The 144,179-nt window shown below is 33.0% G+C and overlaps 3 protein-coding genes across 4 annotated transcripts; all 3 read right to left on the reverse strand.

Annotated features, from left to right (window-relative positions):
- Nucleotides 1-9,854: 9,854 nt before the first annotated feature.
- Nucleotides 9,855-29,285, reverse strand: LOC143076419 (Na(+)/citrate cotransporter-like). 2 transcript variants are annotated; one of them, XM_076252174.1, is made up of 14 exons: nucleotides 29,121-29,284; nucleotides 24,977-25,126; nucleotides 23,495-23,610; nucleotides 22,378-22,526; nucleotides 21,350-21,449; nucleotides 20,396-20,569; nucleotides 18,909-19,034; nucleotides 18,150-18,242; nucleotides 15,272-15,376; nucleotides 14,172-14,257; nucleotides 12,806-12,909; nucleotides 11,626-11,787; nucleotides 11,025-11,162; nucleotides 9,855-10,058 (listed from the first exon to the last, which is right to left on the reverse strand). In XM_076252174.1, the coding sequence occupies exons 1-14, from the start codon at nucleotides 29,217-29,219 to the stop codon at nucleotides 9,882-9,884; spliced, it is 1,779 nt and encodes a 592-aa protein (XP_076108289.1). In that variant the 5' UTR covers nucleotides 29,220-29,284; the 3' UTR covers nucleotides 9,855-9,881. The 2 variants fall into 2 exon arrangements, with proteins under 2 accessions (XP_076108289.1, XP_076108290.1); XM_076252175.1 differs by lacking the exon at nucleotides 15,272-15,376 and having other exon boundaries at nucleotides 29,121-29,285.
- A 20,839-nt stretch (nucleotides 29,286-50,124) lies between these two features.
- On the reverse strand, nucleotides 50,125-110,898 carry LOC143074147 (uncharacterized). The gene is made up of 12 exons (XM_076249694.1): nucleotides 110,708-110,898; nucleotides 108,225-108,341; nucleotides 107,050-107,187; nucleotides 106,080-106,267; nucleotides 104,914-104,983; nucleotides 103,460-103,792; nucleotides 64,273-64,584; nucleotides 60,398-60,433; nucleotides 58,310-58,354; nucleotides 53,982-56,176; nucleotides 53,607-53,711; nucleotides 50,125-50,175 (listed from the first exon to the last, which is right to left on the reverse strand). The coding sequence occupies exons 2-12, from the start codon at nucleotides 108,322-108,324 to the stop codon at nucleotides 50,125-50,127; spliced, it is 3,573 nt and encodes a 1,190-aa protein (XP_076105809.1). The 5' UTR covers nucleotides 108,325-108,341; nucleotides 110,708-110,898.
- LOC143076929 (uncharacterized) lies at nucleotides 76,087-88,839 on the reverse strand. The gene is made up of 4 exons (XM_076252827.1): nucleotides 86,619-88,839; nucleotides 85,871-85,964; nucleotides 80,373-80,550; nucleotides 76,087-76,243 (listed from the first exon to the last, which is right to left on the reverse strand). The coding sequence occupies exons 1-4, from the start codon at nucleotides 86,892-86,894 to the stop codon at nucleotides 76,087-76,089; spliced, it is 705 nt and encodes a 234-aa protein (XP_076108942.1). The 5' UTR covers nucleotides 86,895-88,839.
- Nucleotides 110,899-144,179: the final 33,281 nt, after the last annotated feature.

A 144,179-nucleotide genomic window follows, 5' to 3' on the forward strand; every position in this document is an offset into this window, starting at 1 on the left:
TTGAGTTATATTAAAACATCATTACGTTATGTCAAAACCATATCAAATAAAGACAAACTATTATTAAGTAATGATAAAACAACATAAAGTAATATCAGAGTTCCACATAGGACAGCTGTGGCGTTCCATAGTCCATACTCAAACGATTTCGTTCACCATCGAGTGTAGGTTTCATTAGGTAAATGTACATTTCATTGTGTTGTATATTTCTCCGCGAACATGATATGAGGCCCTTTTAAAAGGAACTTCCCCAAATATTTAAATCAAATGAATAACCTTGATGCATTAAACAACAATTGAAAATGATTGCAGTATAAAGACAATAATAGTGCATTGACTTGACATTCAGCCCAGCCTCGCATTTCCCCGTTTCTAAGCCTCATCCTTATATCGTTGATATGTCAAGTCAATGCACTATTATTGTCTTAATAAATAAACCTTGTAGTACACTTTTAGAGAGATTCATACACTTAAACACAAGATATTGTCTGGAAACTAGAAACATGTTTTTTTTTTTGCCATTTCTTTTGTCCCTAATTTCTGCATGTTTGGGGCAATTATTCCCGAACCTAATCCCAGTCTTCCCTTCGTGATATTGTTCCTTGTGGTACAATGCCAGAAAGATCCAAAAACTAACACACAAGTAATTTTCCGGAAACTACAAAGTTAACTCCTTTTTGTTCCTTCATTCCTAAACTATTAGTACCATAACCCCCAAAATGAATCCTAACCTTCTACTTGTGGTATGAAAACTGTGGTACAATATCAGAGCAATCGAAATTCCTATACACAAGTAATTATCCTGAATCTAAAAACAAATGCTTCTTTTATGCCCTTTTGTCGTAACGGTTGGAACCATCATTCCCAAAATTATCCCAACATTCCTTTTGTGGTATTGAACCTTCTTATATATAGATCCATTCACTTAAATTGAAGTTGTCCGGAAACCAAATGTGTCATCGGACGACGCAGACGATGACGACATCATAGCAATATACGAACCGAAAAAAATTGTAGTCGTATAAAAACATCACTTTGATGGCCATGTCAACAAGCACCCAAACAACAAGCCCTATAAATTTAAGGAATGCCAGAGGTCATTTTTTTTACAGATATAATTTGAAACGACATGCACCAAGAAAACAACAAAAAGTATCAGTGTGAATTGTGTAATCAGGAATTTGCAACTTCAAAAGACCTAGCGAATCACAAAGCAGGGAAACATGGCTTTCATAAATACATAAATACAGTTCACACATGTCAATACTGTGAGAAAACGTATAAATGGCTAGCCAGTTTTTGTAGACATAACATACAAGTTATAAATAGATATAAATTTTAAAGTAATCAAATAAGTTCTTCATTTGTTACAAGTCTAATTATCACATTAATCTACAATAAAAATTCATTGCATCTTCGAAAATTCTACATCAGAAATGAATGCCATACAGTGATAATTTATCGCATCTATAGCGAAAATGAATCGCTTTTAATAATTTGTATTCTATATCATGTTACTTAAATTTATAACACATATTTGAACTTTAATACTGTTATTTTACAATAAAAAGACACATCATAATGAAAATATGTTAAAATTTAGTTTCAAATCAGTTATTTTAGTAATTTCAAAACGTAAACAAATACAGTTTTCCCATGATCCTTTATTCTACAATGAACATACTCGCATACAACAGTGAAAATGAACTGACTGGATTCGCATTTTATATACACTGAGCGTTGCTACGGGGTAAATGGGTCAAACTGTGTTTCGTCTATTAGGAGGGTATGAGAAAGCTTCTGTAACAAGTGGTTAAACTGTGACATTTTTTATCGAGGTGATCTTGAATGTATGACAATGAAAATTACAAGAACAAATAGACTCTGCCAACCGATCAGTCTAAGAGCAATCCCACCAAGCCCGCTCCCTTCCAGATTTAAAATGTCTGATTTTTTATTGTTTTTGTATCATTATAGGAGGAGGGTTCTTATCCCTTACAATGTATTTCTCCATATAAAGACCCTTATGCTGTTTACAATATAAAATATTCCAATACATATCTAGCCTCTTTCGTGTGCAGCATCTTCTAACTAAGAATTGTTGAGTTGATAAATAATTATTATATATACATGTATCTGTAGTACTGAATATGTTTGTAACAAGAATAGTGGACTTTTTTGCATCGTCAATTGTTTTATACAACTTTTATGATTATGTTCTAGTAAGCTGGAAAAATGTACTTTCACTTATAGACCAAAGTAATTCATGAAGTGTAACTTAAGGATGTTGTAAAGTTACTTAAATGTACTACTCCACGTGAATATGTCATCCGTATAGAAAACGTGCGAATCGAGATGATTCATTTTCACTGTCATATGCGAGTATTACCATTGTAGAATAAATAACAATGGAAAAAACGTTTCGACTTGAAAATGCAAAATAATTTCTTTTAATTAACAATGATTAACACGCATTTGTGTAATGAATTTACAATATGAACGTGCTTTGTGGCACCGTTAAAGTCCACAATTCCTCTAAAGTCCACAACACCGCTAAAGTCCACAACAAATTTCCGCTAAAGTCCACAACGCCGCTAAAGTCCACAAACTTTCAGCTAAAGTCCACAAAATGACCTCCGCTAAAGTCCACAAGAAAACGCCGTTAAAGTCCACAATAGCAAGTTCCGCTTAAGTCCACAAAAAAGCACCGTTAAAGTCCACACCATTTTTTTATTGTTAAAAACATACTATTCGTTATTTTTATCCCGTTAGTACAATGCAAAGCATGAGCCTTTCTTCTCGGTAATATTTTTTTTTATCAGTTTGATACATGAAAGAAGTACAGTATCTGTATATATGTTTTTGTTCCATTAATTTTGATCTTTGTATTACAAATGTATGATGATGATGGCCGATTTGGACATCATTTCTAAAAAGTTTGTAAATTCGTTAGTTATTATTACTGCATTCTACAAGTACGTTTTTTCTCTTATTCTTTGCATATAATCACTTTTTGACATAATTAATGTACAAAGCAAAGGTGCCTCCTAATCTGTAACATTTGCACGGCATTCATTCAGGCAACAATCTTGATTATATCATTAAACAAAAAACTACTAAGTTTATGAATACCCAAAATGTCTCCTGTCGCAAAACTTTTAATCAACGTTTAACGTTATTTATTTCTGTGTTCGTTATAGAAAACAACGAAAAATAATGTGTTATGATTTTTAGAATGGAAATATGATAAGTTCTAAATAAAAAAGAAAAAAAATCTATAAATTATAAATGGGTGTCTCCCAAATTGTCACAATACAACCTGATTTGAGTACATTTCACTCAGATAGCAACTCAACAATAAATGTAATACATATTTAAATCACTCCTCTGGAAACCGAAGTGGAAATTTAAATATTACTTGCATCATACTTGTATAACATGAATCAACATGAATATCAGTTAATATAATATTGTTTAGTTTTTGACCTAAAATGAATTTACACAAACTTTCGCACAATAGTGTATGCGTTGTACTGTTTCATCACTGTTCCAGGTTAGGAAAGGGTTTGGCGCCAGCAAAGTGTTTCACTTCGTTATATTCTGTATGTGTCTGTCCCAAGTTAGTATCCTGTTACTCGATGGCTGTCTTTTGTTGCTGTATATCATATTATTTTCCCGTTTATTGTTATGTAAATATATCAGGCCGTTACTTTTCTCGTTTGAATTGTTTAACCTTTTTATTTTTATTTTGGGCCTTTTTAAGATTACCATGAGGTATCGATTGTGCTCATTATTGAGGGTCGTACGGTGATCCATAATAGTTGTTGAAATCTCCGGTATTACAGCGTATTTCCCTCTTTCTTTGCCCTACAAGAAACGTTCCTAGGAGGCGTGGATTGCGGAATGTCGTCCGCATATTTCCAAAATATTCACGTAAATTGATGACATGTCATGTTAAAACAGTTATTAGCCAATCAAATCGATATATATGGTTTAATCTGCACGGCTAGGGATGACCCTTTAACCCGAACTCCTGTGTCCTCTGCACCGACATTTTCTATGTTCAGTGGACCGTAAAATGGGGTAAAAACCTTAATTTGGCATTACAATTAGAAATATAATTACACCTTATGTAAGAATCCTGGGTTTTGATTGGTTGATAGCCAGTGTTTTTCTCACCAATTTACTGTTATGAAATGAATATTGTTCATTTTTAACGCCGCCGGATATTAGCAAAAAGGATAAGCCTTTTTTACCCTCTCTGCCGTGGTATTTGCCAAAAAATACTCTATCCGACTGGACGCTTGTATAAACGTCACGATCATCAATGCGTTTTTGAACGTTAACGTTCGGTGTAATTAAACAGATATAGCATGTTCTTGAGGGGTATTTGCGAAAAATACCAGTCTTGAGAATGAATTTCCCTCGCCTTACGGCTCGCGAAATTTAACATTCTCTCGACTGGTATTTTTCGCAAATACCCCCCCCTAACATGATATATCTGTTTATTATATCATTGGGAACAAGCGTGACAGAAGGACGGACAAACGGATAGTATATAATTCTTAAAAGTTCCAGCTCAAAACTTCATACAGGTCTTCCATTTAGCCTTTTCAGAATACTAAAAAGTATCTTTAAAAGAGAATAATGAAAAGGAAATTTATTCCAAAACCGATTCCGTGAACTTTGATAAGACGTACTTTTATCAATCATTATGATGGGATAGTTCCACAATTGTTTATGTTCGGGCTCAAAGCAAGATAAACGTTCCTATTGCCTTAATCCTATATCCACACCCTCCAATGCTCATATACATATATTTTTATTAGTTCTGGATTTCTCAACTCACAAATACATCGGCAAGTGGATGTAAAAAAGAATTACAAAACTATATTTGACGGCATTTACAGTTTGATTCTCACAAACCATTTGTTAAAAGACGCAAAATTGTCTATATAATTATATATTTGTTTATTTGTTTATAATTTCCTTCGGTTATTTTTGTTTTTCTCTTGATTCAAATCAAATTTTTGGATAAAATATAAACTTTGTGTTATATCTTCAAAAATTGATAATTTACGCTTCAAAATTAATATATTACCAAATAAACAAATAAACCTACCAATTTTGATTAAATCTTACATGAAATAGTCCCTAAATATTTTTTTATGAAAAAAAAGAGTAAATTTTTATGATATATATAACAACAAATTGTAGGTGACATATCCTTCTGACCACAAAATTTTACTGGCTTGACGGTTTTTGAAGTAACGTTCCTAATTGTTCTAAAACTTATCTTCCAAAATATACATGTATGTACTTCCAATAAATTCAATTTCAATGAGCATTTGAACTCAATTCCATGACTAATACAGCATATAAAATACTCATAAAGTTACAATGTAACGTCACTTTTGTATTTTGTTAAAGTTTATATCATTTTTGGCCGTCTTTATAAATTTGACAAAAGCTCGTGTAAGGTCGAGCTCGTACTAGACCGCACGAGTATATACGGTACGAGCATACTTTCGAGTATACATTTTTTGTACTGATACGGTCCAGACCGTACGCGTACGGTCCAAATACTCATATTGTCTGGAACATATATACATGCAGCATTGTTGAAATAAAATATTTTACACTTGTACTCATCATGGGTAATACACAATACAGAACCGCATCCGCGTATAATTTATTCAATTCATCTTTCAGTCTGAAACACATACATTTCCTTTTTTAAAAACAAAACAAACATGCAAACCAATGAGTGATGGAAATCTGCTGAGCACCACAACATTCATTATTTTGATTCCAAACAAAAACATTATGGTTCAAAGTCTATTTTTTGAGATTTACGGACCGTTTTGGCTGCTGTGGAGCCTAACAGACACCGAATCGTAATCTTTTTATGTTTTAAAGATATTTGCAAAGGAATTAAAATGTCAAATATATGCTCTAAATCCAGCATATACACAAAGAGAACGTTGTGTTGGAGTTTCTTATGGATGAACAAATGTTTACTTAAAAATAAAAAGAGAAACATAGCTAGATAATTTTTTCAGAAACGTTGTCTGTTTGATTGATAGAAAATCTCCGGCAATACAAAGATCAAATTTATGGGGATCAACAGCAGATACTACATTGTATAATCTTTTCATTTATCAAAAATATAATTCAAGGTGATAAGAAATACTTCCCAAGAACAAAAGTCCATGTTTTTTATTAGATTTGTACTATCGGGAGTAAAAAAACAACAAATTGATCTTTTGATAATAAAAAAAAATGTTTGGACTTTCACGGTGCTTTTTTGTGGACTTAAGCTGAACTTGTTATTGTGGACTTTAACGGCGTTTTTGTGTGGACTTTAGCGGAGGTCATTTTGTGGACTTTAGCGGAAAGTTTGTGGACTTTAGCGGTGTTGTGGACTTTAGGGGAATTGTGGACTTTAACGGTGCCACAGTGCTTTTCTAATGTAGAATTATAAATGAACAGAAAAACAATTCATGATTTTGGAATAATATTAAATGGATTGTTTCCGTTGTGTCGTTTGCTTTCTCTTATTTTTGAGTGTGAATTCACATTACAGTAAGACGTGTCACGGTATTTATCTATCCCAAATTCATGTATTTGGTTTTGATATTATATTTGTTATTCTCATAGGATTTTGTCAAATGCTTAGTCCATTTCTGTGTGTGTTACATCTTAATGTTGTGTCGTTGTTCTCCTGTTATATCTAATGCGTATCCCTCAGTTTTAATTTGTTATCCCGTTTTTGTTTTCTGTCCATGGATTTATGAGTTTTGAACAGCGGTATAAAATTGAGAATTGAAATGGGGAATGTGTCAAAGAGACAACAACCCGACCATAGAAAAAAACAACAGCAGAAGGTCACTAACAGGTCTTCAATGTAGCGAGAAATTCCCGCACCCGGAGGCGTCCTTCAGCTGGCCCCTAAACAAATATATACTAGTTCAGTAATAATGAACGCCATACTTATTTCCGAATTGTACACAAGAAACTAAAATTAAAAAAATACAAGAATAACAAAGACCAGAGGCTCCTGCCTTGGGACAGGCGAAAAAATGCGGCGGAGTTAAACATTTTTATGAGATCTCAACCCTCCCCCTATACCTCTAGCCAATGTAGAAAAGTAAATGAATAACAATACGCACATTTAAAACTCAATTCAAGAGAAGTCCGAGTCTGATGTCAGAAGATGTAACCAAAGAAAATAAACAAAATGACAATAATACATAAATAACAACAGACTACTAGCAGTTAATTGACATGCCAGCTCAAGACTTCAATTAAACTGATTGAAAGATTATGATTTCATCATATGAATATCAGGCACAATTGTTCCCGTTAGGGGTTTAGTATCATACCATCATAACATATATGAGAAGAACATAACCCGTGTCATGCCAACAACTGTTTTTTTTTAATAAATGTGTTTAGTTCCGATGCAAAGACCCTATATGTGAATCAATATTAACGCCAACATAAGCAATCTTTAATGACCTGACAACAGTATCGTAACTATATCCCTTCTTGATCAGTCTATTTAAATGTTTTGTTTAGTTTCTGAGGTGAATACTGACATTTTTGTGCTTTATAAAGAATATTTCCATAAAAAAATTGGATGTGAAATACCTGAACGTATAAGAAGTCTGCATGTTGAGCTATATTTACGAATGATGTCCTTATACCGATGATAAAATTTAGTAAATGTTTTGACTAGTTTGTGATATCGAAAACCCTGGTGTAATAATTTACTACTGTTGCCTTTATTTTGCATCAATTTACTATATCACAGGGTTTTCAAAACAATCCATTTAATATTATTCCAAAATCATGAATTGTTTTTCTGTTCATTTATAATTCTACATTAGAAAAGTATGGTATATACAGTGAAAATGGTGATTTAGGATCGGCACTGTATTATGCCCACCTACGATAGTAAAGGGGCATTATGTTTTCTGGTTTGTGCGTCCGTCCGTTCGTCCATTCGTCCCACTTCAGGTTAAAGTTTTTTGTCCAGGTAGTTTTGAATGAAGTTGGAGTCCAAGCAACTTGAAACTTAGTAATGATCTTTCTAATTGTAATGTCAAATAAGAGTTTTTACTTCAATTTCATAGTCCACTAAACATAGAAAATGATAGTGCAAGTTTCAGGTTTAAGTTTTTGGTCAAGGTAGTTTTGGATGAAGTTGAAATCCAATCAACTTAAAACTTAGTATACATGTTCCCTATGATATGATCATTATAATTTTAATGCCAATTTAGACTTTTAACCCTAATTTCATGGTCCACTAAACATAGAAAATCTTAGTGCGAGTGGGACATTCGTGTACTATGGACACATTCTTGTTTTTGATTTGTTATAACTTCAGTTTCTCTTCGTTTAAGTAATCAGTTCAAATACACTCTATAGTTATCTACTCGATTTGAGAGTGCTTGGTCGATGTACACACACACAATGTGGCCGGGTTAAACCTGTAAGCGGGATCCCAAACCCTCTCCTAACCTGTTATGTCTGTTTTACAGATGGCGACATATAGTTTTAAGTATAATAAGAGAATACGGTCGTTACACATGCAACAGGAGAAGATTACATTGTACCACTAGACGTACAGTACAACATGACAAAACGGCAATTACACGTAAAGCAAGAAAATACGACCATTACATATATAACAGGTGAAAACGATCATTACACATTACACATACAACAAGAGGAAACGAAAATTACACATAAAACAAAGGAAACGGCCAAAACACACACAAATGTAGAAAATGGCTACTCATACATAACGAAAAAACTACAGTTAAAAGAATATGGTCATTACGTGTCCAAGAAGACAAACTGCAATTACACATGCAACATGAGACAACGGTCATTAGACATACAACAGGAGAAAAACAGCCGTTGTACATATAACAGAAGACATTGGGAATTATACATAAAACATGATAATGCGGCCATTACACAAACAAAAGGAGAAAACATCCATTTTAAAAGAGAATACGGTCATGACACGTAAAACCGGAGAAATCGGCCATTTACACATTAAACAGGAGAATACGGCTATTAAACATACGATAGGAGAAGACGACAATAACATACGCAACAGACAAAAAAAAAACAAAAAAAAAACGAAATTACAATGCAATTGGAAAGAAAGGCCATTTTACATACAACAGGAGAAAATGGCCATCAAACATAAATAGGGACATTTAAAACATAACAAATGAAAACGGCCATCACACATAAGACCAGAGAAAATGGCCATTTCACATAAGAATACGGCCATTTCACAGAAGAATACGGCCATTTCACATATAATAGGAGAAAACGGTTGTAGCTCATGCAACAGAAAACAAGACTTTCAACAGTAAAAAACGGCCATCACATATAAAACTAAAGAATACGGCCAGTACATATACACCAGGTGAAAACGGTCATTAGACATATAACAGGAAAAAACGGCCATCACACATTAAAAAGGTGAAAATGGCAATTACACATAAGATTAGAGGACAAAACATTAAACCAACAAAAATAGATAACAGCCATCATCTATACAAAGAGATTACGGTCATTACACTTCAATCAGAATCAAAAAGAGAGAACAGTCATTACACATCCAAACAGACAAAAAAACTATCACCAGCCGAATACAATGCTCCATTGCAAGTCAGGAATATGACAGTTCTTGTCCATTCGTTTTTGTTGTGTTTTGTCATTTAATTTTGCCATGTGATTATGGACTTTTCGATTAGATTTTCCTCTGAGTTCAGTATTTTTGTGATTTTACTTTTTGCAAATACTTAATTAATCAAAGTTGAATTGACTTCGGTCTAAACATAGGATTTTTATTTTTACAAAAGTAGACTTCCGTTACAGATGCAAGTGTTATTTACAATGTCAGTGTTATTTAGTCCATGCTTAAAGATATCTGGTTGAGTATGGAAACCAAACACAGATTCTCCCCACGTCTCCGTTCCTATAACCAGTACAACTATTCCAAGTATATTCATCAAAAAACCAACTTTAACCTGAAATAAAACATCGTTATATTTCATGTTGAATATTTATCAATGTAGTTATTTTTGTTATCATATGTACTAATTGTTCGAGAAATAACCAATTAAATTTCATTTAATTATGAATTTTCAGTGTTGTAATGCCACTTTTAAGCACTGCATTTAGGCTATTTCGTGGCGTAGTTTTATTTGGGACATTTTTACTTATTTTGTTTGCTTGTTTTGCTCACTCATTGTTATAAATATACTGGAAGTTGATGCGACTGTGATACAAGTAAGAGACTAATTAGTTTTAAAAACAGGTTTAATCCACTATTTTCTACACAAGCAAACCAAATGCCTTTACCAAGTCAGGAATAAGTTGTTATTTATCAGTGTGAGCGTTTGATTTGACATTTGATCAGGGACTTTCCTGTTTGAATTCAGTATTTTTGTGATTTTACTTTCCACTTTTTTAGGACTAATAAATAAAATACAATTGCTCTTATTGGTAAAGAAATAACATATCAACTGCATTCGGACAAAAAAAAAATCACAATGAATTTCTGTCAGAGAAATAACCAAACAACTGTATTAGAACCAAAAATAAACTCACATTGTGATCGTTGCATTGTTGCATAAATGACCAATGAAGTGTATTTGACAGATTAATTACACCAATTTTGAAATATCTTTTAGTTAAAGTACCATTAATCTACATTTCCGGATGATTTATAAACCAAACTTGATGTTATAACACCAATAATTTAATTTTGAATGTAACCCGTCTTCTGATTGTCTCACTTCGTTTTGCTTATCAGCTCATAGATATAACTTTGTCTTGTGGTTTGACGTCATCAATATGTTTTTCATTATTTACTCCAGTTTAAAATGGGTTATTCAGTGTGTACCTCATTGACAGAAAAAATATTACAGTCATTCCTTAAATCAATCTACTATCTAGTACACATATCTTAAATCGTATACAACAATTCTTACCATGTCTATAACTTTCAGGTATCCATAGGCAAACACCACAGCATTTGGCGGTGTTGCCACGGGTAACATAAAAGCAAACGATGTCGCAATAGCTGCCGGAAACATGAAGTACAGAGGATTAACTTCCAGTTGTAAAGACTACAAATATATAATAAATGCTTGTAAATATAATTGTTACAGTATACCCCAATTTAACGTTAGACTCGGACGATTTATAGATGGATCTCAATAAAGCACTTGAATTTTGAAAATCTTCACGTCGTCTTTTTATGTGTATGTGTACATGTGTATTTTTATTGATGTTTTACAATGAGCATGAATGAGTATAACATACGCGTCGCTTAATCATTTCAACTATTTCTGTGTTTGTCTGGATATATATCATGATCTTTTCATTCAAGGCCACAGTAATTCTTTTACATTACACGTTTGTCGAAGAAAAGACCACATTCTAGTTTTTAACAAAATATAATTGACTTGCAGGAACTCTAAATGGAACGAGTCCTTGTGTTCCGACAACCATGTTCCATCACCTGGATGCGTCTATTTCCAAAAACATGTCCAAGCGTGCTTCTGAAATAACATATAAAAATATACTTACTAGTTCAGCCAAAATCGGCATCAAGAGTGTGCACATTGCAACATTGCTTGTGACCTCTGTCGCTGCCGCCACAATAATACACAATATCATATTCACAATCCATGGGTCAAGGGGTTTTAACACAGCCAATTGTGTTCCTAGCCATTTGGATAATCCATATTCCTACAAAAAATAGCATCGTCTATAAAAATATAATATTGTAACATCATATTCGAAAACAATAAGGAACTCTGTTATTTGAAAGGTTGAAATAATTACAGTCACATTATTAGTTCTTAAATTGTCTGCTGGTTTAAGGTGGTACCTAACACTTTAACTAAAATTAATTTGGCTCGTTTAATTTTCTTAAAATTTTGACAGATTATGTACTTTCACCCTTAGACGAAAATATAAAAATTTCAAAAAATTTGAACCAACCGTTTAATCAGAAAAATTCCACTGGTTATATAGCAGTTTGACAAACACTTATTTTGATCATTGAGAAGCTTAATATTCCCTCATGAACACAACGTCATTAAAACGTTCTGCTGATTTTACAGAGTTATCTCCCTGTAGTGTTAGGTACCACCTTAATACAATATTTCAGAATATAACTTTTACTCTACAGGAAAACTAATGTTTCTTTCATAATGATCGATGGAAATTTAACAAAAATGTTGGAAAGTGAAAATATACCATCATGACCATGATATTGACTTTACTTAACTATTTCGATGTTTTTTTTCGTTTAATAGGAAAACAAGATAGACCGTGTAAATCGCCAACTGTATGCAACACATTCGCAAAACTAAAATTTTACCAGTGAATCGAATCGTGACATCAATTTAAAGGAAGACAAACGTATATGATCAATAAGCGTTATGTTCCTGCTAGGTTAAATTGTCCCTTTTCATATGTTATCAATGAAATATCCATCGCATCATATTGTAAACTTAAATAATATTAGATTATCGTTGATTATCTCAAGGAGATTGATCTTCACGCTTCATATCAATCTACTGTGCTGCGAAAGTAGATTATCAGTCAGTAAGATAAAAAAAATAGCAACAGTACATAATATTGCTTGTTCTAAAGCCATTAACATAATTGATATGATTAGTGCTGATATTCAATAGTAAATGATCGATAATCTATCGTTATTTTGTAAACATTGCATTTTCAACATGGTAACAAAAAGTACCTGACTAACGAAAGCAAGGGCAAATCCCCCGCCTAACAATATAACCACGCCCCATGGTAACTTTTTTTCCACTATCTTCCACGTAAGCAAAGGAGGTATTGGTCCTGTTTGCAAAACAACACAGCAAATTTAAAAATTCATATATATATATTCAAATTATTTCACAACAAGAAATCATGAGATTTTGTAATTGTCCGTTGAAAACAGATATCAATTTTATTAAACAGAAATATTGTAAAGCTTGTCTTTTTTATGCTTATGAATACAAACATTTTTGTATCGCCTAATTTTTAACGATATCTGCCTGATTTATCGCCCAAAACGTTCTAGGACTATAGCATTTATACCATTTAAATTCGCATATGAACACAGACTGAGACGACTTCTGGAAAACATCTTGGCAGAGTTTTCAGTTTCTCTTCTGCTTGTGTGTATCGTCACTCTATTTCTAGAAAATGGACGGCAAAAGCATCAAGTATATGTCAACCCTTAGTGATTCGTGCATAAATAGAATTTCTACAAAAGAAAATGCCTGTACCAATGCAAGTCAGGAATATGACAGTTGTTATCCATAAGTTTGATGTGTTTGAGCTTTTGATTTTGCCATTTGATTAGGTTTTATATCTAGAAATTGACTATTAGGGTAGGTTGGAAACAAACCTTTACGACATAAGAGATGATTTCAGATTCCCAATTATGACTTTGTCATTTTTAAATCGAGAGTTCCGAATGGTGAAGTTGATATCATCACTTCGTAAATTTCACGGACGCCATCAAGAGTTGGCTGATTGTTATGGAATATCCGTTATATTGATGATATCGGAAATGCTCATTTATTCTGTCGTAATACAATACCGTTTCCTTTTCACGAACGTGACCTAGCGAATAAGACTATTTACCGGCTTTGGAATAACATAAGGATCACGACGGGTGCCACATGTGGAACAATATATAATTACCCATCCGATCACCTGAAATCACTCTAGTTTTTGGTCGAGTTTGTGTTGTTGTTGTACCCCTATTTGTGTGACACTTTGATTACGCATTGATGTCAATATTAAGTAAATTCAAGCGACTGTCGTTCAAATGAGAGGTTTAGCGCTAAACAACTAGGTTCAATCCACCTTTTTTTACGTTTGAAAATGCCTGTACCAATGCAAGTCAGGAATATGGCAGTTGTTATCCATAAGTTTGATGTGTTTGAGCTTTCGATTTTGCCATTTGATTAGGTTTTATATCTAGAAATTGACTATTAGGGTAGGTTGCTTTAATTTATAATATTGAACGCATAAGTAATTTTACGATCTTATCATTTTATTCTAGTAGACCAAACAAGTCTTCATAATACAGATTTATTAATGCTAACCTTTTTCGGAAAATTTTCGGAGTCTTGACGGAAATATAAACAAACTACATGATAATAATATAGCTGGTGTAGAGTTTGAAACTGTTCTGAAAAGTTAAATATAAACAAACTACATGATAATAATATAGCTGGAGTAGAGTTTGAAACTGTTCTGAAAAGTTAAGATATCAGCTTTAAATAGATATACGGGAGGGATTGGGCTTGATATTCATATGATGCAGACATAATCTTTCAATCAGTTTAATTGAGTTCTGGAGCTAGCATGTCAGTAACTGCTAGTTGTCCTTTGATAATTTATGTATTATTTCATTTTGTTTTGTTTCTTTTGTTACGTATTCTGACATCGGACTCGGACTTCTCGCGTATTGTTGTGCGTTTTTTTTTACATTGGCTAGAGGTACATTGGGGGGGGGGGGTGTGAGATATCAAAAAAATGTTTCACCCTGCCGCAATCTTTGCACCCGTCCCAAGTCTGACCTTTGTTAGTCATGTATAATTTTTAATTTTAGTTTCTTGTGTATAATTCGGAGTTAAGTATGACGTCCATTATCACTGAATTAATAGCATATTTGGTTGTTGACTCTTTGACACATTCCCAATTTCCATTCACAATTTTATAATAGTTATTATAGACACAGACGTAACATTGATATACATATATAAACACCGTTTATACTTTACTGAGAAACCGAGCATCGTAGACTTAGGAAACTTAATATGGTTTGACGAACACTTATCAGATTTATAAATTGTAGTGTATTTAACCTCCAATAAAAAAATATTTCATATCTTTTCAGTGCAAAGAGTTCATAGTTTGAAACATTAGATTCTGCATATGATGTCCTGTAATAAAGGTCAGAAAGTTTAGACCACAACTAGAAAATTGTAAATTTAGATACGGACAAGAATGATGCCTTGCATCATTATCTATGGACGTCCTTCTTTGACATGAGAACTATCACCATTTGTAGAGGTGAAACCCAAGGTATCATATTTCGATACCTTAATTAGTTAATGGGGTTCGAAACGAAAGCAAGTACACGAAATTTAAAGATCAAGCTTTTTGTATTGAAAACATATAGAACATTTGTTTTACTTACTTAGGTGGAAATAAATTATGCCATCCACCTCCATCGCCAATGTCTATTGTTATCCATAACAATGCCAAGAGAACAAAGTGACCTATAACGGCGGCCTCAGCAAAGCTAAAACAAAATGTCTATTGTTATCCATAACAATACCAGGAGAACAATGTGACAATTACGGTGGTCCGAGCAAAGCTAAAACAAAATGTCTATTATTATCCATAACAATGCCAGGAGACAGAGTGACAATTTACGGCGGTCTTGGCAAAGCTAAAACAAAATTTCTAATGTTATCCATAACAATGCCAGGAGAACAAAGTGACCAATGCAATTATGTTGGCCTGTGCACAGCTAAAACAAAATGTCTATTGTTATCCATAACAATGCCAGGAGAACAAAGTGACCAATTACGGCGTTCTGAGAAAAGCTACAACAAAATGTCTATTGTTATCCACAACAATGCCAGGAGAAGAAAGTGACAAATTACGGCGGCCTGAGCAACGCTAAAACAAAATGTATATTTTTATCCACAACTATGCCAGGGGAACAAAGTGACCAAATACGGCGGCCTTATCAAAGCTAAAACAAAATGCATTTAAGAATTGAATGCTCTTTTTTGTAAATTTATTGGGGTGTAAAAGCGTTGACCGAACTACATTTTGTGTGAAGCGCAGAAGCGCAGAAGCGCTTCATACTAAAAATGTGCGCACGGTCAACGCTTTTACAACCCTATAAAGTTACAAAAAAAAGCATTCAATACTTATAATTACATTTTTACCTATATGATCATGAAAACACGCCTTTTATCAAGTTTTTATTTCATTTAGCTGTGCACTTTATTGTGGGACCTCGTGTCATCCTGAATGAAAAGTTTTATTGTGTGATACAACTGCTCAAGGAATAACACGTGGTGTACAGTTAGCCAATGAGAATAACGTATTAGAGTGAAACATACATTTAATGTAATTATATACAAATAATAAAAATGAAAGACAATGTACAAGAATGCCTTAAATGTACCATCGGATAATTAAACATATTGAATAGTTATGTCATTAGTGATTATCATCATCTTAATATTTTCTGTTACATATCTCCATTTGATGGTAATGCAGGTAACAAAAGATCAGCTTAAAAACACAAAAATATTCAAAAAAAAAAAAATAGAAACTCTTTAGTCGAAACCAGTAACAAACAATAACCGAAATAAAAAGAACATATATTAAAATGCAATTAACAGCCTTCAAAACAACACATTTAGTATTTTTAAGTTATAGAACTGAAATTATTTCAATAAAGTAAAAGTTCTTTATCATATCTTTAATGGCCCTGTTCACATATGTACGATGAATCCATTAATTCACTGATTGATATGTAATAGTCTGCAGACAGCTTGATTAATTTTGTTTGGTTGTCATTGCCTATAACCAGCTGTTAGTGACTTCGAGTGCTCTTATCTCGGGACGTCGTGTCTTTAGTCTTTTGATATTTATTCTTTGTCATGTGTCAATAGTTATCAAAGGTACCAGGATTATAATTTAGTACGCCAGACGCTCGTTTCGTCTACTTATGACCCATCAGTGACGCTCATAGGAAATATTTATAAAGACAAACAAGTACAAAGTTGAAGAGCATTGAGGATCCAAAATTCCAAAAAGTTGTGCCAAATACGGCCAAGGTATCTATGTCTGGGATAAGAAAATCCTTAGTTTTTCGAAAAATTCAAAGTTTTGTAAACAAGAAATTTATAAAAATGACCACATTATTGATATTCATGACAACGTCGAAGTGCTGACTACTGGGTTGGTGATACCCTCTGGGACGAAAAGTCTTTTGTAATTGATTTGTAAAGGTTTTAATGATGTGGTTATGTTACACCAGTGTCCCCTTTTAATGGAGAGTTCAGCGATCAGAAAGTTTAACCCCGCAGCCTGATTATCACCGTCTACCATATTGTTTTTCCGTTCTTTTTATTTTGTACACGAATCGGCTGTTGGATTCGTCGATTGATATTTTTCTTCATTTACGTTTTCTAGTTTAAGATAGCGGAATTCACGGTCATAAATGGTAGTGGTTTAGCTAACTGTCGAAAGTCGTATTGTGATTCCTAAGTCATGTGGTCTCTGATTGACCTTTCTTTCAAAGGAAACTTTATTACATTCATTTGTTTTTATTGATGTCCATAAAACATAAAAAGGAAATGCTGTATTTAGCGTATCACTCAGAGCTCTTGGGTTAGTAAAAAACCTACACAACACATCCTGTAATATGTTTACCGATCCCGCTATGGATTTGTAATGGATGATTATCACCCCCCCCCCCCCCATTAGGGATTCATCGTACACGAAACTAGTCCTTCCGACATATGTATAAAGAAGAGTTATGAAATCAAGTCATGATACTGTCGATTCATTTATTTAAGTGGGTATGTAATTTTTGTGGATTGCGGAAAATTTGCATATTCGTTGATATTTGATTTCGTGGTTTTGCCAATCATTGTATACAAAGCCCCTTGAAAATATGTTATTTGTTGAGCATTTGAATTCGTGGTTCACCTGTATTCACGAAACCAACGAAAATTGATATCCAACGAATTTAATGAATTCAAAGTAGCTGTATTTAATCTAAGACCTCTACGAGTAAATACGTGGTCACCAATTGATGGCCCTAACCAAATCACCTTATTACAAATTCACTTCTTCCAAGTCAGGAATATAACGGTTGTGTGTTTTAGTAAGTATCATACAAATTCAAAATTAACTTTGGAAGTTTCAATACCGCCTCTTATTTCGAAACCAACACAAAAAAAAACATATTAAAGGCAAGAGAAAAACAACAAAATAGAGAGTTTATCTATCTACTTATAAATATTTCAGCTAACGCATAATCTTACTCAATTGGGCCTAGGCTGGCATATTCTTTTCTCAAAAGCGACTTGATTCTTGACCTAGACTCAGCATTTCCGGAACAGAACTGCAAACAACCTCTTCAAGTACAATACAAAAAAAAATATGTGTTAACATTGCTGGAGTTCTAACTAACAATCCAAAAACATGGTCTTCCGGAAATAAGTTTAAAATCTGTACTACTTAAGGAACAGATAATTTTTTATTGGGACGCAGTTCCTCTGAAACCATACCAAGTCGGAAATATTTGTTATTTGACGTATACTTGTAGTGTTTGTACTCTCTATATTTATCTTTGAAACTCTTTTTTAAAAGATAACGCCATTTTTTGAAAAACTAATTTAATTTAGAGACCGTTATCGATTCTTGTCTTATACGTTTTTGCGCAAGCTCAGTTGACTTACTGTCCGCGAAATTAAAAAAAACTTATTTGCTTTAACACTTGCCTAACTGTACCGCCATTTTGCTGGTTTCTTCTTGCAATAGAAATTTCAAAGAATTGAATTACAGTAAATATGTTTTTTAAATTGAATTTAACGTGCTACACCTTGTCGACAACGATAAATACTAGACCGTTCGTGAACATATGAGGTTTCTATGTTTCAGTTGACGTTGAAACATTAAAAGACTTAGAATTACAAAGATTGTTTTCGTATGATTTATCTTTCTAAATAAGACAATGTCACCTATCTATATTGAAAACAATATAAACATAAATATAACATTGGATATTGTATATTCCTTACTTTCCTAAGAAGTACAACTGAAGCCATATCCAGGATAATAATAACATTATAGCAGATATTGGTAAACCGAATGCAAACCACGACGAAAAGGTAACCGGCGATTCTCCTCCGTACTTCTCGAATATGCTGAAAAGAATAAAACATAATGTTATCTTACGTATTTCGTATGTGTATCAAGTGATAAAGTTTATTTTGTTGGTCCGGTTGCATATCTTGTTATGTCTAATGTTCGTTGTTATTAATGATGTGGATTTTCTTTAATATATCCCGATTTAGGGAATTTGTTGTTACTTTTTTATTTGTATATCCCGATTTGGGGAATTTGTTGTTACTTTTTTATTTATATATACCGATTTGGGGAATTTTTTGTTACTTTTTTATTTATATATCCCGATTTGGGGAATTTTTTGTCACTTTATTCGTGTATGTCCGATGGGCCAATTTTTATTTATATATCTCGATTTGTGGAATTTGTTGTCACTTTATACGTGTATGTCCTATGGGCCAATTTTTATTTATAGATCCCGATTTGTGGAATTTGTTCGATAGGCCATTTTGTGCTGAGCTATTGTCTGTTTATTTCGTTTGTGGTTTGAATTCTCTTTATTTTTTATACAATTTACGTTGTTCTTATTTGTCAGTATAGTCGAATTACTCGAGGTTCTTATACAGAGTTTTATGGTGTTTGTCTTTGTGTGTGTTTACTTTTAGGTCTATCATGATCTGGTTAATCTATTCTTATTTTTATTTTCAAAACGTAAAAAAGTCAAATCACAAAAATACTGAAATCCAAGATAAGATAAAGAAATCCGCTACATAATCAATTTACATGATTCAAAACAACTGTACGCACAATACTTTTTTTATACAAAATATTGGTTTATACAAAAACAAATAATAACACCATTACAAACACAAGTCAATTGTCGGTACTTATACGTCTTCGGATTTCAAATGTTTGACTTTATGCGTTCCTGATGAAGGTAAATCAGGAAAAGCTGTTCGGACGCAAGAAATTATTAAACGCGTTGTTTTCATTTTTTTTTAAATATTCCTGCCATCGCAAAAAATATATAAAATAAGATCATTACAAACTCCATCACAATTTATATTCTTGTAAGTATCTATAAACGAATATGTTTTATATTTGAAAAAATACTTGTTATAATATAAACGTCACATAAATACATAACTTTGTGTTTATCATCACTTTTTTCAAGGGTTAAACGATAACACCAACTTGCAGTTCAGAGTCTAGATCCGAGTATTGGTCTGTTGAAATAACGTTGAATTAGAGATACCAGTGACTATTGCATGTTCAAATCTAATATGTTAGAATGTTTAAACAACTAGAGTAATAACTAAGATCCTTAATAACGTATATTTTAACAACAAAGTATGGGGCTAGAAATTACAAGTCACTTTGAAACTTATTGCCAATAACATGAATCTACATTTGAAATTACTAATGTAAATAGTAAACTAACATATCACTTTGTCCTTTGAAAACAACATTAGGACCAGTTCCGGTCAAGCTCCCAAGGCCACCACAGTTTGCGGCATGTGCTATACAGATCGACATCATTTTACATATTTCGAGATGTGCTTTGCTTTCAGTTTGATTCATGTTGTCTTCAGGTTCAGCTTTGTAATTTGAAGTTCTGAAAATATATAGAAAAATAATGATGAACAAGTATTCAGCACATGAAGTATTATCAAGTAATTGTAATTGGAACACTTTTAAACAAAAAGCAACAACAAAAAGTAATTCGGAATCTTTAAAAAAGGGATAATAAAGAGATTGCGATCACCAGTCACAAAGCGTTTGTCAGACATTTAATTATTTCTACGAGTTTGTGTTAGTGGGTAACGACTATTCTGAATATGTTTCATACGAACAAAAGAGGCAGGTATTATGATGATAAGTATGATGACAATAATGCTGATTGCAAAGCGGCCAACGTTATTTATTTTTAAAGCATACTAAATCTTTTCATGAAAATAATTCATCAAATATGGAAAGAAAGTAGTACAATCTGCATACATTTTTTTCTAAAGCCACTTATAAGATTAGGATACACAAAAGAGCAATTCGTATCAGTAACATATACCTTGAGAGTTGTCGGACCTGTTTTTGGCTTGGAATATACATATAGCACACATTTGTATCAGTGACATGTACCTTACGAGTTGTCGGACCTGTTTTTGGTTTTGAATATACATATAGCACACATTTGTATCAGTGACATGTACCTTTAAAGTTGTCGGACCTGTTTTTGGCTTTGATTATACATGTAGCACACATTTGTATCAGTGACATGTACCTTTAAAGTTTTCGGACCTGTTTTTGGCTTTGAATAAACATGTAGCACACGTTTTTTAACATTTAATAAGAACTAGTTCCAATGTATACTTGAATAAATATACAATATGTTCCATACTTATCTGTTTTCTTTATATCGGTACTTGTAGGTTGACCATTTTCTTTGATGACACCATTAACTTCTATATCTTCTAACTTAAGTGCATCGTTATCATAAACTGTGAAGAGATATTATTTGATTAGTAATCTATCAATTTAGAATTATGCTTTCTATTACGATGAACGTATACATAGCTTTATCTATCAGTCAAATACATTATTCATTCAAAACATATTTTGATTAAATGTAGCAACACGAATAGTATTGATGTTTAAATGAAACGGGTGATGCAAGGGAGTCATGTTAAAAGTAAAATCGCAAAAAATACTCAACTCCGAGAAAAATTCAAAACGAAAAGTCCTTGATCAAATGGTAAAATTATTAGCTTAAACACATCAAATGAATGGTGAACTACTGTCATATTCCTGACTAGGAAAAGGCATTTTCTGACGTAGAAATCAGTCAACGAATAAGTGAAAATGTCCGGTCAAAATCACAAACACTTCGGACAGATAAAAAACACAGCATACTGCATGGAATCTAACTGAGCAACTAAAACTATAAACACATGCTTATGGTGATCGTAGGTTCCCTTTGAAGGGTAGGCTGATCCTGTCAATCTAGTGATGCATGATTATGTTATGTTCAAAAAATGATCACAACGACTCTATATTAATGCCTTTCATACCAAATTGTATGGGATTACAAATATTCGTAATACGCTAGTTTGAAATTCAGAAAAATAGTCTTGAGTGCATTTTCAACCTAGAATCTTTCAGAGAGGCAAAAGCATATGAAAAGGTGTAAAGGAGATTTCAAAGTCGAAAATAAACTGTCAATTTTAACTTTAACCAAATGACCATTGATTTCAAAAGAAATCCCTTGGATATAGAATTAGTTTCAAGTTTAACTCGCCTGATAATTAGGCACACTGTTAGCAGTTAAAGTTATAAAAACTACTCGGTAACACAAAACGTGAATCATTCTTCACGAAAAAACAGCCCTTTAATTTTTTTTTAAAACATAATGTATATTCAAAGTTCTACCTTCTGTTACAATTTCTTCGATTGGAACGTTTGCTTCCTTTAGCTGTACCAGTATGGCGTTTGTTATAGGAATCATCATGGCCGTTGTTGCTGTATTACTGATCCACATGGATAGTAACCAAGTGGGTAACATTAGACCAAGCATCAACCTTCAAATATTGTCGCATGTTTAGTATGTTATCATCAGGGATGAACAATTACCATTAAATGAATCAATATTGCCCTTATTACGTATGTTATGTTCGTGTGTACGTGCTGAATGCATTTCTTTACAGTAAGTGTTGTATTAGATAAACTCATTATAGATACCAGGATTGAATTTTGCACTAACGACAGGCGAGCGCCTCGTCTACAAAGACCCATCAGCGACTTTCGAATCCAAAAAAATTAAAAAAGACCTAATAAAGTACGAAGTTGAAGAGCAGTTAGGACCAAAATTCCGAAAATTTTGCCAAACACAAATAAGATAATCTATTCCTGAGGTAGAAAAGCTTTAGTATTTAAAAAACAGTTTTGTAAACAGTTAATTTACAAATATGACCATATGAATGACAATTCATGTCAGCACAAAAGTTCTGGCTACTGTGCTGGGGATACCCTCGGGGAATTAAAAGTTTAATTTCAAAATAGTACGGCATCGAGCTTCACTAATACAACTAAGCATATGTAGCAGTTATACATATCATTTATATTGCATGTATTAATATCAATATACTCCTAGTGAAATATCCGTTACTGAGCTAATCCCCTAGCTCTGATTTCAATGACTAAATGGTTAAATTTTAAAAACCCTTTCCAAACAAAGAATGTATGCTTTGAGCATGTTCAGATAAAGCCACGTACTCAACTTGGCTGGCATGCTGATTGGCTCTAAGCCACACATAACATTTCATCGTCAAGTATAAGAGAATAATGAATTCTTCAATTAGACAAAGATGTTAATTATTGAAAGAAAAAAAATATCAGCAGTTTCTGTGTCATTTTTGTCTCTTGTGGAGAGTTTGTCCTATTGGAAATTATACCATATTTTTTTTTTTATTTCAATACTAACAACTTAAATGACTCATCCATTGCAAATAACCAATGACCAGTACAAATTACATTATTGTTTTCATACCATCGAGTCTCAGTTCCAACGTACATTAGAATAGCCAAGGCCAATCGTTTGTGTATATTCCAATATTCAATAGCTACGGCAATGATGAGTCCACCAAGAAATAACATGGATGTATCCTAAAACAGAACTCACACTACATGTTTACGAAGTCATTACACAAATCAACTAGTCCTCGGAACACGGCTTAGTGTTTGTTATAGTTTTAAAATGTTGCATCTAAAAATCTTCATTTTCAAATTGAATTAAAATAAATTTTAAAAATTTAAAAAAATACTGAACTCCGAGGAATATTCAAAACGGAAAGTCCCTATTCAAATGGCAAAATCAAATGATAAACACATCAAACGACTTGACACCAACTGTCATTTTCCTGACTTGGTATAGGCATTCTCAAATGTAGAAAATTGTGGATTGAATCTTGCTTTATAGCGCTTAACCTCTCACTTGTATGACAGTCGCATCAAGTTCCATTTTGATTATAACGATGCGTAAACAAAACAGACATATTAAACTTGTTGAACCCCGCCGCAGTTTTGCGCCTTTCCCAAGTCAGGAGCCTCTGACCTTTGTTAGTCTTGTATTATTTTAATTTTAGTTCCTTGTGTACAATTTGGAAATTAGTATGGCGTTCATTATCACTGAACTAGTATATATTTGTTTAGGGGCCAGCTTAATGACGCTTCCGGATGCGGGAATTTCCCGCTACATTGAAGACCTGTTGGTGACCTTCTGCTGTTGTTTTTTCTATGGTCGGGTTGTTGTTTCTTGACACATTCCCCATTTCCATTTTAAATTTTATACATTATAATAGGTAGAATTGTCAAAATAGGGATACAACCATCAATACCGTGTCACAACCCCAATCAGAACAAAACAAACAAATATATAACAAAGAATATCAAAAAAGAAAATATAAAATCATACCACATGCATTACTACTCATATATGTATTACAACATTCTGAGGCAGCCTAGAAGCCAGAAAACGCCCAGTGATTACGTTTGAAGCCGGAAGCATACTTATGACGTCACAAAGTTTCAGAACCAAAGAAGATAACATCTTTTGGCGGAATTTTCTTAAATGAAAATTTTACACTGAAACAATGATTGAAATCTAATAATAAAGTTGTTTTCTATTATAAAAGAGATAGCTGCATTGCATTTGAAGCTTTGATGACGTCCCTCGGTAGTTCTACTGTCGCAAATACCCGTTTACCTGTCTCCGCTGCGCGTCGCACGGTGCACTAATATAATCTGCAACAGTTAGACTACCGATGGACGTCTGCAAAGCTTCAAATTCAATACAGTTATCTCCTAAGTAAAAAGTTTATGATGCTGGTTCGTTATTGCATTTGAGTGCTTAATGTGATTTGTAATGTTTAAATACATATGTGTTCCCTTTCAAATTATTTACATGTCATACTTAAAATAGTACTTGAGTGTATGAAAAAATACCTATATAATAACTCTAGAAATAACTTACACTCAAATAATGTGAAGAAACTTCTTTTGCACTCCCAAGTCCAACTAATGGTGTCAGAATTATAGGCAATAGTGACGTCACTGCGATTGGCAAAGCTTCGGTGATCCAGTATATTGCCATTATAAACACTATGTAAGCACATTTTGATTCCTAGAATGACAAATAAATATAAACCTGAATTTAATACAAGAAACCGGATTAGGACTATATTTGGTAAATAAATTGCTATCATGTTTGGAAAACGTGTAACATTGAATACAGACACTTTCTACAAGACCTGTCTGAAAATAACTTGACTCATATCACAGTATAAATAATAGAAGTTCAAATGTCTTGTATTAAACGAGGAATTTGCTAGTTGTAATTAAATAGGCCGATTGAATGTAAGTTGACGTTTGCTTTTGATGAATCGACTTATGACTATTGAAAAGCGGTATACTATTGTTGCCTTTATTACACCTCATGTCTTATTAAGTTGTTTTGTGTTACAATGCAAAAAGAAAGATTGGTTTTAGCATTACAATTGTACTATGAAGAAATTAAATACCATCAATGATAAACTCGTTTATGAACAATCCAAATCGACAAAAATATGTAAATCTTAAAGACATATGAAAAGGAGAAAAAAAAGTAATCCAATTCTTGAACCAATCACTACAAACCAGTAAAAGTCTGAAATGGCCTATATCTGTACTTGACTGTACTGATTTTTACTCGACCAGTCTGAATTGGTCTGAACTTTACTTGATAATACTCGACTGTAGTCTGAACCATACTTAACAGTCTGAATTTGTACTTGACCAGTTCTTAACCATTTTATACGAGTCTGAACCATGCTCGACCTAGTCTGAACCATACTCGATCTAGTCTGAACCGTACTCGACCTAGTCTGAACCATACTAGACCTATGCTTTGTATCTATCAACTGAATTTTATCAATTTAGGAAATATTTTTAATAAAAATAAAATTTGAACAACAACTTGATATTAAAAATGTATTCAATATAGTATTGAAATTAAAATTTCACAATAATCAATCATAATATTAAATAATATAAACTTCAACACAATATTAATTAACACTTACATAATAATATATATCAACATTAAAATACAAATAAAACAACCTGATCAAATAATCTAAATAAAGAATGGTGAATAATATTTTCAATATTATTCAAAATTTTATGAATATTTCTGAAGTATTTTATGCTAACTGGACTATTTTCAACATTAACTTAAGCTTGTATAGAATTATGTTGTCAGTTGACTAATAATGCAGTGAATGTTTTTTTTTTTTTATTAATATTTATATAAAATAGTATATAAAACAACTTAATAAATTTAAAAAAAATGAGACCTCAATTGTTTTGTTTTATTAAACCAAAAATTTAATATAGTCATGTTAATATAATTTCTATATCGATCCTTGATAACCTTTTTAAAACGGAAATGTGTTCCTAACAAACAGTAAAAAATTTATTTCAATTGATTTAAATATTTTTGGTCAAATTAAAGACAATGGCATTCATTAAGCACTTTAATATGATCTAATTGCCTAAGTACATGTATGTTTTACCTGTAGGTAAAAAGAAAGCCCTATTTTCTTAAATTCGTGTATTACTTATCTTGTATATTCGAAAGGCTTGTATTCTAAGTTAAACAGGATGTTGCAATTTTGAATGAATGTTATTTAGAATTTAATACCTCTGACCAGGTGTGATCTTATTTATAAGTTTGCCCCAAGCAGAGGTTATAATTTATATTTCACCACTACTCAGAATTTTTTTTTTATTTATCTATTTAATTTTATCCCTTTTTGATATAAATTATATATAATATATTATTTTTTTATCCTAAATATAATAATAGATATATTTCTAATGTAAGGTTAAACAATTTATTAATTTTGTTGGCTGTTGTTATATATGTCAGTTAAAAAGAAATTTATTTTAACAGTTAAAAAAGTAGAGGTTATTTGGTATAGTATGGTTCAGACTGGTCGAGTATTGTTCAGACCTTTGGTTAAGTATGGTTTAGACTGGAAAAATAGGTAGAGTACAGATCAAGAATGGGTTAAGACTGTTTCAGACTGGTCGAGTAATAGTTCAGACTATTTTCAACGGCACAGATAAGGGTAAAGTACGATTCAGTACAGTCGAGTATGGTTCAGACTGGGGTCGAGTAATGTCAAGTAAAAGTCAGACCAATTCAGACTGGTCGAGTAAAAACCAGTACAGTCGAGTACAGATATAGGCCATTTCAGACTTTAATGGTTTGTAGTGAATGCATAGATCATTAAATTAGTCTTATGTACACGATTTTATCATATTTTACCACTAATATCGTATAATCGTCAACAAGTTGTCATTTTATATTAAGGAAGTTCTCATGCAAACATTTAACATAATTTCACCTTTCTAATTAATTTATAACTCTATGTGGCATTTTTGTGTTTGCGGTTGTTGAAATCCAAGCGCTCTAAACAAACGCATCGTAGATACTTTCGCAAAAGCAGCAGGTATGCTTGCACTGACATGGTAAGCGTTACGTGTATTTATATATTTGTCGGTTAAGTTTTCCATAGAAGCTATCTCATTCAATCTTAGAATTGGTTCTTATTATTTGAGATTACGAGCAGAATATATAAGATTTAACGGCGATCATTTTGTATAAATGAATGATAGTGCATCCCTTATCATTATTATGTCATGTATAATGATACCGAAACATACTCAGGTTATCTTGATTTAATATTTTACATGTTATAATCTAGATTACATTTTTGAAGAAATAAGTGTTGCTATCCATTCAGTTGTCTTTACTTGTTGACATATTCATCCCTCGATTTGTAATGTAGAATTTACACACATAAAGAATTAGGTATATATATCATGTAAATGTAACACCAGTATTTGACCTGTGTGTTGTTTGATAAATGTAAAGTGTCTGATCATAAGTGAAAGCATTTATTATTCCTCTTATCCTCAATTTTGTAAGATATTGTCAAAAATAAGAAAATGTATGATATCCTTTTGTTAAGCTTAAAAAATTGAAATACAATTGATAACATTAGTAAATTAAAATGTCTTTAAAACATCTTCTGCTGTGCAAACGCATATATTTGGCGTAATTATATTTACATATAGCTGACAAATTGCGAAATCAATTCAACAGAACTTTTGTTTGCACGTATGATAACGAAAACGCTTCTCTTTTCGTCAGTACCAGATGCGTATTTCGACAATCCATGTCTCTTCAGTGATGCTAGAGACCCCATTATTTGAAAATACAAAATTCATTTAAAAGATGAAGAGCTGTAACTCAAATGGACAAACAAAATATAGCCAAAGCCGGGTAAGAAATCAGAGCTTTGCATGAGAGTGATATCTTCCTTAATTTAACATGATTCCCAAATTTTGTAACATCAATTTTTAAAACATAAATCCGAATTTGCATGCAAATACTGGAGTACAGCCAGTGGGGAAGTGATACCCTCGGGAACTATTATGTTCTTTTTGTTATTTGAATATGGGTTGTTAAAAATAAGGGTGTCATAAATTTATCCGTGTCATTTAGGATTTATCTTTCAAATCAAAACGATATAAATTACGAAAATACTAAATGACTGTGAAACAAAGTCTAACGATAATGTGTCTTGTTATTTACATTCACGTATCGTATATGTATCAACAAACTTTAGTACAATAAAGTTCAAACGGTTAATTTATAAAAAAAAAATGTATCATATAATTGATATCCATGTCAACACCGACGTCCTGACTGCCGGGCTGGTGATATATCGGGGAGGAAACGTCCACCGGCAGTGACATCGACCCAGTGGTGTCAATAGTTATCAAAGGTACCATGCTTATAATTTGATATGCCAGACGCGCGTTTTGTCTACACAAGACTAATCAGTGACGCTGAGATCAAATAGTGCGGACTTACAACAAACCCATGGGTAAATAAAAATCCTTTCCATATATTGAATGAATTTTGACAATCATTAACAATTTAACAAACAACGAGTTATCAAAGATGTGAATTATGTCATAAAAATAATGTTTGAATTTTTACATTGTTAATATTTCTCTTAAAACAACGAAAATATTAAACTATACATCAATAAAAAAAACATTACCTGTGTTCCGACAACAAATGGTAACGGCAACAAAAAGACTGGCGTCAAAACAACAACAAGTATATTAAATACACGTGCAATATCCTTAGTAATCTTCATAGTATATGATAGTGCATCAAGTCGTACATAAAAAGAGACAGTATATATTGCAAGATCAACATACACGTAAATTATGACAGTTCTTTTATGTATTTAAAAGATAACACCACACTATGGATACGTTTAAGTAGTTTCCTCGGGTTATAAATTGAAAAGTTTTTATCACGTAAATGAAGTAACAAAAATAGAAAGAACAAAGCCCTAACATAAATACATCTGAAAAAGGACAAAAATACCTTCACAAGCAATCTAAATTAAATAGCTATGATATCCCAAATATGTATCGGAGACTTTATAAAGATATAAATAGTAAAAACGGTATACATGGTATTCGTAAGTTTTTATTACTGTTTATCCAGTGTTTAGTTGTTTTAAAAAAAAAATTATACAACTTTTATCAACAAATAGGTAAAAAATGACTATTCCCCGATCACATGTAGTAAAACATTACCTAAGGTGTGTGATATGAAACGCTAGTTTTTTTCACATAATACACGTCAGTGACTCTCAAGTCAAAATAAAACAATATGAATGCAAAATCAAATACGTGGACGAAGAGCATTTAATATCGAAATTATCGAAAATGTTGTGTCACATACAGTTGATATGCTATTTAATGGCTTGTATTTTCTACCATGATTTCCTTGATAAAGGGTTGATGCTCACAAGGAAACTAATGAGAGTTCAAACTTGTAAAGTTAAAATTTTCCCTCCGTTACGTTTACGAAGTCTTCACGAGTGTTTGACCGTTATTGAATATCAATTTCTCAGATTACAATGGATATGTTCCAATTATTGTAAACCTAGCCCATGTTCCTGACTAAGTACAGGCATTTTCTAATGAGGAAAATGGTGGATTGAACCTGGTTTTTTCAAGTGAACACAACAATTATTGTTGTTGATACTTTTCACGTGAACAATACGTCCACCGGATAGGCAGCGGCCCACTAGTTATTATCAAAGGAAATTTATGAATTTTTGAATAAGGAATTGTATTAAATATATACTTTTATTTAGATTTTACCTTTTCAAGTCGATGTTTACAAACCTTTTTCTATTACTGATAATGGCATTATGCATACGACAGAAAATGGATTTATAAAAATAATTATCAAATAAATAATTTTGTTAACTTGGAAATAGTATGGAGTTTGATATTACATTTTGAAAGAATATGGTCGTTGGTATACAAATATGTCAAACAGAGATTAATAATGTTTGCTGTGTACTTAATAATGATTATATTATATAATTTCTTGTTTAGCCTTGTATACAAGTGTTTTATCTTACCCGTGTCATATATGATTTAAGACACCACTTTAAAATGCTATATTCATATTATGTTATATTATTTATTTCTGTTTTATACCCTCTTTTTTTACGACAATAAAACTACCGATGGACGCCATCAAAGCTTCAAATTCAATAATGTTATCTCTTTTCTAATGCAAAACAAATTCATATTTAGATTTCAAACATTATTTCAATGTACAATTTTCATTTAAGAAAATTCCACAAAAAGATGTTATCATCTTTGGTTCCTTAACTAAGTGACGTCATCAGTATGCTCTTTTTAAAGTTATCATGTTCGATCGGTTCAGCTATAAATCAGTTACGAGATACAGTTGAATTTTTAAATTAGACTTAGAGTTAAATATCCAAATACAAGTTAGGTTAAGTTTAGTTTTGTTGTATTCACCAATAACCTACAACATTTTAAAGTATAGTTTTTTTTTCGGTTTACATTAGGGAAAAATGAAAATGTACGGAGAAGAACAGTATACTTCGTGTTTTAAATAGTTTACACGATAATGTATTTGTATAACCTGGTATTACTTTGTTGAAGGCCAATATAGTTAATACAAAAGTAAAATGTGGTACGATTGTCAATGAGACACCTCCACTCAGGAGATCAAAATGACATCTGTATTGGAAGTTAAAATGTAAAAACTACAAAAGACAAGGTAAAGCAACCTTGCATGCCATGAGTTCGCGTTGCTTAGTCTGTACCGCTATAAGTTTTGTGTTTTTGTCAATGTAAGACTTAAGCCAACGTGATTGTTGAAATGTAATAACACGTTGTACTTTGGTTTAAAGGATACCATTCTGAAGACACTGTTTCAAATTTCTATAATGAAGGACATAATTTTCACGTTTGTTAAAAAGCGATACTAGTTTATGCACTCCGTTGATGTCTATGTTTTCTGGTAGGAAAGGGTAATCGTTATGTCTATCGTGAAGTTTTAATGGATACTCTAAATCGCATCAATCATACATCCCATATCATTATCATCTTTCCATTGTAAAATGTTTCCACATCTTCTGGTTCTCTCCATTTTAATTTATGGGTAGGTAAAAGTTCAGACATAGCCCTCCAATATAAATTATTGGCATCTAAATACGTTAAGTATTTAGTAGGTTGTGTAGTGTCGTAATAACTCATGTGTTTATGGTTTGCCTTACCATGTCGATGACTTATTTGAGACACACCTCCTCGAGTCGCCTTTACAAACATCAGTAACATATCTCGATCGTGTAATAATTCTAGTTTTACTTTACTAATTTTTAAAGCTGCATCCTACGCTAATCCTGGTGATATATAATGATGTAAAGGGTCAAGTCCATAATGTTGTAAACACATATCTCTAAAGTCTTCAAAAATGTCCTCTAATTATATTACATGTCACAACGTGTACTCGCTTTAAAACATGCATTATCTTCTTTTGTCATGACCATATCTTTTTCATCTTAATGCAGACAATAATGTCACTCATTTCCTCTTCCATACATTTCACAAACGTTTTAGCTATATCTTCCCCACAGTATACTAGTCCTTCTTTAGTTTCATTATGTGTATACACAACTCGGTAATAAAAACCTAAAGGTATATGTCGTTTAGATGCATTCGTGTAAGGTTTCGATGCATTAGGTTGACAAGTATCTATATTGTTTAAATAACATTCAAAATCAGCATAAATAACAGCAGAATCACGCATTTTACGGTTATGATTTTTAAAATTTTTAAAGGTATCTTTATTTGGCATTACAGCTCTATCTGGATCCTTTTCAAAACAATACTTCATGTGTGTATCTAAAAGGTTTCGTCTTGAAAAATCCCCTAAACATCTTTGACAAAAATAAACCGATTCTTTATGATGTGTTACTTGTGATGTTAAAAGACGTGAAATACTTCTAATACAACAGTAATATTGTTTCGTAGCATTCATTAAAAACATATGATCAACATGTGTTGTGCCAGTATTTTTGGAAATTCTTAAAGGGTACACTTCTAATGTTTCTTAATTATTTTTTTCTAGTTCTACACCATCATAACCGAACACATTAATGTTAAGGTGTGTATTGTGTCTTTTAAATTGATCAATCGATTTTAATGATACTGGGATACTGTCAAAATTAAGGTCGTTTTCCCATTTCTTGTATTGACTTATCTGATTAGTGTTTGTTTTTATCCACATTTTCGTAATGTAATGCTGCTAACACCTCCCATTGAAAACACTTATTGTCATTATTTCGCACATTAATCATAGCCTTCTTTTTAGCTAGTTTGTTTGGAAAAGGTATGTATGAACCTCACTTAATTGGTATACATTCAATTATATGAATTTCAATTTTGTTCAATATGACCAAACGTCCAACCACTACCTTCTCGGATGTATCTTACCATGCTTCATTTTACCTTTTCAATTATGTGTGTCAATTTTAAATCAAGATGAGTTGCTTTGGTGATAGTCACTTTGATTGATCAAAAAAAAAAAAAAAAAAGGAGTCACATAAGTTTTGTCACCTGTTGCAGGGTTTGTTCTTACTAACTCACAGTCATATACTTATCATTACATTCATCTTTAAACTTACCAATGATTTTTTCGTTCACACCTATAAGAATTGATTGATCTAAAACAAGGGCCTCGTTAATTTCGTAAAAAAGAGTGCTTTGACTCCACTTCAATAAATGTATCTACATTAAACTGTCGTAAAGGTTCAATCATCACAGTGCGAAATACTTTAAGTGTTTCTTCTGCCGGATGGATCAGTAATACGTATAGGTTCTTCACTTTGATGTAAAGGACCTGGTATTACACCATCATCAATACTTGATGGTTTTTCATTATTAACAATAGGTAATTCTTCATTATTCCACCATCTTCTAACGGGATTAGATAAAGCAATTACAAATTTTATAAAGCGATTCATCTTTAAGTCTTTATTGTTATTTTTTTTTCAATTACCAATATTTTCTTTTTAATCTAGTGGTTAGCTAGATTAAAAATTGATTGGTATTCCTTTTAGGGAAAAAAACTTTAGGGTAATCATGTTACATTCTAACCAAGTCGTAACAAAAATACTCTGTACTTTTTACATGAACCCTTTCGAAATTGTCCTTCTCTCTGTTTAACCCACTCCATACCCTCTTAGTATATCTCCTTCCCTTGTTTTCATAGTAAATATTTTACTCTTACCAAATTTACCATTCACTTCTAACACTTTCATAATTTTATACCATACGCCAGTTGAAAGGTTATTCCATTTCAAAGTTTCTTCATTTTGTTCTTCTACTTTCTATTATACAAAGCACTAATACTCATAAAATCATTATCACAAGAAGCCATCATATAATACTATACTATTCATGTCTTAATTGTTAAATTTTTCAATTTTAACTCTTCCTCGGACGTTTTTTTTTTAATTATGTGACGTCATCATATAAATGTCATACACTTCATATTGTTAACCATTTCCCGGTTATAAACTACTTCCCGTTTAAACCCACTCTCCTTTTTTTCTCTCTAAGATTTAACCAAGCTCCTTGACTCATGACAAATCTCGCGAGAGTTTAAAATTAAAACGAGATTTAGGCAGAATCCCCCTTTCTATACTACTTTTATGCCGTTGATTTTCACGTTTAGAATAGTCTATGAGATGTAGACTTTTGTTCCATGTTGAAGGACGTATGGTGTCATGCAGTTGCTAGCAAAACTAGACATTTGGTCTCTTGTAGAGAGTTTCCTCATTGGCAATCTTAACAATTTGTTTTATAGTTAACCTATTTTGAATCGAGCGTCACTGGTGAGTCTTTTGTTCATGGTGAAAACGCGAGTTTGTAGAATACAGTTATAAGACTGTATTGTATCTTTTATAAATGTTTTTATTATCTGAGAAACAGATTTACCACAAATAACCAATGAACTATCAAACTGAGCTCAAGGTCGGATTGACACTTCTTTTCGGATATGTCAATTAAATCTAGCCTATGTCATGTATGTCTTATAGTTTCTTAGAAACCAACATAAATGAGAATTCAAGATTGATCGAAGAAAAACGGAAGTAAAGGTAATGTCAGTTTACATTGCCAATCCGACATCTGCATATTACATGCAGTCATCCAATTCAACCAACATTAACCACCCATTCTATTTAGTATCTTAGATACGAACCTTCAAACATTTTAAGAAAAAAAAAAGTGAACCATAGAAAATGAAGTAAATTTCAAATGAACCATTCGCGACTAGCATGTACTTCTTATACGTTCAGGTATTTCACATCCAATTTTTTATGGAAATATTCTTTATAAAGCACAAATGTGTCAGTATTCACCTCAAAAACTAACAAAACCTTTGGATAGACTTATTAAGAAGGGATATAGTTACGATACTGTTGTCAGGTCATGAAAGATTGCATATTTTGGCGTTAATATTGATTCACTTATAGGGTCTTTGCATCGGAACTAAACACATTTATTCAAAAACCAGTTGTTGGCATGACACGGGTTATGTTCTTCTCATATATGTTATGATGGTATGATACTAAACCCCTAACGGGAAGGATTGTGCCTGATGTTCATATGATGAAATCATAATCTTTCAGTCAGTTTAAGTGAAGTCTGGAGCTGGCATGTCAGTTAACTGCTAGTAGTCTGTTGTTATTTATGTATTATTGTCATTTTGTTTATTTTCTTTGGTTACATCTTCTGACATCAGACTCGGACTTCTCTTGAACTGAATTTTAATGTGCGTATTGTTATGCGTTTACTTTTCTACATTGGCTAGAGGTATAGGGGGAGGGTTGAGATCTCACAAACATGTTTAACCCCGCCGCATTTTTGCGCCTGTCCCAAGTCAGCAGCCTCTGGCCTTTGTTAGTCTTGTATTATTTTAATTTTAGTTTATTGTGTACAATTTGGAAATTAGTATGGCGTTCATTATCACTGAACTAGTATATATTTGTTTAGGGGCCAGTTGAAGGACGCCTCCGGGTGCGGGAATTTCTCGCTACATTGAAGACCTGTTGGTGACCTTCTGCTGTTGTTTTTTTTCTATGGTCGGGTTGTTGTCTCTTTGGCACATTCCCCATTTCCATTCTCAATTTTATACACCTTACAATTATTTCACATGGAAAATAAGAATTGACCAATGAAACATGAAAATGAGATCAAGGTTAAATGAACCCCGTTCAATATTTCAGTAGAAATAACAAGCATTGCATACGCTAATTGTCGTTGACCCATTGCTGAAAAAGTATATGACAAAAAAAAACGAACCCTGAAAACATAACATAGACCAATGAATCACGGTCCGATGAAACCTTCATGTCGGACATGTACACCCTGCAATCAGCCTTTACACGAACGAAACCACGAAAAATGAAATCAATGACAATAGGAAATGATGTTATTTAAACATATAAATAAGGCATTTGTATACAAAATTCGAATCATTCAGATCTTCTTTCAAAATGATTTAAAAATAAACTGTTTGACATAAAAAAAAAATTAAAACAAAAACAATCTGATGGACAGCAACATTGCTTATTAATTCAGTCGCTGAACCATAATCTAGTGGGCAATACCTGAAAATGGTCGACGAACTGAGATTTATAGACATTAATGTAACGTTATAGAAAACATCCTTGTTTATTGTAAGTAGTTCCTATCAATCTAAGTTAAGCAGAAAACTTAACATTGAACATTGCGAATTAATTCAAAATCATCGTATCATGACCTAGGAGGCACTATGTACTGATAGTAATGTAACTTTATAGAAAATACCAAGACTTTTAATATTGCTTATCAATTGAAAGTGGCTCGATCATGACATATGAGGCAAGGCCTCAAATAGTCGTCAAACTGATAAGTACTGATGGTAATTCTTTGTATCAAATAACAATCATCTATCTCAAGTAGTGAACACTGTGCGGGACAAATTTGCCATTCCAGAATTGGCAAATCTGACTTTGTTGTTTTACAAGATATAACAAAAATATTGTTTGGCCAAGTGATACATGTGATAGATAATTAAATTAAATTTATGAACTCTAAGGTAAATACCAAAGAGAATCCAGAGTTTTGCATTTACAAGGACGGATGAGGATTAAATACTTTATAGTATCATATACACTTGTATTTTACCCGTAGGCTGTCTTCATGTAATTTATAGTTTAAAGGAATACGAATACTTTATTTCTCATAAAACTTCAGTTACTAGTTATAGAGTACATACATAAAAAATAACTATAAGGTACAATTAGTACATGCATGTGTGAACCATACAATTAAATTAATTTGGAGGAATGACTGACTGACTTTCATATTTATCTAATATTACAATATTTGATCAGTTAAACAGTTGATAACATTTATAGACATTAGGGTTTGACCAACGGTAGTTCGGAAAAAATTTCCTTCTTTCTAGTTTGAATGTTCCACATTTAATAATGTAATGGTACTCGTCATCAATCTCGTTTTAGTCACAGAGACGGCATATTCTGTTTTCTCTCTGTAAAACCTGCCACCTTCCAGACTCAATCGACAAGTGGTGACTAACACATCTATATTTGCATTATATATATTTGAATTTGTAAGATAAAAATGAAAAGTAGTTTTCAAATTGTATTTTTTTTTTTTAAATACGATAACATAAAGTTTTATGCGATTCTGCAACAAAAGCAAACCATTCTTGTTGAAACTAGTCGTTGGGTTTTTGCTCAATACATTTGACACCCATTTATCAGCAAACTGCATTCCATATATGTGTCCGGGCGAGGATATCTCTATGTTCATTTTTGTGCCTGTCCCAATTTTAGTTCATTTATATGTTTCGGAGTTTAGTTTTACGTCCATTTTCACTAAACTACAATGTAGTACACAATTGTATTAAGGGGCCAGCTGAGGACCACCTCCGGGTGCGGGATTTTCTCGATGCGTTGAAGACCCATTGGGGACCTTCGGCTGTTGTCTTCTCTTTGGTCGGATAGTTGTCTCTTTGACATATTCCCCATTTCCATTCTCAATTTTATGATAACAATTTTACATTTTTTCTGCGGAGTTTCCCTTTAAATTTTTATTCTGAATTTTTTTGTTTAATTTTGCTATCATGACGCTATATCAAAATTCATTATTATACAACGAATGAATTATTTATTCTCTCATATGGAATTTCTTTTTTCAGTAAATGAACTGGTTTTTTTTGGCGCTATAACGTCCGACTGTTTTTTGCTAAATGTCCTATCTATGCGCTAAAATCAGAGCTCTACGATAATTATTCTCCGCCGTTGATAATTTTGGTGAATGAATTGAATATGAATACACAACTTAAAATTAATCAGTGTAAAATAAGTAAAAATCATCACACGGTTTTGTTTTAACCCATGAAACTCCGAGACGGAATACATGGAATATGTACAGAATGTATTAACAAGAAAAATACATGCACATATAGAAAACATAATGAATTGTGCAAACACAGTACAAGATTAAATGTTTTTGAAAAATTGAAATATGCATTATATAGAAATAATCTTCCTCGTATAAACTTTACATCTATTATATTAATTATTGAAAAAAGGGGAACGAAAGATACCAAAGGGACAGTCAAACTCAAAAATCTAAAATAAACTGACAACGCCATGGCTAAAAAACAAAAAGATAAACAGACAAACAAGAGTACACATGACACAACATAGAAAACTAAAGATTAAACAACACGAACCCCACCAAAAACTAAGGGTGATCTCAGATACTCCGGAAGAGTAAGCAGATCCTGCTCCACATATGGCACCTGTCGTGTTGCTTATGTGATAACAAATCTGGTAAATGGTCACATTCATTAATTTGAAGGGGATTGTAGTTACGAAATAGTAACAACTATGTAGTACCCCGAGTCATAGATTAGATATGACCAGAACATCTTTTATTCCCATCTAATAACAAGAGTGCACACGCTGAAATGTCTCGCCTTCTTTACTAATCATTGATATTATATTGATAGTCCTTAATATAAAGCTTTACTACAACTATCACATCAACTTTAATTAACATGATCAAATAAAATGAGGTCAAGGTCATATAAACAAAACAAGAAATACATGTACACCTTACAATCATTCAAAACACTAAATATAGTTGACCTATTGCTTATAGTTTCTAAGAAACAGACTCAACCGAGGAAAACTAAGTACTGACCAATGAACCATGAAAATGAGGTCAAGGTCAGATGAACCATGCCAGGCAGACATGTACAGCTTAGAATCCTTCCATACAACAAATATAGTGGACCTATTGCTTATAGTTTAAGAAAAAAAGACCAAAACACAAAAACTTAACACTCAGCAATGAACCGTGAAAATGAGGTCAGGATAAAACAAAAACCTGCGAGACTAACATGTTCATCATAAAATATTTCCATGCACAAAATATAGTTGACCTATTGCATATAGTATTAGAAAAAAATAACAAACTCAAAAACTTAACTTTGACCAGAGAACCGTGAAAATGACGTTAAGGTCAGATGACACCTGTCAGCTAGACATGTTCACCTTATCATTCCATACACTAAATATAGTAGACCTATTGCATACAGTACATGTATAAGAAAAACAGACCAAAACACAAAAACCTAACTACAACCACTGAACCATGAAAATGAGGTTAAGGTCAGATGACACCTGTCAGCTAGACATGTTCACCTTATCATTCCATACACTAAATATAGTAGACCTATTGCATACAGTACATGTATATGAAAAACAGATCAAAACACAAAAACCTAACTACAACCACTGAACCATGAAAATGAGGTCAAGGTCAGATGACACCTGCCAGTTTGATATGTACACCTTACAGTCCTTACATACACCGAATATACTAGACCTATTGCTTATAGTATCTGATATATGGACTTAACCACCAAAACTTAACCTTGTTCACTGATCCATGGATGAGGTCGAGGTCAAGTGAAAACTGTCTGACGGGCATATGGACTTTGCAAGGTACTCACATACCAAATATAGCTATCCTATTACTCATAATAAGAGAGAAATTAACATTACAAACAATCTTTTTTTTCAAGTAGTCACTGAACCATGAAAATGAGGTCAAGGACAATGGACATGTGACAGACGGAAACTTCCTAACATAAGGCATCTATATACAAAGTATGGCGCATCCAGGTCTTTCACTTTCTAAAATATAAAGCTTTTAAGAAGTTAGCTAACGCCGCCGCCGTTGCCGCCGCCACCGCGTCCGCCGGATCACTATCCCTTTGTCGAGCTTTCTGCGGCAAAAGTCATAGGCTCGACAAAAATGAATGGAAGTCTATACCCAGTCATATGGACTTCCCGTAATATAAAAACAGCCACCCTTCTACTTTCAAAGTTGTGGTGTTAGAAAACATAATACCATTAAGGGTTCAGAAATATGCGAAGCTCTTTAAATGCAGATCTGTACCGTGTTAATATTAAGCTAAATCCCGCATGCAGCTGTAGCCAGGTTGTTGAGGATTGTATTCACATTTTTTTAGTGCCCTATTCAAAATGAAGCAAGATAAAAAAAAAAAAAATTTTAAAAAGATATGCTATACCAATTGAGATTATATTGGCTTTTCACGGTGACCTTTATACATTTCAATAAAGTAAAGCAATTTTTTGATCTGTTCAATATTATATCAGAATTACCCAAAAAATTAAGAACCTCACATACAATTAAAATTATATGAATTCCTACTTACTCACACTTCATGCCAGTTCATATTACAACAACATTATATTTCATTTTCATTTTTGTTTATAGTTTGTATTACATGCATTTCTATTTTGTTTTTCGTCATTGTCTTATGTATTTTATGTTTGTATAAGGAGATGTGCTCAATCCCATTTGCTACTTTTGGAAATAAAATGTGTTTAAACAAAAACAAAACAAAAATAAGGTAAACGGAAATTAGTCACACACAAAAATATACGTGAAAAGTAACAAACTTGTACATTTGATACATGTACGTGTATATGTAAGAAAAACAGTCAAAGCAATCACTAATCAATGTTAAGTTTAAAAAACAATACAACAGAGACTAATAATATGACTTCAATTTGCTATTTTCTGTTCTTATAATTCATCTACCGACCGACTGCTGATACTCCATGCACGACTTATTTATAGAGAGAAATTAGGTTTGTATTAAATTTCAAAGATGTCATGGAGTTTCGAAGTTCAAATGGAAAAAAAACATGCACGTTTTAAAATGGACATACAGCAGAATCATCGGACGAACAGCAAATCGGAGAAAAGGCAAAAGTATTTGACAAAAAGCAAAAGTGTCGAACAAAAAACAAAATAATCGGTCAAAAAACAAAACGAACCGAAAGCAACGGACAAAAACAAAAGTGTCGGACGAAAAACAAAATTATCGGATAAAAACAACGGACAAAAAGCAAAAAATGTCGGACAAGAAGCAAAATCGGACTAAAAGCAAATCGCGGACCGAAAGCACCGTATCACATGTGAAATGATCATATTCTCTTGTTTAATGTGTAATGGCCGTATTCCGTTGTTTTATTTGTTATGGCCGTTTTCTCTTGCTGTATGTGTAATGGTCGTTTTCTCCTGTTATATGTTTAATGGCCGTATTCTCTTTGTATGTGTAATGGTCGTTTCGTATATTGTTTTTTGTGTAATTGCCGTTTTCACCTTTTGCATGTGTAATGGCCGTATTCTCCTGTTTTATGTATAATGGCCGTTTCCTCTTGTCTTATGTATAATAGCGGTTTCCTCCTGTTTTACGCGGAATGGCTGTATTCTCTTCTTTATGTGTAATGGCCTCATTTTCTTGTTTTATGTGTGATGGCCGTTTTCACTTTTTGCATATGTTATGGCCGTATTCTCTTGTTTTATATGTAATGGTCTTTTCCTCTTGTGTTATGTGTAATTGCCGTTTCTTCTGTTTGTATGCGAACTGCCGTTTTCTCCTGTTATATGTGTAATGGCCGTTTTCTCTTGTTATATGTGTAATGGCCGTTTTCTTTTTTATGTGTAATGGCCGTTGTCTCCTGTTTTATATGTAATGATCATTTTCTCTTGTTTATGTGTAATGGCCATTTTCTCCTGTTACATGTGTAATGGCCGTAATCACTTGTTTTATGTGTAATGGCCGTTTTCTCCCGTTGTATACCTAATGGCCGTTGATTCCTGTTCCATGTGTAATGTTTTCTCCTGTTGTATGTGTAAGACTCTAAAGTGCGATGGTCACGATAAAGTGCGATGGTCTACGCTAAAGTACGATGGTGTATCACGCTAAAGTACGATGTTGTATCACGCTAAAGTGCGATGTTTTTTTGTTTGCTAAAGTACGATGGTACGTTTTCTCCTGTTGTTTACCTAATGGCCGTTGATTCCTGTTGCATGTGTAATGTTTTCTTCTGTTATATGTGTAGGACTCTAAAGTGCGATGGTACTCTACGGTCACGTTTAAGTGCGATGGTCTACGCTTAAGTACGATGGTGTTTTGTTTGCTAAAGTACGATGGTACATCACGCTATCACTAATGTGAACACCTCCTATACAGTCGTCATTGTAAATTGCAAATACAAAATTCGTTCAATGTCGGAATATGTAACATTTATTTGTAAAAGCTTTAATTTAAATGCCGATGTTCGTCGAGCTTTCTCCTTTTTCGTAGCGAGTACAAATACACATATTATATTTTTATGTGTAATTGCCGTTTTCTCTTGTTTTATGAGTAATGGCCGTTTTCTCCTGTTGCATATCTGATGGCCGTATTTTCTTTTTTATGTGTAATTGCCCTTTTTTCCTGTTGTAATTATATTGGCAGTTCTCTCTTATTGCATGTGAAATGACCGTTTCCCCTTGTTTTATGTGTAATGGCTGTATTCTCTTTTTTACGTGTAATGGCCGTTTCCTCTTGTTTATGTGTAATGGTCGTTTTCACCTGTTGCATGTGTAATGATCATATTCTCTTGTTTTATGTGTAATGGCCGTATTCTCCTGTTGTATGTGCGATGGCCGTTTTCGCCCTTTGATGTAAGGGGGAGGGGGGTGGCCGTTTTCTCATGTTTGATGTGTAATGACCATTTTTACCTTTTGCATGTGTTATTGCCGATAGTCTTGTTTTATGTATAATGGCCGTTTCCTCTTGTTTTTATGTGTAATGGCTGTTGTCACCTGTTTTATGTGTAATTATAAAAACGAAGATGTGGTATGATTGTCAATATGACATCTCACCACAAGAGACCAAATGACACAGAAATTAACAACTATAGGTCACCTTTCGGCCCTCAACAATAAGGAAAAGCCCATACCGCACAGTCAGCTTCAAAAGGCACCGAAATGAAAATGTAAAACAAAAGAAAAAACTAACGGCCTAATCTATGTACAAAAAATTAACGAAAAACAAATATGTAACACATAAACAAACGACAACCACTGAATTACAGGCTCCTGACTTGGGACAGGTACATGAACATACATACAGAATTTGACGGGGTTTAACATGTTTGCGGGATCCCAACCCTCAACCTGGGACAGTGGTGTAATAGAACAACAAAAGAACGAACTATAAAAATCAGTTGAGAGCGGCTTAACTCATCAGATGGATAAAAATACATATACTACCAATACAAGTAGACGTGGCCGGGTACTTGTACATCCAAACAACAAAAATACACTAAGTACATATCTGAGAGTACTCGCAGTTACTGACAGCTAGTTCAAAGCCACTAGCAACTAATACAAAAAAAATCCTGCATCTAAGACTAACTGACCGTTTTCTCTTGTTTTATACCTACTGGCCGTTGATTCCTGTTGCATGTGTAATGATAATGTTCTCCTGTTATATGTATAATGTCCATATTCTCTTTTTATGTGTAATTGCCGTTTCCTCCTGAATTATGTGTAATGGCGTTTTCTCCTATTGCATGTGTAATGGCCGTATTCTCTTTTTATGTGTAATGGCCGTTTCCTCTTGTTTTATGTGGAATGACTGTATTTTCTTGGTTTATGTCTAATGGCCATTTTCACCTGTTGCATGTGTAATGGCCGTATAGTCTTATTTTATGTATATTTGCCGTTTTCTCTTGCTTTATGTATAGTTGCCGTTTCCTCTTGTTTTATGTGTAGTTGCCGTTTCCTCTTGTTTAATGTGGAATGACTGTATTTTCGCGGTTTATGTGTAATACCCATGTTCACCTGTTTCATGTGTTAAGGCCGTATTCTTTTGTTTTATATGTAATGGTTGTTTCTTCTTGTGCTATGTGTAATTGCCGTTTCTTCTTGTTTTCATGTGTACTGGCTCATGGTTGATGTCTAATTGCCGTTTTCATCCGTTGCATGTGTAAGGCCTGTATTCTGTTGTTTTATGTGTAATGGCCGTATTTTTTGTTCTATGTGTAATGGCCGTTATCACTTGTTTTATGTGTAATGGCTGATTCTCTTGTTTGATGTGTTATTGGCATTTTCTCTATTTTTATATGAACTGGCCGTTTTCTCCTGTCGTATGTCTAATGGCCGTTCTCTCCTATTGCATGTGTAATGACCGTTTCCCCCTGTTTTATGTGTAATGGCCGTATTCTCTTTTTTACGGTTGATGGCCGTTTCCTTTTGATTATGTGTAATGGCCGTTTTCATCTGTTGCATGTGCAATGATCAAATTCTCTTGTTTTATGTGTAATGGTTGTATTCTTTTGTTTTGTGTGTTATGGCCGTTTTCTCTTGTTTTATGAGTAGTGACCGTTTTTTACTCTTGCAAGTGTAATGGCCATATTCTCTTTTTTATTTGTAATGACTGTTTTCTCCTGTTGCATGAGTAGTGACCGTTTTGTCCTGTTGCATGTGTTATGGCCTTTTTCTCTTGATTATGTATAAAACACGTTTTCTCCTTTTGTATGTTTAATGGCCGTTTTCTCCTATTGCATGTGTAATGACCGTTTCCCCCTGTTTTACGTGTAATAACCGTATTCACTTATTTACGTGTAATAGTCGTTTTCTCTTGTTTATGTTTAATGGCCATGTTCACCTGTTGCCTGTGTAATGGCCGTGTTCTCTTGTTTTATGTGTTATGGCAGTTGCCTCGTGTTTTATGTGTAACGGCTGTTTTTCCTGTCATACATGTAATGGCCGTTTCCTTTTGTTTTATGTGTAATGGCCGTTTTTACCTGTTGCATGTGTCATGGCCGTATTCCCTTGTTTGATGAGTAATGGTCGTACTCACCTGTTTTATGTGTAATTGCCGTTTTCTATTTGTGTATGTTTAATGGCCATTCTCTCCTGTTGATGTGTTATGTTTTTCTCCTGTTCTTTGTAAAATTATCGTTCTCTCTCGTTGCAAGTGTAATGGCCGTTTTCTCCTGTTTTATGTGTAATGGCCGTTTCCTCTTGTTATATGTGTAATGGCCGTTTCCTTTTGTTTATGTGTAATGGCCGTTTCCTTTTGTTATATGTGTAATGGCCGTTTCCTTTTGTTATAGGTGTAATGGCCGTTGCCACCTGTTTAAGCGTAATGGCCGTTTTTTTCTTGTTTTATACCAAATGGCCGTTTATTACTCTTTCATGTGTAATGACTGTTTTCTCTTGTTATATGTATAATTTCCATATTCTCTATTTTTATGAAATGGCTGTTCTCCTAATTTATGTGTAATGGCCGTTTTTTGCTATTGCATGTGTAATGGACGTATTCTCTTTTTTATGTGTAATGGCCATTTGATTGTATTTTCTTGGTTTACGTGTAATGGCCATTTTCTATTTGTGTATGTTTAATGGCCATTCTCTCCTGTTGATGTGTTATGTTTTTCTCCTGTTCTTTGTAAAATTATCGTTCTCTCTCGTTGCAAGTGTAATGGCCGTTTTCTCCTGTTTTATGTGTAATGGCCGTTTCCTCTTGTTATATATGTGTAATGGCCGTTTCCTTTTGTTTATGTGTAATGGCCGTTTCCTTTTGTTATATGTGTAATGGCCGTTTCCTTTTGTTATATGTGTAATGGCCGTTGCCACCTGTTTTAGCGTAATGGCAGTTTTTTTCTTGTTTTATACCAAATGGCCGTTTATTACTCTTTCATGTGTAATGACTGTTTTCTCTTGTTATATGTATAATTTCTATATTCTCTATTTTTATGAAATGGCTGTTCTCCTAATTTATGTGTAATGGCCGTTTTTTCCTATTGCATGTGTAATGGACGTATTCTCTTTTTTTGTGTAATGGCCATTTGATTGTATTTTCTTGGTTTACGTGTAATGGCCATTTTCACCTGTTGATCGTGTTATTGCCGTATAGTTTTGTTTTATGTATAATTGCCGTTTCCTCTTGTTTTATGTGGAATGACTGTATTTTTTGGTTTACGTGTAATGGCCATTTTCGCCTGTTGCATGTGTTATGGCCGTATTCTCTTGTTTTATATGTAATGGTTGTTTCTTCATGTGTTATGTGTAATTGCCGTGTCTTCTTGTTTTTATGCGTACCTGCTGTTCTCTCCTGGTATATGTGTTATATCCGTATTTTCTTGTTTTATGTGTAATGGTAATTTTCATCTGTTGCATTGTAAGGGCAGTATACTGTATTTTAATGTGTAATGGCCGTATTCTCTTGTTCTATGTGCAATGGCCGTTGTCACCTGTTTTAAGTCTAATGGCCGTTTTCTCTTGTTGTATGTGTAATGGCCATTCTCTCCTGATGGACGTTTTATGGCCGTGGTCACATGGTTTATGAGTAATTGCCGTTTTCTCCTGTTGCATGTGTAATGGCCGTTTTCTCCTGTTTTATGTGTAATGGCCGTTTCCTCTTGGTATATGTGTTATGGCCGTTGTCACCTGTTTTTGCGTAATGGCCGTTTTCTTTTGTTTTATACCTAATGGCCGTTTATTACTCTTTTATGTGTAATGGCCGTTTTCTCCTGTTATATGTGTAATGGCCGTTTCCTTTTGTAATATGTGTAATGGCCGTTGCCACCTGTTTTAGCGTAACGGCCGTTTGTTCTTGTTTTATACCTAATGGCCGTTTATTACTCTTTCATGTGTAATGGCTGTTTTCTCTTGTTATATGTATAATGTCCATATTCTCTATTTTTATGAAATGGCTGTTCTCCTAATTAATGTGTAATGGCCGTTTTTTCCTATTGCATGTGTAATGGACGTATTCTCTTTTTTATGTGTAATGGCCATTTTCTCTTGTTTTATATGTAATTGCCGTTTCCTCTTGTTTTCTGTGGATTGATTGTATTTTCTTGGTTTACGTGTAATGGCCATTTTCACCTGTTGATCGTGTTATTGCCGTATAGTATTGTTTTATGTATTATTGCCGTTTCCTCTTGTTTTATGTGTAATTGCCGTTTCCTCTTGTTTTATGTGGAATGACTTTATTTTTTTGGTTTACGTGTAATGGCCATTTTCACATGTTGCATGTGTTATGGCCGTTTTCTCTTGTTTTATATGTAATGGTTGTTTCTTCTTGTGTTATGTGTAATTGCCGTGTCTTCTTGTTTTTATGCGTACCGGCCGTTCTCTTCTGGTATATGTGTTATGTCCGTATTTTCTTGTTTTATGTGTAATGGTCGTTTTCATCTGTTGCATTGTAAGGGCAGTATTCTGTTGTTTAATGTGTAATGGCCGTATTCTCTTGTTCTATGTGCAATGGCCGTTATCACCTGTTTTAAGTCTAATGGCCGTTTTCTCTTGTTGTATGTGTAATGGCCATTCTCTCCTGATGCATGTGTAATGGCCGTGGTCACATGGTTTATGAGTAATTGCCGTTTTCTCCTGTTGCATGTGTAATGGCCGTTTTCTCCTGTTTTATGTGTAATGGTCGTTTCCTCTTGTTATATGTGTGTATGGCCGTTGTCATCTGTTTTTGCGTAATGGCCGTTTTCTCTTGTTTTATACCTAATGGCCGTTTATTACTCTTTTATGTGTAATGGTCGTTTTCTCCTGTTATATGTGTAATGGCCGTTTCCTTTTGTTATATGTGTAATGGCCGTTGCCACCTGTTTTAGCGTAACGGCCGTTTTTTCTTGTTTTATACCTACTGGTCGTTTATTACTCTTTCATGTCTAATGGCCGTTTTCTCTTGTTGTATGTGTAATGGCCATTCTCTCCTGATGGACGTTTTATGGCCGTGGTCACATGGTTTATGAGTAATTGCCGTTTTCTCCTGTTGCATGTGTAATGGCCGTTTTCTCCTGTTTTATGTGTAATGGCCGTTTCCTCTTGGTATATGTGTTATGGCCGTTGTCACCTGTTTTTGCGTAATGGCCGTTTTCTTTTGTTTTATACCTAATGGCCGTTTATTACTCTTTTATGTGTAATGGCCGTTTTCTCCTGTTATATGTGTAATGGCCGTTTCCTTTTGTAATATGTGTAATGGCCGTTGCCACCTGTTTTAGCGTAACGGCCGTTTGTTCTTGTTTTATACCTAATGGCCGTTTATTACTCTTTCATGTGTAATGGCTGTTTTCTCTTGTTATATGTATAATGTCCATATTCTCTATTTTTATGAAATGGCTGTTCTCCTAATTAATGTGTAATGGCCGTTTTTTCCTATTGCATGTGTAATGGACGTATTCTCTTTTTTATGTGTAATGGCCATTTTCTCTTGTTTTATATGTAATTGCCGTTTCCTCTTGTTTTCTGTGGATTGATTGTATTTTCTTGGTTTACGTGTAATGGCCATTTTCACCTGTTGATCGTGTTATTGCCGTATAGTATTGTTTTATGTATTATTGCCGTTTCCTCTTGTTTTATGTGTAATTGCCGTTTCCTCTTGTTTTATGTGGAATGACTTTATTTTTTTGGTTTACGTGTAATGGCCATTTTCACATGTTGCATGTGTTATGGCCGTTTTCTCTTGTTTTATATGTAATGGTTGTTTCTTCTTGTGTTATGTGTAATTGCCGTGTCTTCTTGTTTTTATGCGTACCGGCCGTTCTCTTCTGGTATATGTGTTATGTCCGTATTTTCTTGTTTTATGTGTAATGGTCGTTTTCATCTGTTGCATTGTAAGGGCAGTATTCTGTTGTTTAATGTGTAATGGCCGTATTCTCTTGTTCTATGTGCAATGGCCGTTGTCACCTGTTTTAAGTCTAATGGCCGTTTTCTCTTGTTGTATGTGTAATGGCCATTCTCTCCTGATGCATGTGTAATGGCCGTGGTCACATGGTTTATGAGTAATTGCCGTTTTCTCCTGTTGCATGTGTAATGGCCGTTTTCTCCTGTTTTATGTGTAATGGTCGTTTCCTCTTGTTATATGTGTGTATGGCCGTTGTCATCTGTTTTTGCGTAATGGCCGTTTTCTCTTGTTTTATACCTAATGGCCGTTTATTACTCTTTTATGTGTAATGGTCGTTTTCTCCTGTTATATGTGTAATGGCCGTTTCCTTTTGTTATATGTGTAATGGCCGTTGCCACCTGTTTTAGCGTAACGGCCGTTTTTTCTTGTTTTATACCTACTGGTCGTTTATTACTCTTTCATGTGTAATGACTGTTTTCTCTTGTCATATGTATAATGTCCATATTCTCTATTTTTATGAAATGGCTGTTCTCCTAATTTATGTGTAATGGCCGTTTTTTCCTATTGCATGTGTAATGGACGTATTCTCTTTTTTATGTGTAATGGCCATTTCCTCTTGTTTTATATGTAATTGCCGTTTCCTCTTGTTTTCTGTGGATTGAATGTATTTTCTTGGTTTACGTGTAATGGCCATTTTCACCTGTTGATCGTGTTATTGCCGTATAGTATTGTTTTATGTATTATTGCCGTTTCCTCTTGTTTTATGTGTAATTGCCGTTTCCTCTTGTTTTATGTGGAATGACTGTTTTTTTTTGGTTTACGTGTAATGGCCATTTTCACATGTTGCATGTGTTATGGCCGTATTCTCTTGTTTTATATGTAATGGTTGTTTCTTCTTGTGTTATGTATAATTGCCGTGTCTTCTTGTTTTTATGCGTACTGGCCGTAATCTCCTGTTATATGTGTAATGTCCGTATTTTCTTGTTTTATGTGTAATGGTCGTTGTCATCTGTTGCATTGTAAGGACAGTATTCTGTTGTTTAATGTGTAATGGCCGTATTCTCTTGTTCTATGTGCAATGGCCGTTGTCACCTGTTTTAAGTCTAATGGCCGTTTTCTCTTGTTGTATGTGTAATGGCCATTCTCTCCTGATGCACGTGTAATGGTCACATTTTGTATGAGTAATTGCCGTTTTCTCCTGTTGCATGTGTAATGGCCGTTTTCTCATGTTTTATGTATGATGACCGTTTTCACCTTTTGCATGTGTAACTGCCGTATAGTTTTGTTTTATGTATTATTGCCGTTTCCTCTTATTGTATGTGTAATTGCCGTTTCCTCTCGTTTTATGTGCAATCGTTGATTACTGTTGCATGAGTAATGACAGCTTTCTCCTGTTGTATGTATAATGTTCATTTTCTCTTTTTCATGTGTAATGGCCGTTTCCTCCTGTTTTATGAGTAATGACCGTTTTCTCTTCTTGCATATGTAATGGTCATATTCTCTTTTTTTGTGTTATATCCGCTTTCTCCTGCTGTAAGTCTAATGGCCGTTCTATCCTATTATATGTGTAATGACCGTATTCTCCTGTTTACGTGTAAGTCGTTTCCTTTTGTTCATGTGTAATGGCCATTTTCACCTGTTGCCTGTGTAATGACCTTTTTCTCCTGTTATATGTATAATGGCCATATTTGATTTATGTAATGGCTGTTTTTTCTTTTTTTTAGGAGTAATGGCCGTTTTCTCCTGTTGCGTGTGTAATGGCCGTGTTCTCTTTTTTATGTCTAATGGCCGCTCTCTCCTATTGCATGTGTAATGACCATTTCCCCCTGTTTTATGTATTGTATAATACGTATTCTCTTTTTTACGTGTAATAGTCGTTTCCTCTTGTTTATGTGTAATTGCCATGTTCTCTTGTGTTATATGTACTGACTGTGTCCTCTTGTTTCTATGTGTAATGGCTGTTTTTCCTATTGTACATGTAAAGGCCATTTCCTTTTGTTTTATGTGTAATGACCATTTTTTCTTGTTTTAAGTGTAATGGCCGTTTTCTTCTGTTGTATGTCTAATGGTGGTTCTCTCCTGTTGCAGTACTTATAATCATGGAGATATGATTTGATTTGATTGGTGTTTAACGCCACTTTCAGCACTATTGATCCTAGTACTTATAGTCATGGAGATATGATTTGATTTGATTGGTGTTTAACGCCATTTTCAGCACTATTGATCCTAGTACTTATAATCATGGAGATATGATTTGATTTGATTGGTGTTTAACGCCACTTTCAGCACTATTGATACTAGTACTTATAATCATTGAGATATGATTTGATTTGATTGGTGTTTAACGCCATTTTCAGCACTATTGATCCTAGTGCTTATAATCATGGAGATATGATTTGATTTGATTGGTGTTTAACGCCACTTTCAGCACTATAGATCCTAGTACTTATAATCATGGAGATATGATTTGATTTTATTGGTGTTTAACGCCATTTTCAGTACTATTGATACCAGTACTTATAATCATGGAGATATGATTTGATTTGATTGGTGTTTAACGCCACTTTCAGCACTATAGATCCTAGTACTTATAATCATGGAGATATAAACTCAAAAGTAAAAAAGACATTGTAAACCATCTGCTTTTTTATGTACAAGATATTAAGACAAGATATGATATCTTTATTCCAATTAAATAGCTAATGAAGATTAGAGTAGTATAATACGATAATTTTTCATAATTCAGGGCCGTAACTACCTATGAGGCAGGGGAGGCAACTGCCCTGACTTTTCTACACCAAATTTTTTTTTTGAAGTAATAAAATGTTTTATTGACAATATGTCCACAAAGAATTTGAATTCATAGCATAAGGGACGACATCAAAAGTTCAATGTAGGATAAACAAACTTAATTCACATAGTTTTTTCACTGACACCCGCTCCTCCCTCCACACACAACTTTTAACTTAATTTGGGAAAAATTGATTTACCAATAGGGTTTCGTGTGGCGGTCCGTCTGTTAGTCAGGATTTGTACGAGAACACATATTAAAACTTTGCTTTTCGATAATTTTGAATAAAACATAACTGTTCACATTTATTTAGGGACTCAATTAAGCATAGGAAGTTCCCTTTGTATATTGTGAATCTTTAATAAATTCAAATTCAAATTCAAATATTTATTGCCATGTAAACTTTAAACATTAAGTTTGTGACATACAAAATAATAAACAATATAACTATATTTCACATATATATATATATATATACACAATCATTCATTTACAGTAAATATTCCCCTGTCCTCAGTTCTAATGACCTTTTGATGTAGGACCCCAATTTATTTACTTGTGATGGTGTTGATGGATTGAGTATAAAAATCAACTTTTCTTCATCAGATAATATCGGAAATTCGTTACCAGCTGAATCAGCAGTTGGATTATTTTTTTAACGTTTCCTTATCGTAGGAGAACCATTATGGTCAATGCCTTAGTAGTTAAACACTCCCATTCGTTGTAGCAGGGACTTTCTTTACTAAGTATATATACTAGCATAGAAAGTCCCTGGTTGTAGTTATATACATGTTTGTTCAGCTTTTAAAAATATTAAAATTCAAGGTCCGCGATAAAAAAATATATATCTTGCGTTCTATGATCTTGCTTTATATGTTTTTTAACTTACCAGTTTGATTTCTAACAAAAAGGTTTTTAAATACGAATAATAATTGTTTGCATAAAAATTGCTTCCAGGATCCAGCAATACTGATGTTTCTTAAAGTAGGAAATTGAATGAAAAAGGGTCCTGATGAAGGTAAATCCAGAAAAGCGCGTCGGGCGCAATAACTTATTAAACGTGTTGTTTTCCATTATTTTAGCCATTTTAATGAGATTAAAAAATTGGCGGGGGCTGCGCCCCAACCTCTTTTTTTAGGGGCCTCATTTGGCGGCCCCCAAACCCCTGCCTCCCCTGAATTCGAACCCTAGTTACGGCCCTGTAATTGACGAACATGTTGTTGACACTCATATACACTCAGAGCCATAAGCATGTGTGCAAACATGCAGTTATAAAACAGATAATATCATGAATATATAATATTAACAGGCACATATTCTTAATGGGTTACATATAAACATATCTGTACAAAATTGAGTTTTCTGATTTCAAGACATTCATTAATATATACATCATGTACATTCCAATAATGTTTAATACCTCTAGGTTTTCTTGAATAAAAAGACAAAATGAAATTGGCATTTGAGTTTAACATTTTGACAATTTTACAAATGATATTATAGAACTATTTTTTCAAGAGATTATAACGAGGACATTCACATATACGATGTTCGTCATCTTCAACTTTATCCAACGCAACCTTTGTGATTTATCTATATAATTGTTTTTTGCATATCCATCCGGCTCTGTTTTTAGAGGGTGTGCAACTATCTTGCATACTGCTGGTCTTTCTTTAAATGATTTCAATTCCAAATAATTTGCTCTATTTTTTTAATCATGTTAATTGAAAACAAGCCAAGTGTTAGTAACCTTATCTGATTTAACAATATTTTCAATAAAATCTTACCAATTATTCAGAAAAACAAGATTTGCATATATGCTTAAAAAGAGATTTGTTAATATAGACAGCAACCTAACAATACAATAAAGATTAAAACAAAACAGCTGAAGGTTAATGGAAGTATTGACTAGTGACGATACTTCAAACAATAAATTTATTTCAGCTTTAGGAGGTTTTGAATAAATGAATTATAATGTATGAATGTGACCAAATACAAACAATAAAAAAATATCCTTCACTAGCATTGATCAGTTTGACATCAATGTTGATTTGCTCCTTTTTCTTTCAACAATGATTCTATTTCTATATGTCCTTTCTCCTGTGCTACATTTAGAGGATTTTTACCTTTAAAGTTACACTTATTGAGATCAGCTGAATGTTGTAACAGTTCTTTAACAACATCAACATGTCCATTCTGACTTGCTATATACAGAGGTGATGCATCATTATTGTTACATTTATTGACATCAGCTGAATGTTGTAACAGTTCTTTAACAACATCAACATGTCCTTTATGACTTGCCCAATAAAGTGAGGAACGTCCATTATCATCACAAAGATCAATATCAACATCATCACACTGAAGAAGTACACGTACAACCTCTATCCTGTTGTTGTAACAAGCAATCTGTAATGGTGGGTTGCTATTATTCCTACATTTATTGACATCAGCTGAATGTTGTAACAATTTTTTAACAACATCAACATGTCCTTCCTGACTTGCTATATAAAGTGAAGAACATCCATCATCATCACAAAGATCAATATCAACATCATCACACTGAAGAAGTACACGTACAACCTCTATCCTGTTGTTGTAACAAGCAATCTGTAATGGTGGGTTGCTATTATTCCTACATTTATTGACATCAGCTGAATGTTGTAACAGTTCTTTAACAACATCAACATGTCCTTCATGACTTGCTATATAAAGTGAAGAACATCCATCATCATCACAAAGATCAATATCAACATCATCACACTGAAGAAGTACACGTACAACCTCTATCCTGTTGTTGTAACAAGCAATCTGTAATGGTGGGTTGCTATTATTCCTACATTTATTGACATCAGCTGAATGTTGTAACAATTTTTTAACAACATCAACATGTCCTTCCTGACTTGCTATATAAAGTGAAGAACGTCCATCATCATCACAGAGATCAATATCAACATCATCACACTGAAGAAGTACACGTACAACCTCTATCCTGTTGTAGTAACAAGCAATCTGTAATGGAGGGGTGCCATCATTCATACATTTATTGACATCAGCTGAATGTTGTAACAATTTTTTAACAACATCAACATGTCCTTCCTGACTTGCTATATAAAGTGAAGAACATCCATTATCATCACAAAGATCAATATCAACATCATCACACTGAAGAAGTACACGTACAACATCTATCCTGTTGTTGTTACAAGCAATCTGTAATGGTGGAGTGCCATCATTACTACACTTATTGACATCAGCTGAATGTTGTAACAGTTCTTTAACAACATTAACATGTCCATTCGCACTTGCTATAGACAGAGGTGATGCACCATCAATATTGTTACACTTATTGACATCAGCTGAATGTTGTAACAGTTCTTTAACAACATCAACATGTCCATTATAACTTGCTATATACAGAGGTGATGCATCATTCTTGTTACACTTATTGACATCAGCTGAATGTTGTAACAGTTCTTTAACAACATCAACATGTCCTTCCTGACTTGCCCATAATAAAGGGAAACAACCATCCTCTCTACAATAATTAATGTCACTGTTCCTACTTATCAACCATTTGACAAGGTCAATAGTACCCATATAACAACTTCCACCAAGTGCTATATCTTTATTGTGAATATCTTTAGTATGAACAAGTTCTTCCTGCTTTGATAGATCAAGTTGGTTTAAATGTGTTACCAATTTTTCTGTAAATATAGTAGAACTCATGTTTCTGTTCTGACATATATTGGATACAAATCTGTTCTCCCAGTCTTTAAGTAACCTATCTATATAACTATTTATATATTTATCAGGTATTCTTATTACAAACTCTATTTCTGTGCCCATGTTATCTGTTATTTGCCAAAGAAATCTCTTTTTAATGAAACCAGTATTAGCATGATCAATGAAAATCTGTAACATCTTCTCTCCGAAGTATTTGGCAAGGAAATCAAACAACTTATCATGGATTATTTTGTATTTATTATCCACCTTGACCACATATGTACCTTCAAGTGTTTCAAGGGATTTCTTTAAACGTTTGATGGATGTTCCTTTATTCAGTTCACATTCTTCTGTTAAATCGTCTATGACTGCTCCTATTTTCTTATCTTTTGGTGACAAGTTTTCTTCTTTTAATTTGTTGTTAAACATCACACAAAGGACTAAGCTACAATACTGCATCTTACCAGCATCACTTTCTTCATACATTTGTACAAGTTGATCTTTGAAAACTTCAAAAGGATTGCTAAAAAAAGAAGTAACGCTTACATTTTTCTTGAGGTTCTGTTTATGATATAAGCTACATAAAAGTGGGAAAAAGTCATATTTTTCTGACAATTCCTTTACTTCATCAGTATTTTCCTTAAAGTAAACTTCAGCTAAAGCTAATTTTTCAGTAGCACTAAGTTTGAATTCTTCTGAACTTAAATCGATGTTACACATTTTGAAAATAGAGAGATTGCTAAATAGTTTATCTTTGTAAACCTCCAATCTACATGTTGAGATGATTTTACAACATTTGTCTTTGAGAAGAGATATTATGTGATCAAGTCTTTGTTTCCAGTCAGTGTAAATTTGTTGATTAAGAGTATATCTGCCACAGACGTCATCAAAGACAAACAATGTTTTCCTCCCATGTTTAAACCATTTTTCAATATCTTTAGGTTTACTACATGGAATTACAGTATAGCCATATTTCTTCATCATGAGGGCAATGTGTTTAGAAAGAAAACTTTTTCCAGTGCCTGAGTTTCCGACCAGGGTAACTGAACTTTGTGTCAAAACTTTTTGCATTACATGTTTCTCTGCTTCAGTACTAACAAACTGTTGATCATCCTTTTTCCACTGTTCCAAGCGTTTTTCGAACTGCTCTGTAAAAAATGCAATTCAATAAATTATCTATATATTTAAATTTAAATTTCAAGGTGAAATAACACAAAAAAAAGTATGTGACATCCAGTTTCATCATGTTCATGTATCTTGTGTGTTTTGAAGTACCATATTTTGTTTTATTCAGTGTTCTAATAAAATATTTTTAAAACTTAAGATGATAAGACCAAATATCAATTCATGACATCATATTCTACCTTTGTATATATATTATAATTGTCTTTTTAAAATTATTTGATAATTGATCAGTAGTTTAACTCCTCTTTCAGCACTTTTGGATATTTCGGTGTGGTCAGGTTTTAATAGTTGAGGAATCTGGAGTGCTCCGAGAAATATTTGACCTTTGACAGGAAAACTGACAATCCTAGTCAATTTAGACTTGTTAGATTATAGTCCAGCACATCTGCCACGTGTAAGGTTTAAACTTACAACCTCAGTGTTGACAGGCTAGTAATACAGTATACTTGAACTACTTAAACCACTTATCCACCGAGGCCCTTTTTTTAATTCCAAGAACTTTGAATGTGTACATATTTTGGTAGTATTCTTGAAAATTGAGGCTAATTAACAAATTAATTGTTACACCAGAAATTAATGCAGAATTTCAAGTCATACTTAAGTAGCAAATTAAACAAGAGGCTGTCACAACGACAGCAAACCGGATTTATTAACATTTATTTGTGTCCTGGCAATATCACAAGAACCATAACTGATGAATGCTGAAAGTGAAAATCGTCAATATCAAATTTGACCTCCATTTTGTAGTCAGTATCAACATATTAAAATTTGAAAAGCTTAGATTGAATGGTTCATTAGTACATGCAACAACGTGAATGGAAACACCAATTTACGATCTTTCAAGAACCATAACTCCTAAATTGTCATTATTGAACTTGACCTCTATTTTGTCATCAGTAACAACATATAAAAATTTCAAAAGCTTTGGTTGAATGGTTTATGAGAAAATGCATGGACACGACTGGAAATTCCATTTTTCAATTTTTCAAGAACCATAACTCCTGAACGGTAAAAGTCAAAAACGTCATTATTAAACTTGACCTCCATTTTGTCATCAGTAACAATATATTAAAATTTGGGAAGCTTTGGTAGAACAGTTCATGCGTAAATGCACGGACACGACTTGAAACTCCATTTTTCAATCTTTCAAGAACCATAACTCCTGAACCGTTAAAGTCAAAATTGTCATTATTGAACTTGACCTTCATTTTGTCATCTGTAACAACATATTAAAATTTGGGAAGCTTTGGTAGAACAGTTCATGCGTAAATGAACGGACACGACTGGAAACTCCATTTTTCAATCTTTCAAGAACCATAACTCCTGAACCGTAAAGGTCAAAATCGTCATTATTGAACTTGACCTCCATTTTGTCATCAGTAACAACATATTAAAATTTGGAAAGCTTTGGTAGAACAGTTCATGCGTAAATGCACGGACACGACTGGAAACTCCATTTTTCAATCTTTCAAGAACCATAACTCCTGAACCGTAAAAGTCAAAATCGTCATTATTGAACTTGACCTCTATTTTGTCATCAGTAACAACATATTAAAATTTGGGAAGCTTTGGTAGAATAGTTTATGTGTAAATGCACGGACACGACTGGAAACTTCATTTTTCAATCTTTCAAGAACCATAACTCCTGAACTGTAAAAGTCAAAATCGTCATTATTGAACTTGACCTCCATTTTGTCATCAGTAACAACATATTAAAATTTGGGAAGCTTTGGTACAACAGTTCATGCGTAAATGCACGGACACGACTGGAAACTCCATTTTTCAATCTTTCAAGAACCATAACTCCTGAACGGTAAAAGTCAAAACCGCCATTATTGAACTTGACCTTCATTTAGTTGTCAGTAACAACATATTAAAATTTTAAAAGCTTTGGTTAACCGGTTCATGAGTTTATGCACGGACAACATTTGATTGCCGCACACCGTACATCCCCAAATACATATTAAGACGAACAGACAAAGTGAAAAGTATCAAGTGTATGTATTTTCCAGTTATACATGTTATATGTAATGAAGATGCCTTGCTATAGGATTAAGTAAAGTTCCAATTTGAATGTTCTACATCAATAAACTTACCAAGTATATGTTTAGGAATAATTTCATCGTGATCCATCAGAATAACTTAAAATATAAAAACAACAAATTATGAACATAGTACTCTCAGATTTGAACTTGTTGTCTTTTGTGTTTTGTATCGATGAAGTAAGTTAATAGAGAAAAAAAAAGATAAGCCCTTTTAACTGATTTTTATTGTTTGTTCTTTTGCTGTACTGTTACATCACTGTCCCAAGTTAGGGGAGGGTTTGACACTGGTACATATGTTTAACCTTGCCAAATCATGTATGTTTATGCCCCAAGTCAGGAGCCTGTAATTCAGTGATTGTCATTTTTTGCTGTATATCATATTTCATACATAAATCAGGCTGTTTGTTGTCTTGTTGGTATTGTTTCACATTTGTCATTCCAGTGCCTTTAATAGCTCAGGGTTCGAAATTAATCGAGGTATGGATTTTGCTCATTGTTGAAGGATGTATGGTGACCTGTATTTGCTAACTTTTACGTCATTTGGTCTCTGGCGGATAGTTTTCTCCTTGACAATCTTACCACATATATACATTTTTCCTAATAACAATTATGAATAAGTGTTTCCTTAAACCAAATATACATGGCCTAATACTAAAAAAGTGTGCACTAAAATGTCTCACCTGCTAAATCGATCATTACTGAATAATTTATTGACAGTCCCAAGTTATGTCTAAGATAACTTCAAATGTCAAGAAATGTTACGGCAATACATATAGTCCCCTAACGGTTAAAAATTCATTGTACTGGAACAAAATGCTAACTTCATCTGTAAGTTGTCATGGTGTAAACTATAGAACAAATATGAAGTCAATATCTTCAGGCATGACCAAAAAGAAAATAAACTGTTTACACAGAGATACGTCTCATTTATTTGTAATTTTGATAATGCAAATGTTGAAATTAACATACATTGACATAGCAGTACGTTATCATTTAAGTTATGCAAATATTCACAGTCAATGAACCATGACTGAAGGTACATGGCTAAACAATCTTCAAAGAAATAAAATGTGCCAATACTAATACAACTGCATACCAAATACCATCGACTTATCATAAGTCCTTCCCTTTAAACAAACCTAAACACAAACATTAACTTGTAAACTATGTAAAAGTTTCCAAGTCCATAAACCATGATGATATGGTGGGGCTTTTAAATCTCCATGGAAATAAGACTTGCAAATGTCAATATATTGCATTCCAAATATCAATGACTTAACAGTATTAAGCGGTTCATCTTAAACTGATCTAATCACAAACTAATACATGTAAACTAAGCAAAAGTTTCAAAGTCAATAGACCATGTATGAGGGACGGGGCCAAATATTCTCATTGGAAATGAGATGTGAGAATGCGTATTCAATTGTATACCAATTAACATTGGCCTACCACTAATGGTTTTCTTTGAAGTAACCTAATGACAAACTAATACATGTATACTATTCAGTGGTTGTCGTATGTGTTACATATTTGTTTTTCATTCATTTATTTTTTTACTTAAATTAGGCTGTTTGTTTTCTCGTTTGAATTGTCATTTCGGGGCCTTCTTTAGCTGACTATGCGGTATGGGCTTTGCTTATTGTTGAAGGCCGTACGGTGACATATAGTTGTTAATCTCTGTGTCATTTTGTCTCTTGTGCAGAGTTGTCTCGTGGGCAATCGCACCACATCTTATTTTTATAAGTAAAAGTTTCAAAGTCAATAGACCATGACTGAGGGGGTTGGGCCAAATGATCTCCATGGCAATGAGATATGCCAATGCTTATACAACTGCATACCAAATATCATTGACCTTTTACTTGCGGTTCTCCTTAAACTGACCTAATCACAAACTAATACATGTAAACTAAGCAAAAACTGATTTGACTGACGGATGGACACACAGACAGACGGATGGAGTGCGAATCTAAAGTCCCCTTCGACTTCTTCAGTAGGGGAGTAAAAATGGCTGTAGATAATCACACTAAGACATGTAAGAGTAAAACTGCTATAAGACAATTAACATCAATTTGAAAAAATATACATCTTTCAGTCTTGCCAGAAGTTCAGTGAACTATATATTATATTATATATGGTTACCTTTTTTCTCATGTCTGTCTTTGAGTTTCTTCATTCCTGAAACAAGACAAACTGCCTAGATGTTTCAGTCTAAATATTTCTATAACTTAAACCCAACAATTTGTACAACATAATTTTGTCATAAACATGATAAAGGTAAAGAAGAAACAATATTTATATCGCCGGGCTTAAATTAAAACATTGTTTGTTTGCCCTTTACCGACCGACCCTATCAATTCGTTTCGCCTGAAAATCTTTTATTTGTATTTACCAGCAAGATTTTATTTTATTTTATTTTTTCGTTCCTACCAAAAATCTTCTATTTGTATTTCCCGCTCAAAACTTGTTTACCGGAATCCTCGGGTTTTATCTTTACGTATATGGTCCAGTCCGTTTGGTATCACCTGAGCGTTTGACATGAACACTTGCATTTGAAGTTTCAAAGCATTTGTTTGAAATCGCTGTTGAACGCTTTCTGAAATCATTATATGAAGTATGTTACTCTGTACCTTTAAACTTAAAGAGCAGGGTTCATTTACAAAAAAGTTCGTTTGATACAAAAGTATTAACGTGTGTACAAACTAATTTGTAAACGGACGTTGTATTCTATGTAGGGATGGCCTTTTGTGATCCGCATATATCAGAATGATTATGTTAACGATGCCGCTAAATTATTTATATCTGACATGAACCAAAAGTGACAAAACCCTGTAAGGGAGCTACCATTTGATTTTTATGGGGGGGCTAGGATGAAAAATTTTGTCCTGCATTTGTTTTTAGCTGTAATCTCTGTCCTGCCTTTTTATTTTTTACTCTGTTCGGTCCTGCCTTTTTTTTTTAGTTTATCCTGACTTTTTTTTTTTTGCAAGTGTCTCATCCTGCCTTTTTTTTACTCAAAACTCCTGTCCTGCCTATTTTTTTCAAATTTCATCCTAGCGCCCCCCCCCCCCCCCCCCCCATAAAAATCAAATGGTAGCTCCCTAAAGTGGAGAATATCTGGTAGTAAAATCGCCAAGTTTTCCATACAGATCATTTATAAATGTGATGCAAAATACGTGACAATTGAGTTTTAAGTCTTACAGAATTTTTATTGGAAAAAAAGGCACACACGAAATTTGTAACACTCTCAGGACTTTTTCTACTAGTAATATATGTCTGCCCGGACATTATCTTACCAGTGTAAAGTTATCTCTTCTATATTTTTTTTTCAAAACTAATAGTCCCAGCGGAAAACTTATTTGCAAAAACAAAACGGACAAAAAAAATGACATTATGTAGATTTTGTATCTATAAAATAAAATGTTTTACCTACCTGCCTACCCATGACAAATAATATACCGAGCCAATTTATTTTTTTGGGGAAAAAAATAAAATATTTTACCTACCTACCTACCTACCCTGTTTCAAAACATAGGGTCGGAAAAGGGCAAAAAAACAATATTTTAATTTAGGCCCCAGTCATTTTTTTATCAATAATTTTACAAAATTGAAGATTTAACAAATTGAACACAACTGACAAACATGAAGAAAGAATTAATAAATTACTATTAGCAGTTAAGATAGACAGGGTGTCTAAATATTGGCCAATAGATTTTTCTTATTCTTCTGTAATACTTCTTTGTCAAGGAACTTTCAAAATTTAGTATAAAAAACTGAAAATTTGGGACCATATTTATTTGTTAAAATACATTGAAATTTACGAAATCACAGTTATAAGTGTAATATTGGGGCAACTTAATTCTTTTTATTGAGGAAACAACAAACAATAGATTTCTTTTAAATTCAATGAGGTGATTGCTTTTCAAAATACCTTCAAAATATCAAATAAAATAAGGGGGTCACAGGACTTATTTTCTTGGATAAAAAACAAGTGAATCTATGAGCTACTGCTCACAAATGATACCCCCGCCCCACTTAAAGTATAAGGTAAACAGGAAGTTGTTGAGTGATGAATCTGAAAACACATCACACGGTATAGCTGACTCATATAAACCTTGAAACCAAATTTCAGAAATCCTTGTAATGTAGTTCCTTAGAAAGATGCGACGAAAAATGTTCATGGGACGGACGGACAGACTGACGGATGGATGGATGGATGGATGGAGGGACAGACAGACGGACAGACAGAGGTAAAACAGCATACCCCCACTTTTTTTTTAAAGTGGGGGTATAAAACATAACTTGTCCTTTCAAATTCAATATAATTATTTGTCCTTGATTTTAAACGGACTTTCCAGAAAATTATAAATACAAGAGTGCACAGAATGAAATGACTCTCCTTCTTGACTAACCATTAATTTTATGTTTATAGTGCTAAATATAAAGCTCAACTATGACTATCACATAAACTTAATAAGATCCAAGGAAATGAGGTCAAGGTCAGATAAACCAAACTGGAAATACATGTACACCTTGCAATCATTCCATACACCAAATATGCTTTAAATATAGTTGACCTATCACACATATTATCTAAGAAACAAACTTAACAAGGACAACATTGATCAATGAACCATGAAAATGAAGTCAAGGTCAGATTTACCCTGCCAGACAGACATGTACTAGTTTTTTCTGATGTACACCTTACAATCATTACATGCTTTAAATATAGTTGACCTATTGCATACAGTGTCTAAGAAACAAACTTAACCAGGAAAACTTAAGATTGACCAATGAACCAGGAAAATGAGGTTATGGTCAGATAATAATTTCCAGACAGACATATACACCTTACAATCATTTCATACACCATATATAGTTGACCTATTGCTTAAAGTACAAGAAAAACAGACCAAAAACAAGAATGGGTCCAAAGTACACGGATGCCCCACTCCCACTATCATTTTCCATGTTCAATGGACCGTGAAATTGGATAAAAAATATAATTAGGCATTAAAATTAGAAAGATAATATCATAGGGAACATGTGTACTAAGTTTCAAGTTGATTGGACTTCAACTTCATCAAAAATTACCTCGACCAAAAACTTTAACCTGAAACATGCACTTTCATTTTCTATGTTCAGTGGACCGTGAAATTGGGGTCAAAAGTTTAATTTGGCTTTAAAATTAGAAAGATCATATCATAAGGAACATGTGTACTAAGTTTCAAGTTGATTGGACTTGAACTTCATCAAAAACTACCTTGACCAAAAACTTTAACCTGAAGCGAGACAGACGGACGAACGAACGGACGAACGAACGGACGGACAGACAGACGGACGGACGAACAGACCAGAAAACATAATGCCCCTCTACTATAAAAACAACATTGAGCAATGAAACGTAAAAATGAGGTTGAGGTCAAATAAAACATGCCAAACTGACATGTAAATCGTAAAATATGTTCATACACCAAATATACATGATATAGTTGACCTATTGTATACAGTGTAAGAAACACAGACCAAAACACAAAAGCTTAATTTAACCACTGAACCATGAAAATGAGGTCAAGGTCAGATGACACCTGCCAGTTGGACATGTACACCTTACAATCATTCCATACACCAAATATAGTAGACCTATTGCATATAGTATCAGAGAAATGGACTTGACCACGAAAACTTAACCTTGTTCACTGATCCATTCAATGAGGTCGAGGTCAAGTGAAAACTGTCTGAAGGACATGAGGACCTTGCAAGGAAAGCACATACATGTACCAAATATAGACTAGTTATACTATTACTCATATTAAGAGAGAAATTAAGAATACTAAAATTCTTAACTTTTTTTTCCAGTAGTCACTGAACCATGAAATTGATCATCAAAAAGTTTGATGTATAAAAAAATGGGCAGTTTTTATAATAATTTTATAATTATGTAAAATTAATGATATATATTGGAATCATCTAAGTAAATCAGGTACAATATTAATTGCAGAATCTGCTATAATTACCTATTTGACACAATTGTATTTCTTGATCTGACAATTCTGTCTTCTCCATTTCTGAAGCAACATCGTGGTATTCTCCGTGTCTAACAGCTTCAAGAAGGTGTTTGTATGCATCTCCACCTTTGCGAATCAATTTGTTGTATAAAAGTCTATTACTTTCCTGTTGAGTGAGTGAAGAATTACAAATTTCCTCTTTTTCTTCAGTACTTAAAACATCAGACTGATACAGGTGGTCAGCTATTTCTGTTTTGGAGTCAACACCATGGACAAACATCATGTAAATCTTTTGTAGTTTAACTTTGTGTTTATTCAAAACTGAAATATAAAAAAGGTATGAATGAAATATTCTCTCCCTCTTTCACACACATATTTTTGTTCCAACTGTGATTGGCTGTTTTGTTAGAGTTACTACATTAAATATCAATCATTTTTCAATTGTAGGAGTAATTTTTTGTGTTTGAAATATTGGTTTTATTCCAATTCACAGAACAAAAAAACTGTACCAAGAGTGCATAATACGTAATAAATAGAATTACATTATGTATATACATGTACATGATTTATAAAATTAGTATTTTAAGATTAAAAGACGGAAGATAGCAAGGGGATATTCAATACTCATAAGGCTGAGAGTCTGACAATGCCATGGTGAGCTGGAGGCTCTTAAGAGTGTGTCACTCAACTGGAGCTATGTGAAACATGAACAAGAGGCTGTCACAACGACAGCAAACCAGATTTATTAACATTTATTTGTGTCCTGCCAATATCACAAGAACCATAACTGATGAACGGTGAAAGTGAAAATCGTCAATATCAAATTTGACCTCCATTTTGTCATCAGTATCAACATATTAAAATTTGAAAAGCTTAGGTTGAATGGTAAAATCATGAGTAAATGCAACAACATGAATGGAAAAGCCATTTTTCGATCTTTCAAGAACCATGACTCCTGAACAGTAAAAGTCAAAATCGACATTATTTAACTTGACCTCCATTTTGTCATCAGTAACAACATATTAAAATTTGAAAAGCTTTGGTTGAACAGTTCATGAGTAAATGCACGGACACGACTGGAAAAGCCATTTTTCAATCTTTCAAGAACCATAACTCCTGAACAGTAAAAGTCAAAATCGTCATTATTAAACTTGACCTCCATTTTGTCATCAGTAACAACACAATAAAATTTGGGAAGCTTTGGTTGAACGGTTCATGTGTAAATGCACGGACATGACAGGAAATGTCATTTTTCAATCTTTCAAGAACCATAACTCCTAAACGGTAAAAGTCAAAATTGTCATTATTGAACTTGACCTTCATTTTGTTGTTAGTAACAGCCCGCCGTACATCCCAAAATCAATAACCGAGATTTTTGTCACAAAATCCGGTTAAAAATGACCTTTCTTTAACATTGTAGACTACAATTTAATGCATGACTAAAATGCTTTCTTGTTGACCTTGTATTGCTGAGTTTTTTTATCTTTTAAGTTTCTCCCTATATACTATCGATTCCAAAATTAAAATAAATGTCAAGAACTTAAAAGTTAGTAAAAAATTGTCTTTTATAAGCATGATAAGGGGTCAGCCAATGGTTTCTGTCATATTGGCATTCTAATACAGTACACACAGAGAGGATGTAATCTCATACTCCCAACACTGATTCTGGTGTAACACAGTGTCACACTGTGAAACACAGATTTCCCCTCCCAAAAAATACCAAGTAATTACTCCCATCTGGGAGGGTTTTATGACCTGTTGATTGCAGGTAAAAGTAATAAAAATCAACAAAGCATGACTGCATGGTCATGACAGAGACACATAATTACATGTCCACTATTCTCTCACTTCTTTCTATTTTGATCATTTCCTATTTAGTTTAATTTTATTTCTGAAAGCTACTATAAAAAAGGTTAATGAAATGATTTTAAAAAATTATATACAAAAAGTATTTTTAGATTTGAAATTTATGTACATTCTTTCATAATCTCATAATTAAGAAAGGTAACTTGATATTTACAATAAGTTGTATTTATAGTCAGTTTAAACATATATAGATATTAATATATAATACATGGTTTAAAAATAATAGTAATGATACCAAAAAAATTAATATAATAAAATAATGTAGATTAATTTCATACATATTATAGTTAAATAATCTTCATTTATTATTTAAAGTTATCAAAATAAAATTGAAAAAATTCAATTAAAATATATGTCTTTATTTTCTATTAATTATACTCCACTTACAGGTGAAATTTTGTTTGTTTTAATTATGTTTCTTAGGTATGAAAAAATCAACACTGTCGGAACAAATGCTGAATATTTTTAATAAATAAAAAGTTGTGCAGGAATCTTTAATAAAATCAAACTATAATATATCTCTGATAAAATTTAACAAATCTCACACTTTTCATCATTTTTGTGACTGTCATTTAATGACAGGAAACATAAGAAATGTTAATTGTAGTCAACAACTAGTCAGTCTAGTGGCACACTTCAAAGGTAAACATAGCAATAAAAATCGTGGTGTTGGGAGAAACCACACCAAGATAATAAACAATTAAGGAGTTTTAGGGAGGAATTACTCCAAGTTTCTCCCAATTTCCTCCCAAAATTTGTAGAGTGTTGCTGGAGTTTCCTGGTGTGACACCAAGTTTTTACACAGTGTAGGGAGTATGAGATTACATCCTCTCTGTGTGTACTGTATATACCAATCATTTTTGAGGATAACAGTTTCTATATATCTCTTATAGTTTTCAAGATAAGAGTCAAATACTCTGAAATTCTAAATAAAGGAGTAGGTCCGGTAGGGATCCATTTTGGCCTCAAATTTCAGGTTCATCTGACGAAAGATTTTGACCACTTTTTAAACACTTACTGTAAGTCAAAATTTAAGTGTCTATTTCATTTGAATCAATTAGTTTATATGAAAGATTTTAACTGATGTAGTCATTAAAAACGATCCGATTCAAGCTCAAATATGAAAAAATCTACTAAATATGCCAAACATGTCACTTTTCAGATGGTTTTAGTCACAAATGAAAGTGGCCGCATCCGTGTTCATCCTCAACCTTTATATGTTATGTATTATCATAAAATACAACTTATATTTCATTATTAAGGATGAACACGAATGCGGCCACTTTCGTTTTACACGAAAACCGTCTAAAATTTAACTAAAATGCTAGAATTGTGAAGATTTCAGTAACTTAGCATGACTTAATGGTGCTAGTACCCAATATATGTGCATTGTATTGTAAAAAACAGCCCATATTTTATAATGTACCACAAGCATTCTACTGTCCAATAAATAACTAAAAGTTTACATTTTAACAATTTTGTAAAACTGCTATATTTTGGGGCCAAAAAGGGGTCTTACTGGACCTACTCTTTTGTCTTTAAAGGGCAAAAACTCCTATAAACAATTATCTTATAGATACGGTCATGTATGAATTTTTGTTGATCTTGATTAACTGATCATTTTTGCTGTTCACAGTATTTACTTTCTGTGTTTTCAAGATTGAACAAAAACTGGTGAATAAGTCAATAATCTTCATTTAAGGGCAATAGTTCTAATAAGGAATCAACCAATGTTTTCAGACATATAACTCTTTTGTATAGGCCTTGTATTGTTGATAATTTTTGTTGTTTACAAATTCTACTGATCTATAATAGTTTTCAAGATAAACATATAAAAGGCAAACATTTACAATTAAGTCAAAAATCAAATTTGAAGGGCGATAACTCCTGCAAGGAGTCACCTGCTGGTTTGAATTTCATTGGTTTTTTTTTAGATCTTATATATCTAATTATTTTTGCTAATTGCAATTTCTACTTTTCTATTATAGTCATGATAATTTTTCAAATAGTAGGCAGAAATTTGATAATAAGATTAATAAAAGAACAAAGTTCCAATGTGCCTGCTTGGTACATATTTTATATTTCCAAGGGCATAACTCTTTCAAAAAAGTCAATCGTCAACCATTCATATGCCACTATAGTACTTGTCCAAATATTGCTGATATTAACCTACAGTATAAGTTTTATAAAAATCTGGCAAGAATTGTACATGTGAGAGCACTAGCGATCATCATTGTGTAAATTAAGAGATAGTGCTCATAACCTTGCCTTGAAAGAGGAAAATATTGAAAAGTGCCTAGAGATAAAAAAAATTGTGAAATTTGTAAAAGTGGTGAAATTGAAAATGAACAGCACATGCTGCTACACTGCAGAGGTTACTCCAGTATTAGAGAGACTTTTGTATTAAAAATGTTCAAAATTACAGGAAAAAAATATAACCACATTGTGCGATAAAAATAAAATAAATCTATTGCAATAGATTTTCTTTATACCTTTATTTTTTTATTCACAAGTAAACAATTAAAAATTGAGAATTGAAATGGGGGGATGTGTCAAAGAGACAACAATCCGACCATAGAACAGAACAAACAACAGCAGAAGGTCACCAATAGGTCGTCAATGCAGCGAGAAATTCCCGCATCCTGAGGCGTCCTTCAGCTGGCCTCTAAACAAATATATATACAATGTACTAGTTCAGTGATAATGAACACCATACTAAACCCCAAATTACATGTATACACAAGAAGCTAAAATTAAAAATAATACAAGACTAACAAAAAATTGAAAGGCGGCAGAGGCTCCTGACTTGGGACAGGCGCAAAAAATTGTTTGTATTTTACTACCATGTAGTTGCTTATCCATTCGGTCATTACCATTTATTGTAAATGTTCCACGTTCCACTCCATTATTGCTGTTTACAGTTTATCTCTATCTATAATAATATTCAAGGTAATAACCAAATACGGCAAAATTTCCTTAAAATTACCAATTTAGGGGCAGCAACCCAACAACAGGTTCTCAGATTCATCTGAAAATTGCAGAGCGGATAGATCTTGACCTGATAAACAGTTTTATCCATGTTAGATTTGCTCTATATTCTTTGGTTTCAGAGATATAAGCCAAAATCTACATTTTACCCCTATGTTTTATTTTTAGCCATGGCGGCCATCTTGGTTGGTTGGCCGGGTCACTGGACACATTTTTCAAACTAGATACCCAAATGATGATTGTGGCCAAGCTTGGTCATGTTGGTTTAATTTGGCCCAGTAGTTACAGAGGAGAAGATTTTTGTAAAAGTTAACGACGACGGACAACGACGACGACAGACAACGGACGTAAAGTGATGAGAAAAGCTCAATTTGCTCTTCAGGTCAGGTGAGTTAAAAATGAATAACTTCATCAAATAGATTTTAAAACAAATTGTTTCCTTAGTAAAAATTTAGTATTATAAATAGTTTTGATCACACATTATTTTCTTAGTAGAAATTTATTATTATATGCTTATGATTACCAATCAAAGTATTCTAATAAACGTAATCAAAGAAATAATTATTCAATTTTCAATTCTGCATACCAACTTGAAGCAGTATTCCAAACCAACTATAAACATGATAAAAAAGGCTTTGTTCATGTTTTCTTAAGTTTCAATAACTAAAAATACATAAGCCCATAATTGAGGGGGAGGACAGGGGGGTACCCTTCTCCCTTATCCCACCCCTCTTCTCCTTTCTCCTACCCCTGTTCTCCTTTCTCCCATTAGAATAAAACATCTTCTTTTGAGATATTTTTTCTTGAAATATTAGAATTTTTTTTAAAAGGAGAGATTTTATTTTTTCTCCTTTCTCCAACTTTTTCTCCTTTCTCCAACTTTTTCTCCTTTCTCCCAACCTTCCTCTCCTTTCTCCTACCCCCTTTCTCCTTTCTCCCACTCCCTTTCTCCTACCCCCTTTCTCCCTGCCTCCCTTACCCCTGTCCTCCCCCTCATAACTGTTAAAATGAAATTTGTAAAAAATATCTATAAATTGATTCCAAAATAAGACAGACTGTTAACTTTTTTTTATTAGAGAAAACGACAATTATGATTATTATTTTTTCCTTTTTTGTTTGTTTCTATTTTCATATGTACATGTATGATATTATCAAGTTATCAACTGAGACATTCATGTACCACATGCCTTATTTTTGTATATAAAAAAAATCAAATTAAAAAATTTAAAATAACACGTATTTACATGATAAAAATATGTCCTTCGACTTTCTGTCCTACAATTTGCATATCTGCTTACTGTCATTATTTGCGGGGGATTTTCCCAAATGAAAGTTCCTAAACGGAAATTTTGAAATTTTGAAAGAGCAACTTTCAAAATTATTTTGTTCACAACCAAAATGTACTAATAAATAGATTGCTGACGTAGCACGGGCATTCTCTTGTTACATGTATGATGTGGCCAATTAAATATAGAATGGAACTGCTTTGTGTTCATCACCTCACACCATTCTGAAACAGCAACCACCTCCAACCCCCCCTTTATACTAAACCCTTATCATCTATACGATACAAATTTAAAGTTATTTATATTTATTTCACATTGGGAATTCAATCGTTTTCAAAAAAATTAAACTCCTGTGGTGTTAGAAAACGAGGGTGGTAAAGGGGGTACTTGCACGAAAAAAACGTGAAATAAGACATTATTTCAATAATTTCTGTAATGAACGTTACACGAAAAATAAATACTTTTATGTGAACCTTTTGTGACTGAATCACTGTCTTCTTGTATATATTAACTCTTTGTTTTACTTGATATTCCCAATTTTGTATACAAATTTATGATATAATTGGTTTACAGTTTTTAAAAAGTATTTCTTGACGATCCCTGTCAAGTATTTGAATTTTATTTGAAAAATTCCGAGCACGCAAAATAAGACTTTGAAAATCACGATGCAAGTAAAATTAAATAAGCAGGCACCCGTCTTGCACGACTGAACGTCAAATAAAAAAGTAAAAACCAGGGGCGGATGCAGGAATTTTCGAAAGGGGGGGTGCTAACCAAGGGCACCCAGGGCAAAGGGGGGGTGCAAAACATATGTCCCGATACAAATGCATTGATCGGCAAAAATAAAGGGGGGGTGCGCACCCCCGGAACCCCCCCCCACCCTGGATCCGCCACTGAAAACAAGTTGAACGTGAAATAAAAAACGGCGATCACGTTGCACGAAAATAACCCTTCACCACCCTCAGTAACCATTCAACCTCCTGTGTACTGGTGTACATGGTGTACAAGGTTCTAATATAAACTCATCAGAGCATGTTGTGATTTACTTGGCAATCAAATAATTCATACCTAATATACATCCCATACTATGAAATTAAAATTTTGCCATTTTAGCAATATATTTTATATGTATAAACCCAGTACAAAGGAAGTTCCACTTCATGTCTGATGTATCCCGCCTTTTCTACCAAGGGATCAATAGACGCAGGGGAGTGAAACGTAGCCTATGCTTCAACATTTTCTCCAGGTAAAAACCGTAATTAGATATAGGAAGATGTGGTGTAAATGTTTTGCAGAAAAGCATTGTTAAGGAATGTTCGCTACTCTGTTTAAAAATAACAAACTTTTTTAAAGACTGTTCTAAATTTATAGTATGTGAATAAAATAACTAAAAAAGCAGAAAAAAATGAAGGGTCTGTGTGCTTGTTTTCGAGATACTTGCCATTGAAAATTTAGCAGGAAATAATTCTCTTTAGATTTTGCATACATTTGACATTATCACCTTTTTTTTCTTTCAAAAACAATGAAAAAATAACAAGGATTTTATAAGATTTTCAAAGATAACATTTAAAACTATATGTAACTAAAATTCTGGAAAGAGAAGTATAGGGGTTATATATAAAGGATGCTCGCACAAGTCTTGTTTTTGAATTGTTGCCAGATATTCGTTATTATGTAAGGGAGCTACCATTTGATTTTTATGGGGGGGCTAGGATGAAATTTGAAAAAAATAGGCAGGACAGGAGTTTTGAGTAAAAAAAAAAGGCAGGATGAGACACTTGCAAAAAAAAAAAGTCAGGACGACAATTTAGGTAAAAAAAAGTCAGGATAAACTAAAAAAAAAAAAGGCAGGACCGAACAGAGTGAAAAATAAAAAGGCAGGACAGAGATTACAGCTAAAAAAAAAAGCAGGACAAAATTTTTCATCCTAGCCCCCCCATAAAAATCAAATGGTAGCTCCCTAAGGAAGCTCGCCAGGGGCGGATCCAGCCATTTAAAAAAGGGGGGTTCCCAACCCAGGACAAAAGGGGGGTCCAACTATATGTCCCAATTCAAATGCATTAATCGGCCAAAAAAGGGGGGTATTCTTGTTTTGCAATACATTCTTATTAATGATGCAGGCCGTTCCCCGGTAAAATTTTGTTTGGAAAGTAGAAATCGAAATTATAGAAATGCAATGTGTGAAAATACGGGGAATGGTACCACAATTAATGCAATTCCGCTAAGAAGCCCATTCGTTACCAAAAAACGTCGCTAGAAAAATAGAAAAAGGAAATTTATTTGTAAAAGAATACCGATAGAATTTTGTGGGAGTGGGAGGGAGGGGAACCACCGTACAGGCAGACGTATAAACTCAGACGAAAATGGTTTGTTTGCATGGAATGAAAAAAGAAGGGTAGTTGAACATGGCTATTTGGCCGAACAAATTTCCCTATGTTTCAAGTGTAAACTGTATATAAAATTTATTGGACTGTACAGAAGAAGTCCGATATGGTTTTGGAATTGTTTAATTGTTAATTGTTTAAAATAAACTACTAGCATTGTAATCGTATAAGCACAGTCTATACGGGACAGCAACATCGGAATAAGGAGAAAGTAAACAAAGGCACATATGGGATATCAACACTAAATGTGTACTCGGTTGTACGAAATAAAATTAAATCATTCAGATCCCGTTACCAGGTTAATTTTTTTTCTCTCAATTCCATTCTGAAAAAAATAATTTTCTCGAAATTTACAATCATACGATTTATTAAAAACCTGTGGCCCCACCATAAACGAATGATCGGTGCTTCGATGGAGGTTAATCCAATAAAGCGCTTGGAACGCAAACAAGTTACAAAAAAGATATTTTCATTAACCTATTTTTCAAACGGCAAAAAGATTAAAAGAATAGAGTTCGAATCGCCCCCTTTTTTCCGGCGTTGTACATATTGTATCTATCAATGGCCATTATAACTTAAACACATTTGCTTGTTCTTTGATTTCTTTTTCAGCCATTGCCTAGTAAATACATACATTAAAAAAATACGTTATTTTTTAAAAACATCGTCAATAGAGAAATGTAGGCTTGAGAGCAAATGCAATGCAATTTCCGATATAATTACATAGGGGTGTCAAACTTAGGTTTTGGGTGTTTGTTGTTTGTTCTTTTGTGGTAGAGCTTTTTGAAGCAAGAGTGACAGGCAGATGCAGTGTGATTTTGACTGTATGATTTTCAGCTGTGACAAGATAATATTATCTTGTTGACTGGAGTCTTTTGACAGGCCTGAAAATAGTCAAATCTGATTTCTGAAGAATAGTCTTTATTTACTGCGTTCAATTTGAAAAGTCATATATATAATAACAGTATTACATAATAAAATATAAAGTACAACAATATTAATGCGGTCAATATATGCAATACAATAACAAATCATGAATATCAATACTGAAGATGGAACTGTGAAGTTTCTTACTATTTCACCTTGAACGGTGTGAACTCTAGAGTGTTTGACTGGTTTCTTAATTGTGCAGCCTGACATGCATGGGATTTGCAGTAAACAATTAAACAAATTATAAACTTCTCATTTGTACTATTTTAACAACCAAATATCTCTATAATAATAATTTCGACTTATTCTCAGAAACTTTTACTATTAAAAATATGTATTTACAGTATGACATAGCTGAAGGCTATTATTTACAGACAAGCAAACAGTTGTAAACAAATTTGCATATTAAAAGGGGGAGATAACTGAAAGTTAAAACTTGGGACTGGGACTAGCTCACATACTAAAAATAATAACATGGGGGACTTTATACATATAGCATATAACACAATAAATGAAGTTCAATAAACGCATTTACTTTGAACCAGAAAACTATGTAAACAAACCGGGAATCTTATGAAATAAGAAAACAAGTAACACTGGGCTTTGCAATGGGATAAATAGAGAACATCAGTTTACTAGCTTCTAAGAGCTTTCTGTTACCTAACGACCATGAGAACTAATGCAAAATGCTTTGAATAATAATGTTCTTACACCTACCATTGTTTACAAATAATGGGTAAACTGTAAATTGACACATATTACTTGCTCATGAAATTGTCGCGGTAAAACTGGAGTTATCTCCCATATAAAAATTATTTCTGATGAAGCGTGTTCATTTTAGTCTAGTTTTGGCAACTAGTGTTCATTTACAAAAATACTTAATATGTTTGAAATTAATAAAAACTTTCAAAATATTAACTTGAAAAAGATATGTACATATTTAAAATTGACCAACTGGTTTGGCATCTTTCTCTAACTATTGAAAATGATAATTTCTCTTAAAATAATAAATTGGCTTAACTCATTGGAATGAGCTTTTAGAACTTTTAAATATACATTGTAAAAATGAAATAAATACTTTGAATCTACAAAAGAAATAGATTTTAAAATAAAAATAAAACTTAGTTTTCACTTACCTGAAAATAGTCAAATCTGATTTCTGAAGAATAGTCTTTATTTACTGCGTTCAATTTGAAAAGTGACGCTTTCTAGTGAATAAAGACTATTCACAGATTTGGACAATTTTGCAGGTTCAACCAATCAGAATTCGTTTCTACTTATTAATCCATGGTAACACAAAAATTAAAGTTACCACGTGTTAGGATTATCCCCTATATCGCTCGGAGAAGCTTTACGTAAGAGCTTAATTGAAACTATTGTAGACAAAGAATTTACATCTTTTTGAACAAAAGAGTGTAAGAGGATCTTATATAATAAAATCTGTCACTTAAGATTTGACAAAGAGAAAAGTTAATACTTAATTAAACACCTGTTTCTTATGTCCTTAAGAATTTCTAAATGCGACAAAGAATAAATAAAGTTAAGCTAAATTTAACAAAGAATGAATGAAGCGTCTATTTGTAACAAAACTTCAAAATGTTTTTCATTAAAAATAAAATTATTGCAATATAAAAATTCAAATATTAAAATAAGGCTTTTCTTAATAAAAATTCAAATAAGAATTTTTAAGCAAAATTACACTGTGACAACTCCTCCCTGGCCCAACTGCTTTGGACCCCAAAGCTTCAAAATGTTATATACATATACAATTTTTTTATTAAATGTCATCAATAGAAAAAAATAAAGTCTTTGATTGTTCATTTGAGAAACACACATCTGCTGGAACTAGGGTTGATGGTCATCATTTCATGGTTAATTTTGGGATGTCCAACGGTACGGTTTGTGGAAACATAATGATCGGTTACGATATGAATTCCATCCTTTGAATGTTCATGTGTAGTTCGAGATTAGGTCCAATCCAATGTTTGATACGGAGACGGAGTGTCCAAGTGAATTAATGTGTATCCAAGAATCATGCTTTCTTTTCACAACGGGTTTTGTCCATGGTGCCTACTTTTCAGGTTGCTGTTGCCAATGATGCCAATAGTTCTATATACATATATATAAACCAAAAAATATAATACCAGTAATATGTTAAAATAATTTGAATGTAAGTCATGCTCATCAAGGTCGTAATATCTGCCATAAGAGGGGGAGTTTAGATAAAGTCATGTCTAATAACCAAAAATCAAGGGTTCATATTTACACATATATATACATTAAGAATCATTGAATTGTGACAAACAAGGTACAATAATTAACCTTTTTGAAAATTAGCTGTTCACTAACTTAGGAAATGAATTGAAAATTCATGCTAAAAGACTAGGATATAGTGAATCTGAATCTGCTGCTAATGCTTGAACTGTTTGCTTAGAAACATTTGCTGGCTGACTCAACATAGTAGCGAAACCTTGATGTGTCACATAAATATAGGCATTAAATGGCTGTGCCAAAACTTTCTTAATTCTATAAGATTGAAGAAAACTTAGGGTAAGTGTGGTCGGAATCTTGACAAACTTTTGAGTAAGCTTGTTTGTAACTTCAAATGATGACCACACTGCGAACATTTTACATGAGGGGAATGAGGCAACAGTCAAATCTAAGACCGATGGTCTTGAAAATCCGTAGTAAGATGGGCACAAGGATAAATCTAATATTGGGATGACAACACAATCGCCGCCACAGGTTACTTCCAGAACTAGTGAGGTACACCGATTGTGCTTTGATTTGTACAAATAACATATTACAAATAACAAAAAGATTAAAACTAAAATACTCAAAATAACAGAAGCGTGTACCCATGAAAATTCTGATGAGAAAAATGACTTAACTCTATCCATAATATCATCTTGCTCCGTTTGAGGAAGCTGAGTGGGTTTAACATAAATAAAAGAAGGTACACTCTGAGACTTGGTGTGCGACATTTGTTGCATAATTGTCATGGTCATTGCTATCTTTCTTGTTTTACAAAATAAAAATGCGAAAGCGAAAAGTGAAAGAATAGCAATGCCAAGTGAACAAAAACTAACAATAGTATTTGTATCCAGCCAAGAAGACTGCAAGCTTATATCTCCAGACAACAGGGGTTCAGTTAAAGTTTTAAAAATCATTTTATCCTTTTTAGCAGCAACAGCTATTTTCTTTAAACTTAAATGGGTCTTTGTGTCTGCTGCTAAAATCTTTGACATACTATGGTTATAAAAAGAAAAATCTGGGATTGCTAATTGTACAGGAGTAGTAAAAAGAGAATCTGCTAAAAGGGAGGTAAATCGCTTTTCATCGAAAAATTCCTGTACAAGGGCTAAATTAACTGGATGAAAAATTGAAAAATTTGAACTTGACTCATAACAATCAACTAATCTGGGAGAAAAATATAGTTTCCTAGTTGACAATGAACATTTGCAGGGTATGTTGATAACACAGAATGTGCACCCAGGTATCTTTCTTTGGCTTTGAGGACAAACTAAGTCCAATTCTTCACTGTCGTAAACAAGCACCGAAGTTGGTGTTAACTCAATAATATCATGAGAAAGGTGATTTTCTAGAAACCTAAAATTGCAAAGTCTTGATACCTGTTTGACATTATTTTGGAACAATGCAAGGGAACAATCAGGAACAGTTATAGGAATGAGTGCCTTATTAAAAGTACAGAAAACAATAGGTCCATGTACACAATTAGTTAGGTCATCAGTTGATAAGGGGAGGTAATAATCATGCTGATAGGTTAGTGCAAGGTATTGTGGTAAATCTAACAATTTAGTAGCATGCTTAGTAGTCTTATTAGTAGGCGTTGGTACAGGTAAAGATATGATTTTATAGAGTTGAAGAGGTTGTGCATGCGAGGATACTGGAAATTGCACCGTGATGAAAAGAGATGAGAAATTACGGGTAAATATAAAGTTGGATGTAGTGTAATAATATGAAGGATGAGAATGTGTTAAATAGAAACCAGGGTACTTCTTGTTTAATGTGCTCTGAATTTGGTGAAGCGTGCGAGAAAAATCATGCTTTGGAATGAGGAAAGGTGAAATTCGTCCTTCTACCAAGGATTGAAAAGCATTCTGTAACTGAAGTAAGTTAGATTTCAAGACATTAAAATTGTTAGTTAGGGTGATTAGAATCTGTGAAATATTCACCATGGATTGTTCCGACGAAACTATTGCTAATTGAAATGAATGGGCAATTGTCTGAATTTCTAATGAATTGTCTTTAATACCCTGCATTAAATTGGATGTTCTTTTATCAATCACTTTCACAAAAGATGAAAGGTGATCACTATGTTGCTGGAGAGCTTGAGTGATACTTCTTGATTTTGCGTTTAAAGCATTTATGTGATTGGCCAACAACTGAACATCACTTATTGTTGCCAATCCAAATAAACCTTTGGCCATTGAGCCAATAAAAGGGAGAATGGCACGACCATTTCTATTTGACTCAAATAATTTAGTCTGAGGAACTAATATTCTAATTGCTTGTATTGTTTCTTTCAAATCGTGTTCCATTGAGTCATGTAAATGCTGGATAAAATGTCTCGTACTGTTCATTGATGAACATATACTGGAGTGGTTCTTGTACGAACAAATTGGCAATTTAGAAATGTGAATTTCTCTGGGTCTTGGTATATCTATTTGGAATGTGTCAGTGTTCTCCCCAGGATTTTTGGATAGCGCTGTGGTAAGCGCGTGATTTTCGACAATTCTCAGTAACTTTGTCGTGGCGCGCGGTTGGTTTGTAATTGATTTGTTATGTGTTTTTCTTATATAATGCTATTGATGTTTTCTCTTGTAATTATGTCCTCATCATGCTCATGGAAGTTACCCCTTTGTTTGCTAATGTTATTGTCTGGATATAGACATGATAGAAGAAAAGTCTTTTTGTCTCCATTGTAAATACATATAATCCTCATATCATCTGTCTATAAAACCCATGAGAAGTCTTTTCCATGGTGGGTCTATACCAGACTGCCTAGATGTGAAGATTTCTTATCACTTCCAGGTGATGTTGCAGAACATGTAGGACCAACAATAAAGTCATTGTTAGCTTCTGTGAGAAAGTTTTCAATGACAAGATTGGTATTTTTTACATTTACTTTTATTAACATTTCTAGCAAAGTACAACTTTTCAATAAAAATGAGTATAGTATTTCAAAGGAAGAAATGAAATTGCCCTTTTAATAATATTCAAATCTTATCAAAGACTTGCTTAAAAAAAAGGCTAAAATATTCCAATTATGAATATGAAAGAAATCCTTTAAAAATATTTTAATGAGATTTTTTTATTTCAAAGGTGAATTACCAATCAAATACATTATGTATGCCAATTGAAACAACTACCACCTTTAAAGGTTTTGTTTGATAATTTTATAAACATTTGAATACATGCCACCAGATAAGTTTGTTAAGATTTGACAATACTTCTTTTAGGTCTTTCCCTGCCAAATTATCTCCCTTACTGGCTGACATAACTTCCTGTTTACACCTGTGTCTTTCTTTAGCATTAAATACTATTCCTTATCCAAGCCATCCTCTGTTTACATTAAATTTAAAGCAATATTTAATTAAGATATATTGATGATTGGTTGACAAATATCGATATTTTATATATATTTACACAAAATTTTCGTTTTGTTTTATTCCCTTATCCATTTGAAAAAGAGCCATGTATGGTCAAGTAATCGTAAAATACGGGGTTATAATGAATCCCTTGATAACAGGGGTGCTTCTTTCAAGCAATACAGGTTCGACAGTTCGGTTGCAAACGCAAAAAAAGTAATGATATAATCGTAGATGGTTCAAAAAATGGTCGAGACAACTTTGTCAGAGAAGGGGGTAAAACTTCCCTTATATAATTTAGAAATAATCTTTTCAGCACCCGAGACATGTATTATATGTCTCTGTTAGCACTGTCCATTCCTTTCATACGTTTCGGCATCTTTATAAAGCGAAAAAATGTAGCAGTGTTCTGTTAACCTTACGACGTTTAACTTGGCTTTACCCAAGCTGGACATCGAGAAAGTGAATTTCTCAAGAGTAGTATCAGCTTGGAGTTTGTTTTTCTAATCATATCCTCTTAATTGTTTTCAAAGGGTAAAATTCATTACTGTAGAATTGCTGATTAAACAGGTATAAGTTCGATTGGGTGATAATTAATACTTCAAAGACTAGCTCATTGAAGCCAATTTGATCGTTGTTAAAATCTGTTTGTTCAAAGTTCGTTAAACAAGTTTGTGAATGTCGTTGGGAAATGCGGTCAATTTATTTCTTCTCATTTCATTCATATATGCCTCTATATATTCATTAAATAGATGTCAATGTTGAAATCTTTGTTTATTTTGATCTCTCAACGACGCCATTTTGTAAAATTTATTAGACTGGTCCCGCCGAGTTACTTTAATACAACGGAAATAATTCTTTCAAAAATCGTTAACCAGTCAATCACGTGATCCGAAAAGAAAAATAAGCGGGAAATTTTAAAAAATACGAAAAAAATATAGCGACGCGGTTGAACGGGATAGCGACGCGGTCAGTGCAATAGGACAGCGGGAAATTGAAGTAGCGCTGAAAATCGCGGCGCTAAAACGGCCTGGGGAGAACACTGTGTGTGTAGCCATGCTTCTTTGGCTAGGTACATCTTTGAATCTGGGCGAAACACTACTCCATAGTTGAGTCTTTGGATAACGTCTTGGGGAGATGAGGTTGTGGCACCAACAGAAAACATACTTAAAAGGACTATATAGGTGAGAAGGAGACTGTTCCAAATAGTCAAAGAGTGGCCTACAACGATATCAAATGCAGAAAGTTAGATATGCCAATTTTAAGGTGACTGAAAGTTGACGTCTCAACATACAATCTAGCACTAAAGACTACAGAAATAACTGTAAAATAACATCAAAAGCAAATCCAATTTTCGAGATCTGAGTACAAGTAAAGCCACTTATCAGAATAGATAATAAACTAAGACATATATATTTAGAGCAATAATCTCAAGCTAGCATTTCTTCAACCTATTATTACCAAAAGGTATATGAGTCAAAAGTAGTAATTGGTGAACCTCAAAAGACATACAAAAATATACTTATAAAACTAAGATTAAAATTTCTTCAAAAGGGGTGGGGTGATACTGAAGTATCCTTCTAATAAACAAGGGGTTGATACTGATGTATCCTAATAAACAAAGGGTTGATACTGAGGTATCCTTCTAATAAACAAAGGGGTGATACTGATGTATCTTCTATGAACAAGGTGGTGATACTGAGGTATCTTCTATGAACAAGGTGGTGATACTGATGTATCTTCTATGAACAAGGTGGTGATACTGAGGTATCTTGTATGAACAAGGTGGTGATACTGATGTATCTTCTATGAACAAGGTGGTGATACTGAGGTATCTTCTATGAACAAGGTGGTGATACTGAGGTATCTTCTATGAACAAGGTGGTGATACTGATGTATCTTCTATGAACAAGGTGGTGATACTGAGGTATCTTCTATGAACAAGGTGGTGATACTGAGGTATCTTCTATGAACAAGGTGGTGATACTGATGTATCTTCTATAAACAAGGTGGTGATACTGATGTATCTTCTATAAACAAGGTGGTGATACTGAGGTATCTTTCTTCACATGAATTTTCTTGGTCCTGGTATAGTCGTGGTCACGTTTGAATACTAACTTCAAGTAGAGACTTCTTTGCATGAAATGTAGAAAAACAATGACTTAAAACCTAACCAGAATGAGAAATGAAATAAGAGTGAAAACAAAAGAACAACTAGGTAGAAAACGAGTAAACCAGTATCAATTAAAGTAGGATTTCCTGCGTTTTCCTTGTTTTGTCCATCTACTATTAATGAAATCTGACATCTCTTGGTCGAAGCATGTATCAGGTTCCCAAGTGCATGAACCATCAAGCCATTTAATATACATCTCTCTGCGTCCATGTTTTCGTCGACCTCTTAAAACTTTTTGAATTTGGTATCTTGTAGCAGGGTCTGGAGTTTGCTGAGGGGTTGGGGTGGGTTGTTGGGTTGCTTCAACATCTACATTTGGGGTTACTTCATCACCTTGGTCAACTTCTGGGTCTAAGTCAGAGTCAGAGTCTGGATCTGGGGGAATATTCTGATCTTCTTGAGAGAGTCTTTGCCGAGTAGGATCAGGTCGTATGTATGGTTGCAGATTGGTAGCATTGACTAATGAAGCTTGCTTTTTGTGGTCTGAGATTCTCCTGATACCATATGTGTAATTTGGGCCAATTTCTTCTATTCGATATGGACCAGTAGCTTTGTCACAAAGTTTTCGTGACTGACCTTTGGGAAATTTGTGTACCTTTAGTAATACAAGATCTCCTATAGCAAATGTGCGTACTCTAGCTGTTTGATCATGCCTCACTTTATCTTTTTCTTTTTGAGCTGCCTCATTCTGAAGTGCAATCTTGTGTGACATCTTAATATTCGACAAGAACTGGTCAATGTACACTCGTGTGTCCTGTGGCAAGGAGTCTTTTGGTTCTAAAGCAATATCAAATGGAATTTTCATCTCTTGGCCAAACAACATGTAAAATGGAGAAAAACCTGTGGTTGCACAAACCGATCTTCGAAAGGCCATCATAATACCTGGGATGAGAGAAGGCCACTTGTCATGGGTATCATTACAGTAAGTTCGAAGTGATTGAGCAAGTGTGTGATTTTGCCTCTCGACCGTGCCATTTGTGTTAGGGTGGTAAGATGTGGTATGATGCTGAGTAACTTGTAAGATTTCACACATGGCCTTGACAATCTTTGACATGAAGGGCTGACCTCTGTCACTTAGCAAAACTCTTGGGCAACCAAATCTAGATACAACTCCTGTGTATAGATTATCCGCTATCTCCTTTGCCGTCTGAGTTTTCATGGGAAATGCTTCACACCATCTTGTGAATGCATCAATGACCAATAAGATGTACTCGTAACCTTGAGAGTTTTTAGTAAGGGGGCCAAGAACATCTATATGCCATCTGTCGAAACGACCAACTTGGGGCATCTTGGTAAGAGGGGGTCTGTTTGGATTACAGTTTTGCTTTGCTCTCTGACACCTATCACAGGATTTAACATAGTCTGTGATATCTTGATGCATACTTTTCCACCAATATTTTTGTATGAGGGAATTGTTGACTTTATCAATACCAAAATGTCCTCCTGCTGCTAATGAATCATGATATGATTGGAGTGCTTCAAGTCGAAGAGATTTAGGAAGGGCTATTTGCTTGATTCTTCTAAACTCAGGGTCCATGCCTCTGCAACGTTTCTGATACCAATGAAAAAGAACACTATCTGACAAAGAAAAATATTTGCTCTCTGAAACAACTTTATCTCTGTGTTTTGATTCTTCAGGAAGGTCACCAGATTCAAGATAAGTGTAGATGGATGAGAATTCAGGACATTGTTTTTGTAGTTCAGAGAGTGCAGGTTTATCCTCAACTATGTTTTGAATGTTTTCAGTATCAACTGCAGATATGATAGGACATTCTTGACAATCTGTTGCATGTTCTGAAGCATAATAGAAATGCACTTCAGCTCCAAACTGTACTTCATCATCAGATTCAGAACTCAGATTTTCTAAAGAAACATGGGATTCAATAGAGTCGAAAGAAGATATACCCTGCTCTTGAATTGGTATAGAACCAGTGTCAATTTGTGTGGCCCGAAAAGGATTGGGTACACGACTGAGACAATCAGCTACAACATTACTTTTCCCTGGACGATGAATAATGTCAAAATTAAGATCCTGAAGTTTAAGAGCCCATCTAGAAAGTCTACCTGTGTGCTTAGCTGATTTTAACCATACTAGAGCATTATGATCAGTAATGACTGTGAAAGCACTGTTGGCCAGATAAGGACGAAAAGTTTCAACACCTTTGAGAATAGCTAAGCACTCTTTTTCAGATGTGGTATAATTACGCTCTTCCTTTGTTAAAGACTTATTACCATAGGCAATAGCATATTCCTTGTTATCAGAGTTCAGTTGTCCTAGTACAAAAGCAATAGCAGTATCAGATGCATCACATGTAAGAATAAAAGGTTTGTCTAGATCTGGATAACTAAGAACTGGAGCATTGACAAGGGCATGCTTGATAGTGTCAAAGGCTGTTTGACATTTTGGAGTCCACTTCAGTTTTACAGGTTGGTCTTTGTGAAGTAAAGAGTTTAAAGGGAAGACAATCTTAGAATGGTCCTTAATGAAACGACGATAGTAGTTTGCCATGCCTAGAAAGCTTCGTAACTGTTTTTGTGTTTGTGGGGTTGGAAACTTGCTGACAGCACTGGTTTTAGCTGGATCTACTTTGATGCCTTCTCTAGAAATGATATGACCCAAAAACATAATTTCCTTCACTGCAAAGTGACACTTACTAGGGTGAAGTTTCAAATTGGCATGCCTCAACCGATCAAAGACTTGGGAAAGATGGTTTAAATGGTCTTCAAAAGTTTGAGAGAAAATGAGAATGTCATCGACATATACCAATACAAATTTCCAGTTGAGGCCCCTAAGAACATGAGACATCATAGCCTGAAAGGTGATAGGACTGTTCATTAAACCAAATGGCATCCTCTTAAATTGATAGATTCCTGTCTGTGTGATAAAGGCACTTTTGTGTTTGCTCTCTTCAGTTAGAGGGACCTGATGAAAACCAGATTTTAAATCGACACATGAGAAATACTGGGCCTTGACCTCTCCAATCGCATCAAATACACTCTCCATATGGGGTAACGGGAAGGTCTGAGGAATACTAAGCGCATTGACCTTCCTATAGTCAATCGCCATCCTCATCTCGCCTGATTTTTTGAAGCACATGACAACGGGTGAAGCCCAATTAGAACATGAGGGTTCAATAATGTCATTGTCAAGAAGTTCTTTGACCTGCCTATCTTGTTCTGCTCGAACTTTTGGAGTTTGCCTATATGGAGGTGATCTAAAAGGTTTTGCACCAGGAGCTGTTTCTATGTGGTGGTTATATAAATGGGTGCATCCTAGCTCTTTGAGAGAATTTGCAAAGATAGACCTGTTTTTCTGAAGGAAAGCTAGAAGCTTTTGTTTTTCAATTGAAGTCAAACAAGCACTAGAAAGATCAAAAGTCATGTCGTCAGACTTTGATTTAGTAGTAGGAGAAAAAGAAGGAGTATCAGCTGATTGCTTATCATCTATAGAGTGAATTTCCTCAGTGTTGACATGTGACACCTTGGCAATAACTTTGTGTGGTCTTAGCTTAATGTCTGTAGCCGTGGGATTTAAAAGTCTTAAATGAGCTTTGCCATTATGAATTTTGACTAGACATTTTGCCACAACTACATTCTGAAGAAATTGAGGAGGAGCATCTAAAGGTTCTAAAAGTACTGTGCTATCTTCATCTTGCTTTGAGACAGATACTTGAATCAAGGTTTCAGAATGTTTAGGAATAGTAACCACCTTTTTAGTTCGAACTAAGCCTGAATTTAGAGTGATAGAACTAAGAACAATATTTGGGTTATCTTTCAACTCTAAAGTACAATCTTGAAAATTGATGAAGGCTCCATTTTTCTTCATGAAATCAACACCAAGAATGAGAGAATGATGAAGTTGATCAAGTACATGAACAGTTTGAGTAAACTGTTTATTGCCTACATGAAGGGTAATTGAAAGCTTGCCTAGAACTTGTACATGATTGCCATTGGCTGCAATAACTTGTTTCATTGCCCCAGGTTGCAGTGGAACTTTAGCATAAGAGGTCCTATCTAAAAGATTTCTATTTATGACAGAAATATTTGCACCTGTATCTATCAAAGCTTTGGTTCTGGTTGTACCTATGGTGACACAAGTTGTGCATTTGTCTGAGTCTAAAGAAATAATTGTGCAAACCTCATTGTTTGTACCAGTTTTGTCATTTTCATGACAATGATTTTTATCATCCTTGTGCCTACCCCTAGACTGTTGCCTAAAGGAAGGCTCGAATCCCTATGCCCTATTTCCTTGTGACACATGTTGGTTTCCCTTACTTAGACAAACGTAGCTGAAATGACCTTGTTTGCCACACTTATGACATGACTTTTTGTAAGCGGGGCAGATTGACCTTGATTTACATGACTTACCACACCCAATACAGGATCCAGGTGGACCGTTACTCATTACTGGTCTTTGTCTTTGAACTGGCATCATTGGCTGGCGGTCATTGTAAGTAGGCACCTGAAAAGATTGTGAATTTTGATAACTATTAGCATTATTTCTTGTATTGTAAGGCACATAATCAGACTGTTGTTTGTTGGAACTAATTGCGGCTATAGAGTCTAATCTTTGAGAAATTTTGTCCATAATTTTGTCTTCAATGGATGAAACAGCTTTTATAATAGAATTTTCAACACTCGATTGTTGAGGTTGTACCATATTTACGGTCATTTCAGCTGTAATCGACTTGCTGAGTAAGTCGGACATTGATACAGGATTTTGAGGTACCACTATTTGTTGAATTTGTGGTTTCAAACCTCTATAAGCAAGTTTTACTAAAAATTGTTCTGAAACACTGTTCGTTTTATTGTAATTTAAGGCTCTGTGTAGATATTGATCAACCGGTTCATTTTCTTGTTGGCGGAGATAAGTAAGACCAATGTCTTCTTGTTTGTGTTGTTTAAAACGGTTGAGAAAGGATAGTTTTATGTTAGCCAACGAGGCTTTTGTGGTTGAATCAATCATTTCAAACCATTGTTCGGCAATGCCACATAAATAAAAGGGTAGTACAAGAATTGCCTCCCATTCTGCCATTCGCTGAAGGGTAATGTAGGCAAGAAAACTTGCCCACCATTGAACCGCATCAGTGTCACCATTGTAATGCTTTAAGTTTACCATGATTTTTGAGTTTGAAAAACCTGGGGGCGCGGGTCTATTGCTACCCTGCCCTGAAGCTGAGGCCTGAACTGGTGGTGGCTGCGCTGGAACCAGTGGTGGTTGGTCCTGCAATACTAGTGGCTGAATCTCAACAGGTGGAGGTGGTGGTGGCTGATTTTCAACAGGTGGAGGTGGTTGGTTCTCTGGCTGAACATGTACTTCTTCGATGATGGGTTGGTCCATTATAACTGCATTTTGAGGTTGCATGTTAGCAGATCTTAACCAGTAGCTCATCAACTGTTTGTCCTGAAGTTGCGGTCTGCTGTCTTTTCTTGCTGGGAACTTTGGGTCCGCCGCCAATTGTCAAACTTAGGTTTTGGGTGTTTGTTGTTTGTTCTTTTGTGGTAGAGCTTTTTGAAGCAAGAGTGACAGGCAGATGCAGTGTGATTTTGACTGTATGATTTTCAGCTGTGACAAGATAATATTATCTTGTTGACTGGAGTCTTTTGACAGGCCTGAAAATAGTCAAATCTGATTTCTGAAGAATAGTCTTTATTTACTGCGTTCAATTTGAAAAGTCATATATATAATAACAGTATTACATAATAAAATATAAAGTACAACAATATTAATGCGGTCAATATATGCAATACAATAACAAATCATGAATATCAATACTGAAGATGGAACTGTGAAGTTTCTTACTATTTCACCTTGAACGGTGTGAACTCTAGAGTGTTTGACTGGTTTCTTAATTGTGCAGCCTGACATGCATGGGATTTGCAGTAAACAATTAAACAAATTATAAACTTCTCATTTGTACTATTTTAACAACCAAATATCTCTATAATAATAATTTCGACTTATTCTCAGAAACTTTTACTATTAAAAATATGTATTTACAGTATGACATAGCTGAAGGCTATTATTTACAGACAAGCAAACAGTTGTAAACAAATTTGCATATTAAAAGGGGGAGATAACTGAAAGTTAAAACTTGGGACTGGGACTAGCTCACATACTAAAAATAATAACATGGGGGACTTTATACATATAGCATATAACACAATAAATGAAGTTCAATAAACGCATTTACTTTGAACCAGAAAACTATGTAAACAAACCGGGAATCTTATGAAATAAGAAAACAAGTAACACTGGGCTTTGCAATGGGATAAATAGAGAACATCAGTTTACTAGCTTCTAAGAGCTTTCTGTTACCTAACGACCATGAGAACTAATGCAAAATGCTTTGAATAATAATGTTCTTACACCTACCATTGTTTACAAATAATGGGTAAACTGTAAATTGACACATATTACTTGCTCATGAAATTGTCGCGGTAAAACTGGAGTTATCTCCCATATAAAAATTATTTCTGATGAAGCGTGTTCATTTTAGTCTAGTTTTGGCAACTAGTGTTCATTTACAAAAATACTTAATATGTTTGAAATTAATAAAAACTTTCAAAATATTAACTTGAAAAAGATATGTACATATTTAAAATTGACCAACTGGTTTGGCATCTTTCTCTAACTATTGAAAATGATAATTTCTCTTAAAATAATAAATTGGCTTAACTCATTGGAATGAGCTTTTAGAACTTTTAAATATACATTGTAAAAATGAAATAAATACTTTGAATCTACAAAAGAAATAGATTTTAAAATAAAAATAAAACTTAGTTTTCACTTACCTGAAAATAGTCAAATCTGATTTCTGAAGAATAGTCTTTATTTACTGCGTTCAATTTGAAAAGTGACGCTTTCTAGTGAATAAAGACTATTCACAGATTTGGACAATTTTGCAGGTTCAACCAATCAGAATTCGTTTCTACTTATTAATCCATGGTAACACAAAAATTAAAGTTACCACGTGTTAGGATTATCCCCTATATCGCTCGGAGAAGCTTTACGTAAGAGCTTAATTGAAACTATTGTAGACAAAGAATTTACATCTTTTTGAACAAAAGAGTGTAAGAGGATCTTATATAATAAAATCTGTCACTTAAGATTTGACAAAGAGAAAAGTTAATACTTAATTAAACACCTGTTTCTTATGTCCTTAAGAATTTCTAAATGCGACAAAGAATAAATAAAGTTAAGCTAAATTTAACAAAGAATGAATGAAGCGTCTATTTGTAACAAAACTTCAAAATGTTTTTCATTAAAAATAAAATTATTGCAATATAAAAATTCAAATATTAAAATAAGGCTTTTCTTAATAAAAATTCAAATAAGAATTTTTAAGCAAAATTACACTGTGACAGGGGCATAAATCTTTTAAAAACATTTGATCGGCGCTCTGACTATCGAATTTATCCAGGACAGTGCTGATTTAAACCTTTAATATAAATGATATACATTATTTAAAGATCTGGCAAAAATTGTACACACGAGAGCGCTTACAAATGCAATTTTCCGTATAATTAATATTTCCAAGGAGCATAACTCTTTAAAAAAAGCGACAATGCTGATATCAACCTAATATATAAGTTTTATAAAAGTCTGGCAAGAATTGTACACGTGAGAGAGCTAAAAAGACCGCGGGCGGACAAACGGACGGACGTCCGGTATTTCTATGTCCCCCACAACGTATCGCGCGGGGGACAAAAATCCAACGATATCTTTAAATCATGTTGATTTTAGAGGGGGTGGACAGGGGGTATACCCTTCTCCCACCTCCCGCCCCTATCTCCCATCTCCCACTTTTAGAATCTTTTTTTCTCTCCCACCTATATTTTGTCTCCCATCTCCCACACCGCGTTCTCACACCTCCTCCCTCCCACCTTCCTCAAAAGCTGTCCACCCCCTCATTTTAGATTCATAGTAATATGTACTTTGGTCTTCTGGGATGTGCGTGTTTTTGGTGTTTTGAGTTTGACGTGATGTACAGGTACAGCTGATAAAAAATCGCACCTTTGCACAAAGTAGGGAGACAAGACGACTCACAGACGATTAGCAAAAGTGCCTTTAGGGGGAGTGGCATATTGCTCACATAGGCTTCGGGAAAAGCCAGAGAGTATTCTCAGTGTTATAAGGACAAGTTCCCTTGTCACCATCTTATGGTGTATCTCAACTTGTACGATTCGCTCGTGTATGTAACAACATATTAGATTTTAGCGAGAGAAATTCATGTATTACTGAAAAATTATTACACCAGGGTTTTCCATATCACAAACTAGTCAAAACATTTACTAAATTTCATCATCGGTATAAGGAAACATTTCGTAAATATACCTCAACATGCAGACATCTTATACGTTCAGGTATTTCACATCCAATCTTTTATGGTAATATTTTTTACAAAGCACAAAAATGTCAGTATTCACCTCAAAAGCTAACAAAACCTTTAAACAGGCTTATTAAGAAGGGACATATAGTTACGATACTGTTGTCAGGTCATTAAAGAGTTCATATTTTGGCTTTAATATTGATTCATTTATAGGGTCTTTGCATCGGAATTAAACACATGTATTCTAAAACCAGTTGTTGGCATGACACGGTTATGTTCTTCTCATATATTTAATGATGGTATAATACTAAACCCCAAACAGGATGGATTTTGCCTGATATTCGTAGGATGAAGACATAATCTTTCAATCAGTTTAATTGAGGTCTGGAGCTGGCATGTCAGTAACTGCCAGTAGTCTGTTGTTATTTATGTATTAATGTCGTTTTGTTTGTTTTCTTTTGTTTCATATTCTGACATCAAACTCGGACTTCTCTTAAACTGAGTTTTACTGTGCATATTAGTGCAGGTTTTTTTTCTACATTGGCTAGAGGTATAGGGGAGGGTTGAGATCTCAAAAACATGTTTAACCCCGCCACAATTTTGCGCCTGACCCAAGTCAGGAGCCTCTGGCCTTTGTTAGTCTTGTATGATTTTTAATTTTAGTTTCTTGCGTAGAATTCGGAGTTTAGTATGACGTCTATTATCACTGAACTAGTATACATATTTGTTTAGGGGCCAGCTGAAGGACGCCTCCGGGTGCGGGAGTTACTCGCTACATTGAAGACCCATTGGTGACCCTCGGCTGTTGTCTGCTCTATGGTCGGGTTGATGTCGCTTTGACACATTCCCCATTTCCTTTCTCAATTTTAAGTGTTTATGTAAATTAAAAGGGTTGTTATTTCTGTGTGTGCATACATTGAAATGTGGGATATACAATAAAACAGCAACTGGCGAATTAACGGCACACAAAACCAAAAACATCTAGATAACACGTGACTAATGTAGGATAGACGAGTATTGTTTTACTGCTTATTTTTAGTTTTAGCAAAGATTCATTGGTCCTTTAAATTAGAAATTTAATAAGTATATATAGTATGACAAGTATTAAATCAATCAAATTATAACATCACATGTTCACAACAAATGTCAGATTATAGATAAAACAGCCACATATTTCAGTTTCCTAGCACGTATGTGTTAGTCTCTAAATTTCTTGTATTTTAGAAGAAAACGAAATCCATTATGATATAAGGAGATGTGGTATGATTGCCAATAAGACAACTTTCCATCCTAGTTTCCATCAGAGACCACATGACGTAGATGTTAGATTGCTTACGCTGCTACATTTGAGATCTCCCAATACTCATCCCACTATGAACTACTTATTCAAAAATGTATTTTGTTACCAAATGATTTACAAAATAGAACACCATCATACATGCTAATATATATTTTGCTCCCTTGACAAAATGCTAGGAGCATATTGTTTTACCCGTCTCCGTTCGACAGTCCGTTCCGCACTTTGTATGTATAGGGTTTATATGTCAGATTCTTATGACTACAGTTTTAAACTTAAACTTTTAAATTATGTACCTGGTGTAAGTATATACATATATTAAAGATTATCAGTAACGTCACACGTGTATTGTCAAATTCTAAGCGTATCGATCAACATTGAAGCAATGTATCTAAAAAACAAGGATGGTGACATATGTGTTTCTATACATGCATGGTTTCAGTATACAACCCTGGATATTATGTAAGTTTTTTAGTCTTTCATCGTATATAAGAACACAGCCATCCATTGAAAAAATTAAAAAACTAAGTTACAAAAAATGCATTTTCCCTATATATCTATGTAAATTTGTTGCCATAATTGACGTTTTCTTATAAAAATTACAAAAAAAAAAAAAAATGGTGACCCTATTTTTGATTTCATATTCCGATGTAACTCCATTCAAAGTACTAGTGTGCCAAACCTATTCAGTTGAATTATATTAAAATTATCAAAACGAATAACAGTAAATTAATATAAGAATATCAGTATTTAAACGTGAAAATAACATGTTTGGATGTATAAGTGTTTTATGTCCAGTGGCAAATATTTCATGTAAATCAGGACGAGAATGTGAGTTAATTTGATATCAATATGAATATCGATTTTGCATGATCGACACGCTGGGCAGGAATTCATAAGGCAATCGTGGTCAACTATGGTAAGCATGATAAGCATGGTAAGAGCCTTCAGAAAGACGAGCCACCTCATGTGTTTATATTGCAAATAATTTATGATTATGAGGGGCATCAAAGACATGTCACCCAATGCGTGCACAATTTTCAGCCATTGCCTTGTACATACGTACAACGCGCGTCGCTAATGAACAACAAATATCATGTGATGACCAAGTATGGTTTGCTCCTGTCACGGATCGAAACCACTACCTCCCTCATTTAACGCGAGCACATATCCTCCAAGGCGATTACCAAGTCTGGTTTTCTCCTGCCAGGGATCGAAACCACTACTTCCCACACTTAACGAGAGCACATATCCTCCATGACATCGAGGTAGTTTAAAAAATTTACAACAGACACCTCTTAATCTATATGAACATGTTTAAAGAAAAAAATATTTTTCCTCTCTCACAGATTGAGAGAAATTTAATCTCGTTTTTCAATTATTAGTCCGGCGGCTACAAGTATATTTCAGACGAATTGTGCACATCCTGCTACAAGCATGAAATTTGGCATAGACCTTCCTCAACTATTACTCTTTTATTTCAGATAGGGAGGCATTTGAAATAAATGTCTCACTTCCGGTAAAATCCAAAATGGCGGACATCATACTTGAATCAGCCTAATATCGAAGGCTAGTATGTGAAAAGGTATTGTTATCATGCTACTAGCATAATATTTGGTACACACCTTTGTTATGCACTACTTTTGGATATATTATATAGATTAGATGTCTTCAAAAACCCTACTTCCGGTTAAAATCCAACATGGCGGACATTGTACTTAAATGAGCTTATTTTTCAGGGAGGGTAATTGAAATATGTTTTAACGTATTGCTACTATCATAACATTGTGCAGGAACCTTTCTTTGGTGCTTCTGATGGATACAATGTATAAGACATGTCTTAAAAACCCTTACTTTCGGTAACATCCAAACTGGTGGACATAGAAATATCATTTTATTATTCAAATATTCAACTTTTTTTTAAATGTTTTTTTTTGTGCTGGTCATTAGACTTTTGACTTTGAGTTATCCCCAAAACCCCTTATTCTATCATGTTGTAAATGTTAAAATATAAAGTTGACACTTCTGGTAAAAATATGACGTAAATTTCAAAGATGAGTCCTCAATCCATTTCTTCGATGTAGAGTTTTGGATAGATTGATTAAAACAAAATAAAATCACTAAAGTACTAAAATATTTTTAAATTTACTACTACTTGGCCAAGAATACATGTTTATTCACAGTCACCACCACATGCACACAAGGCAGTGCACGGGAGACCCGATTTTCCACATTAACAATGACCGCCGCATCCTTTCTTATATCCACAATGTACAAGCTTCTGTTAAAATGATGAGGCCTCAGAAATAGTGTTTTTCAAAGGCATCCTCTGTGTCCCTTCTCCATCCATTAGTGCCTGGACTGGGTAGCATAAGAGCCAATCCCAAGCTCGTCCCCTAAACACATGCATTAGTATATTGCACGTTTTACATGCTTGAAAAGACTAGACCAAGTTGAGGGAATAGCCTCAATTATAATTAGCCTTCCCTTTTATGCAAATAGTTATTTTCTTGCTTCGTTAATCATGTAAGCTTCATCTAATAAGTTTGTGCGATCTTACAGTAAAACCCCGATGGTTTAGGCTGATCAATCATCATTCTTTCTGTTAAAGTCACATCTTCAAATGCCATTCATGACTCCCACGCAGTCTTTTTTCCTTTTCAAGCAAAGAGAGAACCGTATCACAACCGGTAAAGGTATGGGTCACAATAAATGTGTGTGAACACTCATTGCCTAGTGCATTTAAAAGGCCATGGATAAATATTAATCCAAAGGTTTTTGCCTACCCAAACACAATCCATAGTTCGTTTGCCCCTATGTCACGCAATAGCGAAATGGTATTGACAGCATCATCAGTAACAACTGTTCATCATGACTCGTTTAAGTTCGTGTTTCACTGCATCAGGCACATGCACTATTATTTTAGTGTCTGTCTTTTGATATGAACATGGTGCTACACTTGAAATACATCACGTGGTGGATAAGATAAAACATCCTGAGCATTTGTTGCTACAACTAACATACTCATCAAAGACTTCATCCACTCTTCTTACAGTTTCAAGGTATTTTATTAAGGTAAAGACATAATACCCAATCATCATACTCGTTAGGAAACACTTTGAAACTGTAACAACAGTGGATGTCGTCTCGGATGCGAACATAGACAATACTGGTAGTTTGAAAGCTGCTACAAGAAGCAAGAGCTACATTTAGGGGAAAGGGAATACACAGATGAATCCGGGGTGAAAAAAAATCCTCAAAGTTGGCAAAGTTTTCTGAGAGATGACAACAATAAGAAAGACATTTTTAGTTTTCAATTACAGCAGCTTGATCAATACAGTTTTGAGGAAAAGGTAGTTGTAGCAACAAATGCTCAGGATGTTCAGTGTTATCCACCACTTGATGTTTTAAGTACAGCACCATGTTTACACAAAAGAGAATGACACTAGAATCAAGATAGATGTGTCTGATGTAGTGAAACACAGACTTAACTGAGTTTTGACTCGAACAGTCGATACTGATGTCATTGCTGATTCGCTATTCCGTGACATAGGGGCAGACAAACTTTGGTTTGCATTTGGAAGTGGAAAAAAGCTTACGATATATATCTATCCATGACCTTTCAAATGCACTAGGCATTAAAAGATAACACGTTTGCTGGAAAAGGAACTGCGTTGGTGACATGGCGTTTGAAGATGTGACTTTAGCATTTAGAATGATGATTAATCAGCCAACATCATCAGATTTGGATTTGATAAATTTAATGTCATTGAAAACGATACGTGGTTTTGTTGTAAGATCGAAAAAAATCTTATCAGATGGGGTTAACAAAGCAAGAGAACAGGTGTTTTTGGACGAGGAAAGACTAATTGAGGCTATTCCCACGACTCGGTCTAGTCTTTTTCAGCATGTAAAGCGTGCAATATACCATGGCAGGTGTGAATGAGTAACAAGCTTGGAAAAGGTTCCTATGATAACTAGTCTAGACGCGTATGAAAGGCGAAGGAACAAATATGATCCATGGAAATCATTTTGGACAACTATTTGTGAGGATCTTCACCTTATCAGGAGCTTTTACATTGTGGATGTGAGAAACAATAACACAGTCTTTGTAAATGTGGAAAATCAGCTCTCCGATTGTGAATTGCGGCCTAACGAGTATGCTGATTTGTTATTATGTCCTTACCTTAATAAAATACCTTGAAACTGTAATACAAGTGGATGAAGACTTGAATGCGTATGGTAGCTATAGCAACAAATGCTCAGGATAGTATTTCTTATCCACCACGTGATGAATTTCCAGTTGAGCAACAAGTTCACATTTAGAGGCAGACACTAGAATCATGGTGCATGTGTCTGATGCAGTGAAACACGAACTTAAACGAGACATGATTCGAACAGTCGTCAATGATGATGCTGTCATTACTGTTTAGATGACAGAGAGGGGTAGACGAACCATGGATTGTGTTTGGGAGGGCAAAAGACTTTGGATTAATATCTATCAATAGCCTTTCAAATGCACAAGGCAATGAGTGATCACACACACTTATTGTTATCCATGCCTTAACCGATTGTGATATGGTTCTCTCTTTGCTTGAAAAGAAAAGAAAAAGACTGCATTGGAGACATTGATGGCATATATTGGTTAGTCTTGTTTAAAAAGAAAGATGAGCATGCCAAGAAATTGCCTCCGTTCAAACTCTGCAAATATCCCATAGACAAAATTACATGGATGATTAAAATTGACCATTTGGTATATGACCGTGTTCTAAGCGACACGTACATAAAGGTCATAAATTAATTTGTTGAATGAAATTGAATCTGTATTTACTAATGAGTGCCGTAGGAGGTCCACCGAAATTTTTAGCTAGGATTTTTTGGCATGGTATGATTGCCAATGAGACCAACTATCCACCAAAGTTCAAATTAAGTGGATGTAACCAATTATGTGCAACCGTGCGGCCTTCAACAGTGATAAATTCCATATCGTATAATCGGCTATAAATGTCCAAGACATGAAAAATATGAAACAATTCAATTTGAAGAAACTAACGGCTTAATTTATAACAAAAAAATCTATGAAAAACAAATATGACAGACATGACCCAACGATAATCACTGAACAACAGGCTCCTGATTTTGCATGTTGGCGGGGTTTTGCATATTTGTGAGCACTCAACCCTCCCCTAACATGGGACAGTGGTGTAACAACACAACATAAGAACAAACTGTAAACATCGATTGAAAAAGGCTTAACTCATCAGATCAATACAAAGACGAAAACCCTCAGACATAAACACAGACCGGACGTGGTCAGATATTTATCCATCCCTCATCCCTAAGTACAAATAGCACACTAAGTACAGATCTGAAAGTACTCACAGTAACTGACAGCTATATGTAGTTAAATGCTATAACAACTAACAAAAAACATGTTTCTAAGATTAAAATGTCAGTTCACATCCAACATCCAATGGATTTATGGTAAAGACGTCATTAACAGTCAGAGAAAAAACACGACCTTGTGCAATGTCAGAGGACCATCACCGTCCAAAAAAGGAAAATTAACAATAGTGAAAGAAATATCATCCCTTTGGTTGGAAATTTTTGTGTTAAGTTTCTTGTGTAAAATTGAAATATCTGAATCTAGGAAATGACACTTACATGTATTGCTGTTAAAATTTGATTTATTTAAAATAATTTGCTGTGGGTAAATTTCGGCAGTATACTTAAAGAATTCTTGATTAAATAAAGAATAGTATCAAGATAACAGTAAGTGTTGTTGAATTTATCAATTAAATAGAATTTAGACGTATCTTTACTGTGTTTGGCCATAAACTGTTATTCATAACAGTACAGGAACAAGTCAAAGCGGCACACTTGGTGCCAATAGGAATGCATACAATCTGTCGATAAACCTTACTGCCGAAACGTACATAAATGTTTTTCCGGAGAAAATCCATGCCTGAATCATCTTATCACCCCTCCAGTAAATATATCTAGGACATTTATCTTTTTGTTTTGAGAAAAAAGGCTTTACATGGTTTGCAGCAAAAGAATTAGCAATTAGATTTATCAAACGACCAGTTGATTAAATAGGAAAACTTTTGTTTGATAAACTTGTGTGGAAGTGAAGTGTGAAGAGTGGAAAAGTCAAAACTGTCAACCGAATCAAAAGGACTATCAAAAGCACACAATTTATCTAAACCATCCAAATACAGGTCAAGATGAAACGATATTATACGGGTTTTTTTGTGTAGTTAAGGAAGCCTATATATAGTGGGGACCTTCAAATGTTCAGAAGAGGCCTTAAGCTGAGCTGTGGTTGTGACATGAATATTTACTATATGACTCTTTGTGGAGCGTACGGCCTTGAATGTCGTTGAATGTATAATTTAATTCCTAATTTCCGTGTGGCATTTACGTCATGCATTGAATCACCATATTGTTGGCTGCTTCTTTGGCCGGTACGAACACACAACGCTCCTGATTACTTGCATTTTATTTTCAATCCTAGAGATGGGCGTGTTACTTATTCTTTTATGTGTTTCTAAATTTTTTTAGAAATGTGATATGCGAATATCAACAATATTGAGACATTTAATCAAGTAGAAATTAAGTGACTTTTTGTCAGATTTCTCCCGTTTACACAATTGTTTACAATAGGATGCAAGAGCAACTATAAATTGTCAACACTCTTCCCAATTTATTTTCTTACTGCCGAAACGTACATCAATGTTTTCCCGGAGAAAATTTATGGCTGAATCATCTTATCATTCCTCCAATAAGTATATCTAGAACATTTTCCTTTATGTTTGAGAAAAAAGGCTTTACATGAGTTTCAGCAAAAACATTTGCAATTAGATTTATCAAACGATCAGTTTTATTAAATAGGATGAAAGAGCAACTATAAATTGTCAACACTCTTCTCAATTTATTTTTTACGGTGGACGATATTCAGCATTTTAAACAAAAATATTAATACTTTGAGAGTGGAAAGTAACCAACACCATATGATATACTATGTTTAAGTCTGTGGTATTCCCATGATACATAAGCAAATCTTGACATATTTTAAACTTTCATATTGAGAAAAGAAAAGATATAAGGTATGCAAAAAGTAGAATAACAAAATACCGAACTCCAAGGAAAATTCAAAACGGAAAGTCCCTTAACAATTGTCAAAATCAAAATCAAACGCAAGGAAAACAACTGATATATTACTTACTTGGTACATACATTTTCCTAGTTAGACACTGGTGGATTGAACCTGATATTACAGCTAACTACACCTCTCACTTTTATGACAGTCGCGTAAAATTCCTTGTATTAACAATAATATGTGACCAAAGCAAACAGACAATAATAGGTAAAAATGTCCAAAATTGGATATACATGTATAGCAGTCAATATTGTGTAATAATCTTAATTGCTATTAAAACAAACAACTATGTCAACTAAAAAAAAAAAAATTGGTATGTAAACACACTATAAACAAAACACATAGCTAATGCGACGTTTACCTTGAGGATGTTTGCAATTTGTTTAAAAAAACAAACTTTTTAAAAGACTTATATAAATAATAGTACAAAAATAACGGAACTAAAGAAGAAGAAAAAATGAATTGTCCGTAACCTTGTTTCAGTGAGCGTCACTAATGAGTCTTATGTAGACGAAATGCGCGTCAGGCGTATTAAATTATAATCCTGGTACCTTTGATGACTATTTACACCACTGGGTCGATGCCACTGCTGGTGGACGTTTCGTCCCCGAGGCTACAAACAGCCCAATAGTCAGCATTTCGGTGTTGACATGAATATCAATTATATGGTAATTATTATACATATCCTGATTACAAAACTACACTTTTTTTCGAAATACTAAGGATTTTCGTATTCCAGGCATATATTACCTAAGCCGTATTTGGCACAATGTTTTTTGAATTTTGGGTTCTCTATGCTCTTCAACTTTGTATATGTTTGGCTTTATAACTATTTTGATCTGAGCGTCACTGATGAGTCTTATGTAGACGAAACGCGCGTCTGGCGTATTAAATTATAATCCTGGTACCTTTGATAACTATTTCGATATATAAGCCATTGAAAAATTACCGGGAAATGATTATCTCTAAATTGTTTATACCTTTAACATTTGCACTTTTTTTTCAAAAACTATATATATTATAAAATTATGAAAAGAAAAGAAGGGGTTACAGAGAAAAATATTTATCAGCACTACAGAGATAAAACTAGAGGACTCCGAGTATCTGACACTATATCAAAAACAGGAGTAGCGAACTTCCTTAACATCAAACTGAATAAAACTGTACGTGTATGAATCTTTTTAATCTAAAACAAATTTTTATACTAAACTGACATGATTATACAAAACGATGTTCAAACTTAACTGGACTGATTTAATGACGCATACCATGCAGTCAAAGGTTTTAAATTGTAGAGACGCATTACAGTTAATATGTCACATCATCAATCGATCAGGTATCACTCATTACCAGGGGTTGTAGTATTCACATAATTGGAAACTTTTAACTAATACGGTTAACAAATTATAACAATGTCCTTTTCCATACCGACCCCCGTATCATTCCGAGACTCCCATATCAGCCCTGGTTGAGGTTTACAAAATCAGCAGGAGTCGGTTTCACAAAAAAACCTACTAATAAGATCAGGAGTCGGTTTCACAAAAGAACTTACGATTAAGTTTTATCGTAAGTATACTGAATTGTTCATGACTTACGATCAATCTTAATCGTAAGTTTTTTTTTGTGAAACCGACTTCAACTCCCTCGTTCGTCATTGTTAGAAACGCCACTGACGTCATTCATAACAAAGCACACTCATCGGTTGTTTGCCTGGGCAGAACTAATTGGTGATTTTCCCCGTAAAGAATTGTGACTAGAATAAATCTAAGTGTATTCCATATGCAAAACATAATGTTTGCGTTACAAATATGTGATAGCACATAAAATTGAATGCACTTGTTTTATGAAAACCTCGGGTTCATATAAACAATAGTTGGTTCTACAATATTTCATGTGTGCGTCCATGTTTTTTTTTAACATCATAAGTCTATATGTTTTTAATATATAATCTACTTTTCAAGAGTGATATTTTATCACGAGATATATTGTCATGGTTACTACCTTATTATGTTGACCATGAAGACAATTTCCTATCAGAAATGAAGTAGTGTCCCTTTCCTTAATCATTTTTTGTCAAATAATGCTTGAAATGGTTTGTTTTACGAAATAATTCATATTTATTGATGCATGTCATCAGCGATGGTTTCAAGATAACGATTCATTTTACCACTGAGGTGCAATTTTATATATTGAAGAGCCTTTTTGTTTATCGTATACTTTGGCCAAATTTCAACAGGTTTTAATACAATCAAAATACAATTCTGCGCTAAATGTTGAAGTCATTTTAATACAACATTATCAATTGTTCATGTGTTTGAAAATTCATCAAACGACATCACAAATCAAAATAAACTAGTATGTACCAGATAGATAATTTATACAACTTTAGCTCAAACATAATTTTGGTCTTTCTTATTAATATTTTTCCTATATATCTTAAGATAAATACTCATAAGTTGCCAAATTCTGTTAAACTTTCGGTTTTTGGTTATTGTCAGTTTTTTATAACGTGGACAACTGTTACAAATTACGTAAAGATTGACATACTTTTTGAAATGGTCCTTATCAATTCAGGTCATATAATGGCACTACCTCTGTGATCCTCAAGTCAAATATATCTTTAATATAAATCCGCATGTACAAACGCAAAGACACACAGTCTTCAAAAATAGAGGGGTGTCTATGCTATATACTCAAGATCAAGAATGTCTTGAGCATTAAAATGTAACATAAGTTTTGGCTCCTTCCTCTTCTTCGTATTCACATGTTACTACTCATCCTTTGTAAAACATGGTGCAATAAAATTGGTACCGTTTATGTTGTTAATTGTAAAGTTCGCGGATCCATTACTAATTAAGCTAAGCGAACCAAAATAGGCTTCTACGAGTTATATTTTCTGTTAGAACAATTCATCTAGTCAACTTAAACTATTGCTGTCTTAAACGTTGCATAAAATACGTGAGAATTATAATGCATGCATTAGTTGGATCATGGCATGATTAGGAATATGAATATAGATGAGTTCTTGCTTTTTAAATTTGAACTATTAATCAAATAACTATGGCAACAATAGTTGCTTCCATCCACTTAAATTTGAACTTTTATGGATAGTTGTCTCAATTGCAATCATATCACATCTACTAATTTTTATATATATATTTAGAATGTTGAAAATAAGAAAAGTGTACGGTGTAAATTTTAAGGCAAAGGGACAACTAACGCATACGTGTACAGCATCATAGTCTCCTAAACTTTTCTAACAGTCTGGCATTGGGGAAGGCGTCTGTTTGACTGCTTTGTACACAATCACATATGATGTGAATGCGAACATTTATTGAATGCAGTATCCAGCCTTCAGACCGTGTAAAACACATTTATAGCTAGCTATAAAACCAGGTTCAATGCACCATTTTCTACATTAGAAAATGTCTGTACCAAGTCAAGAATATAATAGTTGTGATCCTATCGTTTGATGTGTTTGAGCTTTTGATTTTGCCATTTGATTAGGTACTTTCCGTTTTGAACTTTTCCTCGGAGTTCGGTATTTTTGTGATTTTACCTTTTTCTCCTATCCAGTTGTCCGTTTCGATCCTCTGTGTCAACATAACCTACTCAATTGAGTATTTGCTAAATATGGTACCCTCTTTAATGTGGCTGAAATGTTTTATCACTCGAAATAAGAAAGCAACTGCAAGATGCTTCCAGTAGTCGATATATGAATACAAATCTGTATGATTTATTCGCCAGAAATCAGATCTATATGGACGATGTGTCAGTGGGAAGTATGGAATTATGGAATTTAGTGTAAACAGTTCCCAATCGCTACACTTGGAACCAACACAAATACAATACTAACGTTACTAGAGCTTTTTTTTCCTTCTATGTCTTAAAACCTAATTGATATTTAACTTATACAACTACCATGTTTTGCAGTTAAAAAAAGACAAAAAAAAACACTTAACTTATTCGCTGTGATCAAACGTTAAAGGGTTATCACTCGCCTGAAATCAGGAAATAAAAATCTCCTAATACGCCTCACTGATTATTTCACACCACACATCAGGAGTGTATTTATAAAATATCATCGTTTATAAATGTTTTTGTCGATACACAATATTTCATTAGCCCATTCGTGTTACTCTTTGATGGGCAGAGTAATTGTATTCTTTATAACATATGAAATATTTAACATAGCAGCAGTATAATATAGTTAGATTAGATTAGATCAAAAGAATTACATTTTGATCCTGGTCAATTACAAATATGGCATCTACACTACATCAATAAAGGCCTTTAGAAAAATCAAACAATCGAAAGGCAGGATGTGATTTCCCCATATTTGAAAATAGTTTACTTAGTACAACTACAGATATAAATCGACCAGAGAAATATCAAGTCATTCTTAAATTAAAATACGCTGGAAATCATGTTTCGAAAAGTTCATATAGTGATTATAAATAAAGGCTTCTGGGAGTCAGAATCACTAGAAGGATGTGTTTTGCCAAGATAGCAAATGAATGCTTCTTCATTCAATTCAAAGTCATACACAAAACGGTAATTTCCTTCTATGGATTATTTCTATATAATTTAATTTTGAATGTAACACGTCAACTGATTGGCTGAAAGTGTTTTTTCTATCAGCCCATAGACATAATTTTGTCATGTGACCGTGACGACACCAACGTTTGTTTAACATTTACTCCTTACAAATGGAATTTAGAATTAAATTATAAGGAATGACTGTAACTAGTAATATTTTTTTCTGTCTATTCGAAATAACCTTAAAATGTGGTGCACACTTAAATATCCCGCTACGCTGGTTATTCAGTGTGCACCACATTTTTTTTTGTTATTTCGTCATAGACAGAAAAAATATTACAGTAATTCCTTAAATAACTTGGCTTAATTTCCATTTATATATTTTTAAATAGATAACGATTCGATGTATACTTTGATCTCTCAAATTTTTGAAGTAAGCAACATTTATAACTGTCCATCACATGATCTGTTTAGTTTGTGTCCTTGAAATCCTGTCAGAAATATGGAAAAGTTTACATTGAAAGATACTGCGGCATTGTGTCTGCGGAAATATAAGATTATTAGAAGTAAGTGTTGATGACTCGTTCTACATCTTTTTCAACAAATGTTTAGTTTAAACTACTTACCAATCTCCTGTCCTTGGTAACTAATGTGTTCGTCCCTACTTTCAGTGCTCGTCATTTTCATGACAATCTCTTGAACATAACTATTGGATGGTTCGGATTCCTGTAAGACATCCTTAAACAACTGGAAAGTAGGATATGGTCGTTCAGATAATATATCCAGTAGAACTTTGTTACGTTCACGTTGTGTGGTTGGTTTGATAATTTCTTCTCTGTCCTCTATCATTAAAATACATCTGGAAATCAGGTTATCTAAAACCATCTTGTCAAGTACTGTGTTATCTAATAACTCATCATAGTAACGCGTAAGGTCGTGATGTTCATGATGTTTCTGATCTGAAATTATAAAATCTGATGTTAGACATCGAAGGAATATCTAGCATGCTTATTGGTTTAAATGTATTTTTGTAACTCCAGTGTGTCTGGATTATTTTCCTAAAACTATTGTTGGAATAGTTAATTGAAAGTTCATTTTGACTTTTGTTTATATTTTTCTCGTTTGTCGTAAAGGAAAAGGGTACTGTTATTGTCATATTTAACAGAATAAGAAGATATAGTATGCATGCCAATGAGACAACTCTCAATTCACGTCACAATGCGTAAAAATTATACAACTATAGTTCAAGGTACGGTCTTCAACACATAGACTTAACTTACACCGAACAACAAGTTGTGAAGGGCCCCAAAGCGACAAGTCTTAAACCATTCAAACAGGAAAACTAACGGTCTTATCTATATAAATAACAAGAAACACGTAAAACCTCTTTACAAACAGCAACTACTGAAAACGGTTTCTTACTTAGAATAGGGGCGAACAAATGCAGCGGGTTTAATGAAAAAGTAGTGTACCATTATAACATAGAAATACATGCGATAAAATATCAATTGGAATGGCGTTAAATTCAATAACGTACACATACGATTTATATTTAAATATAGTAATGTTGATGTTAGGAGTACGGAGATTTTTGTTTAAAAAAATACATAACTTTGATGTTAATAGTAAAGAAGCGAAAATGTATCGGCATACTACTTAAAGCCTCAAACGATACGTATTGTCAACGATATAGTATATTTAAATGTCTTTGTCAACTTGCAATAACTTCCATAGCAGGAGGGACAAATAGAGAATATTTGTATCTCACAGTTCACAAAGACAGTTCCCGCAGTTAAACACCCTATAGATCACGACCGTGATGTATCCAATTTGTATTCTTCATTTATGTAGGAAAAAAAACAACATACGACTGACCCTTCCATCTGTTTTGATAACCTACCAAGAAAATTGACTGCTGACTTCATGATATACTGACAGAACGACAAAGTATATATATGGTTATTTACACTAGAAGACAACAGTTTTCGTTGAATTTCTACGTAAATTCAACTGAGTTGTTGCGGATCGTTTTAAATTCAAACATCTTCATGTAACACAAATACAAAATTGTATAAAATACCTTTGACTTCACTGTGTGTTTGATATTGCGTTGTGTATGGTTGCTTAGGCAACTCCTTCTTTTCTGATTTCTAAAACAAAAATGTTTGTTTTAATTATTTTCAATTATATCACTGTATGAAACTTCTTAATCATTCTTAATGAACAGGAGTACAAAATGTCAAGCTAATATCATTGCAACACTGTGCAAAACAATACGCTACGTATTCATATGGGTTGAACAAATATATGAAGACCAAACTTAAAAGTGTAAATGTGGGTAATCCTGCTTGATAAGTCTCTGTCTCTATGTCAAAAATAAACAAATAGCCAAAAAAAGTAATATATTCGTTAGTTGAATGCAGAAATGCCGATCACGTCAAAAGTTATACGACCAAAACCAATGCAATACTAAGGATTTAAATAAGGGTAAATTGTAAAGTAAATGAAGAGGTACACTACTTCAGATTACCTTAGCTGTATTTGGCCAAACGTTTACGAATTATTGGTCCGCAATGTCCTTAAACTTCATAATTTATTTGGCCTTTTCATGTTTTGATTCGAGCATTACTGATGAGTTTTTTGTAGACGATACGTAAGTCTGGCGTAAGTGTAAAATTTTAGTCCTAGTATCTTTGATGAGTTTATTTAGCAACTATAAGATATACCCAAAGAAGACGTTCGTGTATTATCTGTGAAGTAGAAACTGCATTTTTGTCTCTAAGGACTTTGACTTTTCCGATAGTTTCTTTTGCAAAAAATATACTACAAACCACGATGACGTTTTACAAAGTTTGAATCGCAGCATATAGACTTGTCTAAAGTGCAGACATGTATAGTTCATGTCCTGTTTTAAGAATAAATTATTTGGAACCTACGACCTTGTGCTAATAGCTTTTGAGTAAGAATAATAGAAATAAAATTATGGATTCATGAGATATTTATACCAAATATCAGGCAAGTTTTCCACCAGCATAACATCTTGAAATTTATATGGAGGTGTTTCGAACCCGCTTTAAAACTGGTGAACGTGCTAACAAATGAGCAGCATTAGAAAAATACTTTTAGGTATGTTTTTTGACATTGAACTTTCCGTTTTGCTTACTACATGAATGACACTTTTTAATTAGATATACATGTATGTGAAACACATATTCTATCATTTTCTCAATTATATAAAAGCCGTACATCGCTTGTAGTAAGCTGATCTATGTCTTTTGTCGGGTTCCCTTGTGTACATTTTGGTAACTTTTGTACGACAGAAGTCTTATCAGGCCGTGACAATGTTGCAGTTTGAAGATTCAAGCTTTTTGGAGCTGGAGGCATTTTAGAGTCTCGGTCTGTCGTTATGTAGCTAGGTACAATCGAATCCTTTCCTGAAATTGTTAAAAACATATCAAATTTAAACTAAAGCCTTGATCAGTTAAAAGTTGAACATTTTTTTTAAATATTTTCAGAAATCAAAAGTTCTAACACACCAAAAGGAAAGGAAAACAACTGTTATATTTCTGTTTTGGTAGATGATTTCCCTTATGTATAAAATTAATGATAAAACCTGATTGTATAGCTTCAAAAACAAACTAATATGTCAACAACAAAAAACACAAAAAAGCATATAGACAAGCACATTAGCAAAAATAAAACACAAAAATACAAACCCTTTAACACATATACAAGTAAATATGAACTGACAAGCACATTAGCAAAATAAAACACAAGAATAGAAACCCTTAAACACATATACAAGTAAACATGAACGGATACATAAGTACTGTGCCAAGCCAACAGGACCAACAATTGACTAAACAGTAACGGTTAATACTTTACTAAGACAAATAAAAGAACACTATAACACATACTTAAGACCAAGTCAGTACAAATAATCTATACTTCAAGATCTATATGTATTATGTTTGCAGTTGATACTGAATATCTATCAAAATGGTCAAGAAGTTCATTGTATTTTCCGATGAAGTTGTTTTTAAATTCTAACAAAACGTTCTTACACACAACCCTTTTATTAATATTATTCTCACATACTGGTGACGCTTTTTAAATATATTAAAACAATGATTTTTTTTATTTCTTATTAAAATGAAATTAACGATTCATATATCATTATGTTCATGGCATTGAACTTGATGAGTTATGTATTTACCTGGATCTTTCACCCATTCAAGTAACGTATTTTTGAACTGACGAACATGTATCGACTTCTTTGCCATTCCAACCTTCTCCATGACGTCTTTAAATTTATTATCGTCTGCTTCAGATAACTGCAGAACATTGGATTCACCTGAAACAATATTTAAAATATGAATGTCGATAAACCTTGTTCCAGATCTTCAGGATTATTAAAATGTAGAGTTAGTGTTAAATTTGTTAGCAGTTACAAAAAAACTTCATAATATGTACATATTTCACTGACAATAACTGTTCGCACCATTCATAGTACAATATCGTCTCTTGTAGTGCTTGATACTCAAATTCAAAAATAAGGAAACCAATCAATATAAAACATTATTTATTTATACTTTTATAAATTAAAATGCTATTCATTGTTTTATCGGATACAGGTTAAACATGTTAAACAGCAGTTCCCTGTTTGTTAGATAAGTTATTGTATCACCACTTTTATTAAAATTGGATACCATTACATTAAAAACATTGAAAACAATGTGTGAGTAAAACAGACATGATACTTATAAATGACAAACATTGAAATACATCAGTCAGCATTGTGCTATACTCTTAATCAATTATTTAAAGCTTTACATTGATATAAATCAAATATGAGAATTTGAGTCAAATTGGTGACCATGAATTTGACAGCTAGTGCCCTTTTAAATAAAGTCAACAGTAATATACCGCTGTTCGAATGTCATAAAGCAATTGAGAAAAAACAAATCCGGGTTAAAAACTAAAACTGAGGTTAACACATCAACTATAAGAGGAAAACAACGACACAACAGAAACACCGAGTGCAACAAAAAAAACGACAATTCAACAAACACAGATAAGCTAACAACTGCATTTTTCCTGACTTGGTATAGGCCATTTTTAGGAAAAAATGGTGGGTTGAACCTGGTTTTGTGTCTAGTCGAACCCTACGCTATTATTGCAATGATAAAACTACCAACTGATAAAATATGATGAATACAAATCGGCACGTTTTAAGACACAGACAATGGATAAATATTCTTTATAGATCTGTTTTGTTAACAATCTAATTTAAAACCAGTTCAGTTAACATACTACTGTCTTGCATTTGACTTTGTCACGTAAACATGTAAGGTACATAAAGCATTTTTTTTAGTAATCAAAATACTTTACCTTGTCTGATAAAACTGTCATAATATTGAAGAAGGCTTGCTCTTTTTAGAACACAATGTAGCTGCCATTCTATCAAGTTCTGTGGTTGACTACTTGCCATTCTGATCAACAAATAACCTGACAAAATAAATCACATGTCAATATCGGATTATAAAAGCATATAACATATAAAATATGATTTTTTTTTAGCTTTTATGAAAATGAGTTGTGTTATTTGAAATTACATCCTTTTCATAATTGTACTGAATATATTGGACAAACATATATAGGAACTCACCGTAAACATCGAGGAATAAGTGCTAATGAGTTTGCTTCGGTGTGTTACTCAATTTAATAATTACTTGTGTAATTACTTATGGTTAAAAAGGTATTCACCTCAATTAGTAAACTTTTCGCCGTACCAATCACCAGCTGACTTTTCAAATTCAATTAGATATTACTACACTGAGGCCACAAAGGGGAAACATATAACATAAAAAACGTAAATAATCTAACATGTCTAAGTTTTTATTTGTCGGTTTATATTATAAAATTGCACACCATCATTTGCAGGATACATACATTACGTGTTAAAGGCATACGATACAGTTACAGGTGAGGTAAGGACGCTGCTAACGTTAATTATTATTTTCGCGACGTCAAATTATTACTAATCGTGAAAAGATTCAGTTTTCGACTGATTTTATCATTCAAACTTATTTAACTTGAAAACGAGTTCATGGACCCGTCTTTTTAAAATGCCATTTGGTTTGATTACGCGAGAAGATTAGGTGTGCCAATTTTATAAATAGTGCATTGTTTTTTTAATTTGTATGATTCACAGATCACTAACATTTTCAACAGGAAGTTTTTCCCTCCATCCAAATTTTGAATAACATTTCATTTAAAAATGAATAATAATATACAACTCAACCATCTTTAACGTGGACATATATACTTTGAAGCTGGTAGAGCATCAGTTAAGGATAAAGATAAGCTAAAAATCTTGAAAGGTCATGGATCTCCTTTTCGATATATTTGAGATCTAAAATATGGCGGGAAAAGGCTGACTCAGACTCTTACCTTATATTTGCATTGGTATTATTTGGGTCTCATAACAAAAGAAAGAAAACCAAGAATCTTCTAAAATTTGAATAAATGACATTTCATGAGCTATTAAGTCTTACATGAAAAAATTATTCGGTGTTATGGGGCAAAATATTTTACATTGTATTGTATGGAAAAACACCAAGGAGTCCGAACATTTGACACAAATTCCAAAAGTACATCCTTAAATTACAAATTTGCATAAAAACTATTGCTGGATGCAGACAATGCAAGTTAAGGTTGGTCACGCACTTCTTCTTATACAACTTATCGCTATTTGTCCGCCATTACTGGATATCACACAGGTTCCCGTAAAATTTTGACGTCGTAAAACAAAATATTTGACGCCACAATGGAAAAGTGATTGTTCTTGACGCCAAAAGTTCAAGCGGCCAGGTCAGTGGGGATTAGCGATAAGGTGTATTTTAAGCCGTAGCCTCAAACAAATAAAACACTTTCCGTCTATAAAACTATCAACTACTTCTAACATGTACCTTTTTAGGAAATACATTTTTCCGTTTTAAATATATATATATATATATATATATACAGGAAGTATGTTATTCTAAAATGTATGATTCACAAATTACTAAAAATTTGAACAGGAAGTTTTTTTCTTTTGATCTCAATTATTCGTGACTTAAGGATGTTCGCTACTCTGTTTAAAAATAACAAGCTTTTTAAAAGACTGTTATAAATTGAAAGTATAAATAAAGAAACTTAAAAAGCAGAAAAAAATGGAGGGTCCGTGTGCTGGTTTTTGAGATATAAGCCGTTGAAAATTTGGCGGGAAATAATTCTCTCTAGATTTTTCTTTCACATAACATTGGCACCTTTTTTGTTTAAAAAACTATGAAAAAATACCAAGGATTTCATAAGATTTTGAAATATGGCTTTTTAAATCATATGTAATAAAAATATGAAAAGAAAAGTAGGGGTTAGTGGGCAATTGTTTTTAATGTTAATACATGGATAAAACAAGAGGATTCCGAAAATCTGGCAAAAATTCTAAAAGTAGAGGAGCAAACATCCTTAATTTAGAATTATATTTCATTTCATAATGAAAAACATATATACAACTTAAGACCTATTTTACGTCATCATGTATACTTTTCAACTTATCAGTCATCAGCTGATTGTTTCATTTCCGATAAATATTACCACACAGAGGCTACATGAGGGGAAACAAATGCATTATCTAAAGGAACACGACAAACAAATGAGTTTCTTTTCTGTTAAAGTTATAAAATTACACAAAATTAATAAAGATTAATCATAATTACAGTAAGTGGTAGCAGGAGCTCTCATTTCTTATATGTCTTAGTCTCATACAAAACTAGCAGATTTTTAGATACAATCATCATTTATTGTCTCTGTAACTATCAAATACTGCTTACCTGTTTCCTCTATTTTATCAGAATTTGTATGCTGGCTACAATATCGTTGTCAATTATTCATGGTATGTGTACATGGTGTACAGTTTTCGAATGATGCCGAATACAATTCAACTGTATATTACAACTTATTCAAATGAGAAGAGAAAACTTCCTACTCAAAATATTAGCGATTTGTGAAAATTCATATGTGGTTTAACAAAGACAAACATTTCCTGTTATCAGATAAATGTATTTCCTTCCTTAACTTTGCTCATACTCACACATGCAATTAAATACAAACTAGTTATTCAGAATGTATACGAGACAAAAACCTTAACTGAAACCAGCCACGAATTCTCTAGTTCTGCTACATTCACTGGAATATTAAACCTTGCAAATAATTAACTAACCAAATGAAAAACACGTGACAATAATTGCTATGTATATTACAATTTTTAAGACCACGTTTCAGTGTTTAAATGTCCGCTGTATGATTTCAAAATTCATGATAATTTAGAAACAAAATCTAGCCGTGGTTATCGTAAATGTTAATTGAATGCAACTATAAGTTAGAGTCATTAGAAACGAGTGACCGGTTAAAAAATTATGTTCTTCCAATTCTTGAACCAATGCATACAACCATCATAAACTTAGTCTTCTGTGCACGAATTTATCATTTTTTTCGTGTAAATTTCATATAATGTCAATGTTTTTTTCAATCGATCAGTGTTGTTGTGAAAATATGGCAGGTAATTAAAGTTCGTGTTTTTAAGCCGAAGTTTAACGATTACCACCTGTTTGTCAACAATCGACAAAAAATCAACAAAAAAGCATGGAAATTTAGCACGTGTTTAACATGTAAATTCAGATAATAGTTATTTTAAATACATCCATGCGTATTGTGATCACCGGATATTAACGAGATGGGTCGCACTGAGGTCACTTTGCATACGGACAATATGTCGGGGGAATTGCTGTCTGGAAGGAAGCAATTAAAATAAGTAAACTTCTTCTAAATATGAATAAATTAAAGAATTGTCTTCAGAAAAAAGTATATGTACATAAGTTTTATAATAAAAACTATTCATTTAGTTATAAAAAACATGCATTATTGTTTTTGATTTGAGGTTTCTTATAATTTTTAATTACATTGAATCTTTAAAAAGTGTGGTCGTGACCTGAGACTCGCAATAATATAAAATCAATTCTAATATTAAAATGGCACAGTCCATCATCAGCTGGCTGTTTTAATTCCTTAAATGTAATAAAAGCGAGGCAATTTAGGGGAAAACAAATATAGCATTCAAAAGAAATAACTGTAATTAATATAAGTTTTCCTTTATCTTTAAGTAACAACATTTGATACATTATTTGCAGGATAAAGACAATCCGTGTTAAGTTTGAGCAAGCATTTCTCCAAATTCTTAGCTTCATATACACTGTCCGTCTATATAACTATCAATTATTTCTAACCAGGTCATTTTATAGAAATACATGTTTCCGTTTTAAATTTATTACTAACAGGAAATATGTTTTCTCTGTAAACCATGTATGATTCACAAATTTTTAACAGGAAGTTTTTCTCTCGTTTTAAAATTATTCGATACCTAATTTTAAATCATATTGCATGTTATAATGAAAAAAATATACAACTAAGGTCCTTATTTCTAAGTTGTTTTATTTATTTCCTTAATTGTATGTGATTGTATTTTGTAATTTACCTCTTGTTTCACATGTCAATGTGACAGAGGGTTTTTAAAATAAAGCTATTGTATTGTATTGTATTGCTTTTATGGATCAAGAATACTTTTCGGCTTAGCAGTCGTGAGTAGATTGTTTTAATTCCGATAAATATTACCACACAGAGGCTAAATATAAGGGGAAACACATTTTTAAAAGGAAGACTACAATATAGGCTATAGTATTATACCGCTGTTTGATAACTGTTTTCGATATGAGTTCTGTTAAAGATACAACATTTCACAAAATTAACTGCAGGATAAAGATAATAAGCGTTTCACCTGTGTCATAGTATGCTACAAATAAAGGCAACAGTAGCATGGGTAGTATACCGCTGTTCGAAATTCATAAATCGATTCTTTGTCAAAAACAACTTATCTGTATAGGGGTTTTGCCGAATAATCATTTAAAGGTACATAAAAACATTTTTGTCAGGAAATTATTCTTATCAAGAGTAATATGAAACTGTAAATTTGCATGGGGTTGTCTAATTTTTTGATTACAGGCAAAGATCAGTTGGGTCATCTCACGATCAGGGTCAACATTAATTACTAAATGATTGTTTAATGATATTTAATTGACCATTGAGGATTAGGTGCATGTTATCTCTTCACATGTGTTTAGATTAACCAGCATTCTCGCAATTGCACTGAATGCTAGCGGACGCCATTTTAGTTTTCTCAAGAAAAGTGAAGATTTTTAATTTTTAATTTTAACAACGATGTTGTATGCTGAAATGACACAGACAGCAGTTTTTGTCAAACGATTATATATGCTGGAATGTACAGACGCATTTAATATAAAAGATAACTAAAAAGGTAAAAGCCATCTGAAATAAATTTATAGGCACACTTTAATACTTTGTCCTCCGGAATTTGTATTAGCATTTTTTCTGTGTCTATAAGCAAACCTAAATTACTAAGTTTCGTTGTTGGGCTATCTGCTTTTGCATGAGCAATTGGGACTCCAAGACGACAACGTACTCTATCAAAACTATTCATCAGATTTTTACAATCCTCGGTATTGCTTTTACCGTCAAATAAAAAATCATCCAAATAATGATCAAGATTATCTGAATTGGACTCATTCATGACAGCCCATTGAATAAAAGTTGAAAATTTTTCGAATAAGCAATTTGATTCTGAGTACCCCATAGGCAATAATTTATCTATAAAATAATATTCATTAAGTTTAAACCCTAATAGATCGAAGTGCCCTGAGTAATTTTTTAACAATCTGAAGCCGGATTTAATGTCCTTTTTCCAATTTCCACATTTGAACCCAATCTTTTAATCATATCAATAGCACTGTCGAAAGACGAATACTTAACTGTTACGTAGTAAACTTTTCGTCAATAAAGTCATTTACACTCAAATTTGGCGGAAAAGATAAGTGCGTAATCAATCTAAATCCACCAGTTTTCTTAGGAATTACACCGATAGGCGAACACCATAGATTAGATATAGGTCTAGTCAAATTGGTACCAGCTGTGCGACCATTTTTTACTTCACTTATGACTTGTTCCCATGCCACCCAAGGATTTTGGATGACTGAATGTAAATTTTTTGATTCAATCCTACTTCGTGGTCCAAAATTATTTTACCTAAAACTTTCAGAAAATTCCTTATATAATATCATTGCATCATGTTGATTTAGGTAATTGAAAAGGAGTTTATTTAAGTCTTTGACATTGATCGGAGTATAGCCAAGACACCATATGTCCAACGGATTAATTAAAGATTCTGAAAAATATATATTACGGGACCTTGCAAGGCAGGTTGTCTTTCAATAGACAAAGGAGCCTGGATTGGTAGAGGAAGAGGTGCTTGTACTTCACCAACAACTGCCCCCACATCTTGAATTCCTGGTACAGCAACTGCACGGTTTCTCCTTCCGGGTCGTCTCTCTGGTGGTTGGGCTTCAACAACGGGCACTCGTGTGCGCCCAATACCCATTTCTCCGTCGACCAATTCTAGGCATTTGTATAAACGAAAAAGGTTAAAATTTGGAGTACTGACTAACATCACATATTTAGCATTCTGTCTCTTAATTTAATTTATTTTCATAACAGTTTCAATGCATCCACTTCAATATTCATTTTACTCATATCTATCAACTCAATCATTTGATCTTAAATCAATAATTTAATTCCTTAAATTATCTATTATCTAAATAAATGTCTCACCGGTACATGTATATCACGAGTAATGACGTGTAAAATATATAAATTAAATAATTAACTTAATGTGTAAACATACACATACCTGCCTCTACGAATTATAACATGAATAATACTTTTACATTCTGCATCAAGGATAAATTAAAATGTGAAATTTAAAATATTTAGGCAATGCAGGTACCAGTAAAAATTATTCATTTAAAATTTTCCAATACATCGTGGCCCAGCCGCACGTTAAATTCGACGAAGTAATAAGTTAATTTAATTATTACAAAAAACATAAATGAAATCTTTAAATCCGAATTAAATTCAATACATGTATATATGTTAATTCAATAAATGAATTTTATTTTCATTTAATTAAATTCTATTATTTCTAACCAGGTCATTTTATAGAAATACATGTTTCCGTTTTAAATTTATTACTAACAGGAAATATGTTTTCTCTGTAAACCATGTATGATTCACAAATCACTCAAACTTTTAACAGGAAGCTTTTCTTTTGTTTTAAAATTATTCGATACCTAATTTTAAATCATATTGCATGTTATAATGAAAAAAATATACAACTAAGGTCCTTATTTCTAAGTTGTTTTATTTATTTCCTTAACTGTATGTGATTGTATTTTGTAATTTACCTCTTGTTTCACATGTCAATGTGACGGAGTGTTTTTAAAATAAAGCTATTGTATTGTATTGTATTGCTTTTATGGATCAAGAATACTTTTCGGCTTAGCAGTCGTCAGTAGATTGTTTTAATTCCAATAAATATTACCACACAGAGGCTAAATAAGGGGAAACACAATTGTAAAAGGAACATTACAATATAGACTATAGTAGTATTCCGCTGTTTGATAACTGTTTTCGATATGAGTTCTATTAAAGAAACAACATTTCACAAAATTAGCTGCAGGATAAAGACAATAAGCGTCTCACCTGTGACATGGTATGCTACAAATAAAGGCAACAGTAACATCAGTAGTATACCGCTGTTCGAAATTCCGAAATCGATTCTTTGTCAAAAATTACTTATCTGTATAGGGGTTTTGCCGAATATAATGTTAATGTAGATAACAAATTAATTTAATTTAACGGAAGAGAGAATAACTTCCAGTTCAAAATATAAGTCATCTGTTAAAATTCACGCGTGATTGTACAGAGAAAAACATTTTCTATGTGTAATAAATTTAAAACGGAGAAATGTATTTCCTTCTTCCCCATTGCTCACACTAACTCAAAACGATGCATACTAGTTTTTGTGAATGAAAACAAATGTTAATTGTTCATGAATTCTCTTGCAGTATTTGGCAAACATTTAATACATAGTTCATTGGTATGTTTCAAAACTCATAAAAAGGAAATGAATACCAGAATCGTCCACAAAATGTGTTTAATGTCGTAAATTTATTGTCTATTCAAACAACCTTAGGCAAACGTCATGACGACACATCTCGTTTGTAATTAGGATACACAATTACAGCAAAATTTCCAAACCAAATATTTGTATCGTTATCTTAAAAAGAAATTGGTAAAGATTTGAAATCATTTGCTGGTAATAAAACGCCTGACTTAATAGCTTATCGCATATACTTAGAAAGCGAACACATCACTAAATACATTGGAATAGTGAACTAGGACAATATACAACTGTTATAGATGGCAAAAGGAACACTGACGTACAACAAATACATTAAATAAGACGGTATTCAAATTCGCCCCTTATGTGGTATTTTTCCTTGTGAAAATAAACCATGCACATTCTACACAACGGACAATAATTTATATGTATATTGCATTTGTTTAGACTAAGTTTTCGCGTGTAAATGTCTGCATCATGATTTCAAAATACGTGATAATTTATAAAGTCAAAATATTATCATCGAGACCGTAATTATTTATTGAATTCATCTATAACATGGAATGACGATGAATCTTTATTAAGTATGTGCATGGATTAAGATTCACAACAATATAGGATCAAGTCTAACATTGAAATGGCACAGTTCGTGTCTATAAATATGTTAGCCTCATGCTCAAATATATGTTCATCTTAAGGATGTCTGCTTGTCATGTTTTGGAATTTTTGTCAGATTTTCGGAATCCTCTGGTTTTAACCATTTGAATGCCTTAAAAAATTTTGCCCATGAACCCCCATTTTTCTTTTTATAAATCTTTTTCGTGTATAATTATAAGTCATTTGTAAAAGTCTTATAAAATTTTATTTATTTTTTAATAGTATTTAGGTACTTTAACTGGTCAATAATAAAGCTATGAAAAATCAAGAGAGAACATTTTTCCGCTAAAATTACAATGGCTAATATCTCGAAAACAAGCACATTGACCCCTATATTTTTTTCTGCTTTTTGGATTCCTCAATTTATTTCCTATCAATACATACTAGTTTTATGAAAAGAAAATTAAGTTATTTATTTTGAAACTGAGCAACGAACATCCTTAAAAGCTGTGCCCTTTCTTTAGGTATGTTTAATTTTCTATAATTCGCCATAGACGTACCAAATCTATGATCCTCTTTTCTCTTTTACAAAATTTCCTATGTGTTGACTTTTGACCTGGTGTGTACTTGTATGAGCAACATGGCGTGTGCCAAATGTAGAACTATCTTTTCGAAGAACCTGAGATCACCCTAGAGAACCTAGGCCTTTCATTGATGGTGTCGACTTGGGAGTTTGGGTATTATTTGGCATTTTCGGCCTTTCATTGACGGTGTCGACTTTAGAGTTTGAGAATCATTTGGCATCTTCAGCAGTGCTTTTTCTCTCCCTTCTTTCTGTAACAGTACTTGAAAGCAGCAAAGACTCATTTATAAATATGACCTACCGAATTAGACGTATTACGTTTTTACTAACAAGATGGGTGCCATATGTGGAGCAGGATCTGCTTGTGCTTCCGGAGCACCTAACATCACCCCAATTTTTGGAGGGGTTCGTGTTGCTTTGTCTTTAGATTTCTATGTTATGTTTTGTGTTCTATTGTTTGTCTATTGGTCTTTTTTGTTCCTTTTTTTAGCCATGGCGTTGTCAATTTATTTTCGACTTATGAGTTTGAATGTCCCTTTGGTATCGTTCGCCATCCTTTTATCTGATTACATGAACCAAGCCAAAGTTTAGTAAACATTGTAGGACAAAAGGGACGGGAAATTTTGGGAACACAGAAACGTCTTAACCGACGCCGAAAACATTAAAACTTAAGACAGTTGGATGAGTTATTTACCAACATTTTACATTACATGATCATAATTATCAATTTCCAACTTCTGACCTATCGAAATGATCGAGAAACAACAGAAACAATTATATAATCATTTTTAAGATTGCCGTAACATTTTCAAACTGTCGTGGATTTAATAACTAAAGACGGCATATGCATCTGGTCTAAATGACACGATTATGGGACAAGGAAAACTATCTGTAACCACCTCTATTGGTATCATGAATATTGATGATACAATACAACGTAATAATAGGTCAAAAGTCATAGATTGGTTGAGAGAAAACAAATCTTGGTCACAAACTAAAACAGGGAGGGGGAAACATCAACTATAAGAGAAAAACAAAGGAACACTGAAGGGCAACAAAACAAAAGCCAACATACACAGAAACGATAACAAGTGCCATATTTTTGACCTGGTACAGGACATTTTCAGAAAAATAGTGGGTTGAAACTGGTTTAATGGCTAGCCGAACCTTCCGCTTTTATAAAAATGTAAAAAAAAATATATCGCTAATATGACAGAAACACAGCACAAATACACGCAAGAACATTCACCAAAGAGAAACGCACAAACAAATAATAAAATAGTCGACACAACATGCTAACTGCAGAACAACAACAATGATGTAATAGACAAACAATTTTATAATTTTTTTGAGTACAAACGATAAGACATAACAAATGTTCCTATCGAAACCATAACTGAAAAAATCATGAATAAATTCATGAATGTTGGATGTACAAAATACCGAGACACGTTGCATAGCAATGCAAATTCAGACTCGGTAAAACAGTCATATTCGGGAATAGGTCACATACGGAACTTAGCAGAAAGACGACATAGATATGGTAAACCACAATCTAAGACGTGGTAAAATGTCATTTCAAAACCATACCCTCCGAATGCATATCATAAATTCTACCGCTGGATGCGATCTGGAAAGGTCAAATTGACCATATAGATATATGCCAAAGAAGTAAAATAACAAAAATACCAAACTCTATAAATACTGAATAGGTACAGGCATTTTCTTATGTAGAAAATGGTGGATTAACCCTGGTTTAATAGCTATCTGAACCTCTCACGTCGTCTTGTATGACAGTCACATTAAATTCCATTATATTGGCAACGATGTGTGATCAAAACAAACAGACATAATAGGTAAAAATGTAAAAAATTGAAGTACAACAGTCATTACAAATGTCAACACAATTATGTTCTCAAAACAGAACAAACATTCCACAAACAAGCAAACTTTATTAATTATATTCACTTCATTTTAACATTTGTATAACAATTTATCAAATCGGATGTAAGTGTTCCAATCTGTATGCTTAGCACGTATTAAGTAACGCCACAAAACGGACTTTGTTTAACATAATTGTATATCATCTGATAATTAATGCATAAAATAAAAACAGTGACAGATACAAGAATTTTTATCTTTCAGGGAAAAGACATAACTTTGACGAAATTAACTGTCAGTTCTAAGTCTGAATTTAAATAAATAAATTTAAAGTTAGATCCAATACTTTAATGTGAATTTCAATAGAAATGATGTAAACATATTCAGTTCTTTGTCAGATGAATACAAATGAAATATACAAAAATGTCTTGTGTAAATAGCTCATTCCTAATTTTATATGCTTTTGTGTACATTGTCATATACCTTGAAATCAATAAATTTGATCTTTGTTTTCTGTTAAAATACTGTTGTCTCAATATTTCATAAAATGTATCAAATGTATATAGTATATATCTTTGCAACTAGCCACTTTTCATATCAAACAACCGTGTATTGTAAAAACAGGTTAATATATTACAAAACAAAATATACAAAAAGTTCACCCAAGATACAAGATACAAGATAGTTGATGAACTAGTAATGGTGACCATTGATGGTCATAGTTATCAACTATCATAAACCAATGTAAATGAATTGAACAAAATTGTAATCTTTGATACTAAATGATAAATGACAATTAAATCAATGAAATCAAAAGAAAATAACAAAAAAATAAACAAAATGTTTTTGAGTGTAAATTCACATTGCGATAAGACGTGTCACGGTACTTGTCTATCCCAAATTCATGTATTTGGTTTTGATGTTATATATATATGTTATATTTGTTATTCTCGTGGGATTTTGTCTATGTGTGTTACATTTTAGTGTTATCCTCTTATATTTAATGCGTTTCCCTCGGTTTTAGTTTGTTATCCCGATTTTGTTTTTTGTCCATGGATTTATGAGTTTTGAACAGCGGTATACTACTGTTGCCTTTATTTGCATATACGAATACACATCATTCAATAAACCACATATTCGTGTGTATTGATAAAAATGTCATTTACTTATCAGGAATATCACTGTTATTATAATACATCCTGATATTCAATTAAAACACATTGAATATGGTATGATTGCCAAATGAGATCCTTCTCGGACTAAAATATCACTATATGTGAGTATATTATGATATTCTTCTAATTTCTACTTAATTTTCAAGATATTGTTTCCAATACTTCAAATGGCTTTTCGTTTAATTTAAAAAGAGTTACATGTCGGTATGTATTTATTATAGTCCGTTTGACTTCTATCAATCTTCAAAAAATAATTCTTAAAATTTCATTTTTAAAGATAAATATTTTTTTTCTGCATGTATGTTAATGTATGATATATACGAACTCTGACTATGCTTATCATAATTTTAAACCTATAATAAAAAAAAGTTACTCATTAGGTCTCTATGTTACTTCAATTTATTTTAATATGTACAATAGAGTACGTATGAGTAGTGTAACAGCCTTCCATTCAAAACAAAAACATTAGACGTGTGCTCAAAACCTGTTTTATTGTACCATGTGACTTTACTCATTTAAATAACTCTGGTCATGTGTGCATGCTTTTGTATTTCTCATTGAATACAGAAAGCTCAGTAATCACATGACCAGAGTTATTTAAATGAGTAAAGTCACATGGTACAATAAAACAGGTTGATAAAATGAATTTTTAAGAATTATTTAATGAAGAAATGAAGTCAAACGGACTATATTACAGATTCATCCTCCGATGAAATAGGCCAAATAGATTTATTCTTATCTGACAATTTATTTTTTATATTTTTAATTCTTTTTCTATTATTTCTAAATATAAAGAACTTTAAACAAGTCGACAAGTCTTAAATTATGTTAAACATAATGCCAGATTTCGTTCACAAACGTTAATCGGATAATTAAAAGGGCATATCTGTCAAATTCGTCATCACTAATTTGACTCTAATTCTCATATTCGACTTATAACCTACTAAAACGTATATCCAAATTTAAAAAAAGTCTCAAAATGAACAATTTACGATGCATTAACTCGATAGTATGTATACGCATTTCGTAGGGGTTTTTTTGTTTGTTTTTTTTTTTGTCTAGAAGCTATCTTATCAACCAACGACGTGACCTTCCAAATTATTTTTGCAAAGAATTCCGCCCAAGCCAGTGCTAGGGCCGTCTTAAACTTGCAGTGAGGTTAGAGTTTTTTAGTTCCGTGTTGAAGGCCTCACTGTGATTTTGATATGGAGAATAGCAATAAAAGCGCATAGATAGCGAACTCGTGGAATTAAAATTTTCTAGGTATGTTTGATTTCATATTATAAATTTAAACAAAATGGAAATAATCATTTTTACCTGTATAAGAATGAGTTTTTGTAGATCGAAACGTCAACCAAATGGTTTATTTACCCTTGTTTCACTTCCAATGTTGACTTTCCTTTCCTATTAATAGCTGAAAACGCCTATTTTGTGCGAAACCAATATCTCTATAAGGAGTTCAATTGAAATTGAAAAATGGTTGAACTACCATCGGCTTAATTGATATAAATTATTATAAAATCGTTCTATTCACCTGCAAGTATAAGCGATGTGGTTTTTTTTGTTTATTTTTTTACTAAACTGAACCAAACTTGCTGCTTAAGCTAATTGTTATTTTACTATAATAATTTCTCTTTCATTGAGAATTGAACAAAAAGAATCTTTTTTATAAAAATATCTCGCAGCAAATGCCCTTTTCATAATCAAATGTTCGGTTAACCGAAACAGTAAACATTATAATCGAATGTCACTTCCGTGTTTTGGGCATGTTGTAGTTTATTGTCTTCTACCTGGTTAATAATTGAGATATCTTGTATTTTTAATTGAGATAGATTGTTTTGAACTACTATCGGCTTAATTGATATAAATTCAAATCATGAAAACAAAAAATACTTCTTTTGAAACATCAATTCATACTTTATTTTATCTAAAATGTTGTGTAATGAGATTGGTTAAATTATGCAACGCTCGATAGTTTTTATTAAAAATTTTAAATGTCATCAACTTTATTTGTCAAATATTCATAACACTTATATATACTTCAGAAGATTCAATTATGCCCCAAGAATATCGCGATGAAAGTGACTGATCGTTTCGTTTTAATATTACTTATGGTTTATGTTCGATGTGGTAAGTTTTATATTTTACTATTTTTCTATGTGCACATTTTCAAAATAATAACTGTTTAAAATAGATCTTTAACAACATAACCAGTGGTAATGCGGGGTTCACACATTGCCGATTATTGCTCACGTTTGAGATCAGACAGCGATATGACACGAAAAGTGAAAAAGTCGGATTAGTATCCTCAATTATCTGGAATGTCCTATTATTGTCTGAACGCAGTCGTTTTAGTTCGTAACAGATTCCTACTGGTCGGGAAGGGTCCGAATAGTTCGGCAAAGCACCCCGACAGTTAGATGCGTCCCGTAACATTCGGGGAAACTCAGCCGATTTTGTCTAATCGGATTACAATCGTGCCTATGTCGTGACAGATTCTGCTGTATCGGATCGAATTCCTAACAATGTTCTGTGTATTCGGGACGGTGTCCTGTGGAACGGGAATGATCTGGAGAAGTCCCGACAATAACAGAATACAATACGACTGAGACCAGACAAAGCCGTTTGCAATGCGATAGAGCGGACCGTGATAGGATTACGTTCTGACAGTACCTCATCATCCCGAGTATGCCGACAGTTTTCGATCGGATAACTTCCGTCAGCGTCGGTTCACTGTCTTGTCACTTTCTGACTCGGTCGAATTTTACCTGGCGAAAGATACAAATCGGGTTTCCATCCACGATTCACAGGATCTTGATCAGACTTTTGACAAATGTTAATCGGGAATGGTCATGTCAAGGACGGCAGTAAAAATCGTGAATGTGTGACCCCAGCTTTAGTGTTTTCAGTTCACATTCTTCATAGGAACTGTATTAACATATGCCGTATGTCATCTGTCGTTGCTCGTCGTCGTCTGTTAACTTTAAATTTGATAAAGATCATATTCTCACGTCTTTGCCATATACCACAAGCATCATCGTTGGATGAAGCTAGTATATTCCCATCACCCCGTCTGCAACCAACATCTCCGGCATGCATAAAAATAGACGCAATAGAGGTAAAAGGCAAGTTTGTCAATTATCTTGAAAACTACTATCAATACCAAAAATATGATGAAATCAAAAAGATAACCTTCTTTTGTCTATCCTTATCAAAACTGTCAGACGCTTTCAGTAGGAGTTATTGCCCATAAATTACGAAATCAAAATGTTGGCGTTTGCTTTTATTGTAGTTCAGTGTTTCTGTAGTTCTTTAGTTGATGTGTTTTCATCGGTTTTAGTTTGTTATCCGGATTTGTTTTTGTTTGATCAAATAATGAGTTTTGAATTCTTCCTACGAAGCTTTTGCATTGATTTAGCCTCATGTGAATAAAGGAACAAGTCAGTAAGAAAAGAAGCACAGTTGTTTCTCATGGGAATGCCAATTTTTTGGAAAATACGGCCACCAAACGTACCAAGTCTTTTGTGAATCAAGCAACCTGATAATGTCAGTTTCAGAAAAAAAATGTTTGAATAAGAATGATTTAACCCTCTCTAAAACAAAATATGTGTACAAAACTATAACAAAACTCAAAATTCTAGTATGACGTGTTTCTTTTGCTTTTTAAACAACATCATGATAACATTCTCAATATATTTATACTCAGTGCAGACTCAGAGGTGTATTAATAAATGTTATAGTTTACCTCCCATGTAAATCCACATGAATCATATCTTATGTGGAAAAATTTCGCTCCTAAAAATTGCAATTAATTTTTTTTTAATATTCGAATGCAAAACAAAAAAAAAATCAATGCATTCGAACTTGTAAAAATGTACATAATTTAATAAAATGAAATCCGCGAAATTACATAAACGCTTTTTTTTCACATCAGTAGAATGAAAATTCTCTAGCTATATGTTTTTTCTGTTATTTCATAAAATAGAGTTTTGAGGTTGGTGTTAATGTATTTTCTATATTAATGCAAGTGCGCATATCTACTGGTTTCATCAGGTCACCATGGTGGCTCCTTACTTTCAAAATTTCAAATGTGGATTTGACGGTAGTTTACGGAAAAAAATGTAAGAAAATAAATGCAACTCTTGATGTTGATTATTCAAAGAATTAAACACATTTTTTCTAAAGATTAAAAATGACTTTCCATGAATTGTTCCTACGTCAAAAGCGATCTGACAATGGCTGCCATGGTAAAATACGAAAAACGATCAAAAGAAAAACAACAGTATACAAAACACAACAGATGAAGGTAAAGGCTTAGCAACACAAACTACACCACGAACCAGGGTTGATATCATGTACTCCAGAGGGGTGAGAAGATCCTGATCCGCATGTGGCACCCATCGTGTTTCTAAATTAAGAACATATCCGATAATGCTGATTTAGGAGGGGTTTAATTTTTTTTCACCATTTTCAACTTTTGTTTAACTTATACCTTTAAAATCACTTGTCGTGTTTCATCAATTTTTAAACGCATAAAACTAGATTTGAATGGTTCATTCTTTGCATGTCAAGATGTTAGTTTTGTTTGGTTTAGAATTAAGGCAAAAGTAGTTATCAATGTTAAAAAATCAAAAGAGGACTTGTGAAGGTAAAGGTAACATCCACAATCTGAGGAAATCGCATGGACACAAAATGAAGCGTGACTGGGTAGTTCTACGGAGTTAGTCATGCATATCGGTTCGCAATTTGTTCTACTTAAGGTTCAACTAAAGTCAAAATATAGGATACTTCATAAGCATCTTAACTTTGCCTTTATTTTTCAACCTATAATGAATAAAGTCCTAAACTATGGAAACATATGTTTATTCAAACATACTCAACATATACACACTGTGTAAATTGTAAATAAACTTGAAATTTTTGGGAAATTTAGGGTTCACCCCAAGAACCAGTTTGGCCACAACATAACAATTTCAAGTTTATTTACAATTTACACAATGCGTATATGTTAAGTATGTTTAAATGAACATATGTTCTCATAGTTTAGGATTTTATACATTATAGGTTGAAAAATACAGGCAAAGTTTGGATGTTTATGAAGTGTCCTATATTTTGACTTTAGTGTAACCTTAAATCATGTATGTTAACAAATTATAGGTATCGTGAACCAATGTGACTGTAGAGTTGAGAATATAACATTGCATCAAGTAAGATATATGTACAAATGTTATATCGAGTTAACTCTTATTTAAATGTGTGCATGTGGAGCGCTAGTTTTTAATTCTATCTGGGAAAAAAAATACTTTAAATAATGTTGAAGGCTGTACGGATAGTTTCATTGCCAATCATACCACATCTCCTTATTTTTATTTTATACTATATATACAAACAAAGTAGTGTTACATAGATATAGGAAGATGTGGTGTGAGTGCCAATGAGACAACTCTCCATACAAATAACAATTTAAAAAGTAAACCATTATAGGTTAAAGTACGGCCTTCAACACGGAGCCTTAGCTCACACCGAACAACAAGCTATAAAGGGCCCCAAAATTACTAGTGTAAAACCATTCAAACGGGAAAACCAACGGTCTAATCTATACATACATGAAGAGCAAAAGTTTGATTTGTTTCTACTTTAGGAAATGGTGAGGATGAAATGTGGATAAAAACTTTAAACAGTGGGAATGTGCATGCATACGATACTCAAGATGTTTTTAATTATTACAACAGCCTATCTTACTACCATTTTTTTTCTTCCCAAAACAAGCATTTCCGTTTTTCAATAAAAGCCTGTCGTGATACATTTATTCTCTCATCTGCTGCAAAAGACCTGCAGTCTCAAGACTTCTATGAAATTTGTATGGGTGGAGTGGGTAACAGTGATGTCTTTTTACGTCGAAAATACAATACTGGTAACACACTTCACCTATCTACACCTGACTTATTAAGCTGCACAGAGAGTAGAAAGATGGAGATAAGATGGACACTTCACGGACATATGGTCCTATATATGGAATCTGATGCTGGACTTACCACAATACTGGACAGATCCCAACCCATTACCTATCCAAGGTGTAGGAATCATGACTGGATGGGGAGCAGACGGAATAGGGATTATAGAATATAAGTGTAAGTAAATAAAAAATAAACCTACTCCCGTTGTTAGTTTTTCTTCGACTAATGAATTCAGATCCTCTGTTTTACACATTAAGGTAATTAAGGGGTATAGAACAAAAAATGGCGGAGTTGTCTTATACTTTGCTAAAATGACGATCTTACTTTGCTTTTTTTTTTAAAAGGGATAAAAAGTATGGGTCACCGCACTATATTTCAAGCTACGAGTCTTTTAAAATTGCCTAAATTGCTTAGATTGTTCATGAAAAAACACATTTTTGTGCATACAAAGAAATCTATGAAAAAGAATGTTGAAATAAAATATGAGAAGATCTGTTGTATTTTATATTTTAAGAAAATAGAAAGAAACAAATGGTTTCACCAAACTTGTGTTCTTGCTACAAGTAAAAAAAATGAAAATTTGTCCAGTATAAATTTTGTACTGAAATAGATATCTCCCTTTAAATGGCTTATTGAAAAAAATTTCTTACCTCCTATACATTTCTAGGAATATGTATGATTAAAAGCGCCCGCGTGAAGACCGTGTATACATCATATAAGGCTAGTAGGAAGGCGTGGCTTATTTCATACACGGTTAGGAGTGGTAATACGTCCCTTTGTAATCCATATTCAGTTATAGAAAGGAGGTGTGGCTTTTTTCATACACGGTTAGTAGTGGTTTTGCGTCCCTTTATAAAAACATAACGGTACCGATAAAAAAAACTTAAAGGTTTCAACAGACGAAGAAATTGATGATTAAAATTAAAATAAATTCATAAAACACATTTAAACCTAAACAAGTTGTTATTGGTTGCATCTTTTTTGTAGAATCAATGGAAGTAGTTTCTTTATGTTAACAGTCTTGAAGACTTGTACATTTAAATAGGTCACTAGTCTAAATTTCACACGTAAAGATAGTCGGTAAGATAAATTCGTTACATATATATATATATATAGTGTGCTAGTGACGTAAATATAGATACTACCACTGCGTCGAGTGTGATACGATATTTATTCACTGGAGACAGTTAAACTTTCAAATTTAAAACGCAAGGCTCGTCGGGCGTTTTAAATATTTAAAATTTACCTGTCGAGAGTGGATAAATATCGTATCACACGAGATTTAGTGGAAGAATCTGTTTCTCTAATGATTTTCAAACAATATACAGGCAAACGTATTCCTTCTTTCGAATGATCTGCAAAAAGGTGTGTTCTTTCTATGTGATGTCATCAGGCATGGTCGCCTTTTTTTCATGCCGTCTCATTAGGAAATTCAGAGGAAAGCAAGAAAATTCGACGTCATAATCGTATTTTAACCAATGAAGAACTGAGATCAAACGAACCACACTTTGATTAAATTTTGTTATACAATGGGTGTAGAAAGGGATAAATTGACGACGAATTATAGAATATGGTATATATGGGGTCAGTAGCGCACTAAGTAACTAAAAATAAAAATAATCACTAAAGCAAAAGTGATTAAATTGTGTTGTGATAAGCGATACAGCCTCAATTTCCGTTATCAAGTCAGAGACCACAATTATTTCGTAGTGCATATCTTTTAGAACATAAATGAAAATAAAAATATCCCACCTGCGCTTTCTCAAAGAAACTTTTACAGTGTCTTGTACTACTTTTGGGACAAATTATATCAAAATTATAGAAAACTTCATCGGCTCTAACTCAAAATATGGACAATTTTATGTTTAGGACGTCTTGAAATCTTTTGACAGCTTCCGAAGTGCTAATTTTCAACCCTTTTCAGCTGGAACAAATCACTACTTTTCTTTAAAATTCTGGACCCAAATTGTTTTACAGTGTAATTTCACCCCACTTGCAATTTGAGGCATTAAACATGAAGAAATAAATTTGGAAGGGGTATAAAAATTAGCAGATTACTGAAAGGTTTTGTGAACAAAAAATTCATTTACATCTGATTACATTGAGTTTGTAGAGAAAGGTAGAATCCTTCACGATTCACTAAACTATAATAACCAAGCTAGCCAAGGATACTACCTTTTCTTATACTCTCAATGAAATCGGCTGAAAATATGAAACCAAATTCTTAATAGTATATATTCGACTTCATCGCATTTTTTATTGATCAGTTTATACAAACATCAAATGAACATATTGTACAATAGAAATATAAAATGAATTAAATACACTATGGAGAACATAGACCTAACTGTTATTCTAATGTTTTCTTCTTTAGCTTTCTTTATTGGACGATACTGTGGTATTCCTGCCACATACGGCGACATGAAGATACTTTCAACCCCAACACAAACATGACAAAGTAGTAGACTAAGTTGTATATCTAAATGTTCTCCAATAAGTGATTGTCTTGGAGTCAACTTCAATCTACTAACAAAGAAATGTGAGTTTGTGTCAGGAGGACAACTAATCAACAAATTAAGTCGTCCGGACTGGTCATTCCATACAAAATGTTTAAACGGAACAGCGATGTGTTTGGCTTGGCTCGTTGAACATTGACATTTACTCATATAATATAGTAGATATAGGCATACTATGGGGAATAAACTGTGCTCCACTTATTCATGTTATTGCAGACCTGTTTTATATAGTTGCAAGTTACAATTTATGACTAAAATCAGCAAAGACCCATGAAAACAACATCTAATATAAATATTTAATAACACTTTATGATATCTGGATGATATATTGACTCTCAATAATGACGACCACAGTATGTACACTAACGAGATTCAGTTGTAAATGAAATTAATAACGTGTTGTCATATTTTTTACAGCACTGGGCCAATACCTCTTCTGGTAAATTAACAGTTCCAGTCGGTCTCATCATCTTCGTAGCAAGTACTTCAATACTAACATGATTCATAAGGGTCTTTTCTTTTAATTTAAATAAAGTTACACCAAGGTATGCATTATGGTTACAGATTAATCCTTCGATGAAATCTGGCAAAAAGATTAAATCTTATCTGACAATTTGCTTTTTATTTTTTTCAAACTCTTTTTTTTCTAATATATATATATACATATAATAATTAAGATAAGCCTTCCAATTGATATTTTATCGTGTATTTTTTTATGTTGTGATGTTATACTATTGTTTCAGAAAAAGGGAGAAGGTTTGGTACCATTAAAACGTTTAATCCCGCTGCAAATGTTTGCACCTGTCCTAAGTCAGGAATCGGATGTACAGTAGTTGTTGTTTGTTTATGTAATTTATACGTTTTTCTCGTTTCTCGTTTTTTAAATAGATGAGACCGTTGGTTTTCCTGTTTGAATGGTTTTACACTTAACTAGTAATTTTTTAGCCCTTTGCAGCTTATTGTTCGGTGAGAGCCAAGGCTCCGAGTTGAAGGTCGCATATTGACCTATAATGGTTTACTTTTATAAATTGATATTTAGATGGAGAGTTGTCTCATTGGCACTCACACCATATCTTCCAATATCTTTATAAAACTTTAAACAAGTCGTCAATTCTTAAATTATGATAATCAAAATGCCAGATTTCCTTTACAAATGTTAATCGGATAGTTTGTAGAGGTATTTTCTGTCTAATAAAATACTAAAACGTATATCCAAATTTTAAAAGATGGTCTCAAAATGAACAATTCACGGTGCATTAACTGTATCGCTGCATTTATTTGTAACTGTACTAGGTCACGAACCTGATCTGAAGTGGTTTTCGTTTGTTAATCTGGTTTTATAAGTTTTTCTCGTTTTACGTTTTAATAGCGATGAGTTTGAATTGTTTAACGCTAGCCATTGTTGTGCCCTTGATAACTTGCTGTTCGGTGTGAGCCAAGGCTTTGTGCTGAAGCTCGTACTTTGACTTATAATGGTGGTTTTTTTTTTTACAAATTGTGACTTGTATGGAAAATTGTCTTATTGTCACTCATGCCACATCTGATTACATCTATCAGCATTTCGTTAATTTTTTTTAAACTAGACACCCTCTAGTTTTTCATCAAAGTGATCTTGCTTTGACTACCGACGGTCATAATACCCGATATAAACAGAGTAATAGATATACATAGATAGCGAACTCATGCAATTGGATTTTCTTTCTAGGTAGGTACGCTTAGATTAATATTACAAATTCAAATAATATGTAAAAATTATCGCTTTTATCTGTGTAAGAATGAGTTGTTGTAGATCGAATCAGTCCACAAACATGACAAAATTATAGTTTATTTACTTTTAATGTTGACAATCCTTTCCTTTGAATAGGTCATTACGCCAATTTCGTACTTAACCTATCTCCAAGGAGTTCAATTGAAGTTTACATGAATATGGATTGAATACAATCGAATTATTTACAGGCGCGCTGTTTCTTTGTCTTTTTTGACACAACTGAACCAAACTGGCTTCTTAAGCTTATTATCATTTTATCATTTTTCATTCAATTAGAATTCAACAAAAAAAAACATTTTTTTTATCTCGTAGCTAATACCCTTTTTATATTCAAATGTTCAGCCAACTGAAACATTAAACATGATAATCAGATATCTTTTCGGATTTATCTGTGCTTATTGTAGTTGATTGCCTTCTACTATTGTCTACCTAGTTAAATACGTAGACATGATTGAGATATCTTGTATGTTCTAATAAAGATAGCTTGTTTTGAACTACAGTCGGCTTAATTTATATAATGTCAAAACCTGAAAAATGTAAATCAATTGTTCATCAATTCATACTTTATTTTATCTGATACGTTGTTCAATAAGATTGGTTATGCAATGCAAAGCTTGATACTTTTTATTCAAATTTTTATGTCATCAATCTTTAATTTTTATTCATTCTAATTACTTATGTATACTTTTGAGAATGCAGTTATAAGCCCCGAGAATATCGTAATGAAAGGGACATATTGTTTCGTTTTAATATTAATTATGGTTTATGTACAATTTGGTAAGTTCTATGTTTTATTATTGTTTACGAGTACATGTTCAACATAAAATCTATGAAAAAAAAATAGATCTTTAACAACATAATTAGTGGTAAATATAATCATCTCACCTTGTTCAAAGGGTCTGTATGTATCCTTGTCATCACTTATCGTCTGTCATCTGTCGTTGCTCGCGGTCGTCACCCGATCACTTCATATATCACAAGTATTTATGGGTGTAGGTTAAATATTTCCTATTACCCCGTCTGCATCTAACATCTCTAAACATCGAACAATAGAGGGTTACATGCAAGTAAAATGCAAGTTTGTCAATCATTAACCTACTATAAAATTGAGAAAGTAAATGGGGAATGTGTCTACAACAACCCGACCATAGAGAAGACAACAGCCGAAGGCCACCAATGGGTCTTCAATGTAGCGAGAATTCCTGCACACGTAGGTGTCTTTCAGCTGGCCCCTAAAAATATGTATACTAGTACAGTGATAATGAACGTTATACTAAACTCCGAATTATAAACAAGAAACTAAAATTAAAAATCATACAAGACTAACAAAGGCCAGAGGCTCCTGACTTGGGACAGGCGCAAAATTGCGTTTATCACTACTACAAATTTGATGTTATCAAATTATTGCCCTCTTTTGTTTATCAAAATCAAAACTTTCAGACGACATTGAGCAGGGGTTATTGCCCATGTATTACAAATTTCACGATACATCAATATTTTTTTTTTTCAACTTAAACCTGTTAAAAATTTAAGACATACATCGTTAGACAATACAATCTACATGGTTAGAAAATACATACAATACATTACAAACTCAAAACACAATGTGGACGTTTGCTTTTGTTGTACTTCAGTTTCTCTTGTTTCGTTATTTTCCTTTATTTATAGTTAAGATGTGTTTTCATCGGGTTTAGTTTGTTATCACGGATTTGTTTTTGCTTAATTGAATTATGACTTGTGGATTCTTCCTAAAACGCTTGAGTATGAATTCAGTCTCATGTGAATAAAAAAAAACAGCAAAAAAGAAGCAGTTGGTTTCAAACTTGGTTACTTTAATTGATCCTGTCAGTATGTTTTTGGTCTATAGTATGTCATTATGTTATATTTCTATTATAAATTAGAAAAAAATACGTTGAACCACAAACGTCAAAATTATTTAATCGCGTAGTTGAATGAACCAATTGTGGATTCTTATAAATTCTTTAGAACTTTTGGACTGTTTTAAATCTCGGTCTATTTCTGAAATTAATTCTTACAAACTTTTGATTTTTTAACCCTGTATGCTAACATTACCCATGTGAAATTTTAAAATTGTTTGCATAAACATTGAACGACACAAATATGTGACGTATGAATTTTCTGACGTCAGACACGCAAAACAATGAATGTGTTTTCAATTTTATAGATGCTTTTATGTTCTGTTAAATTGTTTCTTTTTAAATTGTAACACGATGATGACTGCTGTACCCATATTTTGACTATTTTATTTATTTTGTCTGTTTAGTATACGCATCAGTGTATACATAACGGAATTTGATGAGACTGTCGTTCAAAGTGAGAGGTTTAGCGCTATAAAACCAGGTTGAATCTACCATTCTCTACATTAGAAAATGTCTGTACCAAGTCAGGAATATGACAGTTGTTGTCCATTCGGTTTTTTTATGTGTTTTGTAATTTGATTTTGCCATGTGATTAGGGACTTTCCGATTTGATTTTCCTTTGAGTTCAGAATTTTCGTGAATTTACTTTTCACTTGTTTGTTGTTAAAACTACAAGTTCCATACGTCACAAGTATGTTGCCAATCAAGCAAGCTGATAATGTCAATTTCAGAAAACAATCTGTTTAAACAGAATTATTTAACACTCTGTAAAACAAAATAAATGTACAAATTGATAATTAAACTCAACTTCCTAGTCTTCTTCTCGAGATTATTATCGTTCTGCTTCGTCTTAAAATCTATAAATATCAACACAGATACTAGTAAAACGCAAAATAATAAATGATAAAAATGAGCATATTGCAAATCCACACGTCTGAGCCGAGGGATGGTTTAATAACAACTATTTGATAACATAAATCATTTACAGATTACGAAACATCATTATAATGTCATCATATATATATATTTCAATAAACGCAAACATTTGTAAAGCCAATCAATTTCTTAAATTAATGCATGATACACAACATCACATAGCATGGATATAACAATTAACTTGACAATTCGAATAGACCCTGTCATGCAGAAGGATTTATCACCAAATCACACAAGACACCTAACCTAAAACGCCGTCTTTGGGCAAACAATTCAGAAGTGTACAAATCGTAACATATGCTAAATAAAGGCGACAGTAGTATACCGCTGTTTGAAAAAATAAATCGGGTTACAACTAAAGCTGACAACACCAAATATCAGAGGAAAACTACAATACAACAGAAACACAGATGAGTAAATAACTCATCATAGATATAACTCGATTTATTTCACTTGGCTGGGCGAAGTTTAAATAATTCGCTCATAATAAAATAGTCCATCTATAGATAGGTGTTTTAGGATAAACTCGTCAATAAGGTGTCCAGTAATTCTTTTGTAAATACCTATGATGACACTGATCGGTGATTAGAAATCAGTAATAATTATAACGGCAATCACACACATCTTCATATAGACTGTCCTTATGCAAATTAGAACGTAAGCTCAGCCCGATCAGTTGAAATTAAATTGGTAATACCAGGATAAAAAAAATATATATATTTACGCAAGACGCACGTTTCGTCTACAAACGACCCACCAGTGATGCTCGAATCAAAAAATGGAATTAACCATTAAATTATAAGAAATGACTGTAATATTTGTTCTGCCTATTCCAAATAACATTTTTTTTAAATGGTGCACACTTTAAAATAACCCGCTACGTTGGTTATTCAGTGCGCATCACATTTTGTATGTTATTTATTCATTGACAGAAAAAATATTACAGTCATTCCTTAAATAAATAACTCATGGCTGAGATGGTGACAGACTGAGAGCCGATTGGTATCCCGATAAAACATTATCAACATCGCCGCGGTTGACAATGCTTTTTCGAAGGGTACCAAATTGAATTGAATCTGCTCTATCGCCATCTTAGTATTGATTCGAGCGTCACTGATGAGTCTTTTGTAGACGAAACGCGCGTCTGGCGTATTTATAAAATTTTAATCCTGGTATCTATGATGAGTTTATTTATGTTTTATTTAATTTATTATACTGAATGTCCTATCATTATTGTTCTTTACCGATTAATTGTATTTTAAAAGTATTTTCTATGACGTCACGTACATCACATTATGGGTATTAGAAAAAAACTTTAAGAATTAAGTGAGAAGTTTTATTTTTTTATTTTGACAGTTAAATAATAAAAAAAATATGGGCCAAAACGTAAAACTTGCACATTGTAGTATATAACTTGATATAAATTCAAATCATTGTCCTTTAAATTGTCGATTTACGATAGGCATTTTAACATGAAGTATTATAATAGTTTTTTAACAGACATAATATTGAGTTGTATTTTGGGGGAAAATCTTAATTAATGTTGAAGGCCGTACTGTGTCCTATAATTGCCTACATTCACTTCATTTGAACTTTGGTGGATATAGTTGTTTCATTAGAAATCCAACCACATCTCCTTATTTCAATTGTATATTGTAAATACAAAGTAGTGCTACATATGTGAAAAACATGTGTTTGTTTATTTTGTTTCTTCTTCAGGAAATTGTGCGGAGGAAATATGGATAAAAACTTTAAGCAGTGGGAATGTACATGCATTGGATACTAAAAATGTTTTTGATTATTACACAAGCCTATCGAACTATCATTTATTTCCTTCCTATAACCAGAACTTCCGGTTTTCAATAAAAAGCCTGTCGTGATGCATTTGTACTGTTATCTACTGCAAAAGATCTGCAGTCCGAAGACTTCTATGAAATATGTATGGGCGGGTCAGGTAACACTGAGGTATTTTTGCGACGGAAGTTCAGTACAGGTAATGCACTCCGCCTATCTACACCTAGCTTATTAAGCTGCACAGAGAGTAGAACTATGGAGTTGAGATTGACACTTCACGGAAATATGGTCCTATACATGGAAACTGATATTGGACCTAACATAATACTGAACTGGACAGATCCCAACCCATTACCTATTCAAGGAGTAGGAATCATGACTGGATGGGGAGCAGACGGAATATGGATTATAGAACATAAATGTAAGTAAATACAAATAAACCTGGTTTCCGTTGTTCATGTTGTTAGTTTTTCTATGACTATAAATGAATTCAAATATATCTTTGGTAGTTGATCCTTTGTTCTACACATTAAATAAGCTATGAATATATCCTTAATATACAAAAATGATAAATGCAGATGCATAGTTAAGTATATCCCTCTTGCTACCAGTTGCTTTTTAATGTTGATTTTCGTGTGCCAGGTATTACAACAACTCGACTTCTGTAACGGTCAGATGTCCAACAATGACGTCATTTGACATATGACGTCACGCAATGATGACCGTTACATTTGGGACATTCAGATTGACGAAATTTATCTTACACTGCTTAGTCTTGATCTTTTTTTTGAAAAAGATACTATAATGAGGAGAAGCTTGCGTAAATTAAAACATGGACATATGTGTCCCTCCGGCAGCAATAGGGACATACAAATAATCATTAAAACAAAGGTGATTAAATTGTGTTGTGATCAGCGATAGAGCCTCAACTTCCGTAAGCAGATTACTGAAAGGTTTTGTGAACACAAATTTCATTTACATCCGATTTCATTGAGTGTGTAGAGAAATTAGAATCCTTCACGGTTCAGTTACACTGTAAGAAGCAAGATAACCTAGGATACTACCTTTACTGATACTCTCAATGAAATCGGCTGTAAATACGAAAACAAAATTCTTTATGGTATATTTGACTTCATCGCATTTATTTTATTGATCAGTTTTTAGTATACAAACATATTGTAAAATAGAAATATAAAATGAATTATGCAAAATACACTATAGAGAACATTAACCTAAATGACGTATTTTACTTTCTCCTTTAGCTTTCTTTATTGGACGATACTGTGGTAATCCTGCAACATACGGCGACATGAAGATACTTTCATCCTCAGCACAAAGTAGTAGACTAAGCTGTATATCTAAATGTTCTCTAATAAGTGTTTGTCTTGGAGTCAACTTTAATCTACTAACAAGGGAATGTGAGCTTGTGTCAGGAGGACAACTAATCAACAAATTAAGTCGTCCGGACTGGTCATTCCATACAAAATGTTTAAAAGGAACAGCCATGTGTTTGGCCTGCCTTGTTTAACATTGACATTCACTCATATAGATATAACGTGAGGGTACCTAAATTGCACTTACTTTGACAGTTTTTTCACCTTCGTTTTTTTTTATGATCCAAACAAAAGTTTCAATTTGTGTTTATTTTGAAGACGTGTCCTTATTTGCTATATAAAGTTACACCAATTTGATTGTAATTAGTTTTGAATCACTCATAGGATAACATAAAAACGTTGGAATTTGTTGATATGATACGGTTTAAGTTCAATCCTCTATGATTGTATAATGACGCTAACCATCTACTGGAGGGATTGTGCTTAATTTGAATATGATGAAGACATAGCCTTTCAAACAGTTATATTGTGGTCTGGGGCTGGCATGGCAGTAAATGCTGGTAGTCCTTTGTTAATTTATGTACATGTGTATCATTAATTGTCATTTTGCTTAGTTTATAACATTGGAATCGGAATTTGAGTGAGTTTTACTGTGAATTGTAATGTGTGTATTGCTGTGTGTTTGTTTTTTCTATATGCAGTACTAATATAGGGAAGGGTTGATATCTAACCCAACATGTCCGCGCACATGTATGCGCCTGTCAAAAGTCAGGAGCTATGTATCTTGAAGATCCATTGGTGATTCTGAGTTGCTATTTGTTTCTTTCTCAAAAAAAGTCGAGAAATATCAAAATTTATCGTTAGAAACTAAGGGCGCACGGTTTCCGTTGTCAATGAATTTAACAATGTCATCCTAAGTAAAATAGCGATAAACAGATCATTGGTCATCTCAACTCGAGCTAGAAAATCAATCTCGTTGAGATGATCACCGATAATCTATAAACGCATGTGATTTGGTTGGGTTGTTTCATTACCACTCATACCACATCTTATTTATATAGACATATCATATGCATCCAAGTATTGTTCCCTAAATACATAAAGTCTACAAACACTAAGTCTACGATCAAATCCAGAAATGTCAAAAAAAATACTTTTTAAAGGGAAATTGTTTACATTTGACTGAAGATATGTAATGTTTTATTCTAATAGCCTATCGTCTTTGTTAATTTTTAAAACGCCAATCATTTCTAAAACCTTTAACAATCATTTTTATTCAATTTATATTTAATAAAGTTAGAGCTTTTGTTTTTGCATTTGATTATAGGTTCTTTCTGTTTTGAATTTTTCCTCGAATGTATTTTTTGTAATTCTATTTTTCATTTTTATTTCTGTTTTAAAAATAAACTCATCATAGATACCAGGACTAAATTTAGTATATACGCCAGACGAGCGTTTCGTCTACAAAAGACTCATATATCAGTGACGCTCGAATAAAAAAAAGTTAAAAAGGCCAAATAAAGTTCGAAGTTGATCGCATTAAGGACCAAAATTCCTAAAAGTTTTGCCAAATACAGATAAGGTTATCTATGCCTGAGGTAGAAAAGCCTTAGTATTTCAATAAATTCAAAAATTTGTAAACAGTAAATTTATAAATATAACCATATCAATGACAATTCATGTCAGCACAAAAAGTGCTGACTACTGGGCTTGTGATACCCTCGGGAAAATAAATCTCAACCAGCAGTGGCATCGACCCAGTGGTTGTAAATAAACTCATCATAGATACCAGGACTAAATTTAGTATATACGTCAGACGCGCGTGTCGTCTACAAAAGACTCATCAGTGACGCTCGAATCCAAAAAAGGTAAAAAGGTCAAATAAAGTTTGAAGTTGAAGAGATGATAACTATTTTAATTTAAGGAATTTCGAATAGAGTAGTTTATATTATTTTCAAAACATTTTATATTTAAAAAGTATTTTTGAAAGCGGTTTTTAGAATACATTAAATATATTTAACTCTATAAATATTTTGTAAATTGACATGTAGTTAATTGAAGGAATTTCTGTGATGAGTTACTGTAGTTTATAACATTTTTCAAAACATTTTATATTTAAAAAGTATTTTTGAAAGCGTTTTTTAGAATACAAATATGTACATTAAATACTGCGTATATTAAACTCTATAAATATTTTGTAAATTGACATCTAGTATATTGAAGGAATGTCTGTAATGAGTAGTTTATAAAAAATTTCAAAACATTTTATATTTAAAAAATATTTTTGGAAGCGTTTTTTAGAATACAAATATGTACATTAAATATATTAAACTCTATAAATATTTTGTAAATTGACATGTAGTTTATTGAAGGAATGTCTGTTATGTTTTCAGCTGTCTATGAAGAAATCAAAAATGTGTGCACTGAACATCTCGCGTAGCACCACATTTAGTATATTATTTCGAATAGACTGGAAATATAACTAAATTCTAATTTCCATTTTAAGCCGTCGTAAATAATGAAAAAAACATTGATGTCGTCACGGTCACATGACAAAATTATGTCGATAAGCTGATAGACAAAACACTGTCTGTCAATCAGAAGACGTGTTACATCCAAAATTTCATTATTGTAGATTTATGATTTTTTTTTGTGTTTTGAAAGTGTCCCATGAGTTAATTTTTGGCTTATATAAGCATAGATGGCATTTTCAAGATATTACTTTTTTATTTGTACACATATATATTGTATCAATCATTGCGAACTCAAATAAACAAAAAATAGAAAGACTTCAATTGCAATTCTAATCAATTGTAAATGGCGACAAAATCATAAGACATAACTGTTCATATGTACACAGAGTTTTAAAATACCTTTTTTTTTTATAAAGAATTAAGCAAACGGAATCAATTAAATATATGTACTTTCTATAAAGAGAAAGAGGAAAGATAGATCATGTGTTTAATGATTGAAATGCTATTTACAATTTTCGTGTGTCGTTTGTACAGACATTCAAATTACATCTATATACGATGAACACTAATTAATGCAACATCAGTAAAAAATATTATTTTCAACAACAAAAACTTCTTTTGCATTTATAGGTGAAATTATTGTTCATGAAAATAGCATCTAACAATTGAAGTGCAGTCGTTTAAAATTGTTGGTCCGGTTCTATTCGAATAAAATATGTACTATACTATATTATATTATGCTCGGTTTCTTCCAACAAAACAAATCATGTTATTTTTACACTGTGACAACCAAAAACCCACAATATTATCTTGTTATCACCTAAAAGGACAACAAAGTCACTTAGTCAATGTATTCAGTAGCTGCGGAACTATACTCTTGTTGTCCTTTTCATTTTTGGGGGATTTCGCTGACTATAGACCGCAAATAGTCAAAAAATAACACAAGGACCTAAGAGCTACGATTTCGCAGCTATATCTTCAGAGACAAAGGTGTGCACATATCTACAATACTAAAATAACGAGGTCCAATTTGTTTGCTGTCATGGGTAAAAAAACGACATATCAAAGAATTCAACTTTTTATATACTATTAGCTAATATAGGACAATGGTTTCGATTTGAAATTACACCATGCCAGACCCTTTTGTTTTCCACATAATTAACAAGTTCCGATCCCGATACCAATAGTATATTCAACATGTTCAAGGAAAACCTTTGGTCATAGGGCCGTCATATGTACATTTTTTTCAGTTTTTCTTTGGTTACACTTTGGTCAGCACCTGTACTTGATGACACCAGTTTTATGAAATTTTCCTTTGCTGATTAACGAAAGAAAAACTGTACCATTATCATCAGCATGCAAGACAATTAAATGATATCATTCCAAAATTGAAAAATATTTTGAGAAGTTTACAGGCAACTTCGTCACCTCTTTTTGATGATAGACATTCGATAAAGTAAAATTTTGTGATTTTAAAGAGTAATAACCAACAAGTGTTTAAACATTTTTTTGCAGGAATTAAACGACAATTTTTTTTCTGTCTAAATTTGAAAAAAAATTGTTATCTGAGCTGGCCAGACTTTTTGTCGTATCAATTATTGTATTTTTTTAACATTCAGGCTATTTGTATTACCATTATGTTTCAGATTTACTTTAAAATATGTTTCTTCTATGCAATTTAACAGTCAGGGGTATTTCTATTGACAAAATGTGCAAAATCTCTCAATGATTTTTACCTACTAGTGTTTTCGACCGTTTTGTAGGGTACCCCAAAACTGGTCATATTCAATATACCCTAAACATAAAATGAAACGGTGAATTTCCGTAAGACTTTGGCAGATGATGCATGGACCCCTACCTTTTCAATGATGTAAAAATAAGAAAAATTAAACGAGAGGAAATTTTTTGTGTTACCCTTAAAGTTCTTCAAATTTTGATAACTTTCTTAAATTATCCTAGATTTATCCCAAACTTGAACAGAAGCTTGCTTATGATAATAAGGTAATTTCTAAGAAGTAAATTTTGTAAAAATGAATCGAGTTTTTCCGTATTTTACTTATAAATCTAGTTTTATGCCAGTTAACATTACATTCACACTGTGGTTAAAGTTTTTGAAATTTTAATAACTTTCTCAAAATATCCTGGATTTCTACCAAACTTGATCATGAGATAATATCCAGAAGTAACGATGGAAAAAAATCCTTTTTAGTATATTCCTTATAATGTTACAGTCCAGGCAATTATTGTAAAGAGTAACATTACTTAGACCTATAATATAACATAATAAAGTAATATTACAGCTTTATGTAATATAAAGTCTATATTACAAAAAGACGTAATAATCAATATTACGAAAAGATGTAATATAGTTTTGCTAAATTACGAATATAAGTAATATAAGTTATGACGACCATTTTAGTAAAATTTGACATCATTGTTACTGACCTCAAGTAGCTTTTCTGAAAGAGAAATGATCAACTTTCAGTTTAGCATTTGCCAAAAAATATTCATTTTACCGCATAAAAGATTAAAATACAAAATAAACGCTTTTCCGACATGTCATTCACTTAAAGTCGTAGTTTTTGACATAATGCGTTTCCATACAGTCTTCAAAGTAATTTCTGTCGGAAGAAACATATTTTAGCTTTTCAGAAAGGTATCATGTGTAAGGATTTTGATAATAGCATAGCGTCGAAAAATGTTTAAAGAAACCCGTGTACCAAAATAAAACAATATTTCAGCGTAGATAACTCTTGGTTACTTAGAATGTGGTATAAGATGGATTTTGGTTGTTTCCCTTAAAATTATTAAACTACAACAATTTTACTGAAATATACTATGTCGTGGCAGGAATCTTTTTATTTTACGATAACTTTTGGATGAATTTATGAAGTTTTATATATATATTTATATATTTATGATATTTGAAAATGTTCAAATATCAATAAATCGAACTTGATTTCCATGTAAATGAAGTAAACTCCGCTCAAAGAGGTGGGTGGGTAAGGTATTTGAATCGTCTGTGAGTTCGTCCATCCGTCTGTCCGTCGTAGCTGGTATGGTGTCTCATTTTTACATCGGATTTCTTCCAATTAATTGATAAGGTACATCTTAGTTAGAATGATTTCAGTATTTTGTTATAAAAAAACACCCATACAACCACGAGGCATATCATATTGCATGATAGGACACGACACCATTTTAGTTAAGCTTGGGGTAGTCATTTAAAGATGCATTTTTTTTTAATATAATCAAATATGAAAATTATATTTTAATTCTTCTTCGATCAATAGATCTAGTGTTATAGGGTGAAACTTGCACATTTATTTCTTATAACATGTATAATAGATCGGTATTAAATTGCCCATATTAATTTACTATGGTCAAGCGTGTTTTAAGTATTTGTAGATTTATTGTTTTCATGATCTTTAGCAGACCGTCTGATTGACCGTTAAATTTGATGTATGATTCCGCTGGTTTTTTTTAGCTGTAGTCATTTCTAATTAGAAGCCGTATAATTTATGTTTCTGTTTGTTTATATTCTGTCCCTATACTTCTGTGATCTGGAGATGAATGACGATTTAATGTCGGAGAAATTCATATAAGTAGCAAAGTCCTTTGCAATAATAAAAGTGGATGAATGTTGAGATTCGGGAGGATTGAAGATAGTTAGTGATAGAGAATGGACGTGTCTCTATATTAACAATGTAATGTAATGGAAGTGTTCATATATATATGTGAACTTGTACATATTAAATATGTATATATGAACATTTTTTTTAAAGCCAGTGCCTTAGAATAGCTCTGTGACACTAGTTATAATGACAGATCTGCCATCATCAGGGGTCCAACCATACCTATTATTTGTTTATAAATGTTTTCATCAAATTAAAATACATTGTTTTCTAAAATGATTCTCAACAAATGTATAAATACACTTGACTGGCGAAGAATTGACTTTGAAATTTTATTTGTCAAAACTGTCATAGGCTCGTTCAACAGCAATCAATAGAACTTCTTGAGGTAGATTAGTAAACATCTGTGTTATATCATACGAAACCAAAAGGCTATTTGTCATAGGTTTTAATTTCTCAATGATATCAATGAACGATGTAGCATATCTTTTAAATGTGAAGACTGATAGGAATAAGAAAATAGTAATACTATCATAACCCCTATCTTATAATTTCACTTTGAAATCAGTTAGATTGTTTATTAATTTGTTATGGTCACTTAATTAAATTGTGTTTCTAATTTGCCGTATTTCTTCACCTTTGATAAATCCTCTGAATACATGCTGTGAGTGAATTTATGTGCAGAAACAGACAAGAATTTGTTTCTTTAAAAAATATATTTCAAGGTCAAGAATGCCATATGTTGTAAATCTTTGACCTTTAATTACATCAAACAGGAAAAAATATACGAGTCTAAAAGATTGTGTAACAATACCGATAAATAGATGGAAAACAAAACACTAAAAAGTGTTGAATATCATCGCACAAAGACGGAAAAACTGAACAGATGATATAAATTATACAATAATTGCAAATATTTCGGCTCAACAAATGGCCTTCTTCGGTGTCAAACGTTTTAACAATACTGATATATAATGTATAAGGTTCTACCAAAGTCCCGATTTTTTATTGAGTTTAAAGTAACATATATCTCTTAAATTGTTATAAAAAACATATTGTACGTCCAAACAATATCAATATAACATAAGATTTTCAATAATAACCGATTTCTTAAATTCTTTGAAAATGCTGAATCATGCTTACTTTAGTAGCTGTTTTAACGCATCGGGACTTTGGTAGCAAATAGTTAGTATATATATCGTTAGGTTTATTTTCTAGGCACTTTATACATATTCTAACGCCTGGTATTTCTTAATCATAAGAAATCCGATGGACAAGGTATAATTTGCAGTTGTCACTACACATCATAGGCAGAGATTATAAATATATTAATTTCCAGTGATTGTATGCTTCTAAAAATAGATTAGCATCCTGCAATTATACTGAAGAGATGAGTAGATGTATTGTATCAGAGATCCTTGTTTAATTCCTACGGCAAGGTAACACCTCCCGAAACGAAAGCTTATTTTTTATAAGCTAGAGTTAGAGGAGGGGATAAGGTCTCTGCGCAATGCTAGGCGGTGTTGTCGTAGAAGTTAGAAATAAAAAGTACAGGTTCAGCCCCGGCGCCGGGGAGGAAGTTACGAATCAAATATTTTCTATCGTTAACATCGTTAGGTTGATTTTCTAGGCACTTTATACATATTCTAACGCCTGGTATTTCTTAATCATAAGAAATCCGATGGAC

Source organism: Mytilus galloprovincialis, chromosome 5 (assembly GCF_965363235.1).
Source record: "Mytilus galloprovincialis chromosome 5, xbMytGall1.hap1.1, whole genome shotgun sequence".
Taxonomy (NCBI): domain Eukaryota; kingdom Metazoa; phylum Mollusca; class Bivalvia; order Mytilida; family Mytilidae; genus Mytilus; species Mytilus galloprovincialis.

Bases quoted from the DNA above. Each gene is read 5' to 3' on its own strand.
- LOC143076929 (XM_076252827.1), bottom strand. From the start codon at position 86,894: ATGAGCTACTGGTTAAGATCTGCTAACATGCAACCTCAAAATGCAGTT. The intron at 85,965-86,618 runs GTAAACTTAAAG...CAATCTTTTCAG, and splicing joins TTTCAAACTCAAAAATCATG to GTGCCTACTTACAATGACCG. The intron at 80,551-85,870 runs GTAAGTCATGTA...ATATCGTTGTAG, and splicing joins TGGATCCTGTATTGGGTGTG to GCCACTCTTTGACTATTTGG.
- LOC143074147 (XM_076249694.1), bottom strand. From the start codon at position 108,324: ATGGCAAGTAGTCAACCACAGAACTTGATAGAATGGCAGCTACATTGT. The intron at 103,793-104,913 runs GTATTTTATACA...TTATAATTTCAG, and splicing joins AACACACAGTGAAGTCAAAG to ATCAGAAACATCATGAACAT. The intron at 56,177-58,309 runs GTAAGTTTATTG...CATTTTTTACAG, and splicing joins TATTCCTAAACATATACTTG to AGCAGTTCGAAAAACGCTTG.
- LOC143076419 (XM_076252174.1), bottom strand. From the start codon at position 29,219: ATGAAGATTACTAAGGATATTGCACGTGTATTTAATATACTTGTTGTT. The intron at 15,377-18,149 runs GTAAGATTATGC...ATTTTGTTTTAG, and splicing joins GCCAGCCTAGGCCCAATTGA to CTTTGCTGAGGCCGCCGTTA. The intron at 10,059-11,024 runs GTAAGAATTGTT...GTTTTATTTCAG, and splicing joins ACCTGAAAGTTATAGACATG to GTTAAAGTTGGTTTTTTGAT.